The 120,698-nt window shown below is 42.9% G+C and overlaps 6 protein-coding genes and 1 long non-coding RNA gene across 12 annotated transcripts in view; 1 reads left to right on the top strand and 6 right to left on the bottom strand.

Annotated features, from left to right (window-relative positions):
* Positions 1–21,331: 21,331 nt before the first annotated feature.
* On the bottom strand, positions 21,332–25,225 carry LOC120019316 (cGMP-dependent protein kinase 1-like). Its single transcript, XM_038962614.1, has 9 exons — positions 25,172–25,225; positions 24,879–24,991; positions 24,231–24,320; positions 22,874–23,015; positions 22,557–22,720; positions 22,256–22,372; positions 22,093–22,155; positions 21,857–21,932; positions 21,332–21,418 (listed from the first exon to the last, which is right to left on the bottom strand). Exons 2-9 carry the CDS (start codon positions 24,980–24,982, stop codon positions 21,332–21,334), a joined length of 843 nt encoding a protein of 280 aa, XP_038818542.1. The 5' UTR covers positions 24,983–24,991; positions 25,172–25,225.
* Positions 25,226–41,179: 15,954 nt separating this feature from the next.
* LOC120019038 (phospholipase ABHD3-like) lies at positions 41,180–80,575 on the bottom strand. Its single transcript, XM_038962253.1, has 12 exons — positions 80,533–80,575; positions 76,808–76,881; positions 61,078–61,218; positions 54,001–54,173; positions 46,555–46,715; positions 46,224–46,406; positions 45,957–46,002; positions 45,582–45,694; positions 45,214–45,387; positions 45,004–45,052; positions 44,706–44,871; positions 41,180–43,674 (listed from the first exon to the last, which is right to left on the bottom strand). The coding sequence occupies exons 3-12, from the start codon at positions 61,178–61,180 to the stop codon at positions 43,469–43,471; spliced, it is 1,374 nt and encodes a 457-aa protein (XP_038818181.1). The 5' UTR covers positions 61,181–61,218; positions 76,808–76,881; positions 80,533–80,575; the 3' UTR covers positions 41,180–43,468.
* Positions 78,628–84,076, top strand: LOC120019039 (interferon-induced protein 44-like). Of its 5 annotated transcripts, XM_038962259.1 has the most exons (7): positions 78,630–79,523; positions 80,972–81,026; positions 81,243–81,428; positions 81,671–81,823; positions 82,105–82,276; positions 82,913–83,013; positions 83,151–84,076. In XM_038962259.1, exons 3-7 carry the CDS (start codon positions 81,366–81,368, stop codon positions 83,376–83,378), a joined length of 717 nt encoding a protein of 238 aa, XP_038818187.1. In that variant the 5' UTR covers positions 78,630–79,523; positions 80,972–81,026; positions 81,243–81,365; the 3' UTR covers positions 83,379–84,076. The 5 variants fall into 5 exon arrangements, with proteins under 5 accessions (XP_038818182.1, XP_038818187.1, XP_038818186.1 ...); XM_038962258.1 differs by having other exon boundaries at positions 80,972–81,428; XM_038962257.1 differs by lacking the exon at positions 78,630–79,523 and having other exon boundaries at positions 80,652–81,026.
* A 941-nt stretch (positions 84,077–85,017) lies between these two features.
* ctsbb (cathepsin Bb) lies at positions 85,018–88,572 on the bottom strand. Its single transcript, XM_038962252.1, has 9 exons — positions 88,396–88,572; positions 88,121–88,206; positions 87,873–87,984; positions 87,544–87,659; positions 87,055–87,140; positions 86,784–86,927; positions 86,023–86,139; positions 85,727–85,855; positions 85,018–85,536 (listed from the first exon to the last, which is right to left on the bottom strand). Exons 1-9 carry the CDS (start codon positions 88,516–88,518, stop codon positions 85,460–85,462), a joined length of 990 nt encoding a protein of 329 aa, XP_038818180.1. The 5' UTR covers positions 88,519–88,572; the 3' UTR covers positions 85,018–85,459.
* Positions 88,573–92,350: 3,778 nt separating this feature from the next.
* fdft1 (farnesyl-diphosphate farnesyltransferase 1) lies at positions 92,351–103,949 on the bottom strand. Of its 2 annotated transcripts, none has more exons than XM_038962250.1 (8): positions 103,851–103,949; positions 100,986–101,083; positions 97,657–97,840; positions 95,526–95,654; positions 94,489–94,680; positions 94,220–94,396; positions 93,900–94,052; positions 92,351–93,759 (listed from the first exon to the last, which is right to left on the bottom strand). In XM_038962250.1, the coding sequence occupies exons 1-8, from the start codon at positions 103,947–103,949 to the stop codon at positions 93,535–93,537; spliced, it is 1,257 nt and encodes a 418-aa protein (XP_038818178.1). In that variant the 3' UTR covers positions 92,351–93,534. The 2 variants fall into 2 exon arrangements, with proteins under 2 accessions (XP_038818178.1, XP_038818179.1); XM_038962251.1 differs by lacking the exon at positions 103,851–103,949 and adding an exon at positions 101,562–101,662.
* Positions 103,950–108,552: 4,603 nt separating this feature from the next.
* Positions 108,553–109,449, bottom strand: LOC120019226. The gene is made up of 3 exons (XR_005472309.1): positions 109,375–109,449; positions 108,947–109,229; positions 108,553–108,756 (listed from the first exon to the last, which is right to left on the bottom strand). It is a non-coding gene; the product is annotated as an uncharacterized LOC120019226 (long non-coding RNA).
* A 5,484-nt stretch (positions 109,450–114,933) lies between these two features.
* The window catches only part of gata4 (GATA binding protein 4), a 12,238-nt gene continuing 6,473 nt past the window's right edge, over positions 114,934–120,698 (bottom strand). The window contains exons 2-5 of the mRNA XM_038962249.1: positions 119,182–119,348; positions 116,697–116,904; positions 116,472–116,605; positions 114,934–116,277 (exon numbers count right to left, since the gene is read on the bottom strand). Of these exons, the coding sequence (XP_038818177.1) occupies positions 116,152–116,277; positions 116,472–116,605; positions 116,697–116,904; positions 119,182–119,348 (635 nt within the window). The 3' untranslated portion in view covers positions 114,934–116,151. The remainder of the gene's footprint in view (positions 116,278–116,471; positions 116,606–116,696; positions 116,905–119,181; positions 119,349–120,698) is intronic.

Raw genomic sequence — 120,698 nt, 5'->3', positions numbered from 1 at the left:
ATGCTCCCACTCCACCTGAATACACAGAGAGGCTCTGAAGTCTGCATCAGATGAAGAGGTTCTTCACTGTCCAACACTGTATCATCCAAGATGAAACTTTCTCTAAGGCCTTTTACCCAACAAGTGTTAGGTTCTCACCAGGAGGCAACAATAATCACCAAACTTACGGAGCATGAAGTTGATGTATTTCCAAGATTGTGTCTTTTTTCGTTTCAGTTGACACTTTTGTATGGTTCATGTATTCAGACTACTAGGGCAGCATTTATTTAATGCCTTGCTTTCAGTAATGACACCGCTTACAGTTTTAAAGCAGAATGTTTGGATCATTTTTTTACCTTCAAGAAGGACATGCAGCTTTTTACCTAAGGAATATTCCAAGTGCCTTAAATATTGGAAGAACACTTTGAACAGTGTTTTGGATGCCGGTGCATGTTGGACTGAGTCTTATCTATCTGGTTCGTTATCAAGTCTTAATTCTTACTTAAGCAATCCTTGAGAATATTTGTACATTATTTATGCGTCTTTTAGAGAACACAGCAACACATCAAGTAACAAGGAGAAGGTGCATGGAAGGATATGAACTTTGACCTTTTGAAGTGGAGATTTAACAGAAGACAAAGCATACAAGCATATTTCCGATTGGAGCTGGACTGACTGGGATATTTCTGACCTCTCTGTCTGTGTGTGTCAACCATTTTGTCCCTGTTACTGTCCCATTGTCCCCTGCCTGCAATGGTGACTTTGTCATTCAGGCGCATTACTGATAGAATGTCACTCTCTTCCTCCTACTCCTCCTGTTCCCCTCCTCTCCTCTTCATCCCTCCTCCTCTCCTCCCACTCATAAACAAACGTAGACACTCTATTTATCAAAGAGAGAAATGGTCCTACAGAAGCATATCAACCATTCACCTCTATGGTTGCCTTCAATAACTCTGTATCCCAACAACTCATCCATGTATGTGGAAATAGTAAGGTAAGATATGTATTTATCTCAATGTTAAGTCCATCAAAAGCAGAAGTGATCTGCACACATAGTACAAAGACTCTAAGATTCTTCTTTTGCCATCTTTGGTTGGTTTTCTTAACGCAGCAGGGGGAGGGAGAGGGGGTGTTAAACACAGAGGTTTTGGCTAATGCTTCGTCATTTAGTCCCTCACTTGGTCTGCACATCACTATTTCTGGGGTTAAACAGAATACTCATCATAAAAAACCCTCTTCCTGTGTCCACCTGTGAATAACAGCATGCTATCTAAGCAAAGCTCGAGGAAGACAGGGCTTATATCATGGAGTTCCATATTGATGAATACTTCTCAATGGGTGGTGGATGTAGAAGGCAGATTAGGGAAATAGCTTGGTAGCCTCAAGGTTTAATCTGGCTTCTCTCCTCTGACAGGCTATTCATCATGTTGGATAGAAATATATTTGGGACATACATATATTGTATTTTCTTATACAAATCAGGCCCATTTTATGCATTTTACTCACTGTTTATTTTGATTGGGTGTGTGGGTAATGGGCATGGTTATTGGCATGGTTATGGGCTTGGTTATGCAATGTGTTATAAGGCTGAGGGGAGACGCAATTAAAAAATGACTTGGATTGTTACTTCAATGAAGGGGGATGCAATGAAGAAATGACTTGGATTGTTACTTTAATGTGTCTTTAATGTGTCTTTAACTTTAATTATTTATTCTGTGCTTTCTTATTTCCAATCACGTTTTTAATGTCATATCTTGCCAAAACATCACACATGTACCTCTCATGTGCATCATACAATACAGAACAAAGTGTCTTACAAATGCCCATTTCATCAAGAAACAGGTTTACATTCAATTTTTGAACAGAGTAATGGTTGTTAACTGAAAGTATGAATGTTTGAATGGTGAGAAAGCAGCCAGGTCACCTGTGATACAAATCAGTATTTGAAATCCATCCATTTTTTTATTTAACCTTTATTTAACTAGGCAAGTCAGTTAAGAACAATTAAGAACAAATTCTTATTTACAATGACGGCTTACACCAGCCAAACCCAGATGACGCTGGGCCAATTGTGCACCGCCCTACGGGACTCCCAATCACAGCCAGTTGTGATACAGCCTGGATTCAAACCAGGGTGTCTATAGTGACACCTACTAGCACTGAGATGCAGCGCCTTAGACTGCTGCACCACTCGGGAGCCCATGTCTGCAGATTTCGGGAGATGACATGGAAACCGGGCATTAGGGGCAACAGTGAGGGCTGTAACCAAGTAGTTTTCGGGTTTGCTAGGGCATTGTGGACAGGGATGGTGGATGGGTGTAAGCAGCTGCCTCTAGTGCTAACGGTTGCATGTTTGAATCCAGCAATAGAAAGTTGTTTTTGAGATTTGGTATAGGCTTAAAACAAAAATCTATTTCATCCATCTGCTTCCAGTGCCAAAGGTTGCATATTAGAATCCAGAGATAGAAAGTAGTTTTGTAGATTTTTGTTTTAAACCTATCCGAAACCTTAACCCTTACCTTAACCATTCAGAGTTAATGCCTAACTTTAAGATTCCGGAGTTAATGCCTAAACGTAACCTTTAAACACTTCGAAATGTGACTTTTGGAACTACTTTGAATTTTGACGTTTGAGTAACATGGATGAACGTCTAATTCTGACGTGAAACTGTGAGAGCATGTTGGAGAAACAAATGTTTATTTACAGTACAAATCTGAGCAGGCATCATTGCCATCACGGCACTATTTTATGTGTACAGTACAGTATAAAAGTGAATCATGTGTTACTGGGGGGGGGAAAGAAATCCAATGACAGGTTTGTCCTATTTCCAAGAAGTGTCAAGAAGTGTCCTAATACTCTTAAATGGTGTATTTTCCTTGTCTCCTTAGCATTCCTTTATGACCCCCGATGTCAAATGACTGCATAGGTTTTCTCCCATAGCTATAATCTGCCATATCCTATCAAATCAAGTGATCATGACGAACAAGGAGACGAGGATACAGTAGAAAGCTATTTATTAGTATTGGGACAGTCCATTATCAGTGTGGTTATGAGGGAGAATGCTCACACAGCTCAGAGCAGAGGCCCATGGGAGTTCACTCGTACGACTTCTGCCCGGGCTGTTGTATGATGGACAGGCACTGTAAGGAGTTCTGTCACCACCAGAGAAAAACTAGCGCATCACGTTATATAAGCATATCTACAGCCCACAGGGGGATTCAGAGAGAGAGAGAGAGAGAGAGAGAGAGAGAGAGAGTGTGTGTGTGTGTGTGTGTGTGTGTGTGTGTGTGTGTGTGTGCGTGTGCGTGTGCGTGTGCGTGTGCGTGCGTGCGTGCGTGCGTGCGTGCGTGCGTGCGTGCGTGCGTGCGCATACATGTAGTATATGTGATCATCACTAATCATTTTCCATCCCCCCCTGAAGGATCTTGGTAGTGTCACATAATTTTTCAAGGGTAAAGACATGTCATGATCACGTCTGTGGTTTGCATCAATGTCCAGACTCAAGCATTTTGAAATTTTCTCAGCCTTTTATATAGAAATGGATATTGAGAGTCATTATGAATGTAAACATGCTCATGATCTAACATTGTGATGTATGTGTGCCCAGAAGCATTCAAGTTGTCTCGATGATTACAACGTATATCAAGAGAAAAGAACAGTTAGTTCTTTCATTTATTTCTAATAAACGGATGTGTATATAACACCATTTTGCATGTTATTTACTACTTCCAGTGTTTGTAAATGCATATATATTTCCAGCTGTGCTTTGCTTCCAATAAGAGGTTTGGACGACAATTTTTCCATTTATCATGAAATTTAAAAAAAGTCTATGTGTGAATTCTTCAGACCACGACAACCTTAAAGTATTTTTATATGAAGTACTCTCAAGATCAATGCTTTGTTCCTGCACAGAAAGCAACACTCAGAGCCAGAAGAATGCAATTAACAGGAGAAGGAAACTCAATGTGACTCAATGTACAGACTGACAGTATACTGTACCAAGCTTTCACTCTCTAGACCTTGACCAGACACAATACAATACATAAAAGGTTGTTATTGCAGATTGCTAGATGGCATTACGTAATGTCAGTTGTAAATGCAATAACTAATGCTTGTGATTCTAACGCCAGCTGGTTGTCCTTTGTTCTGTATAAATCCTTTCTGAAAATGGCCGTGCCTCAAAATGCAGAAGAACATAGACCCTACTGTAGCGTTGACCAAACTGCTATAAGCTTTAAGTCTCCCTCAGATATCATTGTGAGTGGGGAAGGCAATCCTCAATAAGATTATGTAATTATTATCTAATGAAAGGTTTGTGTTTCTGAATCACAGGTGTGTGAAGCGGGAGAACATGTTCTATGTGACCTCACAGGTACAGTGTACAGAGCCTAATCATCCAATCATTGCATCAGAACAGTGAAAAAAAAGAACATTGCATTAGCAGAACACTTGAGATGTTCGCCCTGGCCCTGTCCACAGAGACAGGTCTAATCAGACACAGATGCTCAACCTCAGCTGCCTTACTGTACAGTATACAAATGTATTAAAAATAAAAAACAGAAATACCTTATCTTCTTATGGCTGCATCCCGCTACCGGGATCGATATGACAACAGCCAGTGAACGTGCAGGGCGCCAAATTCAAACAACAGAAATCTCATAATTAAAATTCCTCAAACATACATGTGTCTGATATAATTTTAAAGGTAATCTTGTTGTTAATCCCACCAAAGTGTCCGATTTCAAATATGCTTTTCAGCGAAAGCACTACAAACGGTTATGTTAGGTCACCACAAAACCACAATAAGCACAGCCATTTTTCCAGCGAAAGATAGCAGTCAGAAAAAGCAGAAATAGAGATAAAATTATTCACTAACCTTTGATTATCTTCATCAGATGACACTCATAGGACTTCATGTTACACAATACATGCATGTTTTGTTTGATAAAGTTCATATTTATAACAAAAAATTGGAGTTTACATTGGCGCGTTACATTCACTAGTTCCAAAAACATCAAGGGATTTTGCATAGCCACATTGTTTCAACAGAAATACTCATCATAAATGTAGATGATAATACAAGTTATACACATGGAATTATAGATATACCTCTCCTTAATGCAACCGCTGTGTCAGATTTCAGAAAAACTTTACGGAAAAAGCAAATCATGCAATAATCTGAGACGGAGCTCAGAACAATAGCCAAATTAGCCGCCATGTTGGGGTCAACAGAAACCAGAAAATACATGATAAATGTTTCCTTACCTTTGATGCACTTCATCAGAATGCAGTCCTAGGAATCCCAGGTCCACAATAAATGCTTGATTTGTTCGATAATGTCCGTTATTTATGTCCAAATAGCTACTTTGGTTAGTGCCTTTGGTAAACAATTCCAAAGTCACAAAGCGCCTCCACTATAACGTGACGAAATGTCCAAAAGTTCCGTAACAGTCAGTAGAAACATGTCAAACGATGTACTGAATCAATCTTTAGAATGTTGTTAACATACATCTTGAATAACATTCCAACCGGAGAATTAGATTGACTTCAGAAGAGCGGTGGAACGGAGGTCCTCCTCATGTGAAGGCGCATGGTGAATGCGTGATCAGCCCGTGGAAGTGATTACTCATTCCTGTCTCCTTCGGCCCCCCTTCACATTAGAGTCATCAGACAAAGTTCTATTGACTGTTGACATCTAGTGGAAGCCGTAGGAAGTGAAAACTCATCAATATCTCGCTGTAATTTCATTGAGAGCTTGGTTGAAAATCTGCCACCTCAGAAAAAATTCAAACAGGAAGTGGAACTTCTCAGGTTTTTGCCTGCCATATGAGTTCTGTTATACTCACAGACATAATTCAAACAGTTTTAGAAACGTCAGAGTGTTTTCTATCCAATACGAATAATAATATGCATATATTAGCAACTGGGACTGAGGAGCAGGCAGTTTACTATGGGCACCTCTGTGCACCTTTCATCCAAGCTACTCAATACTGCCCCTGCAGCCATAAGAAGTTATATACTGTAACTATTCAGACCATTTGCTATGAGACTCAAAATTAAACTAAGGTACATCTTGTTTCCGTTGATTATCCTTGAGATGTTTCAACAACTTGATTGGAGTTCACCTGTGGTTAATTCAAATGATAGGTGTGTGACTTTCCAAATCATACCCAATCTATATAAGGTCCCACAGTTGACAGTGCATGTCAGAGCTCCGAGATAGGATTGTGTCAAGGCACATACCTGAGGAAAGGTACCAAATCATTTCTGCAGCATTGAAGGTCCCAAAGAACACAGTGGCCTCCATCATTCTTAAATGGAAGAAGTTTGGAAACACCAAAACTTTTCCTAGAGCTGGTCGCCCAGCCAAACTGAGCAATCGGGGGAGAAGGGCCTTGGTCAGGGAGGTGACCAAGAACCCAATGGTCTCTCTGACAGAGCTCCAGAGTTCCTCTGTATAGATGGGAGAACCTTCCAGAAGGACAACCATCTCTGCAGCATTCCACCAATCAGAACTTTATGGTAAAGTGGCCAGACGGAAGCCACTCCTCAGTAAAAGGCACATGACAGCCCGCTTGGAGTTTGCCAAAAGACACCTAAAGACACTCAGACCACGAGAAACAAGATTCTCTGGTCTGATGAAACCAAGATTGAACTCTTTGGCCTGAATGCCAAGCGTCACGTCTGGAGGGAACATGGCACCATCCCTATGGTGAAGCATGGTGGTGGCAGCATTATGCTGTGGGGATGTTTTTCAGCGGCAGGGACTGTGAAACTAGTCAGGATTAAGGGAAACATGAACAGAGCAAAGTACAGAGAGATCCTTGATAAAAACCTGCTTCAGAGCGCTCAGGACCTCAGAATGGGGGCGAAGGTTCACTTTCCAACAGGACAACGACCCTAAGCAAACAGCCAAGACAAAGCAGGAGTGGCTTCGGGACAAGTTTCTGAATGTCCTTGAGTGGCCCAGCTAGAGCCTGGGCTTGAACCCGATCGAACATCTCTGGAGAGACCTGAAAATAGCTGTGCAGCGAGGCTCCCCATCCAACCTGACAGAGCTTGAGAAGATCTGTAGAGAAGAATGGGAGAAACTTCCCAAATACAAGTGTGCCAAGCTTGTAGCATCATAACCAAGAAGACTCAAGGCTGTAATCACTGTCAAAGGTGGTTCAACGAAGTACTGAGTAAAGGGTCTGAATACTTATGTAAATGTGATATTTCAGTTTTATAGAAAACAGTTTTTGCTTTGTCATTATGGGATATTGTGTGTAGATTGACGTGGGGAAAAACGATTTAATCTATTTTAGAATAAGGCTGTAACGTAACAAAATGTGGAAAAAGTCAAGGGGTCTGAATACTTTCCGAATGCACTGTATGTACACTACCTTTCAAAAGTCAATTTGAAATGTCCTTGTTTTTGAAAGAAAAGCAAAAATTTTTGTCCATTAAAATAACATAAAATTGATCAGAAATACAGTGTAGACATTGTTAATGTTGTAAATGACTATTGTAGCTGGAAACTGCTGGAAAACCTATATAGGCGCACAGAGGCCCATTATCAGCAACCATCACTTCTGTGTTCCAATGGCACGTTGTGTTAGCTAATCCAAGTTTATCATTTTAAAAGGCTAATTGATAATTAGAAAACCATTTTGCCATTATGTTAGCACAGCTGAAAACTGTTGTTCTAATTAAAGAAACAATAAAACTGGCCTTCATGAGACTAGTTGAGTATCTGGAGCATCAGCTTTTGTGGGTTCGATTACAGGCTCAAAATGGCCAGAAACAAAGAACTTTCTTCTGAAACTCGTCAGTCTATTCTTGTTCTGAGAAATGAAGGCTAGATATTTCATAAAAAGTCAGCCATTTCCAGCAACAATAGTCATTTACAACATTAACAATGTCTACACTGTATTTGTGATCAATTTGATGTTATTTTAATGGACAAAAAATTTACTTTTTTTTCAAAAACAAGGACATTTCTAAGTGACCTCCAACTTTTGAATGGTAGTGTATATGCAACTGCCAGAATAATAGAAACACCAACATAAAGTGTTTTAATAGGGAGTTGGGCCGCCACAAGCCTCCAGAACAGCTTCAAGGTGAATATGCATAGATTCTACAAGTGTTTGGAACTCTTTTGGAGGTATAACACATTCTTCCAAGAGAAATTCTATCATCTGGTGTTTTGTTGGTGGTGGAAAACGCTGTCTCAGGCGCCACTCCAGAATCTCCCATAAGTGATCAATTGGGTTGAGATCTGGTCACTGAGACGGCCATGGCATATGGTTTACATCGTTTTCATGCTCATAAAAACCATTCAGTGACCACTCGTGCACCGTGGATGTGGGCATTGTCATCCACTATCAAGATAAGGTGATCAGTCAGAATGGCTGTGTATTTACTGTCGTTTACCTTGCCCTCTAAGGGGTTAAGTAGACCTAAACCATGCCAGAAAAATACACCCACACCACAACAGAGCTGCCAGAACCCTCAATTACTCAAGTCTTTCCATTCTTTTTGGCAGTTACCTGTATTTTACAATGACCTACATACTTGACATAACTCTCTACATGACAATCCACACACGCACGCACACACGAACCAAGCCTTTATTTCCTGTCTAGACATGATTGAATGACTGATTGAAGGATTGACTGATTGACTGAGTTCTTAATGCGTTTGTACTCTGTCACATCAGACTGAAAAGGATGTGTCAGGCTCAGTCAGACAGGGATCATCTGAGGACGAGTCAAGACAAGCTGGTGTTAGATTGAGAGATGCTAGAGCTGTGTGTGTGGTTGTGCGTGTGCGTGTGGGGGGGGGGGGGGGGGGGGGGGGGGGGGGGCATAGAGGAGGAAGGTTTGATTTGATTTCTACATCACTGAGAGTCTTTTAAAACATTATTATTCTGTTCATTATTGTACACTTGGATTTTGTTCTTTAACTTTTACCTCCTTTAGTCATGAGATAAGCCTCTGCTAAGCTAGATGCTGTCCATTGATTTAAAGCATTTCCCAGCCACTGCTTCCAAACCTAGAGGAGGCAATGTACGAGAAATGCTAGCATTGTGACACTTGCTATTGCCAAACTGCCTCGTTAGGAAAATGCAATACCATGCAGTCATGTATAGCAAAAGCAACAGAGCATCTCATGAAATGGAGAGTATAGGTTTTATGTTCTCATCAATGGTCTTTGTGAGGTAGCTTTAGGCCACTCAAACTGTTTCAGAGTGACTTCATTGATTCTCAGACAATAGGGTTGTTCACCAAATTCCATGTTCTAAGAAATGAGAGGAAGAGACATTTTTGATTCTGAGAAAACCTCTGACTGTCACTGTCACCCTGCTTTCATCCTCTACAGACAATAGCCTCAAGATTCAGTTAATGATCACAGCAGCTCAAATGGAGGGGAAAAACACGGCTTGATTAATTTTTTATCTCACAGGCCAGAGTTTGAAAGCTGCTAATCTAATAAATAACTGCTGAGAACAACAGTAACACAACAATAAAGGAACAGTAAAACTGATGCAGCAAGGTACATCACACTTTTTTAAAGATCAATAAAAACTAGTGGTTTGGAAATGTGTTATTAGACTTGTGGTATAGTTAAAAACCTATTTACTGTGTCCTTAAAGAGCCCTATTCAACCAACCACTGTGATACCAGCTTTCTGGAAACAGGACAAAACACATAATTCTTCAAAAAGGCACATTTGGAATTGTTAACAACATTTTTCTCAGACATATACACTGTGTGTACAAAACATTAAGGACACCTGCTCTTTCCATGACAAACTGACCAGGTGAATCCAGGTGAAAGCTATGATCCGTTATTGATGTCCCTTGTTAAAACCACTTCAATCAGTGTAGATGAAGGGGAGGAGACGGGTTAAAGAAGGATTTTCAAGCCTTGCGACAACAGAGACATGGATTGTGTGTGTGCCATTCAGAGGACAACGGGGCAAGACAAGATTTAAGTGCCTTTGAACGGGGTATGGTAGTAGGTGCCAGATGCACCGGTTTGTGTCAAGAACTGCAACGCTGCTGGGTTTTTCACACCCAAAGGACATCCAGCCAACTTGACACAACTGTGGGAAGCATTGGATTCAACATGGGACAGCATCCCTGTGGATCGCTTTCCACACCTTGTAGACTTCATGCCCCAATGAATTGATGCTGTTCTGAGGGCAAAAGGGGGGGGGGGTGCAACTCAATATTAGAAAGGTGTCCATAATTGTTTGTACACTCAGTGCCTTCAGAAACTATTCATACTGCTTGACATACTGCTTTTACTGTGTGACAGCCTGAATTCAAAATGGATTTAAAAAAAAATTCTCACCCATCTACACGTAATACCCCATAATGAAAACAGGTTTTTAGAAGTCTGCAAATTTATTGAAAATGAAATACAGAAATATGTAATTTACGTAAGTATTCACACCCCTGAGTCAATACTTTGCAGAAGCACCTTTGGCAGCAATTAGAGCTGTGAGTCTTTCTGGGTAAGTCTCTAAGAGCCTTCCACATCTGGATTGTGCAACATTTGTCCATTATTCTTTTCAAAATTCTTCAGGTTCTGTCAAATTGGTTGTTAATCATTGCAAGACAACCATTTTCAGGTCTTGCCATAGATTTTCAAGTAGATTGAAGTCAAAACTCTAACTCGGCCAATCAGGAACATTCACTGGCTTCTTGGTAAGCAACTCCAGTGTAGATGTGGCATTGTGTTTTAGGTTATTGGCCTGCTGAAAGGTGAATTATGGAAAGTAGTGTCTGGTGGAAAGCAGACTGAACCAGGTTTTTGTCTAGGATTTTGCCTGTGCTTAGCTCCATTCCGTTTCTTTCATATCCTAAAAAACTCCCCAGTCCTTAACGATTACAAGCATACCCATAACATAATGCAGCCCCCACTATGCTTGAAAGAGGGGTACTCAGTAATGTGCTTTATTGGATTTGCCCCAAACATAAGACTTTATATTCCAGACAAAACATGTATTGCTTTGCTACATTTTTTGCAGTATTACTTTAGTGCCTTGTTGCGAACAAGATGCATGTTTTGCAATATTTTTATTCTGTACAGCCCTCCTTCTTTTCACTCTCTAATTAGGTTAGTATTGTGGAATAACTACAATGTTGTTGATCCATCCTCAGTTTTCTCCTATCACAGCCATTAAACTCTGTAACTGTTTTAAAGTCACCATTGGCTTCATGGTGAAATCCCTGAGCGGTTTCCTTCGTCTCCGGCAACTGAGTTAGGAAGGACATCTATATACTGTATTTGTAGTGACTTGGTGTATTGATACACCATCCAAAGTGTAATTAATAACTTCACCATGCTCAAAGGGATACTCAATGTCTGCTTTTCTAAATACTTATGAGGCACTGGAAAACCTCCCTGGTCTTTGTGGTTGATCCTGTTTTTGAAAATGACTGCTCGACGGAGGGACCGTTAGAGTGAATTGTATGTGTGGGGTACAGAAATAAGGTAGCCATTCAAAAATCATGTTCAACGCTATAATTGCAAACAGAGTGAGTCCATGCAACTTATTATGTGACTTGTTAAGAAAATGTTTACTTCTGAACTTATTTAGGCTTGCCTTAACCAACGGGTTGAATAGTTATCACTCCAGACATTTCAGCTTTGAATTTTGAATTTAAATATTTAAAAAATACTAAAACTTAATTTCACTTTGACATTATGGGGTATTGTCTGCAGGCCAGTGACAAAACATCTAAATGTAATACATTTTAAATTCAAGCTGTTACACAACAAAATGTGGAAAAATTCAAGGGGTGTTAATACTTTCTGAAGGCACTGTAACGTTGAACATGGCTACTCTTCCGTTGCAGGGGACAAGTGGTGTGTTTGACTGTTTGACCTTTATGTTGCCTGTGACAGGGTGTCCATGGTGTTGTCCATGGAGCTGTGGGGTCCCCTCCCATGCTGAGAGGATGAATAGTCCTCTGACCTTCTCTCTGCCCAAGCCCACCTACTGGGTGGCTAGATAAAACATGGGCTGGTGTCAGGGTGTTATTTTAGGAATCAGATTCATGTTATGAGATGTTATACCGCATTGTGGCCCCTACATTACAGCACTATACTGGAGCCATTGTTTAATTAACTCTGTCTTCCAAGCATATCCACATGGTTAATTAATGTGGTTCATTCAGTATCTTGTTTGTGTTTTGATGTCATCTTTATTAACTGCTCTGTTCTTCCAACATTTCCACAAGTGACTTTTCATTTTTGGGTCGTTCCATGTCATTTCAGCAAGCCATGACACCCACCATCTCAGATTGTTTCTGAAATCATTTCTGTAGTTAAAAACAGTTACGATTAGCATTCCTGCAAGATCATTTTATTGAAATATAATTAGATCTCTGAGAAATTAAGCTAATTGATCACAGCTAAATTAAAATCACAGCCATTTTAATTTATAGCATTTATATAATATTCAACAAATATAGTATTTAACATCCAATTTGGAACAACAAAACAAGAAACAAGCAGAATATCATGACAGAAGGTCAACCAATAGAGGCCAAGTCTTTGAAAGCTACATCCTCTGCAGATGGAGAGGGTCAGTTTATGACTTGAGCGGATGGAGCTGGTCAGAGGATGGTAAATGATGGCGATGGAGTCTGCTGGTGATCTTGTGGAGGGCAAGTCTGGGAATCAGCCTGAGTCATATAGCCACTGGACTTTTCCTCTTCCACTCTGTGAATCACCCACTAGGGTGAGCCACGGCAACTGGGCGCCAGAAAGCTCACCACACTAAGATACAAATAGTAACCAGTCAACCTCTCTACGAGCCCTCTGCCTCAGCACTGTTGTATTCCTCCATCCCTTATTCTTGTCACGCTTCAAGCAACTCTTCACATGATGTTATCAAAGATCAGGAACTGGCAGCCAGGATATAGGATGGGACAACTTCAGTGACTAATTTATCTGAACAGGGGGGAATCACCATTTCACTGGGTATACATTACATAGGATGAAGAAATAATACTCGGGGGGGAGGGTGGTGGAATTTTTTGAGGTGGAACGACCCTTTTAGCAATTCTCTGTGTCTGAGAGATGCAGGAGACAGCACGGTGGTTGCTATAGAAACAGTTCATTAGGGCTGAGAGCTTGGGTAATGTTTTGTATCTGCAGCACCAGGCGTGCGAGGGGAAGCTATATTCCCCTGACAGACAGATAGACATACAGACTAGGCCTATGCATAGCCTCGGGACGATGTTTGAGTTGGGAGTGCTGGAGTGCTGGAGGAGGAGGGGGGGGGGTCCTTTCTAATAAATAATGCATCTACACTGAGTATAAAAACAATAAGAACAGTTGCTCTTTCTATTGAGCAGGTGACTGAGCAGGTGAATCCAGGTGAAACCTATGATCCCTTATTGATGTCCCTTGTTATGATCCCTTATTGATGTCCCTTGCTATGATCCCTTATTGATGTCCCTTGCTATGATCCCTTATTGATGTCCCTTGTTATGATCCCTTATTGATGTCCCTTGTTATGATCCCTTATTGATGTCCCTTGTTATGATCCCTTATTGATGTCCCTTGCTATGATCCCTTATTGATGTCCCTTGTTATGATCCCTTATTGATGTCAGCTTTCTGGAAACAGGACAAAACACATAATTCTTCAAAAAGGCACATTTGGAATTGTTAACAACATTTTTCTCAGACATATACACTGTGTGTACAAAACATTAAGGACACCTGCTCTTTCCATGACAAACTGACCAGGTGAATCGAGGTGAAAGCTATGATCCGTTATTGATGTCCCTTGTTAAATCCACTTCAATCAGTGTAGATGAAGGGGATGAGACAGGTTAAAGAAGGATTTTTAAGCCTTGAGACAATTGAGACATTGATTGTGTATGTGTGCCATTCAGAGGGTGAATGAGCAAGAGAAAATATTTAAGTGCCTTTGACCTGGGTATGGTAGTAGGTCCCAGGTGCACCGGTTTGTGTTAAGAACTGCAATGCTGCTGGGTTTTTCATGCTCAATAGTTTGCCGTGTGTATCAAGAATGGTCCACCAGCCAAAGGACATCCAGCCAACTTGACACAACTGTGGGAAGCATTGGATTCAACATGGGCCAGCATCCCTGTTGAACACCTAAGACACCTTGTAGAGTCCATGCCCTGACGAATTGAGGCTGTTCAGAGGGCTTTTTCTTATTATTTATAATAATTTGTTTTATCATTATTATTATTATATATATGTATATTGTTTTGTTTCATTCTCTTAACATTTTCATTGACTAAATTCAGTTCATTCTGTCTTTTTAATTGTGTGCTCTATATTTAGTTTAACATTGGTTAGTTTAACATAGGCCTGTTGTAAAATAAATATCATTAGCATATTGCTGTCATTGGTTGGGTATGGTAGGCACTATTTTTTCTTGGTAATTGCTGCAATATAGTCTGTTCAAAATGTTTGTTCAAAACCAGTTCGCAAGTGTTTTGTTTCATTCTGTTGAGATATTTTCTTTGGCCAATTTAAGTTCCAACTGTAATGTCCTATAATACAATTTATGAAATGGATTCCTAAACATTCGGAAAAGGGGATACCTAACCAGTTGCACAACTGAATGCTTTCAACCAAAATGTGTCTTTCACATTTAACCCAAACCCTCTGAATCAGAGAGGTGCGGGAAGGCTGACTTAATCGACATCCACGTCATCATCGCCTGGTGAGCAGTTGTTGTTGGGGGTTAATTGCCTCACTCAAGGGCAGAACGGCAGATTGTTCCACCTTGCTGGCTCAGGGACTTGAAGCAGTGATCTTTCAGTTACTGGCCCAATGCTCTTAACCGCTAGGTTACCTGCCACCTGTGCCTGCACTGCCCTGATTCATTTAGTGTTCAAATCTCTGACAGCTGAACCGTGAGGTGGACAATTATTGTTTTAGCAAGTAAAACCAATAAAACAATAGACTATAAAGTTTTGCATATGCTACACATCGAAAAACAAGGAATAGTGTTTTGTCATTTGTTATAGGCTGTTTATAAAGACATGTAAATGTGGCTAATTTGGCCAATATCCCTTGTTTTTTGATGGCGCTGGCTGCATGGGTGTACACGCTAATGGGTGAAGCATCCAATGCATACGGATGACCAGTACATTTCTCAAACACCCAATAAATGTAAATCTTCCCTGTCACTTGTATGGCACCAAATTTTGCTAACGGAAACCCTGATATATATTATATATAAACTCAGCAAAAAAAGAAACGTCCTCTCACTGTCAACTGCGTTTATTTTCAGCAAACTTAACATGTGTAAATATTTGTATGAATATAACAAGATCCAACAACTGAGACATAACCTCAACAATTTACACAGACATGTGACTAACAGAAATTGAATAATGTGTCCCTGAACAAAGGGAAGATCAAAATCAAAAGTAACAGTCAGTATATGGTGTGGCCACCAGCTGCATTAAGTACAGTGCATCTCCTCCTCATGGACTGCACCAGATTTGCCCCTTCTTGCTGTGAGATGTTACCCCACTCCTCCACTAAGGCACCTGCAAGTTCCCGGACATTTCTGGGGGGAATGGCCCTAGCCCTCACCCTCCGATCGAACAGGTCCCAGACGTGCTCAATGGGATTGAGATCCGGCCTCTTCGCTGACCATGGCAAAACAATGACATTTCTGTCTTGCAGAAAATCATGCACAGAACAAGCAGTATGGCTGGTGGCATTGTCAAGCTGGAGGGTCATGTCAGGATGAACCTGCAGGAAGAGTACCACATGAGGGAGGAGGATGTCTTCCCTGTAACGCACAGCGTTGAGATTGCCTGCAATGACAACAAGCTCAGTCCGATGATGCAGTGACACACCGCCCCAGACCATGACGGACCATCCACCTCCAAATCGATCCCACTCCAGAGTACAGGCCTCGGTGTAACGCTCATTCCTTCGACGATAAACACGAATCCGACCATCACCCCTGGTGAGACTAAACCTCGACTCGCCAGTGAAGAGCACTTTTTGCCAGTCCTGTCGGGTCCAGCGATGGTGAGTTTTTGCCCATAGGCGACGTTGTTGCCAGTGATGTCTGGTGAGGACCTACCTTACAACAGGCCTACAAGCCCGCAGTCCAACCTCTCTCAGCCTTTTGCGAACAGTCTGAGCACTGATGGAGGGATTGTGCATTCCTGGTGTAACTCGGGCAGTTGTTGTTGCCATTCTGTACCTGTCCAACAGGTGTGATGTTCGGATGTACCGATCCTGTGCAGGTGTTGTTACACGTGGTCTACCACTATGAGGACAATCATCTGTTCGTCCTGTCTCCCAGTAGCGCTGTCATAGACGTCTCACAGTACGGACATTGCAATTTAGTGCCCTGGCCACATCTGCAGTCCTCATGCCTCCTTGCAGCATGCCTAAGGCACGTTCACGCAGATGAGCAGGTACCCTGGGCATCTTTCTTTTGGTGTTTTTCAGAGTCAGTAGAAAGGCCTCTTTAGTGTCCTACGTTTTCATAACTGTGACCTTAATTGCCTACCGTCTGTAAGCTGTTAGTGTCTTAATGATCGTTCCACAGGTGCATGTTCATTATTTGTTTATGGTTCATTGAACAAGCATGGGAAACAGTGTTTAAACCCTTTACAATTAAGATCTGTGAAGTTATTTGGATTTTTACAAATTATCTTTGAAAGACAGGGTCCTGAAAAAGGGACGTTTATTTTAGGCTACAGTAGGCTACAAAATAAACCTTCCAGTGACACTGACTCACACAATGTTGAAGATGAAGTATAGGCTACTCACCGGTGATGACCGATGCACTTGTGCCAATATCTCAAGATAAGCTACTTTGAAAATCAGTGCTATTCACTCAGAATCACTCAAAATTGTTAGCTTCTACAGACAGACTAGTCTCCTCTTTTCTGCAGTAGGCATTTGCCTGACAGCCACAACCAACCATAGAAATATAATCAATCCATAGATGGCATTTCCCATTCAAGTCAGGAATGGCAGCCATTGCTAGTGTACCCATTAGTTTAACAGTCAAAATGCCAGGGTTAGAGGTTCCAAAATTCAATGGATTATATCTCTGGCCACAATGCAACAACTGTTCTATATTTGGTGCACGTGCTGCCCAAATTGCAGCCTTCCCAACTGTAAGTGCTTGTGATAAACATAAACCACAGCAATTTTTTTAGAAGCTATTGACCCTCTGTAGATGGGCCTATGCATTCATCTTATCATATTTCTCCAATGCCAAATCAGTGTGTCTTGTTTACAACAAAACTGTCCCTGTTTGCAAATAATTAAATCTGAGACGTCATTATGAATCTGAGCATGTTACTTTCAAAAGTTAGGCCTACATTTAAAAAAAATAAAAAAATGTATTTGTCACATGTGCCGAATACAACAGCATTACCGTGAAATGCTTACTTACAGGCCCTTAACCAACAATGTAGTTTTCAGAAAATATAGTTAAGAAAAGATTTAGTAAATAAACTAAAGTAAAATAAAAGTAACACAATGAAATAACAATAACGAGGCTATATACAGGTGGTACCAAGTCAATGTGCGGGGATACAGGTTAGTCGAGGTAATTGAGGTAATTTGTACATGTATGTAGGGGTAAAGTGATTATGCATAGATAATAAACAGCGAGTAGCAGCAGTGCTTGCCGTACGGTAGTAGAGAGAACTGTAACGTCCTGACCAGAGTTCTTATGTGTTTTGCTTGTTTAGTGTTGGTCAGGACGTGAGCTGGGTGGGAATTCTATGTTGTGTGTCTAGTTTGTCTGTTTCTGTGTCCAGCCTAATATGGTTCTCAATCAGAGGCAGCTGTCAATCGTTGTCCCTGATTGAGAATCATATATAGGAGGCTTGTTTTGTGTTGGGATTTTGTGGGTGATTGTTTCCTGTCTCTGTGTTTTGTCTGCACCAGCTAGGACTGTTTCGTTTTGCCACTTTTTGTTGTTTTGTATTGTTGTAAGTGTTCACAGTTCGTTAAATTAAATATGTTGAGCACTGGCTACGCTGCGTGTTGGTCCGATCCCTGTTCCACCCTCTCTGCTCGTGAAGAGAGGGAAGGCAACCGTGACAAGAACAGTCTATGACTTGGGTGACTAGAGTTTGGGCCTTCCTCTGACACCGCCTAGTGTCAGAGGAAGGCCTAGATGAATTCTCACAAGGCACCCAGATCTGCGCCCCCTGTATTTCCGTCTTTTCTTCATGTGAATGACGTGGATTTGGGCCTGGTCTGGGAGAAACAGTATATCCTTTGCGTCAGACTCATTAAAGAAAAAATCTTCATCCAGTTCGAGGTGAGTAATCACTGTTCTGATATCCAGAAACTAGTTTTAGTTATAAGAGACGGTGGCAGAAACATTATGTACAAAATAGGTTACACACATTGTGAAAAAACAGACAAAATAGCAGAATTGGTTAGGAGCCAGCACCATGATTGCTCCGATTGATTGATTGATTGATTGTGCCGCTTCAAGTTTCAGCACCAAGTTACTTGAATCTGGCTTATTGTGACGTCAATACCTCTGATAAATACATAATGTCAAGAAACACATTGTTTTATTAAAATCAATAATAATAGTAGCAAGCTATCAAAGTTGACCTCCGGTCCTTCTCATATTCACGCTCTCCTTCTTAAACTGAACAGAACATATAGGCTAGTCCGCGAGTCCGCATTTTTGAGACTAGGCCTAATCAAAAAGTATTTATTTACACCATCCCAGCAGCGCAAAAGACTCAGGAAGGATATACATTTTCTTAGAAATATAACTTTGCTCTCGAGCATGCACTTCATATAGGCTATGGATCATTTGATTGAGACCACACTAAATAGACTATAGGCGCACTTGATATTGTGCGCTCAGCGGATAATCAGAGATGAGGGGCGGCATCACGCACACATCGATACACAAACAACAACACCTTCCTCTTAAAAAAAAAAAATCTTATAAAAGTATGTATATCTATATAGGTATGTATATGGATATATATATTTCCCCCAAAAATATATGGGGGATTGGAAATGATGCAGACAATTACATTGATGGAAGCAACTATCTTTACGCAATATTAAGCTGATCCTCCCCTTAAAGAAAGAAGAAAAAAAAGAACACCTTCCTAATATTGAGTTGCGTCCCCCTCCCCTTTTGCCCACAGCACAGCATTCATTCGTCAGGACATGGACTCCATAGGGAGTCGAAAGCGTTCCACAGGGATGCTGTCCAATGTTGACTCTAATGCTTCTCACAGTTGTGTCAAGTTGGCTGGATGTCCTTTTAGTGATGGACCATTCTTGATATACTTTGGAAACTGTTGAGCGTGAAAAACCCAGCAGCGTTGCAGTTCTTGACACAACCCGGTGCACCTGGCACCTACTACCATACTCCGTTCAAAGGCACTTAAATCTTTTGTCTTGCCCATTCACTCTTTGAATGGCACACATACACAATCCATGTCTCAATTGTTTCAAGGCTTAAGAATCATTCTTTAACCTGTCCCCAACCTCTTATCTATACTGATTTTAAGTGGATTTAACAAGTGACATCAATAAGGGATCATAGCTTTCACCTGGATTCACCTGGTCAGTCTGTCATGGAAAGAGCAGCTGTTCTTAATGTTTTTTCTACACTCAGTGTTTAGCCTAATAAGCAACTAATTCTAAAACACTGAGAAATATTGACATTTCATCAATTACAAATTACATGAACCTCCCCTGGACTAGATTTTAAAAATCTAAACCCTCACCCTGACAGAAATGCAAAAAGCATGACCCTCCCCAATTTTCCTCCAGGTCCCAATGATGTACATTTCAAACCATGCCTTACAGAAGGAAACAATGCTGTTTTCTTCTTCCTCCTCCTCCAAAGCCTGCCATGACAGAGCTCTACCTCTCTGGACTTCAATTCAAAATCAGTAGTGGTAGAAAACCTCTAAATCGGATCACATTCATAAGTGCGTTGAAATCCGTAGCACAGTGAGTGAGGAAAGCAGGTTTCCCTGGGGTGAAACAGACTGTCAGTAAGACATATAACAATGACAGAAATATGTTTATTAAGTCGATTTAAGCCACACAGGATACCTTTATCAGGATGTGAAACAGTGGTTATAATACTCTTCACAAAAAGTCAGGATCCATACAGATTTATTTTATCTAGCTTATTATTTCTTGAACCTTTATTGAACCAGGCGAGCCAGTTAAGAACAAATTCTTATTTACAATGACAGCCTGGCCGATACACACAAAGGAGAAACAATAGTAACAAACACTGAAAGCTGTCGTTGGCAGCTTATCAAAAATATTATTTATCATAATAGTATTATTGTCAATGACAATGTGTACTGCCCTTGGACCAATCATATTGATCAATCATTCAGCGCCTTTTTAATCCAATAGAAAACAGATGTACTTCAGCCCACCATCACAGATTAGGCATAGCCCCAGGAAATTGATTTGTTGTTTTGTATTTCCTTCCTGATAAGAGTTGTTTGTCGTGAGTGGACTGATGACTTAAAAGAGCTTTAGTCAATCTAACAGACACTGTAATGATGTTTGAATAATACATAGTACATCACTCCATACAAAACCTGCTGTCTGTTCTAAATTACATTACAGGACTCAGAGAACAGACATTGAGAACACACTGTGCTGAGAGCAGATAGTGTTCCTTCCTATTCAGCCCCCTAGTGTTGACATGTTGTACTACAACACCTGTTCTTTATGTATATTTAGGGGTCATTATATTTATTTGAAAGTGAAACACATACATTTAGTATTCTTTACAGACAGTATATGCTACAAGGCATAGACACTAGCACAGTAAATGCAATGACAATGCCATCATGAGTTACACAGTACAATGAGTGTCAAGGGTCAATTCATTAATTTTGTCCAACATGAGACATTACATCCAGCCATTTATATTTATTCATCTTTCTTTTGGGCACAACACACACATACAGCTTTCAGTGAGCACATTTCAAGATAAGATGGCATCCACAAAGATTAGAAGGTGTGTATGCATGAGTGGCTGTTCTTATTCACACATTTGACTTCATACCTCTCAGTGTTGTACAGTATATTTTACCAGAGGGTTCTGTGAAGCCAGCATGGTGAAATTAGAGCCTTATTACAAAGTAGTCAGAACCTATCCATGTGTATCTATGGCTCTGGGCATAGTCCTATTCCTGCCCCTACGGTGCATTGGTCTTTCAGAGTCTAAAAGGTCACGGGAACATCGAGGTCACCAAGAAGTAATCTGGTCTGGATCCACCTATCAGTGAGCCCCGGTGTGACCTCTGAACTCTGACCCTCTTGGACTGTTTCTGGTTCTGGTTCAGGTTCTGGTTGGAGTCAGAAGTGTTTGTCCCAGCCGGAGAACTCCTCGTCGGCCTTAGCCTGGTCGAAGGGGAAGCGGTCAAAGTTGATGTAGCATGGACCCTGGAGGACAAGGGGAGGGGCTCAGATCAGTGGCTGTCTGGGAATGACGTTGACACTGGATATGACACAGTGACTAAATGGCAACTACTTACCACTCAATCCGTACCTTGAACTTGTATTTGATCTTTATAAAGTGTGAAAAGCTGTTGCATGGAAATTGTGTTCACTAAAAAAGCAACAGCTGTTGCAGAGAAATTTGGTTTGACTCGTTGCGCTGTGGTGTTATGTCGATGCATCAGAACCTCTCGCAGCAGGTTTTCTCGCAGTGGTGGGGAACTTCGTTTATAGACCACATATACTGTAAACTAATAATTTACCATTTGTAAACTACTTATCAACCCGTTTATAAATCCTTAGAAGTATACCTTAAATGTAAAGAGTTACCTATTGAGCTTCACATAGATACAAACAAAAGATGTGTGCTGAGGCTAGACGGACCTTGTGTATGAGTCTGATTGTAGGAGCCTCCACCTGGCCCACACGAAGCTTGTGCCAATTCATACTACTGAACCACCTGGAGGGGAATACAGGAGAGGGGGATGAATCCTCATAAAAGAAAGGTGACTGACAGAAAAATGTACTGTACAGTGTATAGTACAACATTTACAACAGTTCCAACACCAATAAACACACACCGGACGGTTGGCTCCTCAACACACCGGACGGTTGGTTACCTGTGATGGCGGACATCTTTGATCCCATTCTTGGTGTTTCCCAGCCTCTGACCCGGCCGAGGTCTGTGGGCCACAACACAAACCATCAATAACCAATCAAAACAAGTATGAAAAAGAGTTATAACATCACACTATATCCTGCACCTAACACATCATCTCTAACCTGCACAGTTTACTGATGAGGGATTTGGCCCCCTCGCCCATGTAAGGGGGGAACTTGAGCAACCCATCCAAAATTTTGGGGTAGATCTTTGCAGGCTCGGAACTGGAAAATGGGGGGCTGAAAGGCAAAACAGTCCATTGGTAAAACAGTATTTTAGATAATCCGGTGTGTGTTTGTTGGTGTTGGAACTGTTGTAAATGTTGTACTATACACTATACAGTAAATAATTCTGTCAGTCACCTTTCTTGTTTACTGAAATATCAAGCTGCTTTAACCCTTTCCGTGCTGATCTGTACAGTACCTCCCCACCAGCAGCTCATAGACCAGGATGCCCAGGGACCAGAAGTCAGCAGCGAAGTCGTGTCCCTGGTTCTGGATGATCTCTGGGGCCATGTACTCAGGAGTACCACAGAATGAGTAGGTCTTATCACCGTGAACTAACTCCTTAGCAAAACCAAAGTCCACCTACATGTAAAAACACACACATTCAAACATGCACGAATACACACACAGAGAGTTATCTGAATGCATGAACTCTTTAGCATCGCAAGCGATTGAAGAGTTGAAGCAATGGAAGAGTAAAGAGTTGCCTGATGTTATTATTAACATATCACCCACCAGTTTGACGTAGCCGTTGGCATCCAGCATCAGATTCTCAGGCTTCAGGTCTCTGTACATGATGCCCTTCTTATGGAGGTAGGCATAGGCCTCTACTACACAGGCAGTGCAGAACACAGCAATGGGCTCATCGAAGCGACCACTGCCAAACACAGAGACAAAGCAGATAAATCTTCAACCTCAGTTGTGTATATCTGAATTTATACAACGGTGGGTTCTAATACTGAATGCTGATTGGTTAAAACCGCATTCCAGACGGTGTCTATTCCACAAGTTACCACCGGCTAAATCTATGACTTTAAAATTCTTATTTACTCGTCCATCTGACTGCGCAATCCACTGTCTCATCAGCCCAGCCAGGCAATTTATAAACCTGATTTCCACTATAAAAAGCGTCCAGACATTATCTCACATTTCTTTTCGACTAACATTTAGTTTTCAATAGCAGAGATTTATATAAACCTTGCTGTTTGTCTCTCCCACATTTGCAACATTGTTTCCATATTCAAATTCAATTTCCAGCTGTCCCATAGTAATAAACGTGTCGGGAGAAGAAACGAGACAGACAGGCAGGCAGTGTTTCTCAGCCAGTCGAAATCATGAATAAGCTGGCATCATTTTTATGGATATATACAAAGAAATGTCAATTGAAAAAAGGTCAAACGAAATGAAGTGCAGCTAGTTTGCAGTCTTTCCAGCTTCAGTTTGAAGTGATTGTGTTAGCTGTGTTGTTGGCTAGCTCCTCTGAACAACAGTTTCCTGATGAGAGAGCACATTTTCTATACCAGGCGAAATCACGCCTCATTAGCTCATTGTTATGGATGTATCCAAATAAATGTCACTAGAAAACTGCTTAAACAAATGCAAAGGCAGCTACTGTTGTTATTCTGGCTGCACTGTTTGACGTTGTTGGCTAACTAGCAAGCAAGGGATAACAACGTTGCCAGCCAGTATGGCAATGGAACATTTAGAACAAACGACTGGGTTGCATCCATAGATATAGATCAAAAAGACTGAACTACTGGGTTGCGTGTCTGTCAACCGAACCGATAGAACGAACGACGAGCCGGTTTGTGTAGCAACCATAGATTTGTGTCGGGACTATATCTTGTGGAAGGATGAAATAGTATGAATAAACAAAATAAAGTTTAAATGAAAATATGTCAATCATTATTTGAATATGTTGGTAACCCGTTGTATAAAAGTGATGCCCTTGAAGCCAGTGTTTGGAGGATATATTGGCCGACCCTCAATTTCGTCTCGGGCCTAACAACACCCATGATGATAAATCCTCCAAAACTCCAGCTTTTCGGACATGATCACTTAAAAGTAGACTTAGTCAGCAATGTTTGCTCACACTTCTTTGAGCTTGGTCCAGATCTCCCCTCCTGCACAGAACTCCATAATCATGTAGATGTAGCGAGTGTCTTTGAAGGCATAATGGAGCCTGAACCGTGAGAGAGAGATAACACAGGGTTAAATATGGTACAGTATCCTCAGTCCTCCTGGACCTTGAGGGCCACAGCAGTGTCTGATGTTTTTCCCATCTCCCTTGGTACTTTAGTGATTAATGAATACCATCGATTGATAAGGGGACAAAGAGGGTTAACGTGTTAGCTTAGATGATGATGGTTGGACATTAAAGGTTAGAGGTCAGGGGTCGCCTACCCCCACAGTCTTAATGAATACCATCAATTGACAAGGGGACAAAGAGGGTTAAAGTGTTATTGTAGATGATGATGGTTGAAGGTTAAGGGGATACCTAGTCAGTTGCACAACTGAATGCATTCAACCGAAATGTGTCTTCCACATTTAACCCATCCCCTCTGTATTAAAGAGGTGCAGTGGGCTGCCTTAATCGACATTATCGGTACAGTTGTTGTTGGGGGTTAACTGCCTTGCTCAACGGCAGATCGGCAGATTTGTCAACGTTGCCGGCTCAGGGATTCGAAAGAGCAATCTTAACCGCTAGGCTACAGTACCTGCCACCTAGCCCCACAGTCACCTGACGATGAAGTCACTCTGGATGGCTTTGAGGATCCTCTTCTCAAACAGGACGTGCTCCTCCTGTTGCTTAGCAACAATGTGCTTCTTACTGACCCGCTTCATGGCAAAGTACTTCCCATGGTGCAGCGTGGTCACCTGGGGAAAACAACAAAAACAACAAAAACAGTTATAAACTTTGGATCTAAAAAGAGCCGTTTCACTTTCAATTTGGCTTTCAAGCACCTTAAAGGGGACAGTAAACTTTCATCAGTTAGTTTCAGCCACTAACTACCCCTATAAATAGCCAAACACTACAACAACACCAAACACATGTACCAGTTCAACGCGACCAAATCCTCCCACTCCGAGGGTGACAGGTTCTCCCTGGTAGCGCCCCTCCTGGTACACTACAGGGATCAGGTCCTTCAACCTCAGAGAGGAACTAGGACTGGTCTTCTCTGGAGCATCTGGCTCCTCTAGGAACTTAGAGCTGATGGTGGACCACAGACTACAGTTAGACTGCTTGACTAGAGTGGTAAATATAGAACTAAAAGGACTAGAGTGTCTTTGTACTCACTCATCATGGAGCTCCAGGTGTTCAATGGGGATCGTCTCCTCAAACACCCTGGAGGGGGAACATAACAGACCATCAATCAATCCATAAACTAACCGATCAAGAAATCAAATTTGAATTGTTCAAACTCACTCCTTATCGATGGAGAAGCAGGTAACAGGGCCCAGAGCAGTGCAGGTTGCAGTCCTCAGGATCTCACTGTAGGTTATATACAGATCCACACATAATGAGCAGCCACACTAGCTAATACTGCACACCAAGGCCCTTTTATTGTACAACAGCAAGTTTCTTTATAGCTTTACTGTAGGTACTAATGTATCCATGGTTACCGTATGAGGGCCAATTCCCCGAAATGCTCCCCTTTGCCCATCCTGCGAATCTGTTTCTGCTGCTTGTTCACCTTTTTAGTCACCTGGACCTGAGGGCAGACACACGCACACACACTCGTTTTTGTCCTCAAGGCCATATTCATTTGATAAGCAATTCAGCACCAGTATGACATTGAAAAGAGAGCTGTGCAAATAAAGTTAAACTGACAGACGGGTCAAAAGGTTGAATTTGGCAATAAACAGATCGGTTGGTAAGCACAGGTAAGAGTATTGTAGATGCCAATCCTCCACTAGCGTAGTTAGTTGTTGTTCCCTATGATCATCAAACAAGGGGTGTACAGAAACAGAGTGTTTTGGATCACAGTAGCCACCAAACATGTCCCCGTTACTGTACCTCTCCTTTAAGGATGATGTAGAACGTGTTGCCCTCTGCCCCCTCATGCACAATGACGTCATTGTTCTGGTACTTCACCTAAAAGAAACAACACATTTTATATGGGATTTGTATGTTAATGCTCTGGAAAAACGATATAGCATAGGAGAGGTGTGTAAAATGGCTGAGCACAAACCTCCTCCATGGAGTCAATGATCTTAGAGAGCTGAACGTCATTCAGGGTGTTCAGAGTCCGAGACCTGATAGGGAAGCATATAAGAGCAGAACTAGCAGTGTGCATGTGTGTGTGACCAAGAGAGTATGACCAAGTATGTAAGTCATGAGGTTAAGTGTGTAAACTCACGTCTTCAAGAAGCCCATTATCTGTTCACGTTTCTTCTTGGACTTGTTGGTCATGATGGTTCTGTACGTCTGTCTCTCCATACACCAGAGACTCACCACTGTTTTAGCTACGATGGGGAGTGAGGCGGACAATTTATTCATAACAACAAGCAATATTAATTTCAGCGCACACGCACAGTACAGACAGTACACGTAGTTAGTTATTGTGTACCACTCAATAGTCAAGTTCTATAGCATCTCACCTTTGACTGTGGCAGTGCGTTTGCAGTTATACAGAATAGCCAACTCTCCAAAGACATCCCCACAGGTCAGGGTTCGAAGGTTACGACCTGCTTGACTGACATATAGCTCACCCTCTGAATGTGGAGAAGGAGGGGAGAGGGGGGACATTGAGGGGTGAGGGGTTTGAGGGGTGAGGGTTATTGTTTAATTGGGAATAATAATCAGATATACAGTAGCAACACCGAGCAATGTTTTAGAGAAATTCACACATACCTGCAACGATGTACATACTGTCTCCCTCACTACCCTCCTTGATGACATCATTTCCTGGTTTGAAGTCGATGGCCACCAGGAGCTCCACCATCATGGTGATCTGCTCATCGTCAAGGCGACTCAGGAAGTCGTTCTTCTGGATGGCCATGACGATCAGACTTGTCTCGCTGCGGAAGGAGGCATCACACCACCATACAGTACTGGTGTCACATAACTCATGCATAGCCTTTGCCAATCATGCATAGCCCTAGCCAATCACCTGACGGTCTTCTTGACTTTGGTCTTCATGATCTCCAGCTGCTCCTCTGGGATTGGCTCAGGGGCCATGACAGCCGCTCGGCTCTTCCTGACCTCCGGTTCCCCTTCATTACTGCTCCTCTGAGCAGGGAACTCTGGGATATATAGACACCACACACAGGAAATTGGGGTTAATATACATGATGTTCTATGGTTAGTGATCTGACACAAAATGGCTGCCATTCGTCACCCAGGGGGTTGCCATAGTCACATGAATCCCCTTGCCTAGGTCATGGTAATGACTGTGAAGGTCCTGCAGCAACTTCTCCTTCTCCTGCAGTCTTCTCTCTGGAGGTGACAGGAGAGCATTGTATTGGTTGGGATAAATGTGTTTTAAGTCATGGTTGATTTCATGGCTGCAGTCTTTGTTGTGGTCAATCATGTTCATATGGTCTTGATCTAAGTTATGCTTGCGGTCATGGTAGTCATGGTCGTGATCGTACCTAGGTCCTTGTTGTGGTTCTGCAGCTCCTGGTTGATCAGGGTCTGTTTCTCCAGCTGCTGCCTCAGCTCCTCTACCTGGCCCTCCATGGCTGAAGGGAGAGGTGTAGGCATGTGAGAGGAGTCACAGGAAGGTAAACACATGAACATGAAAGCATACACATGAAATATAAGCACATTTGCACATTCATTCACACTCATAAAAGCTGCACAAAACATGCATGCACACACAAACAGTATGCCCAGTATCTGTCATTAAATTGGCACACAGTCAGTTCTCAGCGAGAGGTCTACACTGTGATCATGAATAATGGACACTAATGATGGGCTGCCAGCTAGGGGCACTGTGAATACTGTACCACCCTGGGAAGACATCTCATATAGAACCTGTTATCACTAACCCAAGCCTTGTTGGTCATTTATTGATGGTCACTACCACCTGCCAATATTTTGTGACTCTATTATATGCGTACCCCTGGTAGTCTCACAGGTCAGACAATTGTTTTGGGAATCGAAGCTACCTTTAGTGTGTGTGTGCAGGCATGAATTTAAACTGGTGCATGTCTTAAAAACACATCCACTCTCTCATGGTAGCACAACATGTTTGTGTTTCTTGAACGTGTGTGTCTGTGCATATACATGTAGCAACCCCCTCCAATGTCAATAATCTCCCTGGGCCTGGGAACACAGATCCTTGCTTGCATGTCCATGAGCACACACGCACGTATGGACACACACACCTATGAAGAAAAAATACTACCCAACTGATGTTTCCATTGACCAGTTAGCACTGATTGTGAGGGGCTTCACCATTTTAATTTCGTGGTCATTTAAAAACTGTTTTGGTCTCTGTTGACAGAGCACACATTTGTTGACAGAGCAAACAAAGCACAAGGTTAGCCTAGCAATTAGCTTAGCACACACATCCACATCATGTCAGCGATTAGGTGAATGGATAAGGCGGAGTCAGGCGCAGGACACAGGTATGAGTAATAACCAGAGAATTTACTCAAAAATTAAGCAATGTTCCAACAAGAAAAAACACAAATATCCAGAGCACAAAAATAACGAAACCACATGACAACGACAATCACGCACAAAACAGAAAGGGAAGCCAGAGTTAAATAAGGAACATTGATTATGGAATGGAAACCAGGTGTGTATAATGAAGACAAAACAAAACGAAAATGAAACATGGATCGGTGGTGACTAGAAAGCCGGTGATGTCGACCGCCGAACGCCGCCCGAACAAGGAGAGGGACCAACTTCGGCGGAAGTCGTGACACATCAATACAAACTGAGCCAGGGTCAGCCTAGCGCCCTCACTTCACGTGACCCCAATTACCTTTCCTTCACCCTGAACATTGGACAGGGCAGAGATTAGGCGTGGTGTTACAGATTCTAAAGTCACCCAGCAAACAACTAACAACAATATAGGAGATAAAGAGACTACATTTTCCACTCTGTAATTAAAGACAAAACTATTTCATTTCTAAATGGAATTGGTTAAATGTAAAGTGCATGTCAGTCATGTTGCAACAAACTACTTGCTGATTTTCACTTCAGGCTCTTCTTACCCATGACAATTAAGGTAGGGCAATTGTCAATAATATAGCTTTCTAGGAGTGCAGCCATTCTACAAAAACACTCAAATGGGACAGATTGGGATAATGACCTCCAATACCTGGGTTAACCATTGAGAAATGATTATCTCACATAAAATCTACTGGCCCCCAAGCCAGTCACTACAATCACAACTCGGCCGATTAAAATGAAATGCATGTTACTGCAACTGAGATCTGATGTAGCTCCAACAGGTCTCATTTTGGCTCAGAGACATTGATTCTACAAGGGAAAAGACTTCGGTCAGACTCACCTGTAGGCTGTGTAGAGAGGTGGGGTAGGAAGGAGCGTGAGTCTGCGTAGCTGCTACAGTTCCTACATGGATCTTCATATGAGGCTCAGGACCTTCCTCCAGCACTCCGTAAATCCACTGATACGGTAAAGTATTGTAGGTCCTGTATCAGGTTGTCTCCATCTGAAGGGGTAACTTGATCTAAATGCTCCTAGGCCACATGCAGAGTCCACTCATTTGTACAGACACAAACACACTACATTTACCTAATCCTGTATCTTTCCTCTCCCTCACTCCCCTCTTTTTGACCTCACCTAGGTCCCTCTATGCCTCTACTCTTACTGCTCTCTCTCTCTCTTTCCCTCTCTCTCTCCCTCTCTCTCTCTCCTTTTCTTCCTCTCCCTCTCTCTCCTTATCCGTCTGCTCAACAGCTCCAGAGTGTTGGATCATTAACCAGATCCCCGAGGCTCCTCCTATTACACCAGGTAGAGGAAGACGGGGGAACCAAGGAGGAGGAGGAACAGGAGGAATGACGGGTGAGGAGGGGGGGGGAGTAGGGATGGGTGGGGAGGGGGGTGTTTGAGAGGGCAGAGACTCAGGGAGGTTGATGTAAAGAGGGCCAGGGAAAAAGAAGATGGCGGTGAAGGGGGGAAATTAGGGAGGGCAGAGGAGTGTGGAACAGGGGGATGAAGGAGTAGTAGGAGAAAGGGATACTCCTCATACTCCTTCAAAACACCCATGAATACACAGGCCTTGACACAGGGGAAGGGAGAGTGGTTCCCACATGAAAAAAATACTATAGTATACTATGGTATAAATACTATAGTAATTACTGTAGTGTTTTTGTGGACTTTACTGCAGTATACTGTAGTATTTACAAGTAACTATAGTATAAATACTGTACTAAAACAAAACTGTAGTACTGTATACGATATTCAAATCAAATCAAAATGTATTTGTCACGTGCTCCGAATACAACAGGTTTACAACTTACAGTGAAATGCTTACTTACAGGCACTAACAAACAGTGCGATTTTAAAGTAAAAAATTGGTATTAAGTGAACAATAGATATGTAAAGAAATAAAAATAACAGTAAAAAGACAGTGAAAAATAACAGTAGCGAGGCTATATGCAGTAGCGAGGCTATATACAGGCACCAATTAGTCGGGCTAATTGAGGTAGTATGTACATGTAGGTATGGTTAAAGTGACTATGCATATATGATAAACAGAAAGTGGCGGTAGCGTAAAAGAGGGGTTGGCGGGTGGTGGGTGGCGGGACACAATGCAGATAGTCCGGGTAGCCAATGTGTGGGGGCACCGGTTAGTCGGGCTAATTGAGGTAGTATGTTATGAATGTATAGTTAAAGTGACTATGCATATAAGATAAACAGAGAGTAGCAGCAGCGTAAAAGAGGGGTGTGGGGTGGGGGGGGGGGCAATGCAAATAGTCCGGGTAGCCATTTGATTACTTGTTCAGGAGTCTTATGGCTTGGGAGTAAAAACTGTTGAGAACGCTCTGGTACCGCTTGCCATGCGGTAATAGAGAGAACATTCTATGACTGGGGTCTTTGAGAATTTTTAGGGCCTTCCTCTGACACCGCCTGGTGTAGAGGTCCTGGATGGCAGGCAGCTTAGCCCCAGTGATGTACTGGGCCGTACTGGGCCTCTGTAGTGCCTTGCGGTCGGAGGTCGAGCAGTTGCCATACCAGGCAGTGATGCAACCAGTCAGGATGCTCTTGATGGTGCAGCTGTAGAACCAATGTTGTGTCGTCTGCAAACTTAACGATGGTGTTGGAGTTGTGCCTGGCCACGCAGTCATGGGTGAACAGGGAGTACAGGAGGGGACTGAGCACGCACCCCTGAAGGGCTCCAGTGTTGAGGATCAGCGTGGCGGATGTGTTGCTACCTACCCTCACCACCTGGGGACGGCCCGTCAGGAAGTCCAGGATCCAGTTGCAGAGGGAGGTGTTTAGTCCCAGGATCCTGAGCTTAGTGATGAGCTTTGAGGGTACTTTGGTGTTGAACGCTGAGCTGTAGTCAATGAATAGCATTCTCACGATGGTGTTCCTTTTGTCCAGGTGGGAAAGGGCAGTGTGGAGTACAATAGAGATTGCATTATCTGTGGATCTGTTTGGGCGTTATGCAAATTGGAGTGGGTCTAGGGTTTCTGGGATAGTGATAGGTTGATCCCAGGATGTGTCACAGTCGGCCGTGACCGGGAGACCCATGAGTCAGCGCACAATTGGCCCAGTTAAGCGAGCAGTGTGTCAAGAAGCAGTGCGGCTTGCAGGGTTGTGTTTCGGAGGAGGCATAGCTCTCAACCTTCGCCTCTCCCCAGTCCGTACAGGAGTTACAGTGATGGGACAAGTCTGTAACTACCAATTGGCTATCATGAAAAGGGGTTAAAAGTACACACACACAAAAAGTGTGGTGTTTTTGCGGACTATAGTGTTTTTGCAGACATTACTGTATGATTTACTATAATATCCTATAGTACACCACAATATTCTATAGTAAGTACTACACATGATCGAGGGATACTACAGTGTGTAGGAAGGGATAAATTGTGGTGTAGATATTGGGGGGTACAAACAGTAGATGAGGTTCCAGGGGGTCCTCCCCCGAAAATCTTTTTGAAACTTTTTCTGCAATTCTACACAGTTTGACATGACTTATGGGTATCTCTTGATGGGTATTTTGAGGGGTACAGTTGAAGTCGGAAGTACATACACTTAGATTGGAGTCACTAAAACTCATTTTTCAACCACTCTACAAATTTCTTGTTAACAAACTATAGTTTTGGCAAGACGGTTAGGACATCTACTTTATGCATGACACAAGTCATTTTTCCAACAATTGTTAACAGACAGAATATTTCACTTATAATTCACAGTATCACAATTCCAGTGTGTTAGAAGTTTACATACACTAAGTTGACTGTGCCTTTAAACAGCTTGTAAAATTCCAGAAAATGATGTCATGGCTTTAGAATGTTCTGATAGGCTAATTGACATACATTTGAGTCAATTGGAGGTGTACCTGTGGATGTATGTTACGAATCCCGCCGAGGATGGTGCCTCTTCCCGTTCGGGCGGCGCTCGGCGGTCGTCGTCTCCGGCCTACTAGCTGCCACCGATCCCCTTTTCTGTTTTCATTTAGGTTTGTCTAATTGGTTACACCTGTTTTGTGTTTAGGGTAGGGGGTTATTTAAACCCAGTTGGCCCGCCGACTTTTGTGCGGGCTTGTTATTCTGTTTGTTGTGGTGGTGTTTTTATATAGTGGATTCTGTCCTAATTTATGTTGGACTGTATTTTTTTGACGCGCCCTTTGTTGTGTGGCGTAGCCGTCTCATAGATTATTTCTGGTTGAAATAATAAATTTCCACTTGCTCAGAATTACCCTGCTCTCTGCACCTGACTCCTTCATTTCACCATCGGAATTGTGACAGAAGCCCGCACCAAACCATGGAGTCAGCAGAAGCAGCAACCACCCCTCTTCCATCGATGGAGGAGCGTGTCCTCCATCACACCGCCGTTCTCCATCGGATTGGGTCGGCGATGGACATGATGATGGAGAGGATGGAGCGATGGGAGAGGAGTGGTTTCCCGACGTCTACCCCAGCTCCTTCACGGACGTCGCAACCTACTCCTTCCACGTCAGCGGCTGGTTCAGGCGCGTTGCGTCTCGCGCTCCCGAGGGAGTACGACGGAGCGGTGGCTGGGTGCCAGGGATTTTTGCTCCAGTTGGAGCTCTACTTGGCTACTGTTCATCCGACTCCCTCGGGAGAGGAGAGTGTTAGCCTCCTCATCTCCTGTCTGACGGGTAGAGCCCTGGAATGGGCTAACGCGGTCTGGAACGGCCCAGACTCGGTTCGAGACCACTACCCGGAGTTCACCCGCCGCTTTCGGGCCGTATTTGACCACCCTCAGGAGGGCCGAGCGGTGGGTGAGCGACTGTTCCACCTCAGACAGGAGACGAGGAGTGCGCAAGACTTCGCGTTGGAGTTCCGGACCTTGGCTGCTGGTGCGGGGTGGAATGACAGGGCCCTGATGGACCATTACCGATGTAGCCTTCGGGAGGACGTCCGTCGGGAGCTAGCTTGTCGGGACACTACACTCTCCCTCGATGAGCTTATTGACATGTCAATACGTCTGGACAACCTGCTAGCTGCCCGCGGGCGTTCAGAGGGGGTCCTGTCAGTTCCACCTCCCAGCCCTCCCGCTCCAACTCCGATGGAGTTGGGAGGGGCTGCATCTAGGGGGGCCGGAGGAGGTGGCTTCTCTTGCACCTATTGTGGCCGAAGAGGACACACTTCGGACCGGTGCTGGAGGAGTGCCTCTGGGAGTAGAGATGGCAGGCGGAATACTTCTCGGCCACCCCAGGTGAGTAGGCACAAGACTCACCCAGAGCTTCCTGTCGGTCACATGTTTTTGGTTATTTTTTTCCCTGCGTTTTTCCCCTCTCTCCAGCATAAGGCGCTAGTCGACTCAGGCGCAGCTGGGAGTTTTATGGATCGCGGACTCGCCCGTAAGTTGGGTATTCCGCTGGTGCAAATAGACCCACCTTTCCCTGTGCACTCCTTAGATAGCCGACCGTTAGGGTCAGGGCTGATCAGGGAGGCCACGATTCCGCTGGACATGGTAACGCAGGGAGATCATAGGTAGCAGATTAGTTTCTACCTTATTGATTCACCTGGGTTTCCAGTGGTGTTGGGGGTTCCCTGGCTAGCCATTCACAATCCCCTCATTTCCTGGAGACAGGGAGCTCTTCAGGGGTGGTCAGAGGAGTGTTCAGGTAGGTGTGTGGGAGTTTCCATCGGTGCCACGTCGGTGGAGAGTCCAGACCAGGTTTCCACTGTGCGCATTCCCCCAGAATATGCCGATTTGGCTATCGCTTTTAGTAAGAAAAAAGCGACCAAATTACCACCTCATCGACGGTGGGATTGCGTGATAAACCTCCAGGAGAACGCTGCACTTCCCAGGAGTCACGTGTACCCATTGTCACAGGAGGAGACGTTGGCTATGGAGACATATGTCACGGAAGCTCTGAGACAAGGGTTCATTCGGCCCTCCATGTCACCCGCCTCCTCGAGTTTCTTTTTTGTGAGAAAAAAGGAGGGAGGACTGTGTCCGTGCATTGATTATCGAGGTCTCAATTCAATCACAGTGGGATTTAGTTATCCGCTACCTCTCATCGCTACGGCGGTGGAATCATTCCACGGAGCGCGTTTTTTCACAAAACTGGACCTCAGGAGCGCGTATAATCTGGTGCGTATTCGGGGAGGAGACGAGTGGAAAACAGCGTTTAGTACCACATCAGGCCACTATGAGTACCTCGTCATGCCGTATGGGTTAAAGAATGCTCCAGCCGTCTTCCAATCCTTTGTAGATGAGATTCTCAGGGACTTGCACGGGCAGGGTGTGGTAGTATATATTGATGACATCTTGATCTATTCTGCCACACGCGCCGCGCATGTCTCCCTGGTGCGCAGGGTCCTTGGGCGGCTGCTGGAGCATGACCTATACGTCAAGGCTGAGAAATGTGTGTTCTCCAAACAAGCCGTTTCCTTCCTGGGTTATCGCATTTCCACCTCAGGGGTGGTGATGGAGTGTGACCGCGTTAACGCCGTGCGTAATTGGCCGACTCCGACCACGGTAAAGGAGGTGCAGCGGTTTTTAGGGTTTGCCAATTACTACCGGAGGTTTATCCGGGGTTTTGGCCAAGTGGCGGCGCCCATTACCTCACTGCTGAAGGGGGGGCCGGTGCGTCTACGATGGTCGGCCGAGGCAGAGGGAGCCTTCAACCAGTTGAAGGCACGGTTTACTGAGGCTCCCGTGTTGGCGCATCCGGACCCTTCATTAGCGTTCATAGTGGAGGTGGATGCGTCCGAGGCTGGTGTTGGAGCCGTGCTATCACAGCGCTCGGGCACGCCACCGAAGCTCCGTCCCTGTGCTTTCTTTTCTAAGAAGCTGGGTCCGGCGGAGCGGAACTATGATGTGGGGGACCGGGAGTTACTAGCTATGGTAAAAGCCCTGAAGGTGTGGAGACACTGGCTTGAGGGGGCTAAATACCCTTTCCTCATCTGGACTGACCACCGCAATCTGGAGTATATCCGAGCGGCGAAGAGACTGAATCCGCGTCAGGCTAGGTGGGCCATGTTCTTTACACGCTTTAGATTTACGATCTCTTATAGACCAGGTTCCCTCAACACTAGGGCCGACGCGCTGTCCCGTCTCTATGACACCGAGGACCGGCCCATCGATCCGACTCCCATCATTCCAGCCTCTTGGCTGGTGGCCCCGGTGGTTTGGGAGGTGGACACGGACATCGAGCGGGCGTTGAGGGTAGAACCTGCGCCTTCTCAGTGTCCGACTGGCCTTACGTACGTACCGCTTGGTGTCCGTGATCGATTGATTCGGTGGGCTCACACACTACCTTCTTCGGGTCATCCGGGGATTGAGAGGACAGTGCGGGGTCTTCGGGGGAAATACTGGTGGCCCACCTTGGCTAAGGACGTGAGACTCTATGTCTCCTCCTGTTCGGTATGCGCTCAGAGTAAGGCTCCTAGGCACCTACCGAGAGGGAAGTTACAACCCCTCCCGGTTCCACAACGGCCATGGTCTCATCTCTCGGTAAATTTTCTGACTGATCTTCCTCCATCTCAGGGGAACACTACCGTTCTGGTCGTTGTGGATCGGTTCTCTAAGTCCTGTCGTCTCCTCCCATTGCCTGGTCTCCCTACGGCCCTACAGACTGCGGAGGCTCTATTTACCCACGTCTTCCGGCATTACGGGGTGCCGGAGGACATCGTATCTGATCGAGGTCCCCAGTTCACGTCCCGGGTGTGGAGGGCGTTTATGGAGCGTCTGGGGGTCTCGGTCAGCCTCACCTCTGGGTATCACCCCGAAAGTAATGGGCAGGTGGAAAGAGTGAACCAGGAAGTGGGTAGGTTTCTGAGGTCGTATTGCCAGGATCGGCCAGGAGAGTGGGCAAGGTACGTCCCGTGGGCAGAGTTGGCCCAGAACTCACTCCGCCACTCATCTACGAACATGTCGCCCTTCGAATGCGTACTGGGGTACCAGCCGGTCCTGGCTCCGTGGCATCAGAGCCAGACCGACGCTCCTGCGGTGGAGGAGTGGGTACAGCGCTCTAGAGAGACCTGGCGGGCAGTCCAGGACTCTCTCAGGCAGGCCAGTGAACGGCAGAAGAGGAGCGCTGACCGCCACCGCAGTGAGGCCCCTGTGTTCGCACCAGGGGACAGGGTCTGGCTCTCGGCCCGAAACCTGCCCCTCCGCCTGCCCTGCCGGAAGCTGGGGCCGCAGTGTGTGGGGCCATTTAAAGTCCTGAGGAGGATAAACGAGGTGTGTTATAGGTTACAACTTCCTTCTTACTATCGTATTAACCCCTCGTTTCATGTGTCTCTCCTCAGGCCGGTGGTAGCTGGTCCCCTTCAGGAAAATGAGGTGCCAGAGGTCCCTCCGCCCCCTCTTGACATCGAGGGGTCCCCGGCGTACGTGGTACGAACTATCCTGGACTCGAGACGCCGGGTGAGGGGCCTGCAGTACCTCGTGGACTGGGAGGGGTACGGTCCGGAGGAGAGATGCTGGGTACCGGTGGGGGACATTTTGGATCATTCCCGCTTGAGGGACTTTCACCGCCTCCATCCGGATCGCCCTGCTCCTCGTCCTCCGGGTCGTCCTCGAGGCCGGGGTCGGCGCGCTGCGGGAGCCGCGCGTCGGGAGGGGGGTACTGTTACGAATCCCGCCGAGGATGGTGCCTCTTCCCGTTCGGGCGGCGCTCGGCGGTCGTCGTCTCCGGCCTACTAGCTGCCACCGATCCCCTTTTCTGTTTTCATTTAGGTTTGTCTAATTGGTTACACCTGTTTTGTGTTTAGGGTAGGGTGTTATTTAAACCCAGTTGGCCCGCCGACTTTTGTGCGGGCTTGTTATTCTGTTTGTTGTGGTGGTGTTTTTGTATAGTGGATTTTGTCCTAATTTATGTTGGACAGTATTTTTTTGACCTCAGAAAAAAATTGTAGACCTCCACAAGTCTGGTTCATCCTTGGGAGCAATTTCCAAATGCCTGAAGGTACCGCGTTCATCTGTACAAACAATAGTACGCAAGTATAAACACCATGGGACCACGCAGCCATCATACCGCTCAGAGATGAACGTTCTTTGGTGCGAAAAGTGCAAATCAATCCCAGACCTTGTGAAGATGCTGGAGGAAACCGGTACGAAAGTATCTATAAACACAGTAAAGCGAGTCCTGTATCGACATAACCTGAAAGGCCACTCAGCAAGGAAGAAGCCACTGCTTCAAAACCGCCATAAAAAGTCAGACTACGGTTTGCAACTGCACATGGGGACAAAGATCGTACTTTTTGGAGAATTGTTCTCTGGTCTGATGAAACAAAAATAGAACTGTTTGGCCATAGTTGTCACGTTCTGACCTTTATTTCCTTTGTTTTGTCTTTATTTAGTATGGTCAGGGCGTGAGTTGGGGTGGCCAGTCTATGTGTGTATTTCTATGTTTTCCTATTTCTGTGTTTGGCCTGATATGGTTCTCAATCAGAGGCAGGTGTTTTGTGTTGTCTCTGATTGGGAACCATATTTAGGTAGCCTGTTTTGTGTTGGGTTTTGTGGGTGGTTGTCTTCAGTCTTCGTGTGTCTGCACCAGACAGAACTGTTTCGGTTTTTCACATTTGTTGTTTTTTGTATTTTGAGTGTTCACTTTTTATTAAACAATTACCACGCTGCACATTGGTCCTCCGATCCTTCTAACTTCTCCTCCTCTGACGAGGAGGAAGACGAAAGCCGTTACAATAGTGACCATAATTATGTTTGGAGGAAAAAGGGGGATGCTTGCAAGCCGAAGAACACCATCCCAATCATGAAGCACGGGGGTGGCAGCATCATGTTGTGGGGGTGCTTTGCTGCAGGAGGGACTGGTGCACTTCACAAAATAGGTGGCATCATGAGGGAGGAAAATTATGTGGATATATTGAAGCAACATCTCAAGACATCAGTCAGGAAGTTAAAGCTTGGTCGCAAATGGGTCTTCCAAATGGACAATGACCCCAAGCATACTTCCAAAGTTGTGGCAAAATGGCTTAAGGACAACAAAGTCAAGGTATTGGGGTGGCCACAAAGCCCTGACCTCAATCCTTTAGAAAATTTGTGGGCAGAACTGAAAATGTGTGTGCGAACAAGGAGGCCTACAAACCTGAGTCAGTTACACCAGCTCTGTCAGGAGGAATGGGCCAAAATTCACCCAACATATTGTGGGAAGCTTGTGGAAGGCTTCCCAAAATGTTTGCCCCAGTTAAACAATTTAAAGGCAATGCTACCAAATACTAATTGAGTGTATATAAACTTCTGACCCACTGGGAATTTGATGAATGAAATAAAAGGTGAAATAAATCATTCTCTCTACTATTATTCTGACATTTCACATTCTTAAAATAAAGTGGTGATCCTAACTGACCTAAGACAGGGAATTGTTACTAGGATTAAATGTCAGGAATTGTGAAAAACTGATTTTAAATGTATTTGGCTAAGGTGTATGTAAACTTCCGACTTCAACTGTATATGGAGGACGATTTTGAAAACACAATGTAAGTGGAACGATAAGTTAAATGACCTCCAACTAGTGGTGAAAAAGTACCCAATTGTCATATTTGAGTAAAAGTAAAGATATCTTAACAGAAAATGACTCAAGTAAAATTGAAAGTCACCCAATAAAATTCTACCTGTGTAACTATAGTTTTAAAGTATTTGGTTTTAAATATACTTAAGTATCAAAAGTAAATGTAATTGCTAAAACTTAAGTATCAAAAGTCAAATTAAAAGTATAAATAATTTAAAATTCCTTATATTAAGAAAACCAGATGGCACTATTCTTGTTTTTTATTTATTTACAGATAGCCATAACTGACAAACGAAGCATTTGTGTTTAGTGAGTCCACCAGATCAGGGGCAGTAGGGAGGACCAGGGATGTTCTCTTGATAAGTGTGTGAATTGAACATTTTTCTTGACCTGCTAAGCATTCAAAATGTAACAAGTACTTTTGGGTGTCAGGGTAAATGTATGGAGTAAAAAGTATATTATTGTCTTTAGGAATGTAGTGAAGGTAAAAGTTGTCAAAAAGAAAAATAGTAAAGTACAGATACCCCAAAAAGTATTTTTCCTTAAGTACTTTACACTAAAAATAAACTTGGTGTTTGTTTATTTGGTCCATTGCTGATATAGTTCCACATCTTTTTTGCATGTCAGCAATCAAGTTTTCAAGATAAATAACTTTCACGATAGAGAAATAGAGCCGGTATGATGCATAACGCAGCCTTATGTGATGCAAAATGCATCATACCAGCTGTATTTCTGTATTTTGAAAGTTATACATCTTGAAAACTTGATTGCTGACAAGCAAAACATTTAAGGACTATATCAAAAGATGGTTTTAACTAAAATGTTTTTGAAGGAAAACTATTCCACTCATATTGTAATTAATTATAGGTCATATTTTAAAGAAATCTGTAAACACTGGACTGTGCTTACCGTTCTCAGCGTCCATCAAAAACAAATCCGGTGAAATGACGCCAACACATACTGGAGGAGTTACTGGCTAGCTACAACTGGCTAGTTTAGCTAACAAACTGGCTACAGAGAAAGAGGAGGAATGAAAAGATTTTTGTTTCCAAAGTCCACCTTTAAAGATCATTTCTTGCAATTCTACACATTTTGCCATTGCCTATGACCTGTTCTTATGCTATCTGGGAGATCCCTGACCTCCAGGGACTTTTTATTTAACTAATACATGATTGTCCCCCATACCCCGTGGAAACCTATGGTGTGTAGTATATTATTCTACAATATACCACTGTACAGTTTACTATACAATTCTATAAAAGCACTGTAGTATTGTATAGTAAATTGTGTTTTTTCATGTGGGCTAAAACAGATTAATACCCACATTGTATCAGCACTAAAATGTGCCAGAGCAGGTTTTAAAGATGGGAGTGATAGAAGAGTCAAAGTTACAAAAAACACCACAAGTGACTTTCAACCACCAGTTTCAACCAGCAGAAATGTGCGTTTGTCGTACAATAAACAGATTAGATTTATGCCGAGAGGAAAACAAGAGGTGGAAAAATCTCCCCCTACTTCATCAGGTGCTGTTTCCACACAAAGCCACTGTGCAACCATTGGATCTTTTCCAGCCCAGCATCATTAAAGTAATCTAAATGAGGCTGAAGGGTTCACATTGTGAGTGGGGATTTTTATTGTCTTAAGTTAATTATTGATACCCATCCTGTTAATCAATTTCTACATGTAACTACATTAATGACCTGAGTATGGCTCCAAGATGAGCGGTTTAGACCTGGAGCACCAACAATAACAGTTCTTAGTTTTACCACTGAGACCGACACAGTGGTATAATAAAGACAACCAAACAAACTAAGGTGAATTGCTGCTCTTATTTGAGATAATTACAGCAATGATTAAGATAAAGTCAGATATGTCTAGGAAATTAATAATTAACATCCTCTTTACCTGGGAAAGCCCCCTATGACTGAATATTGACAGAAACAACTGTTTGTGTTTTTATTAAGGAATACAGATCAAATATTTAAATTAGTGGCATGGTAACAACAGAAAAGGACAAGGGAAGGTCACAAAAAAGTTACAATAGATTATTATTGCCATCACATTATCATTGCAGTGCAGCAGGTATAGTGGTCAGTCAGTGTATGTTGGGCCTTCTTCCCAAGGTCCAGGCCGTCTTGTGCCAGCGGATGTTATTACTGAGTAATAACACAAGTATGTATAATAGTTAATAGGGTGGTGATGGGAGAGGAGGGTACTGCTGGTGATCGTCATGGCAGCGTCATTAAAACATCACATCATCTTCCTGTTTTACCGTAACTACTTTAGCAAGATAAACAGACAGACATAGTTGATCCATTGTCATGAGACGCATTGTGCAATATTACCGATAACTGTTACATAACCACAAGACATTCTGTATAATATAGTCCATAATCATAAAACAGATTTACTCAAACTTTTACAATTGTGTGCAAATTTCAAACAAGTCAAAGCGTGAGACAATCATCCAGAACTAAGAAATAAAGTCAAATGTGAGCTTTCCCTAGGTTTAAACCACTGAGTTGTCACACACCCTTGTACCCACATTGAATTAAATAGTTTAGTCCTTGGGAAAGGTCAGAGCTTACACGGCATCTTAAATGTGATAATAATTTAGGCAGTCTCAGAGCTTTATGTGTGCATCCTCAGTTGAAAAAAATACTGCAAATCAAATAAACCAAAAATCACAAGAATAATTATCAAACATAGGCTGGATTTAAAATAGCATAGCTAGTATAGTGGTACTGGTCCAAATGAAACAATCAGGGGTTTTACACTTGTATTTGTAAACCAAGAGAGGACAGCCAGCAGACATTTCTGATAGCAATTTGCTCTCCTTTACCTTAGCATGTCTAGCCTAATGTGTACAGTACTTTATAGACAAATAAAGATATAGATTTTCTGTGTCATATCATGCACATGAATGTATACAGGACTAAGCTGTGTTGTGGAATGTGTGGGAAACCCCAGATTGTTTTGAAATGGAATTGTGAAAAACTTCATCATAGACTTCCCAACTTGGGTTTGGATGTTGCAAGAAAGTCAAAAACAATCTCCAACATTTTTGATGATAAAAATACTACTTTGTCAAACACACTGTCCGGGCTGAGATACGACCAACGCTAAGGCAAGTCTTAGACAGCTTGCATTTTATACATTATCCGATATAGCCTTTGCACAGATACGTAATACATACTGTGTATATTTTATAACAACATTCCTTCATGTTCAAAATATTTTATCTGTTCTCTTTATGGTGGAATCAGATGATGTCAAAATTCAATTTCAGTTCAGTCAAATCTGGACGTGAATCAAAATTCCAATTCAATGAAAAAAATCCTAATTGAAAATAAATTGCACTTCCACTTAACTGGAATTTCAATTATCTCCTAAATTGAAATTTACTTGACCAACATGATAAAGAATTATTAACTGCAGTACGTTATACATAGACATTTCCATGTATTTTATTGTGTATGCTAACCACTATTACAATCACTTAACCATATATATATATATATATATATATATATATATATGAGAATAAAACCCAAGTAGCTTAAAAACAAGATTAAAAGATTAACTTTCCATTCAAGTTTTTCCAGTATTTGTGTGTTGTGCGATAAGCTAAGTATATTCTTCAAACATAATCAGTTGCTTTAGTCATAATTAAACATCAGTTCAAGGGGAAATATTTTAAATTATTGTTTCCCTTTGTCTTTTTGAAGACTGAATACGAGTGATCTATTCATGTCCTTGTTTACATCGTCTATGACATAGGAAATAGTAAGGGTGAAATTCAAAAAGTCAAAAAGGGAGGGGGTGCTTATATTTGTCTTGTTTCACACATGTACAAGTGTGTAACCTGTACAGTGTGTGGTGAAATGGGTGTGTCATTCTGCATATCCCACTCACCCTGAGACACCCTCGGAGAGTAGGGTGACGGCTTGTGTGCCAGATTAATTTCAACAGTAAGTCATTTGAAACACTAAACTTATAAAGAGTTACTGGCTTTAAGACCAGATATTCTCATTCTGTGTGTAGTAATATAAGGCATCAGTCTGTAAGTCCCTACCTACATGATGTCAGTGTCTATTGCATTAAGCTCTGTCTGATTGGTTGACGGATAAGCACCTTAGATGAAAAAGAAGAGAGGGTGGTAGTGCCGGTGAGACTAATCGGTCAGTCCCAGAACAATCAGGACCTAATCACATGACCAGGGTGTCTGAGGTCAATCCAGAAGCTCTTCCTTGATGCTGCAGGCCCCTTTGAGGTCCCCAGGGTGATCGAAGGCTGCCTGAATGAACTGGCCGAACAGGCGGTCCATGTAGCCCTCCCCACGCGGGTAAAGGCCCTCCAGGTAGCCTATATGTCCGCCGTGGGACGTCACCAACAGCGCTACGTTAGGCAGGCGCTTGGCTAGGGCCACCGGGAGAGCTGAAGAGAGAGAAGAAGAGAAAGGGAGTGAGACAGAAGGAGGAAAATTTCAGTTTGAAGCATTCAGATGAAGACCAACATCTTCCTGTGTCTGAGAGAACGTGAGAGACAGACAGATATTTGGGTTGCAATCACACCAAGGCTAGACCGGTGGAATTCTCTCCTTTGGTCTGGAGTCCAAATTTGAGATTTTTGATTTCTACCGCCGTGTCTTTGTTCATTGCTCGTGTTTCTTGGCCCAAGCAAGTTTCTTCTTATTGGTGTCTTTTAGTAGTGGCTTCTTTGCAGCAATTCGACCATGAAGCCTGATTCACACAGCCTCCTCTGAACAGTTGACGTTGAGATGTGTCTGTTACTTGAACACTGTGAAGCATTTATTTGGGCTGCAATCTGAGGTGCAGTTAACTCTAATGAATTTTTCCTCCGCAGCAGAGGTAATCTGGTCTTCCTTTCCTGTGGCGGTCCTCATGAGAGCCGTTTCATCATAACACTTGATGGTTTTTGCGACTGCACTTGAAGAAACTTTCAAAGTTCTTGAAATGTTCCAGATTGACTGACCTTCATGTCTTAAAGTAATGATGGACTGTCGTTTCTCTTTGCTTTTTTGAGCTGTTCTTGACATAATTTCTATACCATAAGCCGCCGTACATCCAACCGGCCTCACAACCGCAGACCACGTGTATGGCGTTGTGTGGGGGAGCGGTTTGCTGATATCAACATTGTGAACAGAGGGCCCCATGGTGGCGGGGGGGGTGACATCCTATGACGGTACCACGTTGAAAGTCACTGAGCTCTTCAGTAAGGCCATATTACTGCCAATGTTTGTCTATGAAGATTGCATGGCTGTGTTCTCGATTTTATACACCTGTCAGCAACGGGTGTGCCTGAAATAGCCAAATCCACTAATTTGAAGGGGTGTCCACATACCTTTGTATATATGATAAACGTTAAGGGCTGCTTCCAAAATCTAAATAATTACCATCTATACCCCAGGCCCTATCCCATCTCCCTCTGACCCAAGCAGTACCCACCATGTTTGGGGGAGAAGGGGTCGTCGGCCGCATTGAGGCAGAGAATGGGCACTGTCGTCCTGGGAAGCTTGTAGTTTGGGCTGGCCTCCTGGTAGTAGTCCAGACAGGACTTATAGCCAAACATGACCGACGTGTAGCGCTCGTCAAACTCCCGGATAGTACGTGCCTGAGAGGGTAAACACACAGGAGCGTAGGGAGAGTTAGATCAAAAAAAGGGCACCAGCGCACAACTAATACACTCATTCTACACACAATGATATGGAACCTCATAGATAAACCATATGAAACTGGTTCTTACCTTTAGTACATGGTCCACATCCACCACAGTCTCCAACATCTTCCTGTGTCTGAGAGAACGTGAGAGACAGACAGATATTTGGGTTGCAATCACACCAAGGCTAGTAATGACAGGTCTTGTTCCATTTTGAAAGGCCAATAACCATGGCAACAACATTCACAGCAACACGTACATGGATACCAAAACAACTAAACAACAAGTCAGTCTTACCTATTAATGGCTTGGCACAGGTTGCTGGCGAGGTGTCGGTTGAAGATCAGGCGGTTGATTGGTTGTTCCAGCGAGGCACAGGACTCCAGCGTGTCCCAGCTGACAGACATTGTGAGGCCGGCAACAAGCCCTGCCTCACTACCCTTACGAGCCAGGTAGTTCAACAAGAGCATGCTGTGATACAGTCAGGAATAGGAGGGGTGAGGGAGAAGACAGGAGGAGCAGTAGAGAAAGACAAGAGAAGGATAGAAGATGGGGGAAAGAGTGTATAGAGGGAGGGAAAAAAAACTATTTGCCACAAAATGCACTATGAACAGACTGAAGCAGTTACAACCTCTATGTATTTTTCTTTCTTTCTAAGCACTTACCCTCCCAGAGACACGCCAGTGCCCAGCAGAGGGGCTTGTGGGAAGAGTTCCCTGACATGGAGGACCACCCGCTCCAGGTCTGAGGTGTCCGCCGCACAGAAGGTCACTGGGGTCTGGGGGAGAGGAGGGGTAGGTTACTGGGGCAGGACTGGGATCATCAGAGTCTACTGGGAGAGAAGACATGGGCTGACATGTGGATGAGACTACTAGGCTCAAGCGCTGCACAGACCATATGTTACATTATTGATGTTTGTATGCAATGTAACCTTTGAACAGTAGTATAGTGTCTTATCAAACTGCTTGCAAAATTGCATTGTGGCAGACCCTGGTGGAAAATGCATGATAGTGCACTTAAAAGGCATTCCCTAAATTTACCAGTAGTTCTTCTCCTCCAAACCCTCTATTGTTGAAGACCACACATCTGGGAAAACAGAGAGACAAAGATCTAATCTCAGATTCCAAACCTCAGCACAGTGACAAAGAGCCCCATGTCGGTGTTTCTCAAATCGAGATGAGTCAAGCTACCATACTGCACTTTAAAACCAATCTAGTCCAGAACCAACAAGTACCTATTCGAGATTAAACCAAGGATTCCATATAGCATGACAGGTAAAGTGAAAGGTCATGGCCTCTCAGGCTGACCTGTATCCGCGGCGTGTGGCTTGGCTGACGGCGTGGAGGACGTAGGTCTGACGACTGTTCCCTGTGAGGCCCGGGAGGATGAGCACTGTGGGACGAGAGTAGCATTCTGGGTAGGCAGCGCTGTCCCCGTTATCTACCCAGTCCAGAGAGATCTGACCTCCATCAGCCGTCCTGATCAACTCACTAAGGATAGTGGAGGAGACAGGAGGGTTAGTCTTTTAACTGAATACCGTTTCAAATGGTATACAGTAGGTTGGCCCAATATCCAGATGACTAGAGAGGTTATAGGTAGAGAGGAGGGAAGGAAGTTGTGGGTTCTGGGTTGTTTTACTTCCTGTAGTCGACCTGGGGGCTGGACTTGATGAGTACTCTGACCAGTGTCTGCAGCCGGCCGCCCCAGCACCAGGGAGTAGGGCTGAAGGGCTCAGCCACCACGGGACAGTGCCTCTGTAGGAACACACGGAATGCATCGCTACACACCAGGACCGGTGTCTGAGGGTGAGAGAGAGAGGACATGGGTATGTGCGCATGTGTGTGTTTAAGCAAAAGGGACTAAACAAAGGTGTGTACAGGGGTAAGTGTGGGTGTGAGAGACAGAGGGAGAATGAAAGAGAAGATGGAAATGGGTGAAAACAGTGTGGAATAAGCAGAGGCAACCAAACAGACAATCACACACTGTGGGACATATATTCTGCAAGCTGTAGTTGTTGGGCAATGGAACAAAATCTACATATGAGTAAAAGGTGCTGGGGAACAGTGGATGAAAGCATATCTTACAGGGTGCATGCCTAATTTATATCCGATAGGCCTATCAAGTCCAATATCTATACAATATTGGGTGCTAACTTATTTGGTTCCTACAACCTGCTCTAAAAACTAAGGTGAGGGATGGACATAATGCAAGTGCCTGCAGATAGAGGTATGAAGCACTCAAGAGTAAAATACTAGAGGTTAAATGAGACGGAGCTCAGAGACACATGCTCTCAAAGCCAGGAGACAGTACCCCGAAGGCAGCTAGTCTCTGGCCGAGCGACTGACCTGGCCCTCACGGCCCCAGAGGTAGTACAGGGCAGCGGTGATGGTGGCGAGGACCACCGTGTAGGGTCTGTAGATGTTCTCCAAACACACTTTCCATAGGTCGGAGTGAGACAGCAGCATGACAGTGCTGTGATGACACACGGATGCAAACTCACAGTCGTCAGGGGGGATTTGCGGAGGCAGGATGTCAACGTACAGAAGTCCGAGGGCGTTTAGAATCTTACTAGCTACAGAGTTCCTATTGATAAAGAGTTAAGCCTAGTAAAAAACATATATCAAAAGCGAAACGTTGTCACAGCAGTTACAGAACAAATACGTACTGTTTCTTATCAATGAGATGCCCTTCAGGTTACAAAGTAACCGGGTCCGCGTTTTAGCAGCTTGTGACAGAAGGTCAACAATGTTTCAAGCGTCAATCAAAAGTGGGGAAGTTAGGTGGAGATTCTCAAACAGTGATAGCCTACTGACTGCAACAACAAAAAAATGAAAAAAAGTAGCAACTCTGGCCTGCTTTGGCAAGATGATCCTGGGTGAAAACCTCGTTGGTATAGCCTACATCCAGAGAAACTCGCTCACTACTCCCAGTAAACGAAAATCGTAGACGAATACACAAAACAAAAACATTAAACGTTAACAATAACATATAGCCAGTCGGCGTCACTCTAACAGTTACATAGCCTAGCTAGCTAATGTCACTAGGGCACCCTCCAAGTAATATAGCTGTCCGTAAACCTGCCTTGACAAGAAACATCTAAAGATGCGCCTTTCGGGTGTTATCTTCTCCTCTTTTCGTGTCAAACTTGGTAATTCTGCAACGAATTCGTTTTTATTTTAATTTTATCAATCGAATAAAAAGCAACAACTCAGTTCCGGGTCGGCACCGTTATTTTATACCTCTGCCCTGGTCGACTCATCCGTTCTTCTTCTTTGGCATTATGTTGCAGCTCAGCAGTTAGCTAGCTAATGCAATATCTCCAACTGTTGGGCTGGGGTGGGATATGGATTGAGAGACAGGCCTTTTCTCGATTAGACTACTAAACTTCTGCACTTTTTCTCCTCAGTCCTCTCTCGCCTCCTTTTGAAAAAGGTCAAAGATAATTGAGGAGAGGAGGCGATTGGGACGAGAGGTTGGAAATGGCGGCGAGTAGTGAGGACGAAATGGAGAAGAAATTGGTGAAGCAACAGCTGTGCTGGATTGAGAACAATATGGGTGTCAATGTTGATGGTATGGAGCGGTAGGATGAGGTTCAAGGACGTGAATGGTCGGTAGTGGAAAAACAGGAAGAAGAGAGATCATGATACAGAAAGCAGTGGAGCATCTAGTAAAGAAAGCATAAGGGCCAAGGTAGGAAGCAAGAGTAATGATGTGTTGGAGTGGAAAGTGGTGATAGTGTTTGATGAGACCACAGGGCCTCACTTACACCCTATCTGACTAACTAATGCCGTAGAGAAAAGTAGGTGAAGTGAAATTAGCTTGGTTCATTGGAAATGGTAGATTGTTAATATTGTGTGGTAGCCAGGCTCAGAAAGAGAAGATTCTGAAAATGGGGAAGGTGATTAAAAGCCATGTCCCTGGTGCATATGCTAGATTGAGGAGAGTCATCACTGGGGTCTCAATATCTATGTCCACAGATGATATTGAAGAAAATGTGAAGGGAGGCAGAGTGATTGAGGCCAAAAGATTGATCAGTAGGAAAGAGGGTCAAAGAATTGAAAGCTTATTAGTGATGCTGAGGTTTGAGAAAGTCAGATAGGATTCCTTAGTTGCAATGTTAGATAATTTGTTCCATATGCACTGCAGTGTTTTAAATGCCAAAGAATGGGACATGTAGCTGCTCAGTGTAAAGGAAAGAAAAGATGTGCCCATTGCGATGGAGCACATGATTACAGTGAATGTGGAAGCAATGTGAAGGTTAAATGCTGAATTGTGGGGGAGAACACTACAGCATTTGGTGGATGCCAGGTACAGAGAGAGGCTAGAGAGGTTCAGAGATATAGGATCAGTCATGATGTATCATATATAGATGCCGTAAAACAGATTGGTAGAAATACAGTGTGGACTGATGGAGCTTACATGGATGTACCTGTAGTAAGTGGACCTACTGTCGGGGCTGGTGCTTCTGGGTGAAATTAGCGATTCATTTGGTTTAGAATTTTATTTTCATGGTAGTACAGAATTGGGAAGATCATGATTGATCGTACATTCCAGCACAGTAGGTGGCGGCATGCACTTTAAACGTAGAGAGAGAGTCACTGGTACTTCCTGTTTCAGTTTTTGCTTGTTAGCAGGAATCAGGAGGATAGAGTTATGGTCAGATTTGGCAAATACAGGGCTTTGTATTTCTGTGTCTGTAATAAAGGTGATTTTGAGTTTTTCTTCGCCTCTAGATCCACAGGTGACATGCTGGTAAAAATGAGGTAAGGAGTTCAGTTTCCCTGCATTTGACAAAAGAGGAATTGAAAACTTAGTTGGTTTCAGGAACGAAGGGGTTAAACACAAATACATTGCCCAGAAATTGTTTGCTTATGGCCCTACACAGCTCGAGTGCAGTCAGTGCCAGCATCTGTTTGTAGCGGTAAATAGACAGCTACGAAAAATATAGATGAAATCTCTCTTGGTAAGTAGTATGGTCTGCAGCTTACCATGGGGTATTCTAACTCAGGCTGCACTAAGAAAACAAATATGAAGATTTTTCATGCAGGTGCAATTACAACTGACATTTTGAGTAATGTTACTCAACTGAAGCTCTATTGAAACATCCAATGTGAATCCCCTATGTGGGCTATCTACATCATCCAGCTGTATCCTGGCAGGATCAGGGGCTCAGGCCTCTCTGCGCTTCAAGTTCCTCGGTATCCACATCAATAAGGAATTATCACGGTCCACACATACACCCCACCCCCCCAGCTTTTGTAAAATGTACTTAGCTAAAAATATATGTTTTACTGACCCTAACCCTTTTCCTAACTTTAGCCTACTAAATCAAATTATACTCATTGGGTTTCTATCTCAGTATCTTAAAGTTGCTAGTGAAAGTCTACACCACTTGCAGTCTTCACATTTTTTCGGCCTTAAAATTTAATATTAAAAGGGATTAAATTAGATTTTTTTCCCCCCTACAGATGCACACAACCTATTCCGTATATTCAAAGTGAAAGAAAGAGACATTTTAAAAAATGTATTCAAAATAAAATAATGAAGTTGTCTTGATGTTGTCTTCACATCCTAGAGTTAATACTTGGTGGAAGCACAGTTGGCAGCCATTACAGCTGTGAATCATTTTGAATAATATATTCTACCTACTTTGCACAACTCTTAGGGCAACATACAGTGCCTTCAGAAAGTATTCACACACCTTGACTTTTTCCCACATTTTGTGTTACAGCCTGAATTTACACACCCAATCCCCCATAATGTAAAAGTGGAATTGTTTTTAGAAATGTTTACTAATTCATGAAAAATGAAAAGCTGAAATGTAAACCCCTTTACTATGGCAAGCCTAAAAAAGTTCAGGAGTAAACATTTGCTTAAGTCATAAGTTGCATGGACTCTGTACAATAATAGTGTTTAACATTATTATTTAATGACTACCTAATCTGTGTACCCCACACATACAATTATCTGTAATGTCCCTCATTCAAGCAGTGAATTTCAAACACAGATTCAACCACAAAGATTCAAGTTTTTCAATGCCTCACAAAGAAGGGCACCTATTGGTAGATGTGTAAAAAAAAAAAAAAGAGATTAATTGCACAGATACAGGCGTCCTTCCTAACTCAGTTGCCAGAGAGGAAGGAAACTGCTCAGGGATTTCATCAAAAGGCCAAACTTTAAAACAGTTACAGAGTTTCATGGCTGTGATAGGATAAAATTGAGGATGGATCAACAACATTGTAGTTACCCCATAATACTAACCCAAATGACGAAGTGAAAAGAAGGAAGCCTGTGCAGAATAAAAATATTCCAAAACATGCATCCTGTTTGCAATAAGGCACTAAAGTAAAACTGCAAAAAATGTGGCAAAGAAATGAACTTTATGTCCTTTATGGCAAATACAACCCAACACATCACTGAGTACCAGTCTTCGTATTTTCAAGCATGGTCGTGGCTGCATCATGTTATGGGTCTGCTTGTCATCGGTAAGGACTAGGCAGTTTTTTAAATAAAAAGAAACAGAATAGAGTTAAGCATAGGCAAAATCCTTTAGGAAATCCTAGTTAAGTCTGCTTTCCAACAGACACTGGGAGAAAAAATCACCTAAAACACATGGCCAAATATACACTGGAGTTGCTTACCTAGATGACATTGAATGTTCCTGAGTGGCCTAGTTACAGTTTTGACTTAAATAGCCTTGAAAATCTATGGCAAGACTTGAAAATGCCTGTCTAGCAAAGATCAACAACCAACTTGACAGAGCTTAAATATTTTTTTAAATAATAATGTGCAAATATTGCACAACCCAGGTGTGCAAAGCTCTTAAAGACATACCCAGGAAGACTTACAGCTGTAATCGCTGCCAAAGGAATACATTCTAACATGTATTGACTCAGGGATGTGAATACTTACAGTGCATTCAGAAAGTATTCAGACTCCTTGACTTTCTCCACATTTTGTTACATTACAGCCTTATTCTAAAATTGATTAAATGAATAAAAATCGTCAATCTACACACAATACCTAACCATAATGAAAAAGTGAAAACGAGTTTGGAAGTTTTTGCAAATGTATTAAAAATAAAAAACAGAAACACCTTATTTGCGTAAGTATTCAGACCCTTTGCTATGAAACTCAAAATTGAGCTCAGGTGAAACCTGTTTCCATTGATCATCTGTAACGATATGCGCTGAGAGTCAGGAAGCAAGTTCAGGGAGTGAGTGTTTTAATAAAATAAACATAATCCAAAACAAGAAACACTAACAACGCACAGACAGGAAACTGAAACTGAAACAATAACGCTTGGGGAAGGAACCAAGGGGAGTGACATATTTAGGGAAGGTAATCAAGGAGGTGATGGAGTCCAGGTGAGTCTGATGACGCGCAGGTGCGCGTAATGATGGTGACAGGTGTGTGCCATAGCGAGCAGCCTGGTGACCTAGAGGCCGGAGAGGGAGCACACGTAACAGTACCTCCCCGACACGCGGCACCAGCCACAGAATGCCGACCAAAATTACGATCCCGGGGATCAGGAGAGGACCGGTCACCCCTGCTGATGCACCTGACAGACCGGCTGAGGCAGGGGAGCCTCCTCAGTAAAAAGGCACATGACAGCCTGCTTGGAGTTTGCCAAAAGGCACCTAAAGGACTCTCAGACCATGAGAAACAAGATTATCTGGTCTGATGAAACCAAGATTGAACTCTTTGGCCTGAATGCCAAGCTTCATGCCTGGAGGAAACCAAGCACCATCCCTACGGTGAAGCATGGTGTTGGCAGCATCATGCTGTGGGGATGTGTTTCAGCAGCAGGGACTGGGAGACTAGTCAGGATCAAGGGAAAGATGAACAGAGCAAAGTACAGAGAGATACTTGATGAAAACCTGCTCCAGAGCGCTCAGGACCTGACTGGGGCGAAAGTTCACCTTGCAAAAGGACAATGACCCTAAGCACACAGCCAAGACAATGCAGGAGTGGCTTCGGGACAAATCCCTGAATGTCTTTGAGTGGCCCAGTCCGGCCTTGAACCAGATCGAACATCTCTGGAGAGACCTAAAAATAGAGCTTGAGAGGATCTGCAGAAAAGAATGAGAGAAACTCCCCAAATACAGGTGTGCCAAGCTTGTAGTATCTTACCCAAGAAGACTTGAGGCTGTAATCGCTGCCAAAGGTGCTTCAACAATGTACTGAGTAAATTGTCTGAATACTTATGTAAATGAGATATTTCTGTATTTCATTTTCAATAAATTAGCAAAAATGTCTAAAAACATGTTTTCACTTTGTCATTATGGTGTATTGTCTGTAGATGTGTGAAAAAATAATTAATACATTTTAAATTCAGGTTGTAACACAAAATGTGGAATAAGTCAAGGGTAAGTCCAAATGCACTGTATGTTCATTGTTTTTGTCAAAAAGGACAGCAATATGCAAACTTTGTCTCTGATTTTCAAGCAAATTTAAGTCAGGACTGAGACTAGAGCACTCAGGAACACTCAAAACCTATTGGAAAGCCATTCTGGTTTGTCTTTGGCATAACAATTTGTGTCTCGCTGAAAATAAAACTATCCCAGGGTTAGGTTTTCGGAAGACAAAGGCGTGTTCTCCTTTAACTTTTTACCTGGGCTTTGATCATTTTATATTTATTTTGATTCTGACAAACTCCCCAGTACCTACAGATGAAAAGCATACTCATAACATGATACCACCACAAGGTTGATAGAATCTTATTCAAAATGATTCACAGATGTAATGGCTGCCAAAGGTACTTCCACCAAGAATTAACTCTGGGATGTGAAGACAAGTGTCCATTAGAAACCAAATAGGTCAGATCAGGTTTGCAATAAATAACTTCAATCAGACCTACTCTCACCCTAGAGGGGGAAGGAAGAACTAGAGGGGGTTAACAACTCACGCCCTGTTGTAAATCAAGGGAGAAGATTCAGGTCTGCTCTCTCAAGATTCACCAAAGGAATGTCCTTTGTTTCAACAGACTTTTTACTACTGAAACTCTAGCACGTTCAAAAGCGAATACTGGAACAATATTTCTAACATAGAATGTGGGGAATGGTCTATGATATCCCATTTTACCAGAGAGAGGGGGCCACTGAGGAAGAATCTGGTCTCCTTCAAACCAGCCAGCCAGTCTCTGAACCAAGTCAGGGTTCTGCTGATGGGTCCTCCTGGGTCAGGAAAATCCAGCTTCATCAACTCTGTCAGATCTGTGATGTTCGGAAGAGTCCTTCTCCTGCCTTTTATTGGCACTGCAACAAAGGGTTTCATCAAGAAGGTATAGTGTCTGTAACAAAGAGTTTTTAGCATATAAGATTGATAATGCCTTGACAGAGATAGAAAGCTAAGGAGTAACATTTGTAACAGACAGAGAAATGCTTGATGCTTGAGAACATCTGGACTGCCATATCAATGTGTCTCTGAATGTGAGGACTTGCCCTGTGGGTGGGAAGGGATATATACCAAAGATACTCCCCTTTCATCTATGGATATACTGTATGTTTGTCTTTTTGGTGGTTATTGTCTGAGTTTGTCTCTAACAAAACTAGCTTACAAAAGACTGACAACATTGTCTGTCCTCTCTCTATCTACCCAGCTGAAGTCATATGACATCCGGTCAGAGAGAGGGGGGAAGCCCACAGCTCTGACCCTGTGTGATGTGTTGGCTCTGGGGGACGGTGAGACGACTGGCCTGACCCTCCCAGACGCACTGGCTGTCATCAACGGGCACGCCCCCGATGGACACAAGGTAGGTAGCATTTGTTTTCCCTCTGGGGGTAGCAATGTCTTCATGATGATTCCTAGCCTTGCTTGGGATAAAGATCAAAGGAACCTCCATGTAATATTTTACTGAACATGTTATATTATTAACATGTTATGCATATTATTCACTTTGTAACCAACATACACACATTATAGCTAACATAGGGACAGGGCCGTGAACCCAATAGGGTTAACCCACTTGGTGGGAATTATAACATTGCTCATTACTGGATCGCAACAATATTAATTAATTTGTTCTGTTTGCTTTTTATGGCAACACAATGACGTTGTCCAACACAATAGTTTCAAAGTGATGCGCCCATCAAAGCTGAGACTTCAGGTTACAGACCTAATCCATCAGTAAATGACCAAATCCATTGTCCGGTGTTTGTTTTGAATGCCTGCCAAGTCATGACCACCAGTGAGGACCTTACAGAGACACTGAGGACACTTCAAGCTGAAATCTCAGACCTAGGTGAGATTTCAGAAACACACACACACACACACACACACACACACACACACACACACACACACACACACACAGACTACTGTATACAGATGTAGGATCTTAATTTGAGCCAGTTTGCTACAGCAGGAAATGTTAATTATTATGTAGATTATAATTAATGCACATTTTTGCAGAGGTTGATACGTTTTACATAAGGCAAATCAAGTCTGAAATTTCAACGTGGAAATTACAAACTTTAGAAGACTTTTTAAAACTCAAATACACTACAAGTTTGCATTCTCAGCAGCAAAAGAGTGATAAAATGAAGATCCTACATCTATATGACCCTGTGCCCTCCAGACATCCCCCAGGTGGTTCTGTTGACCCATGTGGACCAGGTGTGTCATGCTGTCCAAGAGGATGTGAAGTTTGTCTACTCCAGCCGGATCCTACAGGAGAAGGTAGGCCTACTTCAAAAGTTGAAGATTAGGTGTAGTTTAATGTGTTGTAAAACCGTTATATCTGCAATCCATCTTCTATCTTGTGTTTTGCTGTGCCACAGATGCAGAAGGCAGCAGAGGTGGTGGGTTTGCCAGTGTTCTATGTGCTTCCAGTGAAGAACTACTCCAGTGAACTGTCTGTGAGCTGCAACACTGACATCCTGCTGCTGAGTGCAGTTCATCACATTCTCCAAGCTGTTGATGACACATTTGAGGATTACTGCCCTCCAACCCCTACAGATGCCAGTCCAGTGACTGTTTCATGTTTGATAAGTAACTGGGTAAAAGGTGTCGTGCTGTAATGCATGTGTCATTAGCAGTGTTGGGAGTAGTTACTTGAAAAAGTAATATTACATATTATTACATGAAAGTAATGCGTTATATTACTTGTTATATTACTTTGTGTTGCTTTCATGAAAATAAATCTCAAAACCTCAGTTTGTTTAACTTTCTGAGCCTCAGAGGGAGTGAGGTAAGCCTCACACGTTCTACAAAAGATAGGTTCATCTAATTCATTTTTTTTCTTCCTTCAACCAATCAGGAACTTCTTGGTCACAACTATTTCCTAAGTGGTGTATTCTGATCTATTCACTGATGTATTTATGTTTGCATTGAAGATTATACCAGAGTATAGGTAACCTCTCACACAAGACTACCTTTCTATGCACTGTGAGATGCACAGGAGGTTGGTGGCACCTTAATTGGGGAGGACAGGCTTGTGGTAATGGCTGAAGCGGAGTAAGTGCAATGGTATCAAATACATGGTTCCATGCGTTCCGTTCCAGCCATTATAATGAAGAGTCCTCCCCTCCGCAGCCTCCACTGGTGAGATGTAGGCTAAACACTGTTGTTTTCATCCATTTACAAATCAAGAAAATATCGCCCTACTCTTCTGTAAATTCAACCATCTAAATCAATAATTCCATGTGTCCTCCTTTGGCTTGATAGAAAACACATTGTACAAATTGATAATCCACAAACTGCAGCCATATTCCAGCGCACTGATTATAAAATTGAAAGTCTGTCTAAACAATGCGCAATGGTAATTTATAGTCTATATGCATAGGCAATAGGCATACATACAAAACTACGAGTAGACCATGCTATTTGTTGAATCATTTCATGAAGATGGATAATTTGGAACAGGGAAATAATTTTAAGAGAGTGCTGTCAGATAAATTCCCTCGCATTGGGAAAGTTAAACTAATGAAAAATAAAAGGTAGAAACATAGGAATTACCTATTTATGTCATCCAATGAAATGGATGTTGTTGCACAACCGAGCCTATTATATAAGCAAAATCTCTGTATTTCCTTTTCATTCACAATATGCCGCCAGTGCGACCATTGCATAGAGCGCACATTGGCCACGAGACGGTGAAGCCCTCTACTGGTTTTGCTATCACAGAAGCGATCAATGGCAAAGATCAGAGGTGCGCCCTCTATCAATTTTTATGGACAGCTGTCGTGACAATTCTCCAAATAGCTTTCTCCGCTCGCCGGAGGACCAAATGAGGAAACAAGTCCAGATCGGATCATGGAAACGGTGGTGAAATCTTTTCTGAATAAGTAACGCTTTACTTCCCCAACATAGGTCATTAGAAGATGTTTGTAATGTCTATGTATGTCTTTAAATGGTACTGTGAGCTTTCTCATGGATTTAAATGGGGTTCATAGGTTGGTTATTTTTCTAGATACTGTCAGGGCTATACACTTTTTTTTTAAAGCTCCAAAAATCAACTCCGGCTATCTTTCACCATTGTTATTTTTTTCCCGCTCTGTTTCAAATGTCATTAACTCAGTTTTTGTCGAAACCTCCTAATGCCTCTTAGGTTATTTTAAACAACTCGCCATTGGAGTACAGTCAACATAATAGTCATTGCAATATAAAAATGTAGAACAAACTATTGTTTTGTACTTAACAGCTAGCTTCTGATCATTGGAAATATGAAAATGTAAAAAAAAATATGTATTTCAATAAAATGTCTACTTGTTCCAAAGATATTCCTAGGTTTTACACACAAGAGTAAAAAATACTGAATGTTTTATTATTTCCACTTCATAAACTGAAGACAATTTTATTTTAAATGGACCACAGTTCTGAGTCGACCCCAGTCCTGGGGATAAGCCTGAACTCCTTAAGTCGTGGGATCCCAGCCACTATCTCTGATTCGATGCCACACTCGTCCTTTCCCTGCAGGATCTTGAAGAACCCTTCTAAAGAGAATACAGATCAGTAAGAGCAAGCGGGTTGACAAGTTTTTTTACAAGACTTACAATGTTTTATTGTAGGCTGCGTAGTAACATAGTTGGTGCTACTATAAATGGAGCAATACCATTTAACAGTATGACCCTTCAAAAAGCAGCCACTTTGACATTTAGGTTTCCAATGATGGACCACAATGGCGTGTACTATTAGCCCTTACCAGTGGTGATTTTAGCATGTAAATCTTGGTGGGGCAAAAAATAAACAGGTGGAATGCATGCCAGCAAAGGCACAACACAACACTAAACAATACATTAATTGCACTATAACGGTGACAAACGGTGCCCACAAACTGTTAGGACTGCTGTTGGGACAGCTTTTTGTAGGCCCTAACATATTACCACTGCTACACCTGGCTATCAGCAGAGCCTTGTCTGGCAGCTAAACAGTTCATTCAGCCTCATTTACTGCCTTTAAAAAAAACATAGCTGATATGGCTGACTTGCTTAAACAAATGTGGTTTCTAATGACAATTGAGATGTACAAACTATGGCATAAGGGGATGACAAGTGGATAAGAGGCAATCCGTAATTTTGATCAAGACAATGAGTGAGCTAGGACGGCCGTAACGTTAGTCAATATAACTATTTGTTTAACACTTCTGAAATGTACAACGACAGAATACAGAACATGGGCCGTTCTTACAGTTCTTACAGGGGCGGCAGGTAGCCTAGTGGTTAGAGTGTTGGACTAGTAACTGAACTGTTGCAAGACCAAATCCCCGAGCTGACAAGGTAAAAACCTGTCGTTCTGCCCCTGAACAAGGCAGTTAACCCACTGTTCCTAGTTAACCCACAGTTCTTACTGTTCACCAAGTTAGAACGTAGGATAAATAAAGGGGGCGACAGGTAGCCTAGTGGTTAGAGTGTTGGACTAGTAACTGAACGGTTGCAAGATCAAATCCCCGAGCTGACAAGGTAAAAACCTGTCGTTCTGCCCCTGAACAAGGCAGTTAACACCCTGTTCCTAGTTAACCCACAGTTCTTACTGTTCACCAAGTTGGAACCGTAGGATAAATAAAGGGGGCATATAAGCACACAATGAAAGCGCTTACAATATTTGATGTTTACATTTTAACTTGGAAAAGAGCCCCTTAATCCCAGATTTGGTACCACACAGCCATTGATTCCTTCCTAACCACTCATTGAATTTGCGATTTCCAACTTGTTGTGTAATGTTTATGTCCAATGGCCGATGAGCCCCGATAGGTTTTATCTATAGTTTCTCTCCATTTTTTCTCTTCAAATGACAAGGATGAAAAAGTATTTGCCTGTAGATTGTCGACTTGATTCATGATGATGACTGCTAGCTAAGATGGTGAAAGTATGATGTTGACATGATCAGTCCAATCAAAGCTACTGTACATATAACATGATTTGACGTCCTTTTATCTGTGGCCAATGACCTTGAGTCTTCTTGGATGGGCACTTCTATGGCAGCAGCCAAAGGGCTCGAATTTTCAAGGTCTGCTCTTATACTTGGCAGTGATGTAAAGTCCCCATGAGTGACAGAACACTGAGCCAATCACAGTGCAATGTTCTGTATTTTCTGCTGGCTTGCCCCACCACCACAGAAAGCACTGAGCTAGGCTGAAACACCTGCATTTTGGAGCTGCCATACTCAAGAAAACTAAAAAGAGACCATGTTTGTATGTGGCTTTATTAAGTCAATGATATATTAAAAAAATTACATTGTTTCTAAACTAATATGTGACAAGTGTTAATGCCAAAATAACATGCTGTCACGCCCTGACCTGAGATATCTCTGTTTTCTTTATATTTTGGTTAGGTCAGGGTGTGACTAGGGTGGATATGCTAGTTTTTGTATTGTCTAGGGGTTTTGTATTGTCTAGGGTTTTTGTATGTCTAGGGTTTTGTAGGTCTAGGTATTTGTATGTTTATGGTGGCCTGATATGGTTCCCAGTCAGAGGCAGCTGTTTGTCGTTGTCTCTGATTGGGGATCATATTTAGGTAGCCATTTCCCCTTTGGTGTTTGTGGGTTCTTATTCTATGTTTAGTTGCCTGTCTGCACTATTTCATATAGCTTCACGTTTCGTTCGTTTTGTTAGTTTGTTCTTTAATAAAGAAGAATGTACGCATACCACGCTGCACCTTGGTCCGATTCATATGACGAACGTGACACATGCAAAACAGGCAAGCCCACCCAAAAATGTTTTGCTAAAAATGTGGGGCTAAAAACCCTGAATGACAGGTCGCCACTGACCCTTACCATTCTCATCCCAGTCTGTGTTCCATTATTTGGCAACCAGCCAGTAGGGAGTGTTGTTTTCCCAGAATCTTGATGGCATGACCCCCCAGCATCTGTCCTGTGAAAGGGTTTATTTACTGTACATTCCTGGGTGTGTGAGTGCAGGACATCCTCATTGGTAGATACATGTGCGCAAAGACGGAACGTCTTTCTAGCTTGTTGTAGAGCAGGCAGTCCTTATTATACTAGTTGTGTGTGTGGCACCTGTATGTCTGTGCATGTCTGCAACATGCATGTCTGGGGCGGCAGGTAGCCTAGTGGTTAGAGTGTTGGACTAGTAACTGAACGGTTGCAAGATCAAATCCCCGAGCTGACAAGGTAAAAACCTGTCGTTCTGCCCCTGAACAAGGCAGTTAACCACACTGTTCCTAGGCCATCATTGAAAATAAGAATTTGTTCTTAACTGACTTGCCTAGTTAAATAAAGGTAAAATATATATTTAAAAAAATAAGAGACGGTCTCACCGGTCTTGTAAAGGAGGAAGTCCTCAGACAGAGAAGGCTGCCTCCACCGGAAATTACAGACCGTTAATTTCAGAAAATTCGGTTAGGGTTAGGGTCAATTTAAGGTTTTGTTTAGTCAGTTTACGCATCAGCAGTGTCCTAATAGTCTCTCCAGCCTCTACCGTGCCGTTCTTTTAGAGCTCAGACATGATCTGCTGTTCCTTGGAGAGAGCGCAGTATGTCTACTTTCCTACAGGGGGCGACAGAGTGGTCAGCACCAACACACAGGATGTAAACAGAGGCCAAAAATATAGCTGAAGGCTATTGATCTACTTCATGGGAAATTATGCGAGGTTATAATAATGTGACAGACCAGATTTTGCTTGGAAGTCATTTAGATACACTCGTACAACGTTGTTTAAGTCTGAGGTGCTATTTAACAGTGGTACACAGTGAGGTCTCTTACCAAAGCTTTTGTCCTTCGTGTAGGAGGGGTATCCAGGGTTGCACTGGGTCACACAGTTAGGGGTGTTCCCCTCACCTTTACAGGGAGGACGGGTGCTGTTCATATGATGCTCACAGGGAGCGATGCTGTAAGGTCTGCAACCTGTACGAGACAAACACACACAGTAACTAGGATGTAAGGACATAATTTAATCCTCTAGAAAGCCAAACTTATAGTCCATTCAATTGCATCCATATTGGAGGCTTCACAATGCCAGTGCCAGAGTCATCCAGAACTCACCTACAGTGAGCTCCAAAAGTATTGGGACAGTGACAATTTTTGTTGTTTTGGCTCTGTACTCCAGCACTTTGGATTTGAAATGATAAAATGACTGAGGTTAAAGTGCACACCGTCAGCTTTAATTTGAGGGTGTTTTCATCCATATCGGGTAAACCGTTTAGACATTACAGCACATTTTGTATAAAGCCCCCCCCCCCCCCCCCCCCCATTTTATGGGACCAAAAGTATTGGGACAAAGTCACGTATGTGGGAGAAAGTCAGACGCACAAATATCATAACCCCGCTCTCCTCCAAATACTAAACCTGCCCTGTTATTGTAATGGTGAGAGGTTAGCATGTCCTGGGGGTATGATATTCGTGCATCTAATTTAGGGCGGATCCCAATTAGACGACTAGTAGGTTGTTTGGTGTTTAGGCTGTTGGTCGACCAAGATTGTTTTAGTCGAGCAAATATATATACACACTATCGGGCAAAAGTTTTACAAAAGAACACCTACTCATTCAAGGGTTTTTCTTTATTTTGACTATTTTCTACATTGTAGAATAATAAGTGAAGACATCAAAATGATGAAATAACACATATGGAATCATGTAGTAACCAAAAAAAGTGTTAAACAAATCAAAATAAATTTTATATTTGAGATTCTTCAAATAGCCACCATTTGCCTTGATGACAGCTTTGCACATTCTTGGCATTCTCTCAACCAGCTTCACCTGAAATGCTTGTCCAACAGTCTTGAAGGCGTTCCCATGCTTTTCCTTCACCCTGCGGTCTGACTCATCCCAAACCATCTCAATTTGGTCCGGGGATTGTGGATGCCAGGTCATCTGATGCAGCACTCCATCCCTCTCCTTGGTAAAATAGCCCTTACACAGCCTGGAGGTGTGTTGGGTCATTGTCCTGTTGAAAAACAAATGATAGTCCCACTAAGCCCAAACCAGATGGAATGGCGTATCGCTGCAGAATGCTGTGGTACCCATGCTGGTTAAGTGTGCCTTGAAATCTAAATAAATCACAGACAGTGTCACCAGCAAAGCATCCTTACACCATAACATCTCCTCCATGCTTTACAGTGGGAAATACACATGAGATCAGCTGTTCACCCACACCGCGTCTCACACAGACACGGCCGTTGGAACCAAAAATCTCACATTTGGACTCCATACCAAAAGAACAGATTTCCACCGGTCAAATGTCCATTGCTCGTGCTTCTTGGCCCAAGAGAGTCTCTTCAGGCAGAGGTTGGAGGAGACCAGCCAGAGCTTGCCGAAGATTCTTGTTCTGTGCACACACCGTGCAAGCGGCGACGAATGCGGACACGTCAGAGACCATAGTAGGGCACCAAAAGCGATGTCGCACAAAGGCCAGGGTCCGACGGGCGCCTGGGTGGCAGGCAAGCCTGGAGGAGTGGGCCCACTCCAGGACCGCAGAGCGGACGGCGTCAGGAACGAACATCCAGTTATCAGCCCCCCCGGGATCGACTGGGAACGCTGCACCTCACGGACCTGCTTTTATAATATCTGTACATTATAGGAACACCTGTAAATACAAAAGTATAAATCAGAGGAGACTTGATGAGCAGGAACTGGATTACCTCGCTGTGGTTCCCTGACACCCGTAGGTTGATGGGAGTGGTGTGGTGGGTGACTCGGCCTATAGAGCGCCCGTCCAGCGCTCTAATGGAGAGGGGCTGAGTGGGGATGTTCAGCTCGGATGCCAGGGTAGCGTCCAAAAAGCTCTCGTTGGCCCCAGAGTCAATGAGAACCCGGAGAGATTTGGACTGGTTTCCCCACAGCAGAATGGCATGAAAAGGGGTGCGAGCAGGGGAAGCAGGAACGTTCTCCATATGGCCTAGCAGAGTACTTGCTCCTACCGGTGAGCCTGGTTTCTTTAAAGGACAAGAGGACACGAAATGACCAAGAGTCCCGCAATACAGACAACTCTTCATGTCGATCCTGTATTGCCGTTCCGCTGGCGATAGCCCAGCTCTGCCTAGTGGCATAAGCTCAGGAAGCGGTGACTCAGCCTTCTTCGGCAGCCCTCGGGGCAGGCCGGGAAGCCTCGGGTTCTCGTGGCAACGAGACCGTCGGGAGTTCCGGGATTGACTCGGAGGCAAGGTGGGTTCCCTGGGCGTGCAAGCGAAATTCAATTTCTTCTCCCTTAGTCGTTCCAGTAATTGCCCATCGATACGGATGGTCGAAGCGATGAGGGAATCGAGCTCCGTAGGTAACTCCCGGGCTGCAAGCTCATCCTTGACCTCCTCTGAGACACCGTGCAGGAACATATCGAACAGTGCCTCTTGATTCCAAGCACTCTCCGCTGCCAACGTGTGGAAATCCACCGCATAATCAGCTATACTGCGGGAGTCCTGCCGAAGCTGGATTAGCTTCCGGGCAGCTTCTCTCCCGGAGAACGGGGCATCAAAGACCTTCCTCACTGCTCCCACGAACCCCTCCAGACTAGCGCATATGGCCGGCTGTTGTTCCCATACGGCAGTAGCCCAGGTGAGAGCCCTACTGGACATCAGCGTGATGAGGTAGGCTTTCTTGGAGCGATCCGAGGGGATGGAGGAGTGCTGAAGCTCGAAGACGAGGGCACAATGAGCTTGGAACGCCCGACATGTGCTCGGCTCTCCATTGAAGCGTTCTGGAGAAGGTAAGTGGGGCTCCCGAGAAGGTGGAGTGACCGATGAAACAGTGCTGCTAGCAGCTGAGTCGCTGAGTGGGGTTACCACCGTGGTGAGCAGCCTCCCAGACAACCCGTGGAATTGCTCCAGCGAACTGTCCAACGCCCGGTCATGGCATTCAGCCAACATTTGGACCCCCTCCACAAGGCCATGAAGCAATTCCTCGTGCATACCGATGGTGGCTCCCTGGGTGGAGATGGCATTGCGCAGCTGGCCCAGGTCTGCTGGGTGGCCAGCTTGTACTATCAGGTATCAAGGTAAGACCGACATGCAGACCGTGTTGAAGTAACAATGTTTATTACAGCAACAGGGGCAAAAGTACAGAACGGTAGGCAGACTCAGGTTCAATTCAGGCAGGTACAGGGTCAGGACAGGCAAGGGTCAAAAACCAGGAGGGCGAGAAACGAGACTGGGGAGAAGCAGGAGCTGACACAAAACCGCTGGTTGACTTGACAAACAAGACGAACTGGCAGCAGACAAACAGAGAACACAGGTATATATACACAGGGGATAATGGGGAAGATGGGCGACACCTGGAGGAGGGTGGAGACAATCACAAAGACAGGTGAAACAGATCAGGGTGTGACAATTGGTGTCCTTTAGTAGTGGTTTCTTTGGGATATCGGTTACTGCTAAGGAGTACTGTCTACATTGATAGCTGTGCTTGCTGTGGATATTGTGAGGAAACCTGCACGGAACTGCTATACTTCGCTGAGGGAATATCTAACAGTAGTGAGTAACCACAACGATGGGGTGCTTCTGGACTTTGTGTGTCTTCATTTTGTTATGAGCTCCAACGCACTCCAATGGGTTAAGCAAGCTTGGAATAATTTGGACATGGGTTGTGCATGACTCATTGGGTTTATTATTTTTTATTTATTTTAATGTGGTACAGGGAAAATGTAATCATACACATCTTGAATCTTATGTATGTTGCCTTTGTGGAGTCATTTACTGTTTCAATTTAATTTAATGCATGGGAAAGCATATCCTTATACAATAAAACACATCTATATAATCATTCTATCTGAAGTTAATACCCTAGTTGTCATCACCTTAGTTTATTCTTATTGGAGATGTTCTTCTCACCTAACATCCCATGCGGTTGAGATATTCTATGTAAGATAATATTGTGAGAGTCAAATTCGAGCCTGGTGAGACTGTTACATAGGTAAGCCAGTTAAGAACAAATTCTTATTCATGGCCTACCGAAAGGCAAAAGGCCTCCTGCGGGGCCTGGGATAAAAAATAAATACAATATAAATATAGGACAAAACACACATCACAACAAGAGAGACAACACTACATAAAGAGAGACCTAAGACAACAACACAGCATGGCAGCAACAAAACATGACAACAACATGGTAGCAACTCAACATGGTAGCAGCACAAAATATGGTACAAACATTATTGGGCACAGACAACAGCACAAAGGGCAAGAAGGTAGAGACAACAATATATCACACAAAGCAGTCACAACTGTCAGTAAGAGTGTCCATGATTGAGTCTTTGAATAAAGAGATTGAGATAACTGTCCAGTTTGAGTGTTTGTTGCAGCTCGTTCCAGTCACTAGCTGCAGCGAACTGAAAAGAGGAGCGACCCAGGGATGTGTGTGCCTTGGGGACCTTTAACAGAATGTGACTGGCAGAATGGGTGTTGTATGTGGAGGATGACTGGCAGAACGGGTGTGGTATGTGGAGGATGAGGGCTGCAGTAGATATCTGAGATAGGGGGGAGTGAGGCTTAAGAGGGTTTTATAAATAAGCATAAACCATTGGGTCTTGCGACGGGTATAAAGTGCAGTGATGTGTCCTATAAGGAGCATTGGTGGCCGAAATGGTAAATAACATCTAGCCGCTCGAGAGCACCCTTACCTGCCGATCTATAAATTCTGTCTCCATAATCTAGGATGGTCATCTCAATCAGGGTTAGTTTGGCAGCTGGGATGAAAGAGGAGTGATTACGATAAGAGGAAATCAAGTCTAGATTTAACTTTAGCCTGCAGCTTTGATATGTGCTGAGAGAAGGACAGTGTACCATCTAGCCATACTCCCAAGTTCTTGTATGAGGTGACTATATCAAGCTCTAAACCCTCAGAGGTAATAATAACACCTGTGGGAGGAGGGGCATTCTTACCATATGACCTTTGTTTTGGGGGTGTTCAGAACAAGGTTAAGGGTAGAGAGTGCTTGTTGGACACTAAGAAAGCTTTGTTGTAGAGCATTTAACACAACATCTGGGGAGGGGCCAGCTGAGTATAAGACTGTATCATCTGCATATAAATGGATGAGAGAGCTTCCTACTTAGCCTGCGCTATGTTGTTGATGTAAATTGAGAAGAGCCTTGGGGTACTCCCTTGGTGACAGGCAGTGGCCGAGACAGCAGATTTTCAGACTTTATACACTGCACTCTTTGAGAGAGGTAGTTAGCAAACCAGCCCAAAGACCCCTTAGAGACACCAATACTCCTTAGCCGGCCCACAATAATGGAATGGTCTACCATATCAAAAGCTTTAGCCAAGTCAATAAAAATAGCAGCACAAAATTGCTTAGAATCAAGGGCAATGGTGACATCATTGAGGACCTTTAAGGTTGCAGTGACACATCCATAACCTGAGCGGAAACCAGATTGCATACTCAAGAGAATACTATCGACATCAAGAAAGTTAGTAAGGTGATTATTGACAAGTTTTTCTAACACTTTTGATAAACAGGGCAAAATAGAAATAGGCCTATAACAGTTAGTATCAGCTTGATCTCCCCCTTTAAATAAAGGACAAACCGTGGGTGCCTTCCAAGCAATGGGAACCTCCACAGAAAGGAAAGACATGCTTGGCGATGATAGGGGCAGCAACCTTAAAGAAGAAAGGGTCTAAACCATCTGAGCCAGATGTTGTTTGGGGTCAAGATTAACTTCTTATGGCTGAAGGGGCAGTATTGAGTAGCTTGGATGAAAGGTGCCGATATCAAACGGCCTGCTTCTCAGTCATAGTTGCTAATATTTGCATATTATTAGTAGTATTGGATAGAAAATACTCTAAAGTTTCTAAAACTGTTTGAATTATGTCTGTGAGATTAACAGAACTCATGATGTTGCACTGCCTAGGGGTTCCACTAGATGTCAACCATCAATAGAAATTATAATGAGACTTCTATGATGTTGTGGGAGAGAATGATAGCAGAATCAGTCAGGTGTCTATCAAGCAGCCATTTTCTGATCATGCTTTTTCCTTGTGGAAGTCACTTGCGTTCCATGGCTCACGAAGACAAGAAGGAATACTCCGGTTGGAACTTTATTGAAGCCATATGTTAAAAACATCATAATGATTGATTGTGTACTTAGTTTGAAATGTTTCTTCGAACGGTAATATAACTTTTTGAAGTTTTTGTCCGATATAACGCTGACCAGAATTAGCATTTGGATATGTAAACCAGACGCGCTAACAAAAGAAGGTATTTGGACATAAATAACGGATTTTTCCGAACAAAACAAACATTTATTGTGGACCTGGGATTCCTGGTGTGCTTTCTGATGTAGATCATCAAAGGTAAGGGAATATTTATCATATACACTGCTCAAAAAAATAAAGGGAACACTTAAACAACACAATGTAACTCCAAGTCAATCACACTTCTGTGAAATCAAACTGTCCACTTAGGAAGCAACACTGATTGACAATAAATTTCACATGCTGTTGTGCAAATGGAATAGACAAAAGGTGGAAATTATAGGCAATTAGCAAGACACCCCCAATAAAGGAGTGCTTCTGCAGGTGGTGACCACAGACCACTTCTCAGTTCCTATGCTTCCTGGCTAATGTTTTGGTCACTTTTGAATGCTGGCGGTGCTTTCACTCTAGTGGTAGCATGAGACGGAGTCTACAACCCACACAAGTGGCTCAGGTAGTGCAGCTCATCCAGGATGGCACATCAATGCGAGCTGTGGCAAGAAGGTTTGCTGTGTCTGTCAGCGTAGTGTCCAGAGCATGGAGGCGCTACCAGGAGACAGGCCAGTACATCAGGAGACGTGGAGGAGGCCGTAGGAGGGCAACAACCCAGCAGCAGGACCGCTACCTCCGCCTTTGTGCAAGGAGGAGCACTGCCAGAGCCCTGCAAAATGTCCTCCAGCAGGCCACAAATGTGCAAGTTTAAAAAAGTTCAATCGTTTGGTCGAAAGAACACACGACTTTCGGTTGACCAAGGTTTTTTTGTCAGGGACGGTCCTAATCAAACTCTCACTCATCATTATTCACAATTCATTCAGGACTATCCGTAATCATGGTAGCATCCACATTATGTTTCTAAACACTTTTACATTATTCTATTCTTATTTACGATAAAAGTTACTTAAAAATTACAGAATACATAATTTTCCATTCATTTCTATTGGGCACAAACAGCAAATGCATCCAACAATTTTGTAGAGTCACATGCTAGGAATATGGGACCAAAAACTAAACTTTTGACTACTTTAATAAAAAGATAAGTTCATTTCTTCCAATACTTTTGGTCCCCTTAACCTTTCTAGGGTAGGGGGCAGTATTTTGACATCCAGATGAAAAGCGTGCCCAAAGTAAACTGCCTGTTACTCAGGCCCAGAAGCTAGGATATGCATATGCATGGTAGTATTGGATAGAAAACACAAAAGTTTCCGAAACTGTTAAAATAATGTCTGTGTATAACAGAACTGATATGGCAGGCAAAAACCTGAGGAAAATCCATCCAGGAAGTGGCATTCTTTTGAATTGAGTGTTTTTCCATTGAAAGCCTATCCACCATATAAATGGATGGGACCTAGATTGCAGTTCCTATGGCTTCCACTAGATGTCAACAGTCTTTAGACATTGTTTCAGGCTTTTATTCTGAAGAATGAGTAAGAAAGACAACATTTTCTGAGTGGTCGCTTGAATGAACAATAGCTTTTTGCGCGCACGACCGGGAGCTTCTTTTTCCTTTGTATTGAATACGCTATTGTCCGGTTGAAATATTATTGATTATAAAGACAAGACACCCTGAGGATTAATAAAAAACACCGTTTGACATGTTTCTACGAACTTTACCGGTACTATTTGGATCTATTTGTCTGCCTGTTGTGACCGCCATTGAGCCAGTGGATTACTGAACAAAATGCGCCAACAAAACTGAGTTTTTTTGGATATAAAGAGGGACTTTATCTAACAAAACGAACATTTATTGTCTAACATGGAGTCTTGTGAGTGCAACCATATGAAGATCAAACGTAAGTGATTAATTTTATTGCTATTTCTGACTTTCGTGACTAATCTACTTGGCTGGAAAATGTTTGTATGCTTTTGTAAGCGGGGCGCTGTCCTCAGATAATCGCATGGTATGCTTTCGCCGTAAATCATTTTTGAAATCTGACACAGCGGCTGGATTAACAAGGAGTTAATCTTTAAGCCGATGTATAACACTTGTATATTTTATGAGTGTTTATTATGAGTATTTCTGTATTTTGAATTTGGCGCTCTGCAATTTCACCGGATGTTGGCCAGGTGGGACCTACCCTAGAGAGGTAAAAATAGGGGGACTATGTGCAAACAGTGCTATAATTTCTAAATGGTTCACCCGATATGGATGACAATACCCTCAAATTAAAGCTGACAGTCTGCCCTTTAACGTCAGTCATTGTATCATTCCAAAAGGCTGGATTACAACCAAAACAACACAAAATGTGTCACTGTCCCAATACTTTTGGAGCTGCATATTGAAGCCATAGAGGCCCCTTGTAACCAGCCAAGACTCAGTCCAGTAATCCCAGGCAGCTGAGGGGAAGCACCCCCAATACATACAGTTTTGGACAGAAGTTTACATACACTGAGGTTGGAGTCATTAAAACTCGTTTTTCAACCACTCCACAAATTTTCTTCTTAACAAACTATAGTTTTGGCAAGTCGGTTAGGACTTTGTGCATGACACAAGTAATTCTTCCAACAATTGTTTCCAGACAGATTATTTCACTTTAAATTCACTGTATCACAAATCCAATGTGTCAGAAGTTTATATACACTAAGTTGACTGTGCCTTTAAACAACTTGGAAAATTCCAGAAAATGATGTCATGGTTTTAGAAGCTTCTGATAGGCTAATTGACATCATTTAAGTCAATTGGAGGTGTACCTGTGGATGTATTTCAAGGCCAACCTTCAAACTCAGTGCCACTTTGCTTGATATCATGGGAAAATAAAAAGAAATCAGCCAAGACCTCAGAAAAAAAATTGTAGACCTCCACAAGTCTGGTTCATCCTTGGGAGCAATTTCCAAACACCTGAAGGTACCACGTTCGTCTGTACAAACAATAGTATGCAAGTATAAACACCATGGGACCACGCAGCCATCATACCGCTCAAGAAGAAGAGATGAACGCACTTTGGTGCGAAAAGTGCAAGTCAATCCCAGAACAACAGCAAAGGACCTTGTGAAGATGCTGGAGGAAACAGGTACAAAAGTATCTATATCCACAGTAAAACGAGTCCTATATCGACATAACCCGAAAGGCCGCTCAGCAAGGAAGAAGCCACTGCTCCAAAACCGCCATAAAAAAAGCCAGACTACGGTTTGCAACTGCACATGGGGACAAAGATCACACTTTTTGGAGAAATGTCCTCTGGTCTGTGTTGTGGAAAATATTAAAACAAATACTATTCAGATACCGGAGCTTGTGAATTCAATTAGACTTTTATTGCAGAGAGCAACAAAGCCGAGCACCTCCATGGAAGACTGCCTTCTCATTCTTAGTGCTTGGCCTTTATACATTTTTACCTTTACATAACATCATCACCCCATTTGCTTTGTTACTGTCACACCCTGGCCTTTGTTATATTGATTTTCTTTATTAGTTTAGTTAGGTCAGGGTGTGACATGGGGGATGTTTGTGTGTTTTGTCTAGTTTAGGGTGTGTGTATTGTTTAGGGGGTTTTGTAGTATGTATGGGGTTGTGTTCAGTGTAGGTGTTTAGGAAAGTCTATGGTTGCCTGGTTTGGTTCTCAATCAGAGACAGCTGTTTATTGTTGTCTCTGATTGGGAGCCATATTTAAGGAAGACATAGGCTTTAGGTGTTTGTGGGTAATTGTCTATGTTTAACGTTTGTAGCTTGTGTATGCACTAACGTTTGTAGCTTCACGGTCGTCTGTTGTTTTTGTTAGTGTGTCAAAGTGTTTCGTTTCGTGTTTCATCTTCACTATTAAAAAGATGTATTCATATCACGCTGCGTATTGGTCCGATCCATGCACCTTCTCAGACGAGGAGGAGAACGACCGTGACAGAATTACCCACCAGAACGGGACCAAGCAGCGTGTCAAGCGGCAGCAGGAACATACACAGGATTTGTGGCAATGGGAGCAGGATTTGGACTATACTACGTGGGAGGAGATCGACAGGTGGGCGATCGACCCAGGGCGAATGCCGGAGCCCGCCTGGGATTCTCTGGAACAGTGCGAGGAGGGATACCGGCGAATGGAGGCAGCACGACGACGCGGTAGGAAGCCTGTGAGTCAGCCCAAAAAATTTCTTGGGGGGAGGCTACAAGGGACTGTGGCGAAGTCAGGTAGGAGACCTGCGCCAACTCCCCGAGCTTACCGTGGAGCGCGAAAGTACGGGCAGACACCGTGTTATGCGGTAGAGCGCACGGTGTCTCCTGTACGTGTGCATAGCCCGGTGCGGGTTATTCCACCTCCCCGCACTGGCAGGGCTAGATTGGGCATTGAGCCAGGTGCCATGAAGCCGGCTCAACGCATCTGGTCTCCAGTGCGTCTCCTCGGGCCGGCATACATGGCACCAGCCTTACGCATGGTGTCCCCGGTTCGCCTACACAGCCCAGTGCGGGTTATTCTACCTCCCCGCACTGGTCGGGCTACGGGGAGCATACAACCAGGTAAGGTTGGGCAGGCTCAGTGCTCAAGGGAGCCAGTACGCCTGCACGGTCCGGTATTTCCGGCGCCACCTCCCCGCCCCAGCCCAGTACCACCAGTGCCTACACCACGCACCAGGCTTCCTGTGCGTCTCCAGAGCCCTGTTCCTCCTCCACGCACTAGCCCTGTGGTGCGTGTCTCCAGCCTATTACCACCAGTGCCTACACCACGCACCAAGCCTCCTGTGCGTCTCCAGAGTCCTGTGCATCCTGTTGCTGCTCCCCGCACTAGCCCTGAGATGCGTGTCCCCAGCCCGGTACCACCAGTTCCGGCACCACGCACTAGGCCTAATGTGCGTCTCCAGGGTCCAGTATGCCCTGTTCCTTCTCCCCGCACTAGCCTTGAGGTGCGTGTCCTCAGCCCGGTACCTCCAGTTCCGGTACCACGCACCAGGCCTACTGTGCGCCTCAGCCGGCCAGAGTCTGCCGTCTGTACCGAGCCGTCAGAGCTGCCCGTCTGTCCCGAGCCGTCAGAGCTGCCCGTCTGTCCCGAGCCGTCAGAGCTGCCCGTCTGTCCCGAGCCGTCAGAGCTGCCCGTCTGTCCCGAGCCGCTAGAGCCGTCCGCCAGACAGGATCAGCCAGAGCCGTCCGCCAGACAGGATCAGCCAGAGCCGTCCACCAGCCAGAGCCGTCAGCCAGCCATGACCAGCCAGAGCCGTCAGCCAGCCATGACCAGCCAGAGCCGTCAGCCAGCCATGACCAGCCAGAGCCGTCCGCCAGCCATGACCAGCCAGAGCCGTCCGTCAGCCATTACCAGCCAGAGCCGTCCGCCAGCCATGACCAGCCAGAGCCGTCCGCCAGCCAGGATCCGCCAGAGCCGTCCGCCAGCCAGGATCCGCCAGAGCCGTCCGCCAGCCATGACCAGCCAGAGCCGTCCGTCAGCCATTACCAGCCAGAGCCGTCCGCCAGCCATGACCAGCCAGAGCCGTCCGCCAGCCAGGATCCGCCAGAGCCGTCCGCCAGCCAGGATCCGCCAGAGCCGTCCGCCAGCCAGGATCCGCCAGAGCCAGCCAGCCAGGATCCGCCAGAGCCGTCAGTCAGCCAGGATCCGCCAGAGCCATCTACCAGTCCGGAGCTGCCCCTCAGTCCGGAGCTGCCCCTCAGTCCGGAGCTGCCCCTCAGTCCAGTGGCGCCCTATGGGATGGTATTCAGTCCGGGACTCGCCGTTCCAGAGGCGCCACCAAAGCGGGTAGTGACTATGGTGGAGGGGGGTCCACGTCCCGCACCCGAGCCGCCACCATAGGAAGGCCCACCCGGACCCTCCCCTTCTGTGTCAGGTTTTGCGGCCGGAGTCCGCACCTTTGGGGGGGGGGGGTACTGTCACACCCTGGCCTTTGTTATATTGATTTTCTTTATTAGTTTAGTTAGGTCAGGGTGTGACATGGGGGATGTTTGTGTGTTTTGTCTAGTTTAGGGTGTGTGTATTGTTTAGGGGGGTTTGTAGTATGTATGGGGTTGTGTTCAGTGTAGGTGTTTAGGAAAGTATATGGTTGCCTGGTTTGGTTCTCAATCAGAGACAGCTGTTTATTGTTGTCTCTGATTGGGAGCCATATTTAAGGCAGCCATAGGCTTTAGGTGTTTGTGGGTAATTGTCTATGTTTAACGTTTGTAGCTTGTGTATGCACTAACGTTTGTAGCTTCACGGTCGTCTGTTGTTTTTGTTAGTGTGTCAAAGTGTTTTGTTTCGTGTTTCATCTTCACTATTAAAAAGATGTATTCATATCACGCTGCGTATTGGTCCGATCCATGCACCTCCTCAGACGAGGAGGAGAACGACCGTGACAGTTACATAGTTTCCATTCTCTTATTGGCTCAGATATTGGGGCATAGATTCTATTGGTGGCATGTCATGCATACCCCTTAGCTAATGTTTCTGTCCAAAGGTCTTTACAAGTTCAGACCTATATTATCAATGTATGGTTAACTTGTGTGCGTGTCCAGTAGCCTTCACAAGATCAGATATGGCCCAGACCAGTCACGTCTTGTTAGTTTACCTTGCCTCATCTACACAAATTCTGCTTACGTTCTGTTTTTTTACATGTCCAATGGTCAATTTGATGTTGATCTAGCCTGGACACTCACACAGGCCCAGTCTCCATTCTGCTTACATATGTCTAATATTTAAGCTTATATTGATTATTCTTTCTACTTCAAAGAGAACAGTATAGGTTACTGAAAATCATCCGATGACTGGAAAATCTCCAACATCTGATGAAACAAAAATAGAACTGTTTGGTCATAACGACCATTATGTTTGGCGGAAAAAGGTGGAGGCTTGCAAGCCGAAGAACACCATCCCAACCGTGAAGCACGGGGGTGGCAGCATCATGTTGTGGGGGTGCTTTGCAGCAGGAGGGACTGGTGCACTTCACAAAATAGATGGCATCATAAGAATGGAAAATTATGTGGATATGTTGAAGCAACATCTCAAGACGTCAGTAAGTGACCCCAAGCATACTTCCAAAGTTGTGGCAAAATGGCTTAAGGACAACAAAGTCAAGGTATTGGAGTGGCCGTCACAAAGCCCTGACCTCAATCCTATGGAAAATTTGTGGGCAGAACTGAAAAAGCGTGTGCGAGCAAGGAGGCCTTCAAACCTGACTCAGTTACACCAGCTCTGTCAGGAGGAATGGGACAAAATTCACCCAACTTATTGTGGGAAGCTTGTGGAAGGCTACCCGAAACGTTTGACCCAAATTAAACAATTTAAAGGCAATGCTACCAAATACTAATTGAGTATGTAAACTTCTGACCCAATGGGAATGTGATGAAAGAAATAAAAGCTGTAATAAATAATTCTCTGCTATTATTCTGACATTTCACATTCTTAAAATAAAGTGGTGATCCTGACTGACCTAAGACAGGGAATTTTTACTAGGATTTAATGTCAGGAATTGTGAAACTGAGTTTAAATGTATTTGGCTAAGGTGTATGTAAACATCCGACTTCAACTGTACATGCATGCATGCATACACTGCTCAAAAAAATAAAGGGAACACTTAAACAACACAATGTAACTCCAAGTCAATCACACTTCTGTGAAATCAAACTGTCCACTTAGGAAGCAACACTGATTGACAATAAATTTCACATGCTGTTGTGCAAATGGAATAGACAAAAGGTGGAAATTATAGGCAATTAGCAAGACACCCCCAATAAAGGAGTGGTTCTCTAGGTGGTGACCACAGACCACTTCTCAGTTCCTATGCTTCCTGGCTGATGTTTTGGTCACTTTTGAATGCTGGCGGTGCTTTCACTCTAGTGGTAGCATGAGACTGAGTCTACAACCCACACAAGTGGCTCAGGTAGTGCAGCTCATCCAGGATGGCACATCAATGCAAGCTGTGGCAAGAAGGTTTGCTGTGTCTGTCAGCGTAGTGTCCAGAGCATGGAGGCGCTACCAGGAGACAGGCCAGTACATCAGGAGACGTGGAGGAGGCCGTAGGAGGCCAACAACCCAGCAGCAGGACCGCTACCTCCGCCTTTGTGCAAGGAGGAGCAGGAGGAGCACTGCCAGAGCCCTGCAAAATGTCCTCCAGCAGGCCACAAATGTGCATGTGTCTGCTCAAACGGTCAGAAACAGACTCCATGAGGGTGGTATGAGGGCCCGACGTCCACAGGTGGGGGTTGTGCTTACAGCCCAACACCGTGCAGGACGTTTGGCATTTGCCAGAGAACACCAAGATTGGCAAATTCGCCACTGGCGCCCTGTGCTCTTCACAGATGAAAGCAGGTTCACACTGAGCACGTGACAGTCTGGAGACGCCGTGGAGAACGTTCTGCTGCCTGCAACATCCTCCAGCATGACCGGTTTGGCGGTGGGTCAGTCATGGTGTGGGGTGGCATTTCTTTGAGGGGCCGCACAGCCCTCCATGTGCTCGCCAGAGGTAGCCTGACTGCCATTAGGTACCGAGATGAGATCCTCAGACCCCTTGTGAGACCATATGCTGGTGCGGTTGGCCCTGGGTTCCTCCTAATGCAAGACAATGCTAGACCTCATGTGGCTGGAGTGTGTCAGCAGTTCCTGCAAGAGGAAGGCATTGATGCTATGGACTGGCCCGCCCGTTCCCCAGACCTGAATCCAATTGAGCACATCTGGGACATCATGTCTCGCTCCATCCACCAACGCCACGTTGCACCACAGACTGTCCAGGAGTTGGCGGATGCTTTAGTCCAGGTCTGGGAGGAGATCCCTCAGGAGACCATCCGCCACCTCATCAGGAGCATGCCCAGGCGTTGTAGGGAGGTCATACAGGCACGTGGAGGCCACACACACTACTGAGCCTCATTTTGACTTGTTTTAAGGACATTACATCAAAGTTGGATCAGCCTGTAGTGTGGTTTTCCACTTTAATTTTGAGTGTGACTCCAAATCCAGACCTCCATGGGTTGATAAATTTGATTTCCATTGATAATTTTTGTGTGATTTTGTTGTCAGCACATTCAACTATGTAAAGAAAAAAGTATTTAATAAGAATATTTCATTCATTCAGATCTAGGATGTGTTATTTTAGTGTTCCCTTAATTTTTTTGAGCAGTGTACATACATACATACACCTACACAAATAGTTTATTTTTTTTAAATTAATCTGGTAGAATATAACACAACTCAATTCTGGGAAGGCACACCAATTCTCCTGCAATATGCAATATCTCCATACACTGTGCTGGAATGGAGTGTGTGTGTTTTGTGACCAATTATTACGTGTTTTTCAAATGCAGGAATATCAGACAGGAGTACATGTAATATAACAATGGCTAGCCTTTACAATGAGATTTAAAATAAAATAATGTTTATCAATCAAAACATTTAAAGGACAAATTTGAGATTGCTACATTTCACTTTCGACTTATCTGTCCATAGAACATTCTTCCAAGAGTCTTGATGATCATCCAGGTGTTTCCAGGTGCTTTTTGTGGAAAAATAGAGAAAGTGTAAGGGGCACTTCACACATTGGAATTGGGCATTGCATAACTATTTTACCAAATAGTGCTATCTTCTCTATACCAACCCTACCATGTCACAACAACTGATTGGCTCAAACGCATTAAGGAAAGAATTTTTTTAAATGTACTTTTAACAAGGCACAGCTGTTAATTGAAAAGCATTCCAGGTGATTACCTTATGAAGGTGGTTGAGAAAATGCCAAGAGTGTGCAAAGCTGTCATCAAGGCAAAGGGTGGCTACTTTAAAGAATCTCAAATATAAAATATATTTTGATTTGTTTAACACTGTTTTGGTTACTACATGATTCCATGTGTTATTTCACAGTTTGATGTCTTCACTATTATTCTACAATGTAGAAAATAGTAAAAAAAATAAAGAAGCCCTTGCACTAGTGGTACTGTACATGAAGATACAACTTGAACTACAGAGTAAGTCTATCTTCAAACCAAAATGAAAACCATTGAGTTGCTTTATCTTTTACGCATCAATTTGTCTGATTGCAAGGCACCCTTATAGTCTTCAATAATCAAAAATGTAGATGTTAACTCTCTTGCTCTCTCTTTCAAGATCATTCAGTACCTCCATCCATCTCTCTCCAGGTACTACACTCTAAAAAAATATAAGGTTCCTGGAGTATCCTTTAGGGGTTCTCCAAATTGAAACTGTGGGGGAACCCCTATAAGTTCTTTGAAGAAGACAGGAGGAGAAATGGAAGTGAATGAGGGAAAAGTGTCGTAGGTGTGGTGAAGTTCTCGGAGCCCAAGGCTTGCACTGAGGGTCAGGATAAAGATGGATATGTGACAGTAGGAGTGAAGTTTTGGGAAAAAGTGGACCCTTGCCTTTTGGCTGATCCATTTGTTGTTTCAGGGTGGGTTAAAACAGAGTTGGGTGCTGTGTAATCAGTGAGGGTAACCAGAAGTGGAGTTGTGATAATTGTTTGTGTTTCTGCTGGTCAGAGGGAGCAGGCGCTCCGTGTTAAACAAATGGGGGCAAGAGATGTGAAGGGAACCATTGAAAGGAGTGATTACTGGGGTAGAGGTAAATGTGAAAGCTGACCAACTGAAGGGGAAGAGTCCCGGTGTTTGATGCTCGTCGATTGGTGCGACGCAGACAGAGTGGCGTGAGTGGAGAAACAGAAGAGTCATTGTCTGTTCTTATGAGTTTTGATGTTGAGTCTTTGCCTGAAAAATTGATGTAAGGATATATAAGTTATCCTGTACGAGCTTTTATGCCAAATACATTAAGTTGTTACATGTGTCAAGCTTATTTGGCGTGTGGCACCAGTGTGTAGGAGGGAAGTTCCTAGATGTGAGAAGTGTGCAGAAGGGCATGAGACAAAGGAATGTGTAGCATTGGGGAAAGTAGTGGTATTCGTTAATTGTAGGCGTGCCCATGGGGCTGGGGATCAGAAATGTCCCGTGCAAGAAAGGTCAGGTTGAGGTTTCCAGAGTTAGAGTAGTGCAGAAGTTGTCATATGCTGAGGCAGTGAAGAAAGTAGAGGAAGATGGGTCAAGGGGGAGGGATCCTGAGAGGAGTGGTGTGAATAGAAGATCTGTACCAGTACAGAGGGATAGGGCAACAAGTGATATGTTTCAGCAAGATTGGATTTTTGGCATTTATAGCAATTGTTATCAACTGTACTGTAGGGATGGAACGTAAGTCGCAGAAAATAGAGGTGGTGGCAGATGCAGAGAGGTATTTGGGTGTTCCGAGACTTTACATCAGAAGAGTTACAAAGTGTGTTACGTGGTTGTCCCATTCTTTCAGGCTGTTGGCCTGAAGTAGGACAAAATATTTAAATAATGGAGTATGGTGTTTATTATTTTTATATTTTTTTTTTGTGAGTGTGGCGTATTTGTTGTATTCTTTATTTGATTTTTTAATGCAAAGTATAAGGGAGGTACACTCCAGTCTAGTAGGTGGCGGTAATGCAACATTTATTGGACTGCCGTTAAACCTCATCATAGAAGAAGAAGTAGTAGTTTCGTTTCATAGCGAGTGCTTTGGGACGGACATTTTCCACAACTACCTTGCGCTCTAGTCTACTTTGAGCCACAAAGGCAACATTTGTGAAGCCAGCCTAAAAGGAGTTGGCAACGTTTTTTCGAGATTATTATTCCTTGATGGCCTCCATCGTGCCTGCATTGGATTTGGAAAGAGAAATGCAGCTGATGAAGCTCTTTCCAGAACCTATCCGGCTTCACATGCTCTACAAGGGAACCCACCATGGATTTCAATTGACAACCATATTCTCCAAATTCGACAAAGTTGGAAGATTCATACTTTTGGTGTATTTAGAGTCAGGGTCGGTAAGAGGGGGCTACCTAAGCAAACCTCCTAAAGTGAAACAAGAGGATGGGGATGCATTTCTCTTTGAGCTAAGTCCGCATAGTGTATCCAAATATTCACCACAGGATTGTTCAAATGCAGTAGTTTGTAAGCCAGACATGTTATCATTTGGTGGGTGCCTAACATTGCATATGATTCATGACTTTGACTATTTGCTGAAGTTAAACCTTGCATCTGATGAGAGTTACACACGAACTGAGTGGGTTGAAGGTAAACATACAGCATTTGTGGAGGTGGAATTGCAACGTGTTCAAGGTGAGTCTGACGCTCAAACTCTAGGCGGCATTCTGCCTTCTCCATAGAGTTCTCAGCCGTTATATTTGGTTTGCCCACGACCGCCTCATGTTAACACGCCTCATGTTAACTGTGTTTTAAGGTTTAGAAACGTCAATCATTGTTTGCGATATGGCTTTCGTAACATATGGCCCATATTTTACACCGGCAATAAATAATCCTTCAACTAAAAAAGGTACACTTACTGTAGCAGTGCCCAAATCCGTACAGATGGGTGCCTCCATCTGACTACATTTCTGATACACTTCCCGAGTTAGTTTACACAGGTGTTAGTGTAACGGATGTGAAATGGCTAGCTAGTTAGCGGGTACGCGCTACTAGCGTTTCAATCAGTTACGTCACTTGCTCTGAGACCTGAAGTAGGGTTGCACCTTGCTCTGCAAGGGCCGCGGCCTTTGTGGAGCGATGGATAACGATGCTTCGTGGGCGACCGTTGTTGATGTGTGCAGAGGGTCCCTGGTTCGCGCCCGGGTCGGGGCGAGGGGACGTACTAAAGTTATACTGTTACATTAGGCGCATGCTAGATAGCTGGCATGTTGTCTTCCATACACAAGCGCTGTAACACGGAGATATGGCTGTGTGGGAACATTAACACAAGGTGTTTATCAATTTAACCTTTTAGTTTTTTGAAAATGATTTCTCGCTGATATGAAAGATAAGGTCCTTATGCTTCCAATATCATACCGCAAACAACGCGTTACACGGAACCCAAACCGGCTGGTTTATTTATTGCGCCATCGTGCATAAATATATTTTGCCCCCCTACACCAAACGCGATCACGACAAGCAGGTTAAAATATCAAAACAAACTCTGAACCAATTACATTAATTTGGGTAAAGGTCGAAAAGCATTAAACATTTATGGCAATTTAGCTAGTTAGCTTGCACTTGCTAGCTAATTTGTCCTATTTAGCCCGCTTGCTGTTGCTAGCTAATTTGTCCTGGGATATAAACATTGTTGTTCTTTTACCTGAAATGCACAAGGTCCTCTACTCCGACAATTAATCCACACATAAAACGGCCAACCGAATCGTTTCTAGTCCTCTCCTCCTTCCAGGCTTTTTCATCATTTAACTTATATGGTGATTGGCATCTAAACTTTCATAGTATTACCACGACAACTGGCAAACAGTTCGACTTTCAATCACCCACGTGGGTATAACCAATGAGAAGATGGCACGTAGGTATGTAATTGAACTAAGTCATGATCAAGGGCTAGGTACGTCGGTGATCACTGTTATTTTGTTCTCAGCCAACACTACTTCAATCCCCCTACCCCACTGTTTTTAAGTTAATGAGTTTATAAAGGGAATTCTGAAGGTAACCGATGGCTTAATTATAGCCAGTAACTACTGTACCATACATGGACTATGATGTCGCTGATGTAGCCTACTGTTCACTGTCCTAAGATGTTGGGAGTGTGCTGCTTACCGGCCCTTGGAGGATCCTGGCATGGACTGAGAAGTAGGCTATGCATTATTTCTAATATTTTAGAGAACAAGATTGATATGGTCATTTATACAGTCAACTTATAAGCAAGGTCACATTTTCAATGACCAAATATTTACCCCACAAATCAAGAAATTGGTTGTAGCCTTCTTGCTATAAAAAGGCAAACACATCTGATGACTAAACAATATTTCATGATATTTATAACTTCTCTCAAACTCATGTCACTAGGGACAGGGATGCTCTGAAGGAGAATCTGGTCTCCTTCAAACCAGCCTGCCAGTCTCTGAAGCGGGTCAGGGTTCTGCTGCTGGGTCAGGAAAATCCAGCTTTATTAACTCTATCAGATCTGTGATGTATGGGCAAGTTGTTCTGCTGCCCAATATTGGCATTTCTGCTGAGGGCTTTACCAAGAGGGTAGGCCTATTATTATATCTATCATCCAAGTCCCATTTCTTCATCTGTTTTTGTTATCATGTTGTGACAACCTATTTTACACCTAATGACAGCTTGAGTAGCCTACAAACCATTTCAAGCTTTTATTCATAAGGAAAATCTATCTTTTATACAAGATCAATCCATTTATATTAGGCTACAGGCTGTAGATGCTGTGATCTACTGTACATCTGATTTGACCCTTCCTGCTCCCCTTCATGCAGCTCAAATGCTATGACATCCGGTCAGAGAGAGGGGGGAAGCCCACAGCTCTGACCCTGTGTGATGTGTTGGCTCTGGGGGACGGTGAGACGACTGGCCTGACCCTCCCAGACGCACTGGCTGTCATCAACGGGCACGCCCCCGAGGGATACAAGGTATACATACATACATACATACATACATACATACATACATACATACATACATACATACATACATACATATATATGGCCCAATACACATATGTTATATTCACACTCCAGACATCGTTATCTTGGAAATGTGTCTTTTCATTCATTTTTGTTGATCCGTCTGCCTTTTATGTGCAAGTGATCATAGCAATAGAATGAATAGAACAGGCTTGGAACCTCTGACCCTGGCAATTGAATGGGGATGCCCATTCTATTCATTATATTTCTATGCACGTGATTCCCAGTTTCAAAGTGAAGCCCCCATTGATGCCAAGTGTGCAGGCTACAGACCTGAGCCATCGATGAATGATAAAATCCATTGTGCGGTGTTTGTGCTGGATGCCTGCCAAGTGTTAACCTACAGTGAGGGCCAGCAAACTACAATGAGGAGATTCCATTCTGAGCTGTCAGACCTTGGTGAGATGTCAATTATAAAACTAGGTCATTTTTCAATGGCTTAAATATGGAATACAGTGTTCGGTTAGAATTGATTGAATTTGTTAGAAGTTTACAGACCTCATACATTAACCTAAAATGATTTAGCGGTGTCTATCATTCCTATTAATTTGGGATTGAGACACATTTCTGCCTCTACCATAGAGGTAGATGGAGATCACATCTGTGTATCTGTGCCATTATGGCATCTGTGACCGCATGGGCAGAGCCATTGAGGCCCCCTCCATTTTAAAGTAGTCAATTTCCTTTTTCTTTAGTGTTTGAAAAAAGTGTAAAGCTAATTTGGTGATTTACCGCTACCTGCAGTGCTGGAGACCCGAATCAAATCTTGTAATTTAATTTATTGTGGCCACTGGATGGCAATAATATAGCTTGAAATCATTTTTAAGAAAAATACAATGCTCTGATCATTGGCTGCTCGCTCCCAACCATAGGATTCCCCACCCATTGGACTACTTTAAAATGGTGGAAGCCATCGATGGCAATGTCTATGCTAAAATGGGTAATGTCCTTCATATATCTATGGGCTCTGCACAAAATAGTTTTGATGCCCATAGAACGGCAACTCTCAACTCTGTCTCTCTCTGTCCCCACCAGACATCCCCCAGGTGGTTCTGTTGACCCATGTGGACCAAGTGTGTCATGCCGTCCAAGAGGATGTGAAGTTTGTTTACACCGGCCGCATCCTACAGGAGAAGGTTGTGTGTGTGTGTGTGTGTGTGTGTGTGTGTGTGTGTGTGTGTGTGTGTGTGTGTGTGTGTGTGTGTGTGTGTGTGTTCTGAAGGTTAGAACTGGTCTAGCAATTTTGAGGTTACATTTCTGCTTCTTCCAACAGATGCAGAAAGCAGCAGAGGTGGTGGGGTTGTCTGTGTCCCATGTGTTTCCAGTGAAGAACTACTCCAGTGAACTGTCTGTGAGCTGCAACACTGACATCCTGCTGCTGAATGCAGTTCATCACATTCTTCAAGCCGTGGATGACACATTTGAAGACTACTGCCCACCATCTCCCTCTCCTTTATCTACTGGTCCCCAGCATTCCACCTCAACTCCAGTCACTGTTTAGAATGTGTTCCAAGTAGGCTAGTGTGTGTGGCCAGTCAATGTCAAAAATGAGTAACACCTTTTTCACATTTTTACCTCACTGACATGGTGCAAATGCATACACTCAACACCATATGTATTTGGAGTGTGAAGCGAACATTTAAAATGTGGCTCTATACTCAAAGATTTTAATTGGAGATCAAATGTTTCATGAGTCTTCTCTTTTATTTGAGGGTATTTTCATATCTCTTTTACCATTTGTAAATGAAAGCACTTTATGTATATCGTCCCTCCATTTTGAAGTCCTAAGTATTTGACCAAATTCACTTAATTAACAAATGTTCAGAAACACTCAGAAATAAAATGCCTCCAGAATTCACCATTCAGTTCCTATTGGACAAAACGTTTGCGTCGAAGGAATTTGTAGCATCACAAGCTTGAAGTCATTTTGTGCTAGGAATATGGGACCAAATAGTGAAATTTTGACTATTTTAATGCATTATTATTGAAATTGTCCCAATACTTGACTTCTAATAAGTTGACAAAGGAGAGTGATGGAGTGCTGCGTCAGATGACCTGACCTCAACCCAATTGAGATTATTTGAAATGAGTTGGACCGAGGAGTGAAGGAAAAGCAGGCAACACATGCTCATTATATGTGGGAACTCATTCAAGACTGTTGGAAAAGTTTATTTCATAGTTGTGATGTCTTCACTATTATTCTACAATGTAGAAAAGTTTTTTAAATTAGAAAAACCCTGGAATGAGTAGGTGTGTAAACTTGACTGGTAGTGTATGTATGAAAATATCTTAAAATAAAAGGTGACATTCTGTACTGTCACCTCATTTGAAACATTTTTATTTCAAATACAAAAGGTTGGCAGAGACATTAAAAAATGTAGCTTCACTGTCCAAATACACATGGTGTTGAGTGTACAAAACATTAGGAACTCCTTCCTAATATTGAGTTGCACCTCCCCTTTTGCCCTCGGGAACAGCCTCAATTCGTCAGGGCATGGACTCTACAAGGTGTCAAAAGCATTCCACAGGGATGCTGGTCCATGTTGACGCCAATGCTTCCCACAGTTGTGTCAAATTGGCTGGATGTCCTTTAGGTGGTGGACCATTCTTAAAAACACAGGAAACTTGCGCATGAAAACTCAGCAGCGTTGCTGTTCTTGATAGAAACCGGTGCACCTGGCATCTACTAATATTTTATCTTGGCCATTCACCCTCAATGGCACACATACACAATCTATGTCTCAAAGCTTAACAATCCTTCTTTAACCTGTCTCCTCCCATTCATCTACACTGATTGAAGTGGATTTAGCAAGTGACATCAATAAGTGATCATAGCTTTCACCTGATCAATCTGTCATGGAAAGAGCAGGTGTTCCTAATGTTTTGTATACTCTATCTGCTCAAGCTTACATTTTTCTCTTTTCAAAATGTAAACATTGTATTATGATAATTGCTTTATCTAATTAGTGCAATATAATGGTGGGTTTTTCTTCCTCAGTCATACCGTAATTGGTAGTGGGATCAATTGGGTGAGGATTTGGTGATGGCAGGTAATAGCTCCCCCAACTGTTTGGGTTAAGGGTCAAATCAGGATTTGAGGCCCTAATTTGTATTTCCTGTGTTAATAACAATTACAACATATTAAATTGTTGTGTATTCTACACTTTTTGTGAATGCTTATCAATGAAGAAATACCCAAGTTGAATATTGCACCTGTCAATATAGAGAAAGTAGAGAAAATGACAACTAAAGCAGAATTCAACAACATAAGCAGTTTATGAGTAGCTTTTAAATATTACAATCATAAAAGTCCGGTTTCACATACACAGATTAAGCCTAGTCAAAAGCATGGTACATATACAATCTCCATTGAAATAGCCTTTAGTCCAGGACTAGGCTTAGCCTGAGTCTGGGAAACCAACCCTAAGAGCATAGAATGAATCTACAATTTAAAACGGATCCGTTATGAAACCCAGACATCCATACTGAGGATTATGCAGGACACCCTCGCTTTGAATTAGGAGGCAGGGTGGTGGATATGCCATCGAGAGCACCCTCTGAACACAGCCTTAAAATATCTCTTTAAAGCCGGGGTATCCCCGCCACTATCTCTGATTCGATGCCACACTCGTCCTTTCCCCGCAGGATCTTGAAGAACCCTTCAAAGAGAACCAATACAGATGAGTCATACATTAGGCCGACGGTATCATAGCACACCATTATACAGCATGTCACACCAACAGTATTACACATGAAGATATTGAAATGTCCATCTATACAAAGCAAAATAAGAATATTGAGTCAAAGTGACAGTGGTATGCAATGGTGTCTGCTGTTAGCCACCCTCACCATTGTCACCCCAGTCTGTGTTCCAGGAGTTGGCAACCAGCCAGTAGGGGGTGTTATTCTCCTTTCCCCAGCCCAGGATCTTGATGGCATGACCCCCCAGCATCTGTCCAGTCACATGCTGGTACACACCTGGCAACATAGAACAGAGATAAAGTGACCCCTTGGGAGTGTACAACCTGTCAGAACATGTCAGATCTGTGAGTGCATGCATAGACTATGGAGTTTGTGTGCCTGTGTGTGAGTGGGTGTGTGTCTGTGCGGATATGTGTGTGAGAGAGAAGAAAAAAAAGTCTCACCGGTCTTGTAAAGGAGGAAGTCTTCATAGACAGAGAAGGCTGCCTCCACTGGGCCGTTCTTATAGAGCTCAGTCATGATCTGCTGTTCCTTCGGGGGAACGCTGTACGTCTGCTTTCCTACAGGGGGCGACAGAGTGGTCAACACACTGAGGAGGTACACAGTTGAGAAGTGGTGTAAAGTACTTAAGTAAAAAATACTTTAAAGTACTACTTAAGTAGTTTTTTGCAGGTATATGTGCATTACTATTTATATTTTTGGCAACTTTTACTTTACTACATTCCTAAAGAAAATAATGTACTTTTTACTCCATACATGTTCCCTGACACCCAAAAGTACTTGTTACATTTTGAATGCTTAGCAAGAGAGGAAAGTGGTCCAATTCACACACTTATTAAGATAACATCCTTGGTTATCCCTACTGCCTCTGATCTGGCAGACTCACTAAACACAAATGCTTCATTTGTAAATAATGTCTGAGTGTTGGACTGTGCACCAGGCTGTCATGTAAATGAAAAAAAATGAAAAAAATGCTGCCATCTGGTTTGCTTAATATAAGGAACATTTATACTTTTGTTTTTGATACTTAAGTATATTTGAGCAATTACATTTTCTTTTGATATTGAAGTATATTTAAGACGAAATACTTTCAAACGTGATAATGTGACACCAGATTTAGCTTGGAAGTAATTTAGATACACTCGTACAGCATTGTTTAAGTCTGAGGTTATATTCAACGTTAGTACACAGTGAGGTCTCTTACCGAAGCGTTTGTCCTTCTTGTAGGAGGGGGTGTATCCAGCATTGCACTCGGACACACACTTAGGCGTGTCCCCCTCACCTGTGCAGGGGGGGCGTGTTCCGTTCACGTGATGCTCACACGGAGCGATGCTGTAAGGTCTACAGCCTGTATGAGACACAGTCACTAAGGATGTAATTTTATCCTCTAGAAAGCCAACAATATAGTCCACTGCTGACATTTATATTACATCTATATTGTAGGTTTCACAATGCCAGTGCCATCCAGAACTCACCTATATTGGATCCGTAGAGCCCCCCTGTAACCAGCCCAGACTCAGCCCAGTAGTCCCAGGCAGCTGATGGGAAGCCCCCCATACACCTACACACACACCCCTCAGTCAGGCCATGTGAGCTTGCTTACAATGTCATGGTGTCATGACCTATCACATACACTGCTATTGGCTGTAATATACACTGTGTGTACAAACATTAAGAACACCTACTCTTTCCATGACAGACTGAACAGGTGAAAGTTATGATCCCTTATTGATGGCCATCTGGCCAACTTTACACAACTTGGGAAGCATTGCAGTCAACATGGGCCAGCATCTCGGTGGAATGCTTGCGACACCTTGTAGAGTACATGCCCCAACGAATTGAGGCTGAGGGCAAAAGGAGAGGCTGCAACTCAATATTAGGGAGGTTTCCTTAATGTTTTGTACACTCAGTATATAATGAGAATAAGCTAAACCTGCTATACTTAAAGCCAAACACACACTCACCCCATGCCACAGGCATCACAGCATGACAGCAGATCCTCAGCTGAGATCTCCAGGGAGACCTTGCCATTGCTATGGATACAATACCTGTCGGAGATGGCCTCAGCTGCCCCAAAGGCCTGTGAGTTGGAAATGCATGGGAGAGAATGTTTAGGAGGCACAGCTACTCAGTCATAGCTACTAAGCTTTGAGAAGAGTTATTCTCCTCTATCGCCGTCTCCTATCGCACTAACACAGCAGTTAGGCCCCTTTTAAAGGCTACTATTCTCCTCCTTACTCCTCTTTTTCCCTAATATTTTCCTCCATTCCTCTCCATCCATCCACCGTCTTACCCAGCAGGAGCCACAGGATCCCTGGTCTCTGATCTCTTTGATGGTGGGACAGTTGGGCCACTGCAGCCGTGCGTCAAAGCTGTCTGGCAGACTCATGTCCTCAGACTGCACCCTGTGGAGAGAGAAGAGGAACAAACTTGGGCTTTTATAACTTACGTTGGCCTGCATGTGTAGGGTGGCATTAATATGAGAACAGTATGAATTGGGTCCATTTTGGTCAATCCATACAGACAAACACACACACTCACAGCTCTGGCAGCCTGGGTCCCTTCAGCAGGGTTCCACACAAACTCTTCACATAACTGATGTCAACATTGTGGAAGTTCTGGCCAGCCTGGGGAGATGTAAAAAAAAAAAAAAGGAGTGAGAGAATATGGAGAGATGAAGATCGGTGGAAAGATTTCAAAGAGAACATTTGCATAGACTGGGTTTATTTATTATATTTGAATGAGTTAGATTATTATCTATCTATAATTATAACATTATCTCATCTGCTATAACAGGAAGACCTGGTAGGACTTACCGTCCATGTGGTGTCTGCGTTGTTGATGTACTGAACCATCTCAGGAGACAGTAGAGGGAGGCGGGGCTTAGCCCAGCTAACAGACAGGGCCGAGAGAAGACACAGGAGGGCCAGACGACACATCCTGGAGGTGGACAGGAGACAACATGACTTAACTTTTGTATTTCAAACCGTGATGTAGGCTACTCTTTGTCTACTGGGTGTAAGAATAGAGTTTGAGGTTGCAGCTCAGCACCTGTCACAAGGCAGCCTCCTCCCAGTGGACCACTAGAGCTGCAGAGGTGGAAGTGAGAGTGAAAATGTACCTTGAGTTCCATGGTTACTTATTAACAAGAGCTTTAAATAAGTGGCCTTACTGCAGGCTGTTTAAGCAAAAAGGACTGAAGGGGGCAGGGCAACCGCATTTGGGGCTCTATTTTTGTTTTGGGGGGGAGAAAAAAAAGGGAAAAAAGAAAATAAATAAATAGGCTTACTGCATTTCAACACATTTTGCCATGGTGCAAAGAGAAAAATGCTGTTTTTTAGCTCATCTCATGCTTTTGTTCACCCATGAGGGTGAGAGAAAATGTTGCAGTTTTATAGCAAATGTTCTGCAATTCTACACATTTTGCTATCATAAGCGACTAGATTCAGCCCTTAGTGTCACGTATACTCCCTCTCTGACCTCTAGGTCATCAGGCTGCTGATTATCCCGCACACCTGTCACCATCGTCTTGCGCACCTGCGCCTCATGACACTCACCTGGACTCCATCCCCTCCTTGATTATCTTCCCTATATCTGTCCCTCCCCTTGGTTCTTTCCTCAGGTGTTATTATCTCTGTTTTCATGTCAGTGTGTTTGTGGTGATTGTTTCTGTTATTAAAACACTCCCTGAACTTGCTTCCCGATTCTCAGTGCACATCGTTACACTTAGCCTTGATTTATTGGCCATATACCACAAACCCCCCTTATTGCTATTATACACTGGTTACCAACGTCATTAGAACAGTAAACAAGTTTTTTTGCTTCATACCCAAGGTATTTTGTCTGATATACACACACGGCTAAAATGCTGTTTCATTCAATCAGCATCCAGGACCCAAACCCCAAAATTGCTGGTTCAAATATACACAGTATTTATTAGTAATAATACACGACAGATACTACAGTATAAACTGTATCATTCCTCTGACGTCAAATGAACACTCTTTAAAACATTAACGTGTCGCTATTGCAAATACTAGAGTTGATAATAGCACAATCAATTCAATTCAAAAACCCTCCCTCTTCTTTCAGTGATAGGCTCTGGAAAATTAACTATGGCTCGTTCTTTCATACCAATACAAGTCTACCTCACAAATACTGGCATCTAGAGAAATACCCAGTTAAAATAACAAACCAGAAGAAAACATATCTACCTGTATGGTTTGTGTGGTAGAAGATCCTCAGACAGTTAATCAGTAGTCTGTCAGTTCTTCTCTGATTCTGAATCTCTGCAGACTCTCCTGTTTTAAAGGAGCCTGGATTACTGTCACATGACCAGTCCAGTCTTTTGCCCTGGCATAAATATCACATGATTGTGGCGAAGGCTATTTCCAAAGGTGGATAACAAGTGCCCTGAAAGTCATTGTAAAATGTTTTGCTTGGATTGATACCATTTATGAAAGTCAAAGTTAGTTATGTCTGCAACAATGTTAGAAAACTGTAAGAAAAAAACATTCCCTTTCTTCCATTCAGTTTGAGTTATGTTTGAAATAGAATGTACAGTCTTACATAAATGAAAATCACTGTTTTAGCAGTCTTTTCCCCCAGGACTTTGAACTAGCATGACTTCAGCTCGTCTTAAATGAGTGTACAATTTTACTGTCTGTAAACTATAAAACTATCATCCATTGTCTTGTCAGCAAAGTCTATGTCCAAAAAAACAGGGTTAATTTACAAAGGGCCAACATTGATCTTTGTGACACTGATGAGGCAGAAAAGAAAACATTCAGAAACACTTTATTTGGAGTCTTTTATTATTTGTTCAATTTTGTACAAATGAAAAACACACATTATATAGAAATAGTCATGTCTTCTTTGGTTGTGTACAAGGATACACCACATTACTGCAGCCTTCCTACTCACCAAAGCTCTGTGTTAAGGACACTTAGCAGCCTGCTACTGTGTGCTCTGCTGCAGTCCCATTTCTACCAGTCTCTGTATCAAAAATCAAATCAAATGTTATTTGTCACATGAGCCAAATACAACAGGTATAGATAGACCTTACAGTGAAATGCTCGCTTACAAGCCCTTAACCAGCAATGCAGTTCTAAGAAAAATAAGTGTTAGAAAGTATTTCCTAAAATAAAGTCAAGAGATTCTTCAAAGTAGCCACCCTTTGCCTTGATGACAGCTTTGCACACTCTTGGCATTATCTCAAATCAAATCAAAATAAAACAAAACAACTACCTTATACACACAAATACACACAAATGTAAAGGGATGGATAAGAATATGTACATATAAATATATGGATGAAAAATGGTGTGCGGCATAGGCAAGATGCAGTAGATGGTGTAGAATACAGTATATACATATGAGATGAGTAATGTAGGATAATGTAAACATTATTAAAGTGCCGTTATTTAAAGTGACTAGTGATACCTCTATGTAAACATGATTAAAGTGGCGTTATTTAAAGGGACTAGTGTTGGAAAAGTATTCCACGTGAAGCTGGTTGAGAGAATGCCAAGAGTGTGTAAAGCTGTCATCAAGGCAAAGGGTGGCTACTTTGAAGAATCTCAAATATAAAATATATTTTGATTTGTTTAACGCTTTTTTGGTTACTACATGATTCCATATGATATGTGTTATTTCATAGTGTTGATGTCTTCACTATTATTCTACAATGTAGAAAATAGTAAAAATAAAGAAAAACCCTAGAATGAGTAGGTGTGACCAAACTTTTTACTGGTCCTTTAAGTCAGGAGGCGGGGGTGTAGCTATGGTAACCAGTGAGCTGAGATAAGGCGGGGCTTTACCTAGCAGAAACTTGTAGATGACCTGGAACCAATGGGTTTGGCGATGAGTATGAAGCGATGGCCAGCCAACGAGAGCGTACAGGTCGCAGTGGTGGGTAATATATGGGGCTTTGGTGACAAAACGGATGGCAATGTGATAGACTGCATCCAATTTGTTGAGTAGAGTGTTGGAGGCTATTTTATAGATGACATAGCCGAAGTCGAGGATCGGTAGGATGGTAAGTTTTATGAGGGTATGTTTGGCAGCATGAATGAAGGATGCTTTGTTGCGAAATAGGAAGCCGATTCTACATTTAATTTGGAGATGTTTAATGTGAGTCTGGAAGGAGAGTTTACAGTCTAACCAGACACCTAGGTATTTGTAGTTGTCCACATATTCCACACAGGGTTTTTGTCCTGGGACAGATCTGTCAGGGACACCCTCTTTAACAGGGCACTTTCCAAAGGTTGATAACAAGTGGCCTGAAAGTTACTGGCCAGGTCGCAGTTGTAAATGAAAACTTATTCTCAACTGGCCTATAAACGTGAAATAAAAAAAATATATATATATTTTTTTAACTGTAAAATGTTTTCCTTGGATTGATACAATTTATTTAAGTCAAAGTTAATGTGCATCAGGTACTCACTGGAATTATGTCTGCATTGAACCAATGTTAGAAAACTTAGAAAAAAAAAACATTCACCTTCTTCCAATCAATTTGAGTTATGAAATGTTTGAAATAAAATATACAGTCTTACATAAATGACATCAGGTTTAGCAGTATTTTCCCCCAGGACTTTGAACTAGCATGACTTGAACTCATCTTTAATGAATGTACAATTTTACCATCTGTAAACTATAAAACTATCATCCATTGTCTTGTCAGCAAAGTCAATCTCCAAAAAAAACTGGGTTATCTTACAAAGGACCAACATTGATCTTTGTGACACTGATGAGGCAGAAAAATAAACATTCAGAAACACTATTTTGTCTTTTATTCTTTCTTCAATGATATACAAATTAAAACATCACATTACATAGCAATATTCATGTGTTCTTTGGTTGTGTACAAGGATACACCACACTATTGTAGCCTTCCTACTCACCAAAGCTCTGTGTTAAGGACACTTAGCAGCCTGCTACTATGTGCTCTGCTGCAGTCCCGCTTCTACCAGTCTCTGTATCATCTTACACTGGGCATGTCTCAAAAGACAAATGTGGCTTCCGCTCCTTGTTCCGTTTCCTTTGTCCACAATGAGAAAGACACGGACATATAGATGAAAGCTAAGCTAGGCTTCTATCATATTGTTAAATATTTGCTATTACGTCTTTTCAGATCAGTGCAGTTGAGGTAGAGAATACGAGGGGAGGAGGCAACTTTAGACTATTGAGATGTGCCCAGTTTACTATGATTGAATGTGACAACAGTGTCAATATTTAGCTATACTGTACATAAACACAGTACAGCCATCTTAGTTCTTACTATAGAGATAGACAGACACTTATAAAACACATAAAACAGAACCATTGTGTTGTCATTAGTTGCTATTGAAAATAACATTACAAACCAAGACAAAAGAACCGACTATAAGAAATGCACAATGGTTTAGTTGATGTTTCTTAATCTCAATGTCCTGTATGTGTGTGAGCTGTGTGCTTTAGGTTTGTGTGATGGGTCCAAGACTTTACTAAATCCTATTCACATTTCAAATTAATGTTGAAAAAAAATTGAAATACCAATCCATTATAGCTCTACTGGAATTCTCCCTTTCAAAACATGTTGAAAAAATGTAACAAACAAAACCAGGGTTGTGGTTACAAAATAACTAAAATCAACATAAAAACAAACCAAAAAAACAAATGAGGAAGAGAGATGTGCCGTGTGTATCTGACGTGAGTATGACCAGTGTGTTAGAAAATAATGTTACGGAAAGTAAGACTACTGCAAATCCCTATCAAACACAATAAGACAACCCTGCTACCAGTGACTCCCATAGTACAGGCCTCTACGGACCATCACAGGTGAGTTAAACAGGACAGGTGAATGGGAGGGTAAGATTCCTCCAGGGTAGAGGGAGAACCAGGCCTCAGGAGAGAGGGGAGCATCTCAGTCGTGCACCCCGTGCAGGGTGAGGGTTAGTGGGGGTTGAGTGGGCTCAATGGCCCTGCATGTCAGCAGTGCCGGGAGGTTGTCCGGCTGTAGTGCTTAGGTACTGCCAGCTGAGGGCGGCGAGGATCATGGCAGCGGAGAGGTACATGGGGGAGAGGTGGGCAGTCCGGGAGGCCAGGGTGGCTTGGGAGAGAGTCCTCTCCTGGATCACACCCAGGATAAACAGGGTTTTGTCCCGGGATGGATCTGTCAAGGACACCCTCTGTAGCATCTGGAGAGAGAGAGAAAAAGAAAGAGCGAGAGAGATCAGAAAACTCACAAACATAAAGTAAGAACACACACTCAGATGCACAATAACACAAACAAACACAATTGAATACATGACACACCCAAAGATACACACACACACACCTCCTGGCTGTATTGGGCCATGATGCTTTGCACGGCACCCATGTTGGTGGCTTGCATCATGAGGGTGACGGCTTGACCCTTCCTGATTTTCACCACGCCTTGGAATACCTGAGGGTTGTTGTAACAGGCTGAGAGGGTCGCTATCGCCATCACCTGGACATTATTGAGACATACAGTACAGCAAAATGAAATGCTTCCTGAGGATCCTGACTCAAACAACCAGGAATGAAAAGTGAAAACGTGTTGAAATGAAATGCATCTAGAAGCTTTCTCCAGTGGGAATGTACTTTGAAATGTAACATTTCAATGGTAGCATTTACCTGTGGTATGGCGCAGAAGTTGAAGACGCTCTGGTTGCGTAGGCGTGCCAGATAGGTGATGACATCAGGGACGTGGCGCAGGGCGTCTGTCACCAGCAGGTTGAGACAGGACAGGGCTGAGGTCAGCTGGTCAGGCTCTGCCAGGTCCTCCAGACGACATGCAAACTGACTCCATGCCTACAGCGGGACATGCAACACGCACATTAACTACACACACCCTATTAATGACACATACAGTGCACACACACACACACACACAGTGTAGTTACCTCTTGTGGCCAGAAGGCCCTCGCCACCTGTATATCCTCCAGGTAGTCTCTGATGATGTTGGTCTTCTGGAGGAACAGGCCCATGGAGTTGGCCAGCTCTGTGTCTTTGCCCACCTCGGGGTCCTCCAGCTGGGAGGCAGAGAACAGCTGGGACAGACCTATACCCACCAGCCCTGCCACATAGTGACAGTACTGCACAGGGGGTAATGTTAATACACATGTATTTAACAGTCAAAAATCTATTACAGACTGGTGTGATGTGAAGAAATCAGTGGGTTTAAGTGACTTTCATGTAGCATCAAGCTATTTGTCATTTGATACACATCAGGCTACCACTAGGTTATAGCGACACACATCAGGCTACCACTAGGTTATAGCAACACACATCAGGCTACCACTAGGTTATAGCGACACACATCAGGCTACCACTAGGTTATAGCGACACACATCAGGCTACCACTAGGTTATAGCGACACACATCAGGCTACCACTAGGTTATAGCGACACACATCAGGCTACCACTAGGTTATAGCGACACACATCAGACTACCACTAGGTTATAGTGATGGGGGGAGAATATATATTTTTCAATTATACAGTTACATATCAGGACATTATTTTTGACAATCTATCGTATTCTATCGTTTTGACAATATCACAATATTATTTTTGCGCTTGTTGGCTGTACCTGCACCAAAACTCCAGTATTTTTCCTTCATAGTTTGTTCTCCATCTTCTTTTTAAATAAGGAGCAAATCGGTTTTAGCACTTTTATTTCCATGACTGATCAAAACTTGTTTTCTAATGCTCCCTCGTCTCTGCAGCAGACATATGGTGAGCAATGTTTGGAACATCGAATCGCAATTAATCACAGTATCGAATTGCAATACATATTGCATCACCACCTACGTACGGTAATAATATTGTATCGTGATGTCCCTGGCAATTCCCAGCTCTACTAGGTTATTAACCAGCAAATGTGGAGCCGTTAGTCTAACACGTGTATAATGCTTGCCTAACATTAAGGTAACATTTACCTGGTCCCACTCCTTCATGGAGCCCACTTTCTTCTCCAGAAACTCAGCCATTCCAACTCCCATGCGGTGGCAGATATCCGATATCACATCCTGGTATGCCTGACCCAGGTTCCTGAACTCCAAGGAAATCTGAACAGAAAATAGATTAATTTAAATACACACACATAGCATGATGACAGATGCCCATTGTATGATGTCTGCTACATATTTCATTGTCATGACAGTGTTATGCAATCCTTATGTAAACAAAGGCAGGCCCATTCCACCTGACTGGCATGTAGCCCTGTCAATCACCCTTCAGACCTCTGTTCATCCAACCAATCAGGGAGCTTCGATGCACTGCAGGAAAACGGCTCCGCTCACATCTAGTTAGTGCATGTTTTTCCATTGCAAAAGAAGAAGCAAATAGTTGTGTTGCTGACAGACTGTCACATGCTGTTCCTAACTGAAGTGTTGTCCATCCATTGACAAGTAAGTGTTGGAAATTATATTGGGTGTAATATACACTGATTATACAAAACATTAAGAACAGCTGCTCTTTCCATGACATAGACTGACCAGGTGAACTCAGGTGAAAGCTATGATCCCTTATTGATGTTACTTAAATCCACTTTAATCAGTGTAGATGAAGGGGAGGAGATGGATTAAAGAAGGATTTTTGAGCCTTCAGACAATTAAGACATGGATTGTGTATGTGTGCCATTTAGAGGGATAATGGGCAAGACAAAAGATTTAAGTGCCTTTGAACGGAGTATGGTAGTAGGTGCCAGGCACACCGGTTTGAGTGTGTCATGGTCTGCAACGCTGCTGGGTTTTTCACACTCAACAGTTCAAGAATGTGTATCAAGAATGGTCCACCACCCAAAGGACATTCAGCCATCTTGACATAACTGTGGGAAGGATTGGAGTCAACATCGGCCAGCATCCCTGTGGAACGCTCTAGACACCTTGTAGAGTCCATGCCCTGTCGAATCGAGGCTGTTCTGAGGGCAAAGGGGGGAGGTGCAACTTAATATTAGAAAGGTGTTCATAATGTTTGGTATACTCAGTGTAAGTGAGTTATGGTTACCTTATCGTGTAACTGTGAAGATAAGATACAGTGTTGTTTGCGAGCCTTCACCTTACGCTAGCTCTACTATATGTTTGGATTAGAAGAATGTTTGTAGGTACCCCGTGCATGCTATTTTCTATCAGTGTGGTTATCATTGCTATGTGTTTTTGTAGAATGCCAATAGGTCTACTCCTTATTGTATTAGCAGTATGTATTGTTGGTATGCTATCGCTGCAATGCTTATAGCCTACATACCGCTGTAGTGATTTGCACATGTCAGTATAGAGATTCTGGAAGCATCTAGAAGGTTCCGGTCCCTTCTGGGCACCCACGCATGCGCAGTGATTATTTATGATAGTGCCACCAGAGGCCTGCTAAATAAGATTTAGCTCTAGGGTGTAAATATCCCTGTTAATACCATTGCATTCACCAATATGCTTATATTAAGGGCTCCCGATTGGCACAGAGGTCTAAGGTACTGCATCTCAGTGCAAGAGGCATCACTGCAGTCCCTGGTTCTAATCCAGGCTGCATCACATCCAGCTGTGATTGGGAGTCCCATAGGGCGGTGCACAATTGGCCCAGCGTTGTCCAGGTTTGGCCGGGGTAGGTTGTCATTGCAAATAAGAATTTGTTCTTAACTGACTTGCCTAGTTAAATAATATATATATAAAATGTAATGTTTACAGTCTCTCTGCATTGCTAGTAGATTTGTATATTATTGCACATGTATTTATCTTAGTATCTTGTAATATGTCCTCATGATTGTATTGTTCCTCCCTTTTTAGAACCACGTAAAATACCTCAAATGGAAGCAGATGTGTCCACATGTGTGTGGTGGTGACAAAGTGTACAGTAATGTGCCTCAACATAATATTCTAACCCGACAACACTATAGTGGGCAGATCTAACTGAATCAGTTTGAAGTAACTAGCGGGTGAGGAGTCAGAAGCCAACCACTCAGACGAGCTTGCGATAGTTTTTACATGTTCCTAGTTCTCGGCGGATTTAGCGACCAACAGATGTTTACACTTTATGTAGGGTTATATAGTACACAGTAGTGTCAGCGGTTCCACTGACCGTGGGGAAGTCCTCCAGGACCTGCCTGTCCTTCTCGTGGCTCTCAGTGAAGCACCAGTTGGCCTGGTAAAGGTATGTGTGGAAGTCATTCAGCATGGGCACCTTCTTCTCCAGGGGGATGGTCATATCATCTTCCACCGTGTCAAGGGCCCGTAGGACCAGGTAGAAGATACACACCGCATGCCTGGACAAAAAGAAGGGACAGGGGAAGAATTAATTTATTTGAGAAGGTTAGGACCTGCTCACTGAAAACCTAACTGTTACAGAGTGAGCAGGCAAGGGCTGACACCAACCCTGGGCATTCAGGAAGGTGCTGGCAGACACCAATATTGAACTTTAATGTAACACTTGACATGTGATGTTTGGTATGAAGCTTAATACATTTTACTGTGGGGACTCGTGTGTAAACTAGCTACTGTAGGTCCTCTGTGTAGGGAAACTGCATGCCATTTGAATTATTTAAAAAACCTGTAAGCAACCTTCCGGAACACACACACTTTGCTCTTAAAACCAGCTGTGTCACTTCTGTACACTGAATGGTGGGATTAGACAATGTACAACTGGCTGCAATACAAGCAGTTTACATTGAATTCCACCGCCAAAAATCAGTTCAGTTACCGCAGGCCTGCCCTACAACTTGCCTACAGCTTGTGCACTTGCAGTCTATACTGTATGTTTGTCACTTGAAGTTTAGGCTATTTTACTGTCATATCAAAATATGTTTGTTTTTAAGCCCTAAAGAGGTAAGGAAGTGAACTCAAGGTCAAAACTGATTACTGACCATATGTTCCAGGGTCAATAATAAAAAATAACCTAAAATTCTCCAAGTTCCAATATCTAATTTTGTCTGGCATGTGCCAAAGTGCTGCCATTCAGCTGTCATGGTTCCTTACTTCGACAGGCTGGAGAGACACCTCTTACTAGGGACGTCAAAGGTTCAGGTTGCTGCACAGGCACCCCTTTTGTTTTTACACTGCTGCTACTCGCTGTTTATTATCTATGCATAGTCACTTTACCCCTACCTACATGTACATATTACCTCAATTACCTTGACTAAGCTGTACCCCTGCACATTGACTCCCTACCAGTACCCCATTATTGTTATTGTGTTACTTTTTTAACATTTTATTTAGTAAATATTTTCTTAACTGCATTGTTGGTTAAGGCCTTGTAAGTAAGAATTTCATGGTATTCATTGTATTCGGCACGTGACAAATAAAAATGTATTTGATTCGAAGCTCTAGTCTAGAGCGCCCAATGAAATTATGTTTAGGAGTATTTTTAAACTCGCTCTATAGTTAAAGTAGTAAGAAATATATGTAATTATTGTAAAAATCTATGACTGTGCTTAATTTACTATCATCCTAACTTAAAATATTCAATTAGTTTGACATGTTGAATTATTTTATATTACGCTGATTCCCTATGGTGGACAGACGTGTTACTACATTACACAGACAAACATTTTCACCACACAATATTTACAGGAAATACACATCCTTTTCACCTAGGATTGGTGATGATAGTGTAAATGTTTATAGTAATCACAATTATGCAAAATTGATTGCTTAAAACAGACCAATATCTTTGCTTTAGTACCAGTGTTTTTGTCATATGCGCCTGTTGGTGGCAGGTCTTCCCCTGTGTTCATAACCAATTGGGAAGGTCGAATTTACCACATACACTGTGGAAAAATCTACTTCAATGCCCCTCCAACTGGTAATTACTGGTGGGAAACTCAACTATCATCCCCGAGCTTTGACTTCTCCCACATGCTGACCTCTCACGTCACCTACTAAGGAAATGACCTCGATTACAGCATTTTCGTCAGTTCAATGCAACAATAAACATATTTATAAAAGGCAATCTATTAATATGGTTTTTGAACACTATAATAGGAGCATGATAGCTGTACTTTTATTTATAGTTGATGCAGTTTGTTGGCCATTAGCCAATCGCCGTTTCTCAACGAGATCAAAACATGTGAATGCATCCAACTGGTAGTCATGACTTCACAACTACTAATATCTACCTTCCCACTTAGTTATGAACGCAGCATTAGAACGACTGGTAGTCATGACTTCACAACTACTAATATCTACCTTCCCACTTAGTTATGAACGCAGCATTAGAACGTGCCTGTCATTTTCCAGACCACGGTGGGAAGAAAAATGTGGGGGCTCCTACAAAAAACATCTAGGGCCTCAATACCACACGGAGTTTAGGGTCACACGATCACAGAAATGTGTGCCAAACCCTGTCACTATTTAGAAATTGTTGTGAGAATATGATTTGCCGAAGTTAACCAGTAGAAAAATGATTACAGAAGGAAATACAACACTTTAACAGGTTAAGACTTTTCCTACTAGTTCACGTCGGAAAATCATTCTCTCATCGATTTCTAAATAGCAACAGGGGTCATTTGACTTTCAAATCCGTGTGTGTTATTAAGGCTAGAGACGTTTGCAGGAAGAGCCCCAGAATTGTTTCTCATCATCGCGGTTCCATTGATTTCAATACAAATAGATGTGAGTGATTCATTTGTGTTGAAAATGTTAGGACCGGCACACTGAAAACCTAACTGTTACAAAGTGATCAGGCAAAGGCTGACACCAATCCCGGCATTCGGGAAAGGGCTGACACCAATATTGAACTTTAATGTAACACTTGACATGTGATGTACAGTATGGTATGAAGCTTCATTTTACTGCAGGGACTCATGTCTCAACAAAGTGTGAACTAGCTACTGTAGGTCCTATGTGTAGGGAAACTTCATGCCATTTGAATGACAGCTGTAAAAACCGGTAAGCAACCTTTCGGGAACACGCACAAACACACAATTTGTACTTAAAACCAGCTATGCCACTTCTGTAAACTGAATGGTGGGAATAAAATAGACACAGTGCTGCTGCAGGGGAATATGGCTGGCTGTAATATAATTATAAGCAGTTACATTGAATTCCCCGCAAGCAAATCAGTTCAGTCACAGTAGTGCCCTACAACTTGCCTACAGCTTGTGCACTTGGCTATACATATGCCACTTTGTAGGCTAGTTTAGACTACTTTTCTGTCATATTAAAATCAGTTTCTTTTCCAGATTTAAAATGGGTAAATAAGCGAACTCAAGGTCAAAACTGACCATTGTTCCAGGGTCAATAATAATACCCTAAAATCCTCCCAAGGTCCAATAGCCTATCACATTTTTGTCGTGTATTTGTCAAAGTGCTGACATTCAGCTGTCATGGTTCCTTGTTTACTTCGACATGCTGGAGACACACCCCTTACCTGCATGGTTGGAGAGCAAAGTTGGCAAGGTTATGCAAACTTACCGTAACTCTCCGTCTAGCGCCTGGATAACAGCGGCGAAACTGCGACTGGTCTGGTTCAGATAGAGGTAGCATGTCCGCAGGCTCTCACTCATGGATTCCTGGCAAGAGAAACAGAGAAACACGGGGTGTCGGTAAGCGCCTACTGTCCGCAAAGCGCTGGGGCGGGCGGCCCAACATCCCTCCTGCACGCCCCTCTCGCCCAGCCGTCCCCCGGAGAGAAGGGACCGTGAAGCGGGTCCAGGGCTCCGCGGGGTGACGCAGAGAGATCGCTTGAACACCGTGAGAGAAACCGGACACTTGCAGCAAGCTCCGGCCATATGAGGAAAATGGACGCTCAGCCTTCCATGCGCAATTTAGACAACATTGTTGGCTATCCAATTATTAATATCCGTGGTATTCATTCGTGCGCGCAGTTCAGCAGAGGACATGGCGTGTTACTCTGTAGCGGGGTGAAAACTTTAGGAAGTTATAGACTTTGCAGGGCGGGGTCAGTCGGTGATCTTTAAACAAGTCTCACGGCCTAAGTCTCACGGCCTATACAGTCTCCAGACCAGAGTAATAAATCCATCCACATACCTCGAAGAATTTGTCCACGGGCGCACCCATTGAGCGCAGCAGTAGGCTGTGATGCAGTTTGACATCGGAGCCCCTCCCACTTCAGTCATAACACAGCAGTGTTTTCTGCAAGAGCAAGCAGTACCCCCCCCCCCCCCCCCCCCCCAACAACATGTAACACACTATACGCCATGTTTGCTAAACATTGGACACAGACCTATCAATTCCCCCAAATAATGACCATGCACATTATTCACACATAACTAAACGTTTTATTGTGTAAACCTATGTGTTTCTCTCTGCAATCGTAATTTGAATTGCGTAGGTTTATATGGCCAACCCACTGACGCATAAGAAGTTGCTTGCCTACAATTTCCTCTAACAATTTTCTCAACATTGCAAAACGCATGAACATGGGGAAATGTTGAGCTGACTGACAGATGATGCTGTACTGTCATCTAGTGGCAGACAGTAGCAAAAACAAAGTGGTTATATTATGCCAGGGTTCCCCAAAGTGGTTATATTATGCCAGGGTTCCCCAACTGGCGGCCCGCGGGCCTGATTTTATTTGGCCCCCAAGCTTTCTGAGCAAAATACATTTTATATATATATGTATATAAAAGGATTATATTGTTGGACATAAAATACTGTAAAAACACCAGCAAATCAGCTCCAAGTGATTTCAATTTTGGAAACCTGTTCCAAAGTATTCCCACGCATAATAGAGAGATAAACAGTATGGGATCGTATACAAATGTAAGCAAGGTTTGAAATGATTGTGTTTTAGTTACATATTATATCCGTTTGGGCGTCTTGCGGTCAATTTGCAGTTTACAAATGATTTGTAATTATGTTCTGGACACTGACCATCCACTCAAAAAAAATCGTCCAGCGGCCGAATCTAGTTGATAATCCCTGCATTATGCCCATCGTGGACTGGCAGACTGCTCTGAACTCAGACGCACACCATCGTGCACTAGCCAGGGGAAGCCACCACGCGCTTTCACATGTAACTGGACTCTTGATTCAAGAATATCGCCCCCCTTTAATTGACACCTGAAGTGTCTTATTTCAAAGCTAGCTCTCGTCATAAAATACTCTCTATTTGGCTATAACGTTATGATAGTGTCATTCATCCATCATAAAGGGAAATCCTACTGGACATTCACAGTGGTGTAAAGTACTTACGTAAAAATACTTTAAAGTCCGGGTTAGGTTTGACCGGGGCCGTCATTGTCAATAAGAATGTGTTCTTAACTGACTTGCCTAGTTAAATAAAGGTTCAATAAAATAAATACAGGTTTTTGGGGGTATCTGTACTTTACTATTTATATTTTGACAACTTTTACTTTACTTCAAAATTCTGTACTTTTTATGTACATTTTCCCTGAAACACAGAAGTACTCGTTACATTTTGAATGCTTAGCAGGACAGAAAATGGTCCAATTTGCACACATATCAAGAGAACATCCCTGGTCATCCCTACTGCCTCTGATCTAGCAGACTCACGAAACACAAATGCTTTGTTTGTAAATGATGTCTGAGTGTTGCAGTGTGACCCTGGATATCCGTATATTTAAAAAATGGTGCTGTCTGGTTTGCTTAATATAAGGATTTATTTTTTTATTTTATTTTTTTGCTTTTACTTTTGATACTTAAGTATATTTAAAACCAAATACTTATAGATTTTTACTCAAGTACTATTTTACTGGGTGACTTTTACGTGAGTCATTTTCTATTAAGGTATCTTTACCTTAAACTTTTTCCACCACTGGACATTCAACTATCATCATTCCAGGTCAAAGCGGTGTTTAAAGTGTCGGAAATCAGCCATTACCCGCGCCGTCAAACAAACACTCGCACAGCATCTGCTCCCGGAATGAACCCACAAAGGCTATTATATAACGCAAATCCCAGCCATTAAGTCAATGGTTATCCTTCTCTCTGAACTGCGCATCTATTATTTATTCTAGGCCAACACAATACAAACATAGAGTTAGAATAGGCTACCCTTCTAGTTCATTCAGGTAGTTAGTTGACTAGGTAACCTATTACTGTTACTACTGTACCATTGCTCCTGTAGAATGTGTATAAGCATTTGATGAAGCTGGAAGCATTGTTGTGTAGAAAATGCAAGTGGGCCAATGTTGAAGTGATGCATGGATACAGACTGGCACTGTTAGCGCGCACATTATGTTGTGTAGGTCTATGCTATTCCAAAATGTATAACAAACGACAATAGCGAGTCGTGCCTTGGCCTAGGTTACAGGTAGGCAATACTCGAGGGGTTTAGAGCAGATAGCTACTCACATAGTCCAACTTGGGCATCACAGTGCGACAGCCCCCCATTTTAAACTTGAACAGGTTGAATATTTCCTCCGGGTGTCCTAACGATTTTACGATATCCATGTTTTATCTTTTGACCACAGGTACGCCGATGATGCTTTCTTGTATCGTGTGCTTATTCCACCCAAGTGCGCGTAAAACCTGGCAATATTTTCTCCATTCAAACGTTGAGCCGCTGAGCTATAGAGCAGCCGGCCCCCTTCTACCGAAAAAAAGTCGTCAGATCGAATGACGCCTGTGATTGGTCAGAAAATCATGGGCTCAGTGCCCATCGACCAGTGGATGACTAGAGCGGCTGGTGTGACGTCCCGCCCCGGCCGTGTTTCTCCAAACTGAGGCATCTGATTGGATGATACGTTGTTTAACGCGAGAGACCATCCGGACGGAGTGTGACAGATACTGTTGTTATGTCACACTGTACATCACCAGTTTTAATTACCAAAAAATATTATGTTATTCTGAGGCCAAGTCAACAGTAGCCCATGTCCTACATTTTAGGCTAATTTATTTATTATAATTAATTTATCAACATTCCCTTTTTGTACATATGATGGGATAGTTTTCATAAAGTAGACTGGCATGACTTGTGTGTATGCTTGTGAGGTTGTGCATTTGTGTGTGTGTGTGTGTGTGTGTGTGTAATAAAGCTACTGTATATGTGTTGCACATTTTTACATTAGAAGAAAACAGAAAACACAAAAAAGTTTTCAGATTTACACTTGTACAGTAAAGCCTATTGCTCCCGGAACTGGGGCAGGGGAATGGCTAAGCTCTGCTTTTCTAAATAGCCTACAGATCAGTGAGCTACACCAGCAGATTCACTACAATTTAGTGGATCAACCTAAAATATACCTTTCACCTGAAGGCCTTGAATCCTCCTCCCTGTCTCTCTCTCCTCCCCCTCTTTCTCTTCTCTCTTCTTCTTCTTCTTCTCTCCCTCTCTTGATTCAATTCAATTCAAGGGGCTTTACTGGCATGTGAAAGATATGTTTACATAGCCAAGGATAGTGAAATGGATCAACAAAAGTGAAATAAACAATACAAAGTGAACAGTAAATATTACAAACACACAAGTATCAAAAGAATAAAGACATTTCACATGTCGAATTATGTCTATATATATGTCACACCCTGATCTGTTTCACCTGTCTTTGTGCTTGTCTCCACCCCCCTCCAGGTGTCACCCATCTTTCCCATTTTGACCATTCTGCCTGCCTTGACCCTGAGCCTGCCCGCCGTTCTGTACCTTGTCACCCCACCCTGGATTATTGACCTCTGCCTGCCATGACCCCGAGACTGCCTGCCGTTCTTTACCTTACGGACTCTGATCTGGATTACTGACTTCTGCCTGCACTTGACCTGTCGTTTTTGCCTGCCCCCTGTTATTGTAAGAAACTTTTGTTTCTTTGACACCGTCTGCATCTGGAACTTTTCCTGAAACTTGATAATATACAGTGTTGTAATGATGCGCAAATAGTTCAAGTACAAAAGGGAAAACAAATAAACCTCAATATGGGTAGTATTTACAATGGTGTTTGTTCTTCACTTGTTGCCCTTTTCTTGTGACAACAGGTCACAAATCTTGCAGCTGTGATTGCACACTGTGGTATTTAACCCAATAGATATGGGGGTTTATCAAAATTGGATTTGTTTTCAAATTATTTGTGGGTCTGTGTAATCTGAGGGAAATATGTGTCTCTAATATCGTCATACATTTGGCAGGAGCTTAAGAAGTGCAGCTCAGTTTCCACCTCATTTTGTGGGCAGTGTGCACATAGCCTGTCTTCTCTTTAGAGCCTTTCTCAATAGCAAGGCTATGCTCATTGAGTCTGTACATAGTCAAAGCTTTCCTTAATTTTGGGTCAGTCACAGTGGTAAGGTATTCTGCCACTGTGTACTCTCTGTTTAGGGCCAAATAGCATTCTCGTTTGCTGTTTTTTGTTGTTAATTCTTTCCAATGTGTCAAGTAATTATCTTTTTGTTTTCTCATGATTTGGTTGGGTTTAATTGTGTTGTTGTCCTGGGGCTTTGTGGGGGCTGTTTGTGTTTGTAAACAGAGCCCCGGGACCAGCTTGCTTAGGTGACTCTTCTCCAGGTTCCTCTCTATGTAGTTGATGGCTTTGTTATGAAAAGTTTGGGAATCGCTTCCTTTTAGGTGGTTGTAGAATTTAACGTCTCTTTTCTGGATTTTGATAATTAGCTGTAGCAGCCTAGTTCTGCTCTGCATGCATTATTTGGTGTTTTACGTTGTACATTGAGGATATTTTTGCAGAATTCTGCATGTTGTCACGACTTCCGCCAAAGTCGGCTCCTCTCCTTGTTCGGGCGGCGTTCGGCGGTCGACGTCACCGGCTTTCTAGCCATCACCGCTTCATTTTTCATGAATCCATTTGTTTTGTCTTGTTCCCTGCACACCTGGTTTTCATTCCCCAATCAATCACATGTATTTATTCCTCTGTTCCCCATCATGTCTTTGTGTAAGATTGTTTGTGTTACGTGTATTTTGTCTATTGGTGTTTTTGTTACGCGCCAGACATTTGCCTATGTTCCGTGTTTTGGGCACGTTGTTTGTGCTTTTGATATTTTACCGGAATAAAGTGTGCGCCTGTTCACTTCACTCTGCTCTCCTGCACCTGACTTCGCCTCCAGTATACATCCAGTGACACATGCAGTCTCAATTTGCTGTGGAAGTTAGCTGTGGAACTGATGTTAAGGCTGAGGTATGTATAGTTTCTTTTGCTCTAGGGCAACGGTGTTTAGATGGAATTTGTATTTGTGGTCTTGGTAACTATACCTTTTTTGTAACACCATTATTTTTGTCTTACTGAGATTTGCTGTCAGGGCCCAGGTCTAGGTGCTGCTGTAGGCCCTCCTTGGCTCACTCTCTCTCTCACCCCCCCCCCCCCTCTTTCTCTTCTCTCTTCTTCTTCTTCTTCTTCTTCTCTCTTGCTCTCTCTCTCTCAAATTCAAAACGTTTTGTCAATATTGCCAAAACATCACTGTATACGATATACATTGTATTAAAATAATACATAATAGTAATATGAAATAGTGATAATAAAAGTAATTATAAAAATAAAAAAAAATAGAAATATCTCTCTCTGTCTCTCTCTGTCTCTCTCTGTCTCTCTCTGTCTCTCTCTCTCTCTCTCTCTCTCTCTCTCTCTCTCTCTCTCTCTCTCTCTCTCTCTACATTTCTTCCCCTCTCTCTAACTCTCTCTCTCTGTCTCTCTTTCTCTCTCTCTCTTTCTCTCTCTCTCTTTCTCTTTCTCTCTCTGTTTCTCTCTCTCTCTTTCTCTCTCCCGCTCTCTCTCTGTCTCTCTATCTCTTTCTCTCTCTCTCTCTCTCTCTCTGTTTCTCTCTCTCTCTCTGTTTCTCTCTATCTCTCTGTTTCTCTCTCTCTCTCTCTGTTTCTTTCTCTCTCTGTTTCACTGTGGAAATGTGGGTAAGTACCCACCTAAGCCAAGTCCCCCCAGGCAGTTCTGATCATGAAATATTATTTACAGTTTTTCTCAATTGCTAAAACACAATTTCTGAAACCTTGCTCCATTTCCTGAAAACATTAAACACAAAACCTCATCTTCAAGCACTATTTACATAACCTCTGACTCCTCTCGCAAAATGAAACATTCGCCTCAAAACAGTTTTACCTGTGTTCAAAATCAAACACTGCTCTCAAATCATAAACAAAGTGATCAAAATGATATACACTCTCAAGCAGTCAGTAAACAATACACCAAAAAATAGAAAACACATTGTTCAAAACATACAATTCTCAGGGAGAAGTACATTTTTAATCTAAAAAAAGATTCATATTTTTCCGTCATTGTCTTTTGATGAACGAAAACATGTTTTATCATAGTAGCTCAAAATTGATCAGAAATTACTACTCTGCTTTGCTCTTTGCAATTTTGTTTTTTGTTCTTCCTCCTCTTTGTACCCCTATTTTTACAGTACTGTACCCTGCATCTCACAAACTTGTCCTTTGTCTCTGTGATACTGTAATCTTTGTTGATATGAACCTGCAACCAGTCAAAATCTATTGAGCAGTCAGTACTGTTAATAAATGGAAAGCACAATGTTCAGGGCCATACAATTTGTCCATTGTACAGTATACAGCCTACAATGCACTGTACTACAGTATACAATACTAAAAGGGACAAAAATCAAAGGAGTAAACATGTGATCAATGTGCTTCTTCTTGTCTTTGGGCTGGGTCAGGCCAGAGCACTTCGTCGACATCACAAGCAATATTGTCCCTCCTGAGGCAACGGGGGAAGAAGCCTCTTGTGTGCCGTATCCAGCCCTGACATGATTCCTCACCTATATCACCACAGGCTAAATCCATGGCTTGCAGCAGATTTACTCTGGTGTAGGGTTGTCTATCATACACTTTCCATCTCCAAGAGGAGAACAACTCCTCAATCGGATTCAGGAAAGGCGAGTATGGAGGGAGGTACAAGTTCATAAACTGCCCATTGATGTTAAACCATTCCCTTACCTGAGCAGCTCGGTGGAAACTGACATTGTCCCACACTATCACATAGGTGGGAATGGGATTCTCATTTAGCTCTTGACCCTGCTGCTCTTGGACCTGCTGCTCAAATAAAATATCTCTTAGATTGGCAATAAATCTTAGAAGGTGCTGGGTGTTATATGGCCCGAGTGTAACATGGTGATGTAGAACACCATGGTTGCTGATAGCAGCACAGATTGTGACATTGTCACCTCGTTGACCAGGGACTTCAACAATGGCCCGCTGTCCAATCATGTTTCGGCCTCTCCTTCTCCTCTTTGTTAGATTGAAGCCTGCTTCATCGACAAAGATTAACTCATGGGGTCTGTCCAAGGAATCCAAGTCAAATATTGTCTGTGTAGAAATACAATACACTGTATGTAGGATTTTGTGAGTCGTACAGAGACAGTGCTATACTGTAGAGTACAATTAGGCTTCTGATTCACATACATTGTATGTACTGAAGAGTAATGTCATTCACATAGTATGTGTTAGTACTGTAGACAATCTGGATTACAGTAAATATTTCTGAATGTACACTTACTTGCACATACTGAGCTCGCAGTTCTTTCACCCTTGGTGAGTTGCGCTCAAAAGGTACTCTGTATACTTGTTTCATTCGCATCCTGTTACGATGGAGGACACGGTCAATTGTGGAAATGCTCACACTGTCGATTCCCTGGAAGTGTGTGTTGTCTTGTATCACTCGTTCCTGGATTTCTCTGAGTCGTATTGCATTATCTTGAAGGACCATGCCAACTATAACGGCCTCTTGCTCCCGAGTGAATATAGCTGTCCTTCCACCTGCATGTGGCAGCCTTGCAATTCTACAAAAAGTAGTTGTGCAGTTACAAAACATATTCATGCAGTACAATACATACAGTGATTGACTTTACAAATGTCTATTGAAACAGCTGCATATAGTGTAGTACAGTAAATTTGCAATTACAAAAATACAGTAGTATACTGTACCTGTTCTCTTCTCTGAATGTCCTTACTATGGTGGACACAGAAAATCGGCTCAAATTGGGTTGCACTCTAAGTCCTGTTTCCCTCATTGTCAGTCCATGGACAAGAACATGGTCTATAACTGTTGCTCGAATTTCATCAGATATTTCCACTCTTTGTCTTCCTCTTCGTTCTCCTCTTCCTCTTTCTTGCCCTCCTCCTCCTCTTCCTCCTCGTCGCCCACCTCGCATATGCACTCGTCCTCGTCTTCTCACATTGTTTCTTCTATCCATTCTCAGACTTTCTCCTTCCCACCTTCAACAACCTGTTTGCTCTCTGAAATGGCTTATATTGGTTGTGTCGCATCATTTGAAACAGGTTAAATTAATTTTGAGTGGTTGTGTTCAATCAATGACATGTGTTCTCTATTTGTATTTGATTGTTGCCACTTGTGTTTAACAGTATGGATGACATGTGCATTAGAGTGCAGAATGTGTTTTGAGAATGAGAATGTGTTTAGAGTTTTGCTGAAAAGTCTAAGTGAGATCTGCAAATTGTGTTTTACCATGTGAAATAGTTTAAGATATTGACAACAGACTGCATAATTAGCTAAATGAGTCCAGGCAACTGAGAACTTTGTTCAGCCAATGGGTTTTAGTGTTTTAGCAATTGAGAAAAACTGTAATTAAGACAGTGCCGTGCTAAGCCTGTCCAACATTTTATTCAGCATGACTCTGAGACTACTCGTGCTGTTTTTGAGGAGGCTATCTATACAATCCGTTGGAGGAGGACCTCTGTCTGTACTTTCCATTTAGAGAATAGGAACAGAAATAAACATTAAATAAATCCAGTTATAAACAGCTATTGTAGGCCTAACATCTGCAGGGATCCCCAGAGGAACTACTTCATGTTTAAATTAGAATGAAACCTGAGGCAAGCACCACACCTGGAGCACGGATTCAACAAAGACATTTTGTGTCAAGCCCAAACGGCAGTGTAGAAAAGGGTAATAGAGATATTATGAGCAATAATTACTCCTCCTCCTAAAGATTTGTTCCTTTAATTCCCACACTCCCTTACAGGTATTGACATGAACATAACCAGGGCTATAACAATAGGATATCATTTGAGTAATAGTCAAGAGTGAAAGAGTATGATGCATCCCAGAAAATAGAAGAGGCCTATAGGCATGAACCCATACTGTGTGTCAAAAAGCTACATGTACATGTCAAGAAGTTATTTACAACCTTGGACGAACTTGCCAGACTGGATATGGGCCTAGTAGCCATCCGTGAGATCATTTTACTGTTGCTGAACTACTGTTTATGCATTGGCTACACACAATGATTGGCTGGCAAAAGGAATTCCTCACTGCTTTGCATTTAAGGCCAACACAAGGAGGAGCATAAAGACTCATGCAATACATCATATGGTTAATTTTCATAAAGGAGCCTTGACAAGCAAAGGAGGATCTTCTTTGCGATCCATGGCTCTGCCTGTGTCTAATACACAAGTCTACTCTGACTCATGTGTTGGATGACTGATACTTGAAATACTGGACTGTAGTCAAATATATTTGATCAGCTAACTGAAGCAGAAGTAAACTGAAATTGATTTCAGTGTTTTCTGAGTTGCCTGAGGCAAGAAGTCAAGAAGTCAATAATACAACGGATTTTTCCCAGTAAGTAAAGAAATGCTTACTATTCTTGTAACAATCGTTTATAATAATATCATTATTTTAAGTAATCATGTTCTTATCATGAGATACAGTTGAAGTCAGAAGTTTACATACACTTAAGTTGGAGTCATTAAAACTCGTTTAAAACTTGTTTTTCAACCACTCCACAAATTTCTTGTTAACAAACTATAGTTTTGGCAAGTCAGTTAGGACATCTACTTTGTGCATGACACAAGTCATTTTTCCAACAATTGTTTACAGACAGATTATTTAACTTATAATTCACTGTATCACAATTCCAGTGGGTCAGAAGTTTACATACACTAAGTTGACTGTGCCTTTAAACAGCTTGGAAAATTCCAGAAAATGATGGCATGGCTTTAGAAGCTTCTGATAGGCTAATTGACATCATTTGAGTCAATTGGAGGTGTACCTGTGGATTTATTTCAAGGCCTACCTTCAAACTCACTGCCTCTTTGCTTGACATCATGGGAAAATCAAAAGAAATCAGCCAAGACCTCTGGAAAAGAATTGTGGACCTCCACAAGTCTGGTTCATCCTTGGGAGCAATTTCCAAACACCTGAAGGTACCATGTTCATCTGTACAAACAATAGTACGCAAGTATAAACATCATGGGACCACGCAGCCGTCATACTGCTCAGGAAGGAGACGTGTTCTGTCTCCTAGAGATGAACATACTTTGGTGCGAAATGTGCAAATCAATCCCAGAACAACAGCAAAGGACCTTGTGAAGATGCTGGAGGAAACTGGTACAAAAGTATCTATATCCACAGTAAAATGAGTCCTATATCGACAAAATCTGAAAGGCCGCTCAGCAAGGAAGAAGCCACTGCTCCAAAACCTCCATAAAAAAGCCAGACTACTGTTTGCAACTGCACATGGGGACAAAGATTGTACTTTTTGGAGAAATGTCCTCTGGTCTGATGAAACTTAAATAGAACTGTTTGGCCATATTGACCATCGTTATGTTTGGAGGAAAAAGGGGGAGGCTTGCAAGCCGAAGAACACCATTCCAACCATGAAGCACGGTGTAACGGCAGCCTTCCCTCTCTTCACTAGAAGAGGGGGTGAAACAGGGATCGGACCAACACGCAGCGTAGCCAGTGCTCAACATGTTTAATTAAACGAAAACAGTGAACACTTACAACGAACAAAATAACAAAATGTGGCAAACCGAAACAGTCCTATCTGGTGCAGAACACAAACACAGAGACAGGAAACAACCACCCACAATCCCCAACACAAAACAAGCCACCTATATATGATTCTCAATCAGGGACAACGATTGACAGCTGCCTCTGATTGAGAACCATATTAGGCTGGACACAGAAACAGACGAACTAGACACACAACATAGAATTCCCACCCAGCTCACGTCCTGACCAACACTAAACAAGCAAAACACATAAGAACTCTGGTCAGGACGTTACACACGGGGGTGGCAGCATCATGTTGTGGGGGTGCTTTGCTACAGGAGGGACTGGTGCACTTCACAAAATAGATGGCATCATGAGGGAGGAAAATTATGTGGATATATTGAAGCAACATCTCATGACATCAGTCAGGAAGTTAAAGCTTGGTTGCAAATGGGTCTTCCAAATGGACATTGACCCCAAGCATACTTCCAAAGTTGCGGCAAAATGGCTTAAGGACAACAAAGTCAAGGTATTGGAGTGGCCATCACAAAGCCCTGACCTCCATCCTATAGAAAATGTATGGGTGAACTGAAAAAGCATGTGCAAGCAAGGAGGCCTTCAAACCTGACTCAGTTACACCAGCTCTGTCAGGAGGAATGGGCCAAAATTCACCCAACTTATTATGGGAAGCTTGTAGAAGGCTACCTGAAACGTTTGACCCAAGTTAAACAATTTAAAGGCAATGCTACCAAATACTAATTGAGTGTATGTAAACTTCTGACCCAATGGGAATGTGATGAAAGAAATAAAAGCTGAAATAAATAGTTCTCTCTACTATTATTCTGACATTTAACATTCTTAATATAAAGTGGTGATCCTAACTGACCCAAGACAGGAAATTCTTACTGGGATTAAATGTCAGGAATTGTGAAAAACTGAGTTAAATGTATTTGGCTAAGGTGTATGTAAACATCCGACTTCAACTGTATATGTAACTGATGTTTCCTCTGACATTCCATTCAGATGAATAGGTATTTACTTTGAAATTATTTTGACTTGACTGTACATTTGATATACTTATGGCCGTATACAGCAGCCTCACACAACCCTATTCACTGGGGTTTATACTAAAGAATTGTACTAATCTTTATACAAACGCTTCAAAGTTGGGAGTTGCCATGTTTTCCAGTACTATATGTAGCTTTTTTTGTGTGTAGCTTTTTTTGTATGTAGCTTGTTTTTGTATGTGGCTTTTGTATGTAAACATAATGATACAGTAATCACATTACATGCTCCTCATATCAATGTTATACACATCTCAAGCAGGAGAAGACTTGCTTTAATGCTTTTTGGACTAATTTTTTATTTCCCTTTTTAAAGAATGAAGCGTAAATGGTCTCAGTTGGATGGTGCTGGAGAGGAGCTGGGAGGGGCTGACGTTTATTTAAATGGAGAAACCGAGGACTTGATATCCAATGGCAGATCATCTTTAGACAGGCTACATCCCTGGGCCGACCCACAGAACTCTGTCAACAGGGTTTTAGAGCATATCAAGTCTGGAGATGATGTCAATGACGTTTTTCTCGAAGATTCCATCAACAAGAAGTTTTTGGGATTTTATAATGACATCACAGAGGAATATGGACCAGAGGATAAGCAGCATTCATGGGCGGTTCTAGAGAAACCAGAGGAGGTCATCATGTATGGACCCTACTACCCCAATTATAACAATGGACAACACAGCGAAGATATTATCATCAAACAAACTCAAGAACTCCTTCAATCTGAGGATGTTTCTGAAGACTGGACTGTGTATCTATTCACCTTGAACAGCCCCTGTTTGGCAAGAACCATTGAACCATGTATGCTAAATCTAATGCGGAAGGCTTTTGAATGGTACACCCACCATGGGGTTAGGACTTCTATTGGCTACAGAAAGTGTTGGGGCTTCAAGGGAACCAAAGAGAATGTATTCAAAGATGTCAGTTATGCCCAGTTTGAGCTATTATTTGGAAGTCATGATTATGAAAACTACCTGAATAGGATTAAAAAAAGTCCTGGAAAGAATCTAGTCCCATTATGTGAAGTTCTGTTCTTGACTATCAAAAGATGGCTGAGCCAGGAAAACAGGGATTTTAAATTCCATCTAGATAACACTACTCCACAAAAGGGCAGAAAAACCTATTTCGAAAAGGTCTGTGTAATTTCAACATCGGGTTTGCAAGACGAGAGTGAAGTCTTGACACAGGAAATAACCACTATGCTTGAGGCTGTGCACCCCTCTCTTGTAGACGAAAAAGAGTGTTTGGAGGAGTACCTAGAGAAAGGGAAGGCATTTGCCCTTGATTACAGTTTCGACCCAGCAATATGTGACACGGATTGTACTAAACTTAGACTGTCATTTGAGCAGTGCTGGAGAGACATGGTACAGGACAGATATGCTGATCTTCTCAGGGAGAGATTCATTGAAAACTTCAACAGGGGGGTTGTCCAGCTTTTCATCAAGGATGTCACCGCTCTTACTAAAGACTACATACAGATTGGTCAGATAAAGTTTCCAGATCAGGCTTGAGAAGTTTTTGCCGATGCCCCTTGAATTGCTCTTTGCTTCAGCAGGGATATTGGCCCATGACTTGTTGAAACACAATGCACAACAAATTCTATCTGTCTGCTTATTTGTCCTCTTATCATTTTGTTGAGAAAGAGTGATTTTCCTTTTGAATGTAATATGTATAATAACAATGATGTGTGAAAATGCTTGTCTTTATTACATTCCTCAGTACAGCTACAGGTGCACGCTAAGGAAGGGCATCAAGTACAGTGTTAGTTAGTGCACCTCGAGCTCATGGAGATACAGGTGCCATCTCTCACTGTGTAGTAGGGCTTCTTAAGGGTAACTTACAGTATATCACAATGGTGTATTATACAATTATACTGGAGTGAAGTCTTTACATAGAAATGTATGTTCATATTTTCATGGTCAATTACATGTGACAATGCTCCTCTATTTACCATACCAAATGTGTGTTTACCCCCTGCAATTTACAAGCAAATTAAGGCATAACATTTTATAGTTAAAGTATATGTTTTGTTAACAGTATTTGCTTCCAAATGCTTGTCTCTTGAATGAAATATTGGTTTTGTTTTCAGTAGAATAAATACCAGGGTGTAGAACCTACCCAATTACACTGAAATAAACAGACATGGAAATATCAGAGATTACTACAATTATTTTGGGAAGGATAATCTTTTAAAGTTCTTGCTTGTAGGAACATACCCCTTTCATGGGTGCACAATTTCACTATAATCTACAGAGGGCGGTATGTGCCACTAAATCCATGCCCATTCATCACACGCAGCTTAGTAGCCAGGCTAGGTAGTTAATCAGTAAGAGATGACAGTATATTTTTTAAATCAAATAATAGTTTTGTCATACACAAGATCAAAGCAAAAAGTCACAGTAAAGATGACTAGGATGCAAATGTCATAGTAGCTAGTAATAATACATTAGGAAAAGGTGAAAATAATTGACAGCATTGTTTTTGCAGTAGGCAATCACACTATACAGAGTGATGAAGTCCATGGAGTTCATTCAACCGTGACGTCCGGCGAGTGGGTAAAAGGAAATCAAATCACTTTGAATAAACAGAGGATTGTTTTGTCTTGTCCTATATTATCCCTCGCACATTGGAGGTTCCCGTGAGCACGGGGTAATTGAGGGAGTGCGATCAAGGCCTGCTATGTGTGCTTCCCTTTTTCTCTCTTCTTTTTGTCATTGGTTCTATAGATATGTGTATCTGCACCTGAACAGTTCTCCTTATGTGTTTAATTCCCATCTTTCTATGCCGGCTGGCTCTGTGTGTCTGTGCTCCAGACCTAACTTAGTGCCGGAGCTCAGAAAGGCAGGTACAGTAGCTGTGCTGTGTGTAGCTCGGTGTGAGAAGTCAGCGGTGGTCCTCTCTGTCTTAGGCCAGGATCAGGCTGTTCCAGGGCTCGTTCTTGGAGCCCGAGGACCCACCGTGCCCCCCAGGGGACAGCTTGAGGGGCAGGGCCCCACCCTGGGCATTTATATATGCTGGGAGGCCCGAAACCTGGAGGGACAGGAAGACAGGTGGGCTAAGAGCTTTGTGTGTGTGTGTTTGTGTGTGTGTGTGTGTGTGTGTGTGTGTGTGTGTGTGTGTGTGTGTGTGTGTGTGTGTGTGTGTGTGTGTGTGTGTGTGTGTGTGTGTGTGTGTGTGTGTGTGTGTGTGTGTGTGTGTGTGTGTGTGAGAGTTCATTGACTAACCTGTGTGTGTGTGTTGTGGTGGTGTGAGTACAGGCTGAGTGCCTCTGGTTCTGTCTTTATCTGGCGAGGCTCCTCTGAGTTACAAGGGGCACTGGGAGTGCTGCTGGGGGTGTGGCCCTCCATGCCTGGAGTTCCTACAACACAGAGACCAGGCTTACTTTACACACACAGACACTCACTCACACAAACACACACACACACATTCACACACACACACAAACGGACCAGGTTTGGACTTGTTGAGGTTCTTGGGTTTGCGTTTGCGGGTCTGAATCCCCTCCTTCTTCATGGCTAGGGGACGAGGAACCCCATGTAGTTTCATGTAGAGACCACAGGCGTTGCAGACAGGCTCTCCCTCTGCATTGCGTCTCCACAGTGTGGTGGTGGTGGTGTGGCAGTTAGTGCACAACAGACCCACTCTTCGAGACGCAGACTGAAACACACAGAGAGAGTGAGAGAGAGAGAGAAAGAGAGGGAGAGAGAAAGAAAGAGAGAGAGAGAAACAGCGAGAGAGCGAGATATAGAGATAGAGAGAGACAGAGAGAGAAACAGAGAGAAAGAGAGAGAGAAACAGAGAGAGAGATAGAGAAGCAGAGAGAGAGAGAAAGAAAGAGAGAGAGAGAGAAAGAAAGAGACAGACATAGAGAGAGAGACAGAGAGAGGGTGAATCAAATGAAATCCACCATGTAAAATCAAATCAAATGTTATTTGTCACATGCACAGAATACAACAGGTGTAGTAGACCTTACAGTGAAATGCTTACTTACAAGCCCTTAACCAACAATGCAGTTTTAAGAAAATATGTGTTATTTAAGTAAAAAATAGATATCTAAAAAATAAGAAATAAAAGTAACAAATAATTAAAGAGCAGCAGTAAAATAACAATAGCGAGGCTATATACAGGGTCAAGGTAATTGAGGTAATATGTACATGTACAGTTAAAGTCGGAGGTTTGTAGGTTAGGTTGGAGTCATTAAAACTCGTTTTTCAACCACTCCACAAATTTCTTGTTAACAAACTATAGTTTTGGCAAGTCAGTTAGGACATCTACTTTGTGCATGACACAAGTCATTTTCCCAACAATTGTTTACAGACAGATTATTTAACTTATAACTCACTGTATCACAATTCCAGTGAGTCAGAAGTTTACATACACTAAGTTGACTGAGCCTTTAAACAGCTTGGAAAATTCCAGAAAATTATGTCATGGCTTTAGAAGCTTATGATAGGCTAATTGACATCATTTGAGTCAATTGGAGGTGTACCTGTGGATGTATTTCAAGGCCTATCTTCAAACTCACTGCCTCTTTGCTTGACATCATGGGAAAATCAAAAGAAATCAGCCAAGACCTCTGAAAAACAATGTAGACCTCCACAAGTCTGGTTCATCCTTGGGAGCAATTTCCAAATGCCTGAAGGTACCACGTTCATCTGTACAAACAATAGTACGCAAGTATAAACACTATGGGACCACGTAGCCGTCATACCGCTCAGAAAGGAGACGCGTTCTGTCTCCTAGAGATGAACGTATTTCGGTGTGAAATGTGCAACTCAATCAACAGCATAGAACCTTGTGAAGATGCTGGAGGAAACAGGTACAAAAGTATCTATATCCACAGTAAAACGAGTCCTATATCGACATAATCTGAAAGGCCGCTCAGCAAGGAAGAAGCCACTGCTCCAAAACCGACATAAAAAAGCCCGACTACAGTTTGCTACTGCACATGGGGACAAATATCGTACTTTTTGAAGAAATGTCCTCTGGTCTGCTGAAACAAAAATGGAACTGTTTGGCCATTATGACCATCGTTATGTTTGGAGGAAAAAGGGGGAGGCTTGCAAGCCGAAGAACACCATCCCAACCATGAAGCACAGGGGTGGCAGCATCATGTTGTGGGGGTGCTTTGCTGCAGGATGAACTGGTGCACTTCACAAAATAGATGGCATCATGAGGATGGAAAATGATGTGGATATATTGAAGCAACATCTCAGGACATCAGTCAGGAAGTTAAAGCTTGGTCGCAAATGGGTCTTCCAAATAGACAATGACCCCAATCATACTTCCAAAGTTGGGCAAAATGGCATAAGGACAACAAAGTCAAGGTATTGGAGTGGCCATCACAAAGCCCTGACCTCCATCCTATAGAAAATGTGTGGGCCGAACTGAAAAAGCGTGTGCGAGCAAGGAGGCCTACAAACCTGTTTTACCAAAGTTAAACAATTTAAGGCAATGCTACCAAATACTAATTGAGTGTATGTAAACTTCTGACCCAATGGGAATGTGATGAAAGAAATAAAAGCTGAAATAAATAGTTCTCTGTACTATTATTCTGACATTTTACATTCTTAATATAAAGTGGTAATCCTAACTGACCTAAGAAAGGGAATTTTTACTAGGGTTAAATGTCAGGAATTGTGAAAAACTGAGTTTAAATGTATTTGGCTAAGGTATATGTAAACTTCCGACTTCAACTGTAGGTAGAGTTAAAGTAAGTATGCATAGATAATAAACAGAGAATAGCACCAATTTACAAAAAGTCTGTATTTACACACATACAGAATGAGAAAGAAGAGTGGGTGGGAGAGAGAAAGTGGAGTAGAAAGATTGGGAGAGAAGGAAAGAGAGAAATACAGAAAGCGAGACAATGCTACTGTCATGCTTTTTTGTGTGTACTATATGTTGAAGATGAACTCTTGTCTTGTCACCTACCAGCCGTCTTTGGGGTTTGATGAGGGGTCTGTTTATACCATTCACCTTATGGTAAAGTCCACAGGCGTTACACAGGTAGTGGCCCGTACCATCCCGTCTCCACAGTGGGGTGGACATCGCCCCACAGTTCACACACTCACGCCCCTCAGCGAAGTCATCATACAGCTCTGTTGGAGGGAAGGAGACGAGAGAGTTGAGAGAGAGAGAGGTTTTGGAAAATAAATGCAAACACTGCTTACCTAAACATTACATAACAACCTAAAATCACAGAATAACATCAAACAGTTTATCCAGTCTTGAAAATCAACTCAGAGGATGCTAGTGTAGTGACAACTCCTGACCAGAAGACGGTGCTCTCTCCCTCCTGGTCATACTAACCATAGAGCTAGATAGAAGACTAATCGTTATATCTGTGCCCTTATAGCATCTGTGACAGCATGAACAGCGCCATTGAGGCTACAACCCATAGAATCCTCATCCAGTTGACTACTTTGACTACTTTAAAATGGCGGAAGCATGGTGGAAGCCCTTAATGGTGCTCAACATGCTAAAACAGCCTTTTGGCCACTAGAGGCCTCTATCATTCTCTATGATACTAACACACTACTCCATAGAGGTCTGGAATTCTTCCTTATCTGACAGCTCCTCCCTTGATAAAGGGCTAGGCTGGAAATAGAGATGGAATAGAGCTTCATCTTATACAAATGGACAATCTCTATAGAGATACTATGACGTTTGATAAATACAATCTTCCCTCTCTCTCTCCCCTCCTCTCTCACACATACAGGGTATCTCCAGTCAGCACTTAACCACTCTGTCAGATGCAGTATCTAACTATATTGTGTATATACTTCATATAATCACACAACATTTGGCATTTGGAAAACATGAATGTATGGGTCAATTGAAATTAAACAGTGTTTAAAACTATAGATGTATTATCTGATTCAGTGGGTTGTTTCTAAGGAATGTGTGTAGGCTGATATCTGGAGGTAGAGGCAGACTTCTTTCAAGGTTGACAACAAAGCAGAGCTACAGCAGTGCAGGGAAGGGCAACCTTGGGCCGGGTAGAAGCTAGCCGACACATGGCAGAAACACAAGACAATAGACAAAAGAACTGCTAAGGAACAGATGTAGGATCTAAATTTGACCTATATTGTCACAGCAAAATAATCCTGCATCAACAGGATTTGAAAGTTTAGTTCATAATCCTGCTTGATTGGTGGTCAGGCTGTTAGCTGCCCAAAAGTAAGCTACATGAAAAGTGTCAGTGGTGGAAAAAGTACCCAATTGTCATACTTGAGTAAAAGTATAGAAAATGACTCAAGTAAAAGTGAAAGTCACCCAGTAAAATACTACTTGAGTAAAAGTCTAAAAGTACTTGGTTTTAAATATACCTAAGTATAAAAAGTAAAAGTACATGTATAAATAATTTCAAATTGCTTATATTAAGCAAACCAGATGGCACAATTTTCTTACTTTTTTTAAATTTATGGATAGCCAGGGGCACACTACAA

This window comes from Salvelinus namaycush, chromosome 24, assembly GCF_016432855.1.
Source record: "Salvelinus namaycush isolate Seneca chromosome 24, SaNama_1.0, whole genome shotgun sequence".
In the NCBI taxonomy this organism is placed as follows: Eukaryota; Metazoa; Chordata; class Actinopteri; order Salmoniformes; family Salmonidae; genus Salvelinus; species Salvelinus namaycush.
The sequence above is the reverse complement of the archived record's forward strand: the minus strand, read 5'-3'. Positions and strand labels throughout refer to the sequence as shown.

Excerpts from the sequence above, each read along its gene's own strand:
- LOC120019316 (XM_038962614.1), bottom strand. The coding sequence starts at position 24,982 with ATGAAGCGGGTCAGTAAGAAGCACATTGTTGCTAAGCAACAGGAGGAG. Across the intron at positions 23,016-24,230 it reads TGGACCAAGCTCAAAGAAGT|TGGTCGCTTCGATGAGCCCA; the intron begins GTGAGCAAACAT and ends TGTGTTTGGCAG. Across the intron at positions 22,156-22,255 it reads CTCATCAGTAAACTGTGCAG|ACCTCGGCCGGGTCAGAGGC; the intron begins GTTAGAGATGAT and ends TGTGGCCCACAG.
- LOC120019038 (XM_038962253.1), bottom strand. The coding sequence starts at position 61,180 with ATGAACAGCACCCGTCCTCCCTGTAAAGGTGAGGGGAACACCCCTAAC. Across the intron at positions 46,407-46,554 it reads CCCCAGGTCGACTACAGGAA|TGAGTTGATCAGGACGGCTG; the intron begins GTAAAACAACCC and ends CACTATCCTTAG. Across the intron at positions 43,675-44,705 it reads CCCCTTCTCCCCCAAACATG|CTCTCCCGGTGGCCCTAGCC; the intron begins GTGGGTACTGCT and ends CTCTCTCTTCAG.
- LOC120019039 (XM_038962254.1), top strand. The coding sequence starts at position 79,446 with ATGAGAGTTACACACGAACTGAGTGGGTTGAAGGTAAACATACAGCAT. Across the intron at positions 81,824-82,104 it reads ACGCCCCCGAGGGATACAAG|TTTCAAAGTGAAGCCCCCAT; the intron begins GTATACATACAT and ends CGTGATTCCCAG. Across the intron at positions 83,014-83,150 it reads GCCGCATCCTACAGGAGAAG|ATGCAGAAAGCAGCAGAGGT; the intron begins GTTGTGTGTGTG and ends TTCTTCCAACAG.
- ctsbb (XM_038962252.1), bottom strand. The coding sequence starts at position 88,518 with ATGTGTCGTCTGGCCCTCCTGTGTCTTCTCTCGGCCCTGTCTGTTAGC. Across the intron at positions 85,856-86,022 it reads CTTCCTCCTTTACAAGACCG|GTGTGTACCAGCATGTGACT; the intron begins GTGAGACTTTTT and ends CTATGTTGCCAG. Across the intron at positions 85,537-85,726 it reads CACAGACTGGGGTGACAATG|GGTTCTTCAAGATCCTGCGG; the intron begins GTGAGGGTGGCT and ends TTCTCTTTGAAG.
- fdft1 (XM_038962250.1), bottom strand. The coding sequence starts at position 103,949 with ATGGATATCGTAAAATCGTTAGGACACCCGGAGGAAATATTCAACCTG. Across the intron at positions 94,053-94,219 it reads ACTTCTGCGCCATACCACAG|GTGATGGCGATAGCGACCCT; the intron begins GTAAATGCTACC and ends AATAATGTCCAG. Across the intron at positions 93,760-93,899 it reads TGGCCCAATACAGCCAGGAG|ATGCTACAGAGGGTGTCCTT; the intron begins GTGTGTGTGTGT and ends CTCTCTCTCCAG.